This window comes from Bactrocera tryoni, chromosome 1 (genome assembly GCF_016617805.1).
Source record: "Bactrocera tryoni isolate S06 chromosome 1, CSIRO_BtryS06_freeze2, whole genome shotgun sequence".
NCBI lineage: Eukaryota > Metazoa > Arthropoda > Insecta > Diptera > Tephritidae > Bactrocera > Bactrocera tryoni.
The window spans coordinates 88,553,436-88,675,331 of NC_052499.1; the positions used below are offsets into that span (position 1 = coordinate 88,553,436).

The window sequence follows — 121,896 nt, forward strand, 5'->3', positions numbered from 1 at the left end:
AGTTTAATATGGCATTATGCGCTTATCTTTTCTTCTGCTTTTCACCTGAGTGCATTGTTTCGAAAGTTCGCCTATTCAATGCTTCTTATCTTCACTTTACAATATTTACTATCACTGCAGGAGAAATTCAATTTTAACTCTTCTTGAGCATGGCCGGAAACTTTATGTTTCGTGCTTCGTGTTTCTTTTCTTTGCAACACCTTTTACTATGCTTCCGATTTGTATTTGTTGTGCCGGCTCGCTTTCTGGTGACACTTTACAGTAAACAAGTAGAACAAACAAAGACTTCGCTGAACATCTTATTTATGCGATGAAAAGCGCGCACGCAACGCTCCCGAATCCGAGTGCGGGAAGAGGCAGCCTCAACGTCCGATCCGTGTTGCAGCAACGTCGTGGGCTTTTGAAGCTACTACAATTGTTTTATGTGCCCTTTATTGCACCGGTTGCCGGTTTTGTTTTGCTCATTCCTTTATCTCGGCTGCTCTGCTCTATGCTGCCTATGCTGGCGGCCGCTTCGCTTTTTATTTTGAAAATTGCAATTTCATACATAACTGCCAAAGTAACTTTTCCAACAGCATAGAGCGATGTTGTGATGCAGCGTGTTGCAATAATTCAACGGTAAGTAAAAAATTACAGCAACACTATAGAGCAGTTTAAGTGTTCACCTTTGAAAAGAGTTCGCTGTCCAGGCAACTGCAGTCACCGAAATCGAGCGGAGCAACACGATGGCTTTCAATCTGCACAGCCAGAAAGAGTTAAGCGAAAATTAAAGAGAAACAAAAACAAACTTCGACTTTGTTACCGTAGCGCGTTTATGGCTCTCCATCGGTGCAACATTTGAGTCTATAGACGAGTATGTATAGAGGTGTATTCACAAAATGGCAGGTCCGCGGCGAAAACTACAACTGTGATCTTGAGAAATCTTGATCGAGTCCAAAGAGAACCTATACTCAGTAAACTGGGTGTACGCTCGCCACTCTCTGAGTACTGTTTCGACAGAAGCGTGAAAGAACTGTGCCGACAAATAGTTGAACAATGAAACGACTAACCAAAAACTAGATATCACCACTGAGTTTATTACTTCCCACCCTAAAATTTATTCCAAGAGGAACATAATGTTTCCGTAATGTGGTTTTGTTGGGGCACACATTTCTGTATCCCTAAAGCATGCTTATAATCAGTGGGCGGTGGGTGCAGTCTCGGATTATTTTTGATATTTCGGTTGTTATTTACAAAGCAGAGGAGTGTCGTATGTAAGTTCTTTAAATATTGGGTAGTCGAAAAAGTCTTTTCGTATTTTGACTACTTTTTGAGATTTTCAAAGATTCAGATTTCAGAGATTCAAATTTAAAAAAATGCTTATTATTTGAAAAATATTTTTTATATTTATGAGTTGTATTAAATTTTGGCATAAAGAGAAAAAAGGTATCCTATGTCCTTACCCTGGTTCTAAGCTACTTCCCCACCAATCGGTTCAGCCGTTCTTGAGTTATAAATGGTGTAACTAACAACAACTTTCTTTTATATATATAGATTATGTCAAATGTTTCCAACTAAGATCGGCATCAGCATAGCCATAAGATCCGACAAACAAGATAATAGACAAAACTCAAAATTATGCAGTAACATTTCTCGCAGGGTATTCTGAATATCCAAATTATCCCGTATATGTATGTGCCAGGTTTTATGTAGTCCGCCCTCTTATTTCGAAAGAAACGATTAAGCGGATTTTCGCAGAACACAACAACGTAATGGGACGTTAAGCACAAACACGGAACCTGTTCTCAAAGTTTTTAAACGGTCGCTGCTTTGGTATTGAAAAGTTTTTTCGAGAAGTTAAAATTAAATTGATTTTAAATTACATTCCGATCTAGGATTTAATGGCAAAAACTTTTTTCATTAGCGGAGCTTAAATTGTCGCTTAAAAGTGGATTTCAAAAATGCGTGGGAAAAGGAGAATTATAAGCATTTAAGCAAGTTTCATGCAAGTTATTATTAAAAGAAATATTTCGATTTAGTTTTGAACTAAAATTTTAACGTTAAAATGTCACGACAACAATTTCGAACAATTCTTCAACACCGAACTGTAACTCTAAGGGGGCCTTTTATTTCTCCAAATCTTTCATTAGTTGCACTGAACGCTTGCCCTCGGAGGCAGATGCTAAAAATAACAACAATTGTTGGATTTTTGTGGAGAATTGGTTAAAAATGATAGCAGTAAATCTCATTAGGGGAGTAAGCATTCACCTTCATAAATCTGTTGAGTTGCTAATTGCTTTCGGCACAGAAATTCGGCCTTCGCCTGCAAATCACGAGTAGATCTACGAGCGTATGTGCTGCTCTTCGTGGTGACAATAAGCAATTTGTCGACTTACACATGCACAATTAAATATCATGTTTTCAGGGCACACACACACAGCAGCAGCAGCAGCAGCACACTCCCTACACACTTGGCTTTGCAGTCACTCTTGGCAAGCAGCCACACACAACGCGTGCAATGACAGGTCAAATGACAGAGCGAACAGAGTCGACTATTCAGCCAATTGTGTATGGGGAGTACGTGTGTATCAACGGTAAAATATCATGACATTGGTGTAATTTTGCAAAGTTAATTAAATGATGCGATCTTCCGTGAATGCTGAGCATTCCTAAGTAAGTGCTAGAATTAGCTGTGGGAGGCGCCCTTTTTACAACATCGAATAGCAATCGCACTCACACCCACACCCACCAGCCAGCTCAAGCCCCTCGCACCATTCTAACTATGAGCTTTGTGTTGTATTTGTGGCTGAAAACGAACATATTTTTATTCTGGAGTCTTTGGATGTTTTCATCCCAGCAAATCCTTCTTACGAAATTGAAATGAGCCGCAGAGCGGAGAAAACGTAAGAAGCAGGGAAGCCGACGGAGTTAGCAGGCAGGCTCCCACGATTCCCCAAACGCCGCTCAAGTGTCAAAGGAAAATGTTGAGAGTGAAATGCGTGTAACGCAACAACAAATGACGTCACAACAAAGAGAGAGCAAATCGTACTTTTGTCGCTGGCGCGTTGGAGGGGCACCCACGCTGGAGCTTTTTGTTAATAAAAGCATCAGAATGGTAGCATTGACATCAACAACTGCAGCAGAAGTGTCAAAATCAACAAAAACAGCAAACACCAACAGCAATAACAGCAATCTACTGAAGTGGCGCTGGCAGCTGGAGCTGGATGTGTGCGTGCATGGGAGGCGTTGGCTTACGAGCAACTGGACAATTGGTTAAGTTCGGAGAAAATGAATATTGCTTGGGGAATGACCGTCAAACTGGGCGGCTGTCAGTCATTTACCAACACCAAATAGACAATCACCGCCACCACACACCATTGTTGTCAAGAGGGGAGGGCGAAGTGCACGAAGTATTAGTGGCCAGGACTAGGCGGATGTGCTGGTGGAAGGCAATATGACTTCGCTGCCTCGACCATTGTAAACGTTTAAACACTTCTACACTTTTGTGCCCACACTTGATGAGGCAATGGTGGCGTTGATTGTGAGGTAAAAGGCAAGCGAAATGACGGTTGTTTGGTGCTCAAGATTAACAAATTGGGATTGTCGAAACTTTTCGGCAGAAGTTAAACTGAATCCCAAAGGACCTCTGCAATCTAAGCCAGCTTTTGCTGGAGCCTTAAAATTTCTCGCTCAATATTTTGTCGTAGAAGAGTCAATTACAGTTATATTAAAGTTAAATTCTTTTCGTTCCTCACCGGCATTAAGACGAACCGTTATTCATTAAACTAATTTACTCAATTGCAACGCGAATGCGAACAACAACCTTGCGAATATACGCCAGCACACCGTTATTCCTATGTGCGTAAGCCCCCGACACTGGATGTAGTTACAAATGAGTAGTGGAGCATCGGCGGCAAACATTTCCCTGACACATTAACATTGTAGCCGGCTTACAAGCATATCTTGCCCATGACAGTTATGAGCTTCGCTATGGCGCTGCCCCGTCATGCCCCTCACGTCTAATTCGCCAAATGACTAAGCCAAACAATGTTATTGAAATTGCAATTTATGCGCTCAACGCTTCACGAATGCCCCTCAGATAGCATGGCCATGGCTGAAGATGGCTGAAGATGGCCGGTCAGTAAATGAGGTTGAGGTATTCAATCTGCACGCACGCACACACACAAGTGCAATTGAACGGCGGTGCCCGGTTGAAGCTGCTCACACTGACTTAATTAACTGCTCACTTAATACACGAACTATGTATGCTTGCGCCCCATGCTTACCCGATAGAAATTTGGGCTCGCGAAACTACAACTCACTCCTCTTCTCAAGCAGTAACGGCATCTAGACTTGACGGCTTAACTACAGTAGTTATTGCGCAGTGACACGAGCGTTTCTTGGAAAGCTGTCAGAGCTCAATTGCAAAGCGAAGCCCAATCCATTTTCGCTAAGGTCAAGAAGTCGGAACTCCGAAGATGCTGACCTAAGTTTCCGAGATAGAATAGATGCAGTTCATCATTGCATTCAGCAAAAACCTCAAAACCTTGCTGGTGTCAATGATGAGAATCTGAAAGAAAGTCAACTCAAATACGACAATCCAGAAATTTAGGATCAATTAAATGACTGCTTAGGTATATCTCGAAGCCTAGTTTCTCCTCGAATTCGGGACCCAATATCTGACTAAAATCGCTCAACTCAAAACTGGAACTCAGATTGGAGAATTCTCATACTCGAATACGCAAGGTTGACCAATTCAGCCACGAAGTAAACTACAACTTTCTCTGTTTCCCTGACCAGGCGGTTTGCGCGACTGTACCGACACACCACTTGAACGCCTGTTTGTGCGTTTGCCATTCCTATTTTGATTAGAAAATTGTCTTCACGAACCAATACACAACTTGCGAACTCAGCTGACCAAAGGCCGAGAGATTTACTACAGTTCGAGTAGTTTCATATAGGCGATTCCATGCGTATAAATCTCCAAATATGTGTCTTCGTGTGTATATTTACCAGCATGTGGCATGTTGCAGCAGTTTACCAACAGTAAAGTGGCTAATTAATTAGACCATTGAAGTGGTGCGCATGTTGATGCGGGCGGTTCGAGAAACCCCAAGCGCGCGTCCCATGGAGCCATCGGGGTGTGATGCAAACACACAAGCATGCAAATTCGTCAGTAGCAGCCCGCGGTGACCCTGTACATTGGCAGCTGATCAATTAGATTACGATGCACTTACTTGCCTACTTACTTAGTTACTTAGTTACATTTCCTTCCACATTCCACCGCCTTCAATAGCAACGGCAAATGCGTCGTTGCGTTTGCTCCAGTTTCGGCATAAACTCCAAAGGGCGACAGTGCACCAATTGAATATCAATTAGAACAATATATTGTCATTGATATACGAGTATGATATTATCCTGCAAACCTTCAAGCAGGGATCGTGTATATACGTACATACATACGAACAACATACCACATAATAAATAGAGGCAAATACTTTGTATGCAGTGAGGAGAGACGTTCAAATCATTGCTTGCAGGGCATCATATCTAATCTAACTTTGCTGTATTAGGCTTTAATATCTGACTTATTGCTCGAAACTGTCATTATTCTAACGAAAAACATAATCTCTGACACAAAATTTGACACTCCAGAGTGTTCTCGAGGTATTGAAAAGCTCCGTTAGTGAAAGATTTCAGCGCAGCATGAGGTGGAATAAGTCATAATGACATATTCCGTGAATAATATTATTGCAATCTTTCTCCTTTTGCGATTTCAATGCAAAGGAAGCAAGCTTTAATTTGAGTGGATCAGAAATAAATATATATATTAACATATAACATGTGCCACTAACGTTCTCAACTTGCCGATAGAGCGAGATAGAGAAGCTCCCAGTTTGCATTATATTTGATTTGCGCATTTTCGAAAGTGAAATGCACATCCACACAGAAGATGGATATGGTACATAAGTGCTTAAAGGATAAATACAATCATTCGTGGGGCGTGTAGTCAAGCGGAACGCTCGTATGAAGCGGAATACCGGAGAACATGGCTGGGTGCTGATACAAGTGGCACAAATAATGCACAAACAAGCGGCGCTTAAGCACTTAAGCCCATCCAAAGTAAGCAGCAATTGAAAGTGCCTCTCCATAGATACATACCTGCATAGCCACCCACACATCTGCACTTCATATGCGGCATTTAGCTTGCATGAGGGCAAATGATATAAACAAAAGCAAAGGAGAAGCACAGAACAACTTCCAATTTATCCTTCATATAATAAGGCCGCTTAACATACACATCGCCAGCATTTTTATTCTCCTTTTAATATTTCTTAAGCTGTTTGCCGTCAATCTTATATGAGAAGGAGCTAAAAATAAATTTATTCAATATAATTCAGCTGCTTTGGACGACGACGAAAGCAAGCAAAGCTTAAAGCGCACATAGATTTTGAATGAATGAACATCCTTCACGCCTGTTGCCAGCTGAATTTTTGAATATTTTCGTTTTTATTGCCGTCACTGCTTCTGTCTTCCTTCCGACTGGAAGTGAAGTGAAGTGGTTGTTGCATTTGCCATTTCGTGCCTCTCCATGTTTGCTGCTTATCTGCTTATTGCCTGAAGAGTGCTTATTGCAGCGCTGCTCTGCTCGTCACTCGCCAACCGCTGCTGTTTGCTCGCTTAGCTGCAACACCACGTGAGGCAAGTGCGCACTGTTGAGGCGAAAATTAGGCCACTGAAGTAATAGCTGCGCTGTAAGCACTCAAGTATTAGTTAATCTTCTCAATTTGGCCATCAAAATATGCTTCCTTGCCCAACTTGCTGCGCGCCAATTGACCTCCACTCGGTTCCTTTGCCGACATAAATGCGGTCTGCGCACCTTCTGCTTTCCGGTCCACATGCGCACAATTAATTCATGAACCAGCAAATCCACTTTCCTGGTCAAGTAGCCGGAAAAGTCACCACCAACAAAACAGCTGAAACGGTAGGTCACAAGAGCACCAGGCTGACGTGGCTCGAGCAAAACGCTCTGGAAAAATTTAGCCACAGGGATGCAACAGAGAAATATCCACTGTGATCTTCGGTTGAACGCAATTCCCACTTCAATTCAGCAAATTGAATGGAAACGTGTAAGGAATTGCATAATGCCCGGCTGTGAACAAAGCGCCACAATAATAAGGACGCCAGAAATCATAGAAATGGCGAATTCAAGCAGCAGGCGAATTGAATCGAAAAGCATTCGCAGGAAGGAAAGACACAAAACGCCAAATCAAAAAGAAATGAAGAAAAAACAAAGAGCAGCAAGAACGGAAGGAAACGCCCAGAAAGCAAGAAAGGATATCTTAGCGACCAAAGCGGAAGTTAATTTGCTGCATACCTTTCGGGCGCGGCGTGTTGGAACACACACACTTTCACACGCCACAATTGCATTAGCGCTATTGCAAACAACCGAGTGCAACGTTTACACGATGCGGGGGAGTTCAGGTGAAATTCGGCACAGTGACCGGCGCGAAATGGACTACAAGTACATGTGTAAATTCAAAATATGATTTGTTGAGAAATTGTTGCTTACAGTTGAACAAACCCAAAAGGTTTGAATTAAGCGTATGTTTACCTTACTTGCGGCTGGTCCTTGAATCCTAAACATAATGTGGATGTCTTGGATTAATTATTATTTGAAGGTTTAGCACACTAATCTGATTTGAAATGCTTGACCATCTTAGCCTCTTATATTTCTTATTTAAACCATTTTTTTTTTAATTTCTAAAGGACTATGCCAAAACCCCGCTACGGTACACTCAGTTTTCGAAAATCAATATGTTTCGCTTATAATTTCGAAGCAAGCGACTGCTTTTTACGTTGCCTTTGGCGGCATACTTTTAGGATCATTTGTTTTTTTGCGGTGCTTATCAAACTGTTAACTGTATACTTTGTCACAGTGCCATTCATTAATGAAATGCAGTTTCAGTGCCACTGAAAAAAAAGAAGCAAACTTAGAATCATACAGGTAAAGTTAAACAAAGCGTTTTAAAACAGATTCCACTCGCTTTTGAGATTAAATTTGGAATTTAGAACCCGCAAATATTCCTACTGGGGCTGTGTTGCCCGCAATCCCGTATACAAGAGTACCGGAGCAATATTTATTTACAACCGAGTTCTGCGCTTTGTGAGTGAATTGCATATTGTTGCGAGCTAAGTAATTGCAGTAATTGCACCGCTGGAGGCGCATAATGCACAAGTGCAGCATGAATTCTTCAGCCGTGAAAAGTGCAAAATCATTTTCGTCAAGTGCCTATTAGTCGACTATAGCCGCAGTGCATGTCCAACAAATATCACTTACCTTTCCTATTCTGCAAACCGACAATAACAACAGTTGTAGGTGCTATTTGATATACAGTTACACCAAAGGACATGCCATTCAGACGCGTCAGAGGACCTATAAGAGACCATTCCAAGAATTCAAAGTTTTATTCAAATTCGAGGTGCCATGCAACTGTACTTTTCTGCCACAATACCACCGAATGCCGGCCGAATTTATGCCGAATTTATGCCGCGCCATCGGCGTCACCACGCAGCGGCTGCCTCGCATTTCACCTCAAATAAAAGCACAAAAGCGAACAAGGGCATAAAGTGATATTTTAAAAACACAATAAAAATTGCATTCGCCAAACGAAACGGACGGAAATTGCGTTGAATGCAAGAGTACACAAAAGAATTATTCTAAGATTCCGAATCGACGACGCCGAGCTCCATACATTACGCCGCTAGTGAACTCGAGCCAAGCAGCTCACACACCCCCACGCTCTCACCCACTTGGACGGACTTTTATTATTCGACCGAAATATGGGAGAATTTGCGAGGCGAACATTTATTTAATTCCTTTAAAGTTGTGTGAACAATAGTCCATTTGCAGCAATGAAATTCTCCGGACCCCCACACTTGCGTTTAAACCAAATAGAAATTTATTCGCTCATGAAACATAAAAAGAACAAAAATTAAAAAAAAATCGTTCGTTTTCGGAACAATGTGGCTGGCAATCATGAGAATATAATAACGACATATTCCCACCAATTCCCAGCAATCTACAGACCCTAGCATTGGCTTCATAAGTGACGTATGATATCATAGGAATATTGAGACACAGTTGAAAAAGAGTTCTTTAATCACATTTTGCAGGGTTTGACCGCAAAGTAATAGGACTAATTTTCTTCTGCCGTACTTCGGAGCGTGCGTACACCGACTGGATTCGGTAGAGACGTTCCTAGCTAACGAACGAGCGGCTGGTCAGTTGTCTCCGAGCACCTGGAGAGTCAGGAAAAAATATTTTCGCGGGACGTGTTTCTGTAAGTTGTGCAAGTCCAAAATGCAGCGTTCGTTAAGTAGAGGTACGCGATTAAATTCTGTGTGAAACTCGATAAATCTGCGACAGAGACGTTTAATACGATCAAGCAGGCTTACCCAGATGTTGCTTTAGCTAGTAGTGGTGTGTTTGGAAGGCATTTAAAGGAAGAGGTCGCTGATTAAGACCGGAAGAATGAGGAAATTCAAAGTGAAAACGATGCTCATTGTCTTTTTGGACATGAAAGGCATCGTCCACCATAAATTTGTTCCTTCTGGACAAACCGTCAACGCCAAATTTTACGTGGCAGTCCTCAAAAGACTCAAACGAAGGGTCAATCGGGTACCACAAGACATCGCTGCCTATTGAAAGTTGTCCCGGCTTACATCGCCTTTCTTGTGAACAGCTACATAACCAAGGCCGGCATCCCAACGCTTCCGCAGCCGCCTTACAGCCCAGATGTGGCTTTGCACTTTTTTATTTCCTTGCCAGAAAAGGTCGATGAAGGACAAGCATTTTGAGACGACAAAGGGGATCCAAGCAGCATGCACCTCGGCTCTCAAAGGTATTCCGGAGAATGCCTTCCGTGACGTCTTCAATACTTGGAAATAGCGCTGGCAGCGATACATCGACGCCGAAAGAGCTTTTTTTGAAAGTTTTTAAAGAATTGTAACGATTGGTTCAATAAATTTCTTTAAATCGACTTAGTCCTATTATTTTCGACAAATCCTGTATATATAGAAGGTAAGAGAAGGTAGAGTACTACTGCGCCTTAAGGCTCGATTTCTAGAACTTTTTCGATTCTTAAAATTACAACAAATTTTCAAAATAAGTAATAAACTTTATGTTGCCATTAATCTTCGATTACTTTTACGCCACACAACGAGCTTGACGATAACTGGGTGATCACTGAGAGTTTGCTGAAATTATGTTTGGATTTTTAAGGACATCATGAGGAATGTGATAGCATTTTGCATTCATAGCATGTTATGTAATTTGGAATAGATGTGAGTCCCGACAACATGCAAGAACATTAGGAATTGGAGTCGTATAGTAAAAATACTGTAAAACTCATATGCAACACAACGCAACGTTCCGCTTGGCATTTAACCTAAAATTTCTATATATTTTCATATTTTTTTTTTCTTTTTCTCTCACACTATTCTTGCCACAAAGTATACTTATGGTACATCAGGAGGCATTTCCATAAGTTTCCATCAAAATATTTCAGAAATGCGCGTTTATTTGCATTAAGCTCTAAGCCAGGCATGTCGCTATGTCGGTGTGTATGTATGTATGTCTGCATGCACGAGCGAGTATTGTTTCGCCCCACGCATACGCGGAAAACAAATTCGAGAGGTGAAATTGAAATACAATAGCTGGATGCGACTGCAATAAATGTTATAATAATAACGGTAATATAAAACTTCAAATACCTGTGTCGCCACATTGCCACAAAATATGCGCTTTTTTGTTGTTGTTAAAATGAACGCACGGCTAACAGGAGCATTATGTAGCGGTGAACATGTAAATCACGCGATTTTTAGTGGCAACTCGCGCCGTTGCAAGGCAACGCACATGAATTCTGTTGGCTAGTTGCAACATTCTTCTCAAATTGGATGTTGTTGCTTTTGTTGGGGTGTGCTTGGGAGAAGCAGTGTTTGCATACTTTGCGGCGCGCTATACTGCTCCGCATGCTCCATAAGTATCCACGTTTATGGATATGTGCATGTATGAATTTAGGGTGCACAAGTGGTATGCAACTAACGGTTAATGCTACAAACACAACAATAAGGCCGCAAGCTTCCCGACAAATGGTTTTTGCAGAAACCCAAACGTCTGGCATACAGCTAAGGCATTTTAAGCAACCGCTGACGTTAGCCGCGTCAAACGCTCTGTGCACCTGCCACGTACCCACATGCGTCCAGATGCACCACCATGCAATACAAACGCATTCCTCACACGCGCACATACATACCCATAGCTTGTTTGTGGGAAGAGCGGAAAGTATTTAGAATGCTGTAAGCGGATTTGCGCTGTAGTCTAGCATGCGCAGGTCAACCGAAGAGATTGCCGCAACAACAACATGTGCGGTCAACTTTTAAGCAGAAATTCACTCACACGGAAACGCATCTGTGTGTGTTCAAGAATGTTTGTACGGGAAAAATTGTGTATACCACATAGTTTTACCCAACATTTGCCACATTCCGCTGCTGAAATTGCGTCTGAGCTTTACTTGTCCGCCTTTACAGACCTCATCTCGAAATAGCTAGAAATGCCAGAAACTCACTAGCCCCACTAAATTGTATATGCAGCCGCCACAGCGCAAATATTAACGCATACTAATTCTCAAAAATATTTATATTTTATTTATTTCTCCGAAACGCCAATAGCGCAACAAAAATGTATAACTTATTGACAAAGAAACATATACTTGTATATATTTTTTATAAGGTCCCCTGCTCAAACTTCTTCTTCTTCTTTACTGGCATAGTCAACGCTTACACGGTTCTTCTTTTCGCATGATGGCGCCAATTGGAGATTCCAAGCGAAGCTAGATCCTTCTCCACCCGGTTTCTTCCCAAGCGGCTACTGCGTCAAATACTTTCAGAGCTGGAGTGTTTTCGTCCATTCGTCATATGAACTGGCCAGCGTAGCCACTGTCTCTTATTCCGCTGAACTATGTCAATGTCGTCGTATATCTCATACAGCTCATGGTTCCATCGAATGCGATATTCGCCGTGACCATAAATCTTCCTAAGAGCCTTTCTCCCGAAATTATCTACGACTTCAAAGTTATGACTGTCAACAGTAACCTGAAGCCAAATCGCGAGTGCGACGACTGTTTCTTTGATGACAGGAAATATTTCGTCTTGCTCTCGTTCACTGCCAGACCCATTTGCTTTGCTTCCTTGTGCAGTCTGAACAAAGCAGAACTAACGGCGCGGGTATTGAGGCCGATGATATCAATATCATCTCCTTTGGCGCTGTCAAAAGCAGTTTTGAAATCGAGGAAGAGGTGGTGTGTGTCGATCTTCTTTTCACGGGTCTTTTCCAAGATTTGGCGCATGGTGAATATCTGGTCAGTTGTTGATTTTCCAAGCCACACTGATAAGATCTGTAAACTAGTATAATACATGATGATCAATTTGACATTTAATGCTGCGGTTGAAACTGAATAAAGAATGCGGTTACGAAAAAGAGGAAAATGTATAAAATAATTCTGTACTTCAATAAATCCATAAGCAGTATAAAATAGTTCAAAAAGTATCTCTTATATTTGAGTATTCATTTGTAATTAAGCCTGGTGTACTTTGATTACAGAGATGCCGAAAATAACTCCCAGAGGATACATTACACCGAAAGGTATTATTAATAGTCCAATAGTATTGCCAACCACTCATTTTAGTCTTTCTCATACATGCATACGGCGTTCTGCCCATAGTTACCAGCGAACACTCTGTGATTTCCACATTGCCTCACACTCGTCCTCCCATCCGGGTTACCGCACTGTCACCCAATTATGTCACAACATGGATCGAAATACAAATTATTGCCTCGCTGCAGTAATTGTCCTTTGAGTGGTTAAGCTCTCCAGTTACATCCAGCACAGAAGCACAACAATAACAAGAACAACATTTACATGGAAGCGTACATTTGTAGCCAGCGAGCGAGGAGCAATCGAAGTTGTTTTGATACATTTTAACCGATTTAAATGTCACTTTTAAAAAAATAAAAACAAAGAGAGTAAAAGTATTCCCGACTCCGGCATAAATACGCAATCATGATTGTTGGTATAATTTTGGTTTTTAATTGCATCGAGGAAGACTGCGAATTACAGCGCAACGGCGCAACGACACATCACTCCGGCATCATTTGAACAGCAATTACAAGTGGCGTGGCGATTGCATGAACACACACATTAAAACGTATACAAATAAAGGGTGTCCCTTTTAGAGGTATAGATGGATGGGTAAATAGGATGGCTCTCAAAGAAAATGCATATGTTTGGAATAACTACATATATTCAGTGTAAGCAAGTCAGTAAATCTCCGTCGGCGGACAGTTGCGACATTGTAGTGTGTGAGGCGCAATCCAGCAGCGAGGAAAGTTTACTAACTGTTGCAGTTTAGATGCGGAAAAGAATTATTGTTCTGTCCTTTTCTCAAACTGAAAATAGAACCTTACCGCCAATGAAGAGCACTGTTGGCAAATGATTCCCCACATTTTTGGCCGCCGTCCAATCTCAAAAGTATAAGAGTAGGGGATCAATCCGTTCAACAAGTCATCGGATCATATGAAGAAATGAAACTACTACTCAATCACAAAATTTGCGACTGAAGTCATTTGACACAAGTTTCTATTTAAAACAGCACCCTTTATGCATGGCACGGCGTCGCATGAGTATCACACATACGCATAAACAAATTAAGCACCGGAACCCCTTTGAGCCACGTAAACGACAGCCTTTGGTTTTCCCCGATGATGCACGTATAGTACTTCCATATCATATATAATATGTAGGTATCCCCAGATAAATATGTTTGAGTGCTTGTACACAGCTGACACATACCTGGGAGTGGTGCGGACGGACACAGCCGTGGTACAATCGATTTAAATTAAATAAATTAAATGTTAAATTGTGGAAGATAAAATTGCTCTTTTACCTGTATTAATGATCTGGTGACGGTATTTCTCTTTCCGGCCAATTACACTAGTTTACATTCATTTTACGACTGTGATGTTCGAGCTGTACGTGATGGTAAATTTTTGAACTCAAATTCCTAATCAAGACACCTCAAATAGCCCACAGACCTCCCGCAAATGTTTCCTTCAGTTGAGTAGTGTTATTATCATCATTTCCATGGAATCTTCCAAATGTAATAAACAATAAAAGAGCCTAAGAAGCTAAGAAGGAATTATTATTATGATTATGTTTATCATTAGATTGAATTAAATTGGCATGTAAAAGACGGACTTATTAATCCATCGTTCAGAGGGTTGTTCTACAATATTTGTGTAATGCTCAAAAAACTCAAAAATTTTCCGTTACTACTCCATATATGTACATATGTATGTATATCGGACCATTCCTTCATATTGATTATTTTAGTCAAAAATTTTCTTAAAGGAGACGATCCAGAGATATTATTTTCGATTGTGTTTCAGCGACTTGTCTTAAGATTGAAAAGAGATGCGAAAACACTGAAGCCTTATTTGAAAGTATGTTTTTATTAAAATATTAAGATTCCCTGCCTATAAATTGTTTACGTATACGAATTCAGGTTTCCAGAATATATAGTAAGTATTTAAGCAACTATTTTGAAATGAACTGTATCCTGAGCTGATGCAGATCATACCGACGAAAAGCTCCAAAATGGACGTAAGTCAGAGCCCAATATAAAACTTTAGACATCGTCGTATAGTATATTAGGAAGTTAAGTTCAATAAAGAAAAGGAAAAGACTAGAGACCGGAGATACCATCTAAACAGTACATTAATGAGAACCCATGTTATAATATTTCAAACGATCACATTAGTATGCATCATCTAGATCTTGAAAAAGAAATAAAATTGAGTTCATGGTGGAGCATCACCGTAGGCTTTAAAGCACGCACTCTCCGGCTCTGTAGACTTCGGCTCGTGAGGCAATTAAATCCAATAAGAAGCATACGAAAGAGAATTTGAGGCATATTTACACACCAGCAACCATTGGAACAACCATCATTTCTAAAAAGTACTTGAGCACCATTAACCGTACAACTTCAGAAGAAACAAGTAAACACCTTAGCACATCAACCAAGAGGCAAACAAGCAAACAAAGCTGGCCACGAGAAGTGGAAGTCAACAAACAATGGTGAGGAAAAAACAATGCTAAAAGTGACTAAAAGAGTATTGTAAAACTTCAAGCTGCCGCTAAAGCAAGAAGTTGCTCTCCAAATAGAAAAGAACGGAATGGTGGGGAAGAAGAAGCAGCGCCAAAGTGCCAGTATAATCGTTAGAAGGACACTAAAGGACAGCAACACGCTTGACGCCGCGCAATTCAGGCGGAACAAAGGCGAGTGAATGCAGCAAATCCGCCACCTACAAGCACACAAGAACAGCGCGCAGCAAATCTGAAAGAAATACGAGACAGAGGGTGTTAGAAGGTGGCTGCTAACTGTAAAACAAGTAGCCTGACGTAACGAGTGCTCGTGTGTGTGTGTGTAGTTATTGTTGTTGGCACGACAATATATCCTATGCGACACGTTCAGCTTAGCAGCTCCCAACTTTGTCGGCTAATGTTGTTTACACTTTTCCTCCGTGGGATTATTATCCTGCTTGGCGGATCGAAGCGAAGAGTCAAGCGAGGATTGCAGGACAATATGAAAACAGGACACTGACAGAGCGGCATGCTACAGTGCCAATGCGGCGTACAGCAGCCAGCAGCTTGGAACAAAGAGCCGCTAACAGCAGCAGCAACAAACAACCACAACACAACATAATCGCAACAACAACAGCCAGAAAAGGTGCATTCGGCTGAAATAAGCAAACGAATGACGGTGCAACGTGAGTGGCGTTGCGCACGCGCTGAGTGTTGCGCAACAAAATGGCAATAGCAACGGCGACGCAACAACATTTGCAACAACAACAAGGCCACTCGTAAGTGCAATTGTCATGGCAACAATCAATGCGACTCCCTCAAGTTGCCGGCAAAAGTTGGCCAAAAGCCTAAGTTGTCGCCAAACAATGAACAACGGCTGATACTGCAAAGCAGTGAAGTGGACAATGTGCCGTTGCTCCATCGTTAGACCGGTCACTGGCAAATATTGTTGCAGACAAGACATTTTCAAACTCTTTTGTTTGCCTTAGCAACCAACGATATAGCGGCTTGTTGCAATTTCTTGGATGATGCAACAATACTCGCCTCTTGTACGACACACACCGTTTCCTTTTACATATATTTTAAAGTTATTGGAGAATGCTTCCAATGATTCAATTTGTTCATATTGAAATAACAGCATTAGAACAAACTTAGAAATTGCAAAAAGGTAAACAAAGGCTGGATGAGAAAGACTTACTCCTCCAGGCAATGTTAACACCATAATTATATTTTAAGCAGGTTTCCTATCTTTTAGGAAACGAAAATTAATTATTTATTTTTTTTTTATTTAAAGAAAGCATTTGAAATATTTTTGGTTGTGTTGATGACGTCCGATTAAAATATTTTACAACAACTAAAATGATAAAAATGATTATTTGTTTATTTTTTATGTTTACGCGATTTTATCGCCAGCCACTTCCACATTCCACTTCGCGCACTGATCCAAAAAAGCTCTAATCTTTGCAATTTTATTTTATACTTTTATAAATATTCCTCGCCGGATTTTTGGCATGTCGAAATCCTTCATCCATCCATCGAAGTGGCTTAGCTAAAGTACCACTCTCTTAAGAGATCAAAACGTTAGAAATCGGATGCTTAAAAGTTATTATTTCGAATATGGTTGCTTTACGCCTCCCTACCTCTGGCTCCATCGATGCTTTTCCCAGCTTTCTTCGTTGTTTCTGATTACAATGTGATTTCACTTTTGCTCCGTGCATTTGTTTTCGCTGTTTAGTTAGTATCTGGGGCTTTTTTCTCGAACACACTCAGCAGACACTCATTGCACTCTCTGCTATCACACTCATTCCAATTATTTTATTTTTTATTTTTATTTCACACTTTTCTATGAACCCACACTCATGCGTTTGCGCACACCACTCACTTATGCTTTACTGAGCGTTTTTGAATGCAACATCGGTACTTTCCTTACAAGCACTTTATGCCAATTCCAGCACACACACACACACACTAATAGCGCTGATAATAATTGCACATACATACATCGGGGCATTCGTATTTCTCACACGTTCCAATTACAGTGAAAATAATAGAGTGCAAAGGGCCACTTTAGCGTTCAACGGAAGTGATTGAGGCAGTCCAAGTATGCGTGTGCTCGCACACACCCACTTACATATGTACACATTTGTGGGAGCACACGTGTATTTGTGTTAATCAACTTCCTGTCGCCTCGTTTCGAGCCAACAAACAGCCATAGAAAGCGGCTCGGCTGCCATGAATCACTCGGTGGGTCGCCCACCTGTGCGTATACTCAACATCTAGCACTCAACTTCTGGCCATTGCAAACATTGCCACCGAACAAAAATCCGGCTTTTAGAGAAAAAAAATCTCAAGTAAAAAGGTTCACCAATACACCGATAAAGTGCTAAACTATGTTGACTGCTCCGAGCTTCCGCCGTATGCAGGTTTGTCGTAGGACTCCCCAATCACTCACTCACGCACCAGATGCCCTGCACACCCCCTCATGCATGCACCGAATTGGATATTCATCACTGTGGCTTTCTCGAGCTGTACAGTGTAGTTTTATATCATTTTACTTTCATATGGATACATGCAGGTACTTTTGGGCGCTCTTTAGAACTACTTGTGAAATACACGCTCAACAAATATGGCCGTGCGATCGACAAAAATTTTCAATTAGCAGCTCATGAATTTCTTATAGAAGCACGTTGTTAAATATTTAACAAAAGAAAGGTCAGATTCGCAATTGGCTGTCAAAAATTGATTTAGACCTTGAAGCCGAGTTGTATATTTTAACCTTTGAAAGTCAACAGTGCACTCCTGAAGGCATAAATAAATAGAAAACGTGAGAACGTTTTAAAAATAAATTAATAATGCCTTCCCTTAGAACACTTTTTAAAAGGCAACGGATTTTCGTGCGCATATATTTAAAACTATTTGAGAAAAATCCAATTAAGTGAAAATTGCAAAGACAAGAAAACACATTAAGGGGTCCATAGGGTAATCTTTTTTCAAATTTTTTTTTTTTGTATTTTCTGTTCCTTTACGCCCTTAGAATTAATGTAGGAACCCACTTTACCATTGGAAGGTTTCGAAAAAGGTTTACATCCTTACCAGATCAAATTGATGCAAGAATTGAAGCCGCACAGAATCGTCGTATGTTCGGGAATTGGGCTGAGCAACAACTTCAAAATCATCCGGATTTTCACCGAAAAGTCATCTGCAGCGATGAGGCTTCTGGCTGAATAAGGAGAATATGTGTTGTTCATGAGGCAGCAATCTACAAGTACTCCACGAGTCACCATTGCATCCCGAAAAAATTACGATTCGGTGCTGTTTTTGGGCCGGCGAAGTCATTGGGCCGTACTTCTTCCGTGACGATAAAGACCGGCACGTTACTATGAATGGGAATCGCTACCGCGGAATGATAGCCGAATATTTTTGGCCCAAATTAGATTATATGAACTTGGACAATATGTTGTTCCAACAGGGCGGCTGCGACAAGACACACAGTGAGTGTCACAATCGATTTATTGAAAACCAAGTTTGGTGAACGTGTTAACTCACGAAATGGTTCAGTCAATTGGGCGCCTCGGTCGTGCGACTTGGACTATTTTCTGTGGGGCTACGTCAAGTCTATGGTCTACGCATAGAGCCAACGGCGATTAATGAACTTCGTGGGAATATCGAAGTTGAAATTGCAGCAGTATCGGTAGAAAATTGGGTTCAGGGTCTGGACTTCTGAAAAGCGTGTCCGTGAGGGCCTTCGAAAAGATATCGAGTTCCATACATAATGGAATGCATCGAATGTACTTTTGCAGGAATAATTTTTTGATATCCCAAACCGCTTCTGTTTTATTAAAAAAAAGCTTTTGTATACCCTATACTTGCATTACGTGGAACATGGAATTTTAAAATCAAAAAATAACATTAGAGTCTTTACAAACAATGTTCGAACTTGAAAAGACATCTAAAGGAGTAACGGAGTATTGAATTCGTTTTCCATAAATAAAGACAAGGTTTAAGCTTTTCAATAAATTTATTTTATTGAAGAAGCATTAAACATATGAACCAGCCAAATTTCCGCTAATTTTAGGAAATACATATGTAGTATATAATATCGTTATTAGGAAAAATCACCTTTCAACTGTGTCTCTAGATTCACTACGAAATGCAATGCGGCTTTAAACAAATGTTTTGCCTAAGCTCTTCTTAGGACTGAATATTAGAGCTAATGCGTTGAGACGGTGTCGCAAGCGGGCGCTCTAATGATGTGCCGCAACAGTCACATTAGCTCTACAAAACACTCGTAAATTTCATTAGAACAACGCGCAACAACACACCGACACACCAAGGCGCCCGCGTGACGAGCAAAAGGCGTAAATAAAAGGACAACGGCAAGAAATGAAATGGAAGGACACAGATAAAAACCAAAACTAAACACTCCATAATACCTGTACACAAGCAAAAAGCTAACCCCGTTCTGAAATGTTCGACTTGTTATTGCCGAGGCAAAAACATCTTCCGGTCATTATACAGAGAACGGAAGCAGCTAACAATCGCATGAATTTCCGCTCAACACGTTCAACGACGCCGACATGGGCACATGTGCAAAAACTAACGGTGCATTGGGAAGCATGCGTACAGATATGAATGCGGAGCCGCTAGTTCAAGTGGATACAGGCCTTTGTGCTCGCATGTGGGCATGCATGCGGGTAATGTCTTCGGCGGCGCTGTCTTTGCAACTTCCAAAGGACACGGAATTTTTCTTCCACACCTCGGTGTACAATGAACCGCAACACGCCGCCGCCATGACGCTAACAATGGTGACGGCCGAGAGGGCAAAGGTTGTGTACTGCTGGTCAAGCCAGCCTCGGGCCATCGGGCTCTCAGTCACTCATGCCAACACGCGGGGGGGACGCCAGTGGACATTACAATGGCGCAGTGCCGGCACAGACAACTTAGCAGGCGTTGGCTTGTAACTGCAACTGCAATTGCATTCACCTTTGCACGGGCCATTAATATTGTTTGTTTGTTTGTGGATACCATTATATGCTTTCAGAGCGTGTTTGCTATTTTCCCTCATACCGCGCCTGACCGACAGCAGGGGCGGCCTGTGCTGTTTGAGGTTGCCGCATAGGTGTTGCAATTGCCGTCAGCGCTGGCACTTTTTTGCTTCATTGGTTATTGAGCTATTAAGGAGAAATACTGGTAAGTTGGCTGCTTTTTTGCCATGCTCCGCCCCCACCCACATATGTTCGCTTGCCAGTACATTAGAGAAGAATGCTGGCGGTGAACATGTTGCAACAATAACTTTGATGTAATGCAGCACAAACGACCCAGTAAATGGCAATCAAAGCAGCTTTTGCGAACAAAAGCCCACATTTACCTGAGGCCTACTTACCAGCTTACATGCCGCAAACGAGGAGGTGCGCCAGTCGTCCGCAAACCGCCTTCAATATGCCTCGATGTGTGGAATCAGCAGTTGGTAGGGCCAAATGGATCTGCACAAGTTTATTTATTTCGTTTGGAGCTCTCTTTTGCTTTTTGTATGTTGAAGTAGTAAACCTTTTGTATTTTTGAAAACTCCTTGAAAGTCATTTTATCGTTCATTTTTTATCGATAAGGTAAAATCAGTACAAATATCTCTGAAATCTTTAAGTGAGTTATTGGTTCAGAACCAAATAATCATGGTCCGAATGTGCACATCTTCTTCATATAAGGATCTACTCGCCTCAGTCCTTGCCCCGTTCATCGCATTTCTTGGATGATGTTAGCCTTTGCTCTAACAACGACATCAACCAGCTGGGCAGCGGCATCTTCCCAATTAAAGGGCCGGACATTCCAGGTGCATGCTCTTAAATCGTAATCCTTAATATGTTTGCAGTGGTCGTCATCAAGAGGGGGGCTATGTTTTTTTACATGGCGGGTCCGAAACTCAGCGTACAACCGTGGAGAGGGGATGTTTCGCCTTCTCACTTTAGTTCGGCTTCAAACCCATGTTTTTTGGCTACACAGAGGATACTTGGTCTAGACCGGAAGTCGTGAGCTTCTTGAGCCATATGTAAGTGGATATACTATTCGTAAATATTGGAATAAAGTATTCAGGAAGATAACACTAAATAGGGAGCCTGGAGATCAGTTCAGTAGTTTGTTGTCTATTTGGTTGGATTGTAATAAGGACCACAGTAGACTGCAGTCAGTGATCCACGGTTGCTGAGAAGAAAATAACAGAAGCTTATAATGTAAATACACAAAAGGTGTAATTGTTCTTCAACTATGATCGACATAGAATCTTGCGCCAAAGATACTTTATACTTCCAGAGAATGGATCAACAATAAGCAACTAGACCAATGTGGCTCCTCGCAAAATAAACTACTATCTTGTAATAAAGGTCAAGGATGCAAAGAGTAAATAGTATTAATATTATTAGCAATAACTAATTTGGCAGAACGAAATGAAAATCTGTGTATTTCCAACAAACGCTTTATATTATGCTTGACAACCCTGGCACAGATAACCATGAGCTCTCCTGTTCTCTGAATTTGTTTATCACCGTAAACCAATGTTCAAATCATGTCTTCAGCACTCAAAGGTCCCTGCAACGGTATGCTGCAATATACATTCACCTACGAGCCAACACTCAGAGCGCATTACAAGCATTGGACGAAACTATAATGTTTACTTTGGCTTTGTGTTAATTTGCTAGTGACCACATAAAAACCGAAGCGTTGCATACGGGCGCTTATCTGCATAAAGAGGCAGGGAAGGCATGCTATGCTGGGACATGTTTGATCACCCACCACTCACACAAACATATGAAGCGCATAAACACACATAATTCAGGTGTATTCGCACCACAAGTGCCCGTTTGAACTGTTGCCGCACTTCAAAGGATTTTCAAGTGTGGCATAGTTGCAGTTTGCTATGAAAGACATTACCGGCAGTTTTTGCATATTTGAGGTTTTATGTTACCGTGGTGGTGGCATGGCATAGCCATAGACATTTCCACAGATGTACATGATGTACGTACACGCTTGTGTTTACTTATGGGACAATGATATGAAGAATTTCTGCTTTTTATTTCATAGTCATTTGTCTTCACATTCGCAGTGCTTATGACCAGAACGCTTTAAAAGTATAAATTGTCAAAATAGTTCGCATTCCTCAAAACCATTGTCAAACATTTTTGAAATATTTTTTGGGTATCATGATATACAATATCATGGATATATGGGTATCATGGAACTGAATTTATACATACCACAAACACGATTTCCTCTTGAAAATTTCACACATAAAATAAATAATTTCAGAAAGAGCTTGGGCTTGATCTGCCCCAACACAATCAACAGAACTCCTTACTCCGACATTCCTTCCAAAACAGAGAAAAAAACCGAACATACCAGCTTAAAAATATTGAAGTTCGGTTAATCATTTATTAATAATATTTTAGAGCGATTTTTATCTGTTATATTGTTACTAATTTTTATATAAATTATCATATGAGGGACTTCCTTTTACTATTGTGCAACCTTCAATTACCTATGTACGTTGAGCAGCCGAAACAAAAACAGATTACCCAATTTACTCGATACTTACTAACTTACTAATATAAGCGTACATACATATGCACATGTATGGTAGACTAGTGTTCACTAAAGTCCATTGTAAGTACATATGTACTATATATCTATATTTATATTTATATCTGAGGAGGTGTCAGATATATTTTCAGATTAAAGTTGAGCCCTCGAGCTTTCGTTCGATTATTCCTACCAAGCACTCTAAAGGGTTGTGACCCACAAAAACTCTAGTCAAAACAACTTAAATACTCAAGCGCTCAACTGCACACAAATAGCTTAAAGCTCGGCAAAAACAAAGCCCGACAACCGCACATACTAAGCTTCAACATTTTAATTGTCGAATAATTCAGGAGTCAAAAAACTGCAGCTCTGGCTACAAACCGACCAGATATGTCGCTGCGTCGGCATGTCCTTCTACTCGACACCCTAATCGTAGCTATTTTGGCCTCTTGTGGAGTGTGAATGTATGTTCGCCAGTGTCGGAGCTATTTATGCAAGTACCGTTGCAGCTGCAGTGTTCTAATAAGGCGATGGACGGGCCAAAGATGAAATGCTCGAAATGCGGGGAATTCTCCCCTCGTTGTAATGGCGTGCGACAACTTTCAGAGAGGAAAACGGACAAAATCAAGTTGCAAGGGATTGCTGCTTTGACAAGCTGACACATTTTCAGAAGATCTCAAACTGACAATGCGAAAATATTTGCCGAAAGATTAAATTATTTAACAAAGTAAATTTGCTAAGGAACCACGAGCTAGGGTTGGCTGTCCCACAAGAGGAATGGGAAATTAAAACTGCAGTATTAAGAAGATTAAAGGACGAATGATACAATGTTCCTCAAGTCAAAGGCAAAAGGCACGAAATGCTTGGAACTCAAATTGAAAGAATAGCAAGAGAAGGTTACGCAACGCGTGCTCTTCACTTAAGGACCCCTATTTTTTACTTATGTAGATGGATTGACCCGAACTTGTCATGGGTTCTAGTTCTCTTTTTAAAAGGTTTCAGCGCTGTGATTCAAACACAAAATGAGTGATTTAAGTCACAAGGAATAAATGAATAAATGCAAATATGGATTGTGGCAAGGCACGAAAAGTGTATTTCGGTTCGCTTGCATCCGTTCATCAAGCGGCGTAAAGCACTCAAGGTTCGTCATAGGAAAATTTGTCACAGTGCAAACAGTTGCCCTCGCCCTCTCACTCAGCCGTCGACACGGTGGCAGCGGAAGCGCAAGTGGCAGCAAATATTGATGTACATGCGTGCTCTTTGTGTGCATGTATCCATGTGTACGTGTATATGTGAGAGTGTATGTTCGTGTATTCTGCGCTGGCATAAGTCAAGCTACTTTCTGTCATGTGAGTGAGCGCGTAGTGGCTCTTCTGCCGTGTTTATACCACTTTATGCAAAAATAATTGCACAATTAGTTTGTTGCTGCCACAGATCTACCGGCAAATATATGCATGTTGCATGTCTGCGTGTGTGTGTGTAGGTATGTGGCGTGCTTCCCTGCGTCGCATGAGTGCGACACACACCCGCAGCGGTTGCGGCAGAGGTGTAGAGTTGCAAGCGCCAGTGTGGAGCGGCAACAACGGCAGCCTGGGCGAGACTGCATGGTAGCGTTGCATACACCTTTGCAGGCCCGGCGGCTAGGGCTGTGAGCATCCTATTCGTCGCTCATTAGTGAATTTTGAATATTATTATGGAAGTGTGTGGCGTTACTTAGTCGCACGTATGCGCTGCCACTGCCGCACGGCCCTTTCTGCCCTTTCTGTGGATCCTTCAAACTTTGCGCTTATGCGGCAAGTGAATGTTTGACTATGAGTCTTTGTGAGTATGCATAGTATGTGTGGTTTGAGGCAGCTTGTGTGTGCAAAAACAAAACTTGTATGAGTGCCACTTAGGGTGCTGTTACCGGCGCGGCGTGGCTGCATGATACATGTTGCACATATCCCTAGTCTGACACACAAAACCAGTTGTCATGCAAGTAAAACCAGACTAACACACCGTCGCACACAATCACACATACTTGTATTAATTACTACACACACATACACAGGAATGTGCAGGAATTTGCGCCGAGTCCTGGGAAGAGGCGTCGAGTCAGGCCAACGCCAATAAAGAGCTGTGCAAAAAATCAACCGAAAACGAGGGAGGGACGCATGTGGAAGCTTTATTTGCAAAATTTCACTGGCGTCAGCTTTCCGCAACAAAGTGGAGAGCGTAAAGCGAGCGCAAGAATTGCAAAGACAGCAAAGTGTACGGGAGTTTTGGCTGCGCTGCGGAAATTAAAAATAAAAAATTCGCAAACCAGCAGCAACGGAGTGTCAAACGAAGAATTAGTCGCTGCTGGGGTATACCATATGATTTGCAATAATGATTTTGTGGCTGGGTCAAAACACAGACTCGTGTTTTCCAAAAAATAGTGAATTTTTAATTTTCTTTGAAGTCTTTCCGCCAATACTATTCTATAGAAGGCAAGTAAAATGAACATGTGCACAAATTTAAGCTAACAAATCTTGACATATTTTGTAGAGTTATAGCCGAGTTTACAACCGCGCGCCAGTCGTTCTTCCTTTTTTCTCTTTGGCGCCAATAGGAGATTCCAAGAGTAGCCAGGTCCTTATCCACCTGGTTTTTTCCAACGGTCTTTGCCTTCCTCTGCTACCCCCGGCGGGTACTGAGTAGAACACTTTCAGAGCTGGAGTGTTTTCGTCCATTCGTCATATGAACTGGCCATCGTAGCCACTGTCTCTTATTTCGCTGAACTATGTCAATATCGTCGTATATCTCGTAAAGCTCATCGTTTCATCGACTACTGTGTTCGCCGTGGCCAATGCATAAGGACTATAAATCTTTCGCAAAACCTTTCTCTCAAAAACTTGTAAAGCCGGCTCATCAGCTGTTTTCATCGTTCATACCTCTGTTCCTTATAGAAGGGCGGGGATGATAAGTGACTTGTAGAGTTTGGTTCTCTGTTGCGACTTTACTTCTCAATGTTCTACTCAGTTCGTAATGGCACCTGTTGGTAAGATTTATTCTGATAAGGATTTGGAGGCTGACGAGATAGACGATCTATAGACTGTCTACAGTGACGTGAGGCCCAAGTCACTAATGCAACGACTGCTTGTTTGATGACAGGAGATATTTCGTCTTATCCTCGTACACTACCAGTCTCATTTGCTTCGCTTCCTTATCCAGTCTGGAGAAAGCAGAACTAACAACAAATCAAGAAATAGTCCTGTAAGAATTTTTTCTTCCAGAACCTGGTGAGAAAACTTGTTTCCGAAGTTCGAGAAGAGAGTCTGCGACGGTCATCAGAACAATTCGAAAATATTTCATGAAAACGTTTTGCAGAAATATATCTGATACTTGTGCATTTCAACCAAAAAATAGTTCAAAGGTTGAAATAAAGTTGTGAACAGAGCCTAAGCCCAAAAATCGAAAAAATTTAATCTCAAAAAGTGATGTGCCTGTAATTGGTCGCTTGTTGAAACTTAGCGCAACTTTATCCGCTTTATTGCAGCAAAAAGTCCAAACTCAACTTGCAATTTATAAACAAACATGCACGCACACACACACGCACAAACATATATGATGTGTTTATTGCCAAAAAATTGCTTCTCATGCAATGTTTTGTTGACACTTTCATTTAAATGTGGTAACTTGTGACTAGCAACACTGTTTACACAACATGTCAGAGCTCCACATTCACACACACACTCACACATTCACCGCTGCGGATATGATTGCATGAGCACGCCGCTAACCTCCTTAAAATGTGGAACTTCTGCTGCGTTGCGCCTCACCGCGCGCGCGCCCCCATTTGTTGCAAGCGAATTTGCATTTAGAGCTGTGCGAGCAGCGAAAGTTTCTGCAGCATACAACGACAGCAACAGCAACGGCAACGGCAACACTAACAATCGAAACAAGTACGAGGAGTGCCGTCACAAAACAGCAACAACAGCAACAGCAACAACCCCAAAAGAGTAAAGTTTCCACCATTACAATTGTTGTTATTTTTCAAGTGATGTCACACTAATACTTTCACAAGCAGATGTGCATCACACGCACACACACACACATATACATACACATGCATGCGATACTTAACAAATAATAACGGCAACATTAAGCAGGGAAATAGCAATGGCAGTGCACAAACAGACGTAAACAACTTATGAACAACAACAACAAGTGCGGCAGCAAACAAAATTGCAAAAGCAAAACTTCGTGCAACAAAGCACTTGTAAATTTGCATTTCCACTCGGGCAGCGCAGCCACAGCGCCCTATCGCTCCTCCAAATCTCCCGCTGCACATGTTTTTCACTGTTTATTACAACAGCAACAACAGCAACAAAAACAGCAGCAGAAGAATCATTTATTTATGCTTTCATTCGAGTTTAAGTGCAGAAATGTTACAGTTTGATAAATTGAAAATTACTTGCGTGACATCACATGTGCGCCTCCTCATCTTGGCATTGTTGTTGTACTTGGAAAAGTCGCCCCCTCCCTGAATCGATGTTGCCAGTCTTTTTCCGCCTCTTTGCTAATACAATCGAAGATAAAAAAGGTTCGGCGCTTGCTTATTTTAACGCGACTGCAGTTGCTAACTTGCTATTCCAGAGATTAAATGTAGAAGCCGCGCTTAAGTACTTGTAGAATTCGAGACACAATTAATAAGGTTTCACTTCAAACTCGAAGACTTTAACAGCATTTTCGTCCTATCTCCCGAGCTCCTTACCTCAAGAGTTTATTTGAAGAGATGAGCCACATGAAATAGAGTCCAGAAGAGTCTCAAGTACATTTATAGATAGGAAAATTGAAGTTTTGCACTGCGACCTATGGCCTTCCTTATATCACATATCGTCACAAAGGTCAAGCATCCTGATCAATTTCAGGAGCCCGCTAAGCACGACTGAGATGATGTGGTCCCTGTCAACGTAGCTGGAACCTAGCGCCTTGGGCCTGCTTCTGCAAATTGCCGGGCAATCCAGAATCAGGTGTCGCAGAACCGGCACTTTGCACAAGAAACTATGCACATGTTGGACAAGTACTTCCTTCCTGTAATGCATGGTTCTGACCCCAGCGTCCTGAACGCTGTCGCGTAGCGTGCTAATTCGACGGCCAGCTCATTGCCGGCTACCCCTGATTTAACCTCAATCGCTGAGAACGTCTTTAGTGCCGCTAGACTATCTCTAAGCACTTGTATACAGGTATGCTGGTTGCGAGAGTCGCGTTGGAGATTGATTTCTGCGCACTAAATTATAGCAAAGACTTCTGCTCGAAGATGCTCGTACAACGTCCCATTGCTTGTTAAATAGTTTAGTGCGGCCCGCAATGCCTACTCCAATGCCTTCCGGTGTTTTCGAGCCGTCAGTGTATCACTTAATAGTGCTGCACCTCAGTAGTAGGTCGAGCGTGTAGTCATTCCATTCCGCCTTTCTGCCGAGAGTAACTCTCATCATCATTTGTAAAGTTATCCCTGTTGTTAACGCCGTCCCTTGGAAAAAAGGTCAGTGGTGTTTTTTACTACATCCTCTTTGCCGAAACCCTCTGCTGCCATTATCAGCAGGTATGTTTCGCTAACTATTTGATCACTATATGCAGCGGTGTGAGCTCCAGCATGACTTCAAGTGCTGCGGTTTCGACAGTTGGAGGCCTACCGAAGACTGTGGTGCCATAGATGCCCTCCACATCACTTTCTCACATGTGTATATTTCCTTCACTTATGGCTTGGAATAAACACCTTAAAGAACCTCGGAACCTAACATATTTTAAAATAAAATTATCTATCTCTTTTAAAATTATATTGATGGCACTGATGAGTCACTGAATTGCTTGAAGGCCATTAAATTTAATGTTGCAGCACCGGTCACATTTATCTCAACACCAATTGTGCCGATAAGGATGCCACCCTTGGCGGTGAAATTAATTAGAGAGTTCTTTCGCAGACTCACGAATTATTTGTTGACCCATGAGAGAACTTACTGCTCTGTATATTTACGTTCATCTCATTCCAGGAATTCGGAAGGTAGGGCATGTGCATGGCTTTTCAAATCCAGACAAGCACTAAGATGCATTTTCAATAAGAGATTGAATTGTTACGCATCGGCAGAGTTATTTGTTTGTATTCCGCTATAAGTAGATGCAAGAATGGCATAAGCGCTGCTAAAAATAAGGAGACGGCGAACAGAGCGAACGTAGACGGTGGTTGACGCCGTTTTTGCTGCCACTACTCGCTGCAATCCAACATTTAATTGGTTTTAAATAATTGAACAGCGCGAAAATGGGTGTAATCCGATTTTCTGTAGCTACAATTTAGAACTATGCTCAAGCCTGCATTGTTGCTGGCACAGCCTCCCGCACAACTCAAATAGAAGACTGCAAATTGATCTCCGCTCATTCCGCATCGAGAGGGCTTGGGAGGCGTCACAAGCTTGTGAAGCAAACTTCCAGTTCAGTGCACTTCGTACTAGTTCATTAGCGACTTGTCCTTCTGACGAAGATTTTTAGCTTCATCTGAAACTTTCTTTGACAAGAAAGTATAAATGTCATTTTATTCTTTTATAAACCAATGTCTCCACGACGTTCCACACCTCAGTCTTATATAAATATGATGAGAGTTAATGCAATGGTGCTCCTTCTAAGTAACTGTTAACTCTCAGTTCAAGAGTTTTTAAGCGATTTTAAGGCGCACTAATTAGTAAAATGCAATCATTTTCATGCTCAGAAGTCGTCTTATCACATTGTGTGACATTAAACTAATTGACAGTATCGAATATTATTGAGGATAATTACGCTCTCACTGCCAATACATACATACATACGTGTAGCAACACCTCCGCAACTCAGCGACCGCAATATTTCGAAGTTCTGCTCTTGAGCGCCAATGAGCCAGCCCCTTAGGTGGTCTTGAGGAGGCGCTCGTTAACATTTGCATAGAAGTTTCCTTGACGATTAACACTTCGTCAATAACCGTTCTTCAAGGATATCGGTAAGACGCCCGTTCACCTTTAACGTGAGACAGTTGCCTTGACTGGGAGGCATTAATTAAAAGCTTGTACTCGTGCTTTTCCCACAACGATAACGTTAACTGGAATTCGAAAGACATGCTTAAGGAAATACATAAATACCTACAGACACACACATACGCACACGTTTGTGTGAAAGCGCGTTCAAGGAGAGAGATTGTAAATTACTAGAGCAGAAAGATAAACCGTTTTGCATGACTGCAGCGCTTGGGAGTCTCTAAAATGCGGTTATGATATTTAATTCGGATAGAGATTTTAGCAAGCAGTTGTGCATGCGTGTGTGTGTGTGCCTATCTATGAGCGCTGGCAGCGCCGGCAGAACTTGGAAATATGTAAAACTTAATTAGTTTGATTAAATTCCTAAAACCAGCAACATAATTTCATATAACACAGACAAATACACGCAAAACAACAAAAAACAAACAAATAATATCAACACAAGCAACAACACCAACAACAGCGCCACAGCACTAGGAGTGTAGACACGAGTATCAAGTGATGCTTTGAATAACTTGATAAAGACGGACTGACTTAAGGATAGACTATGTGCCAACAACAAGTCGCTTTACTTCTGAAGTGCAAATGCAGGAATAGACACACGAACACAGGCCTTATCCTTCGAGCAGTTGGCTAGGCCAAGAAATCAGTTGAAAGTAAACTTCAAACCAAACAACAACTTCTGCGCACTCACACACAAGCACATGCATACGTATGCATCGATGGCTGGAGCTGCAGCAGTCAACCTAGTTGCATGGCCAACCGACAACTTCACAGGCATTACACCAACAATGTAGCTGAGCTGAGTTATTAGCTCCAGATTTTGATTTTCTCGTCCAAATTGCCGCCTCACTCGCCTCTCGTATCTTTCTGCTTCGGGTCATTCCGTGCATCCGGCGCTTCTTCTCATTTCATAAGTGTTTATATCAATTTAAAGTAATTACAAGCAACCGCATGTGCACAAACACAAACACAGACTACTCACACACACACACACACATGGAAATCCTGTCATATCGTCTTCAGCCACCACAAGCACACACTTTAACACGTGGACTTGTTAATTTACATAACGAAATGTTGGGTAAATTATAATTAGAGTTCGGTTTATCTCTGGCGAAGCCCAGCAGCTGGTTGCCGCCAACGCCTGTCCCCTTGCCAAATAAGTCGCTCGCTCTGTAATTAGCCGAATGCGTGGGTTTAAACATGTGAAGAATGGAATTTTATTCCATCAATATTATAATTAGGAAAAAAACCTGTTGGGTTTATAGAAATTAATAGTCCTGGCGTCAATTAACAATATTTTTATGGTAAAGAGTGAGGTTTCATCCATTAAAGGAGCAGGGTTTAGTAGTCAATCAATCGCTATCCCGAAAACCTGAAACTTCAAGAGAAGAGTATGCAAGGGTATCTGCTTGTGATCTGGAAAATTTTCGTCAAACCGATCATTGGTCTCAAATTTAGATGAAATATCTCTAAACTAGATGTTCACGCCATAGCTCACTCGTCTCTGTTTGGCTCCATAAAACCTTGTTTTTATCGTTTATAACAAACACAGCAAATGCTCTCGGGTCACACAAAAATCCCAGACCTATTTTACCAAATTATATGCTAACAGATTTTGCCTTTGAAGATTTCACAAGCAAAGATAATTTGATTTCGAAGTTTTCCAAATGGATTATGATCCGCCTTGAAATGGATAATAACCTCCTAAGTGCTAAACGTCTCTAGAAATAACTGCCAACGGTCCAGCAACAATAAGAAACATAGTGCCACCATAATTTTCAATAAAAGCCGCTTATGTAGTGGAGCAGACAAGCTTCAATGTGTGCCAATGCAAGCTTAAAACGAAAATTTATATTGTCAAAGGGCAAAGTTTTGGTGCAGAAGTGATAAAAGAAGACAAGAAGAAGCATTCCATTTTTATCGCACTGAATGCAATTCCCAAAGTGTTTATAAATTTATTTCATAGCAAACTTTTAGTCGAATTACTTAGCGAGCGACAGAGAGGCAAGTCAAACCGAGTGATTTTGCTTGAGTGCCGCGACAATAAATGGCAGTGCAACAAAGCAACAAGGGCATTGAGAGCAAGACAAAGGGAACTTGCGACATTCAATAGAATTTAACAACTGAAGAATAAAGAAACGCTCACGCACGCCACCAGACCTATACACTCATGCGACGCCAGTAACAAATATACATATGTATATATATGTTTGGAGTTATATATGGTATGTCTGTATGTGCAGCGCATAAATCCAGCAAGCCGAAAGTAGTGCAGCCATATGTTCGTGGAGAATTAGCGTGAAAAGTTTTACCCCTGTGCATAAATATTAATCAATGAGCAGAGTGGCTCATTACTTTTTAAAAATGTGGCAGGGCGGTGTGTGGCACTGCTGTGTCTTGCCAAAAACGCTGCAAATTAAAATTTATTTCACTCCAAAGTAAGCACCTAGTAGTTAAGTGAAATGTGGAGAATTGAGCGCCACACCACAGCCTTGCCACAAAAGAGCAACCCGATGGCAGCACGATAATGTGCTGGAAAATGGCAAAACGGCTGCACATAGTTCAGCGCAGCGCTTCTGGCAATTGTTTTATGTATCCTTAGAGTGCAATAATTTCTATTTATTAATCCAACAAAGCCGACTCGCTTCAGGTCCTCGAACATTTGTGCATGCGCCTGTGTTATCTTCAACAGTAGGTTCGTTGTAGGCTCTAGTTGTGGCCAGATTTCAGTGATTTGGGGTTGCTTGTTTACTTGCATTATGTTGCTAAATAAAATTTATTTAATATTTCTATTTTAGCCGTGGCTCAGTGACACAATTTCGCTCATAAAATCGGTGCCGCAAACACCTGGTCGTGCGCTCCAGCACGAGTGCACACTGATTGCTAAGTATAATGGGTTATGTTCACTCAGCTCTGTCGAAAATTGTAAAGTGGCCTTAAATATTTATTCGAAAGCTTTAAACTCATTTGCATATCCTTTTTTGAATATTACAAATAAACAAAAGCTGACCGAATTCCCAGACCCCACCTGGCTTGACGTCTCTTAGGAACATCAAGAGGTCTCAATTACGTCGACGATATTACTAGAAAACATGCCGACCAGACTTCGGACGCAACAAACTTCCGACAAGCACTGAAGGCCATTCACAGTGGAGCCGTCAACACCTTCACCGGCTCCCGGCTGGTGAATGGCGTACTCGGAGTTAAACAACCACCCATTCCTGACGAATAACTCGAGTTGCCGCGAGAAACGAGAGCGACCCTTGCGCAGCCTCGTTCTGGGTACTATAGCAGGTTAAACTCCTACCTATCCAGAATAGACCCTGACATATCCAACATATGCCCTGCGTGCAATGAGTCTCCGCATGACACCGGCCACCTTTTTGCATGCCCCCACAACAGCATTGATCTGACACCCATCTCGCTTTGGTCCGACCCCGTCAAAATAGGACGTTTCTTGTACCCGCTAGAACAACAACCCCACCTGGCTCCAGTAAACCACATATGTACATCAGGAAGGAAACTGACGAAAAATTTTGACTACCGTTATAAGAAAAAGGTATAATATCTCCATAACTCCAGTGAGAGCATAATTCCATAATTCGGTGGCAATGAGAGCACTATTTTTGAAGCGCTTGGAGCTAGCTCTAAAAGTCTTCCTATGAATCTACACTGCAAGCTATTGAAAATGTAAAAAGAAGTCATAAACGAAGCACAATCGAAGAATATATTCGGCGAGGAGCAAGACCAACAAGAAACTCGTATATAAGAGAAATATTTGCTTTCTCTTAAAACTCGTCAAAGCTTATTTTCAATTTTATTGAGAAATACAAGTAATACAAACAATTATGACAAACTGACATAACTAATTTTATTTAAAAATCTCTCCATATTCACATAACTGTACAGAAACGAATGCTTGCAAAAAGATTTCAAATTTCTTGGCTTCTGGAATTTGCGAAAGAATCTTACTTTAACTTGTGTTTCTCGAAGCACTCTTACATACTTATATGTGTTCTGATGTACCTGTTCACACATAATTGATGTGTCTCCTGTGAACGGCTGCATTATGTGTATGTTGTGTGCAACCTGCCTGCGGTGTGCTTAGCAAAGCTAACTAATTATGGGATTTCGTTAACTGTACAACTGTGCGTCATTTAAGGGATTTTCGATAATGTTGCATTGCAATTACAAAAACTGCTCATATGATGTTGCATGAGTGCTCGAACCAGTGGCACACAACTTATAACGGTTTACAAAACGTTCAAAAAAAACTAAAATGTGCGCTATAAATATAACGGCAACAACAACAAAGCATTGGAGTAGCCCTTCTGCTGCTACAACAACAACAACTGCGCTCACATGCCAGCACGTAGGTGGGAGCAGCTACTCCAACCAGCTTGGCCCGCTGCCAATAACGGCATTGCCATGGAGCGAACATCGGCGCGCACAGTCAGGGGGGTCCCTTTACCTGCGGAAGCCAGCAATTTTATGGCTTTGACACCGGTGTATTTGTGTATTTTGCGGCATTACGTATACCGGGGCAGCAACTCAGCGGTTGCGGAATTTTATTTATTTTATTCATTTTAATGTTGTAAATTTTTCGGCGCCACGCGAAGCCACAACTGTGCACACCACTGTGGTGAATTGCAACGATGAAAAATTACGCATATTCAAACCGTGGAGCGCCAGGCGATGAGGGGCGCTGTCCAAACCTTATAGTGAGAGTGAAAATAAATCAACAGCAACAGCAACAACAACCACACCGACACGCTGCCACACGGCGTGTGAGTAACTGTGGCAGTGGAAATTTGTGGCGGAAATTATGTAGTGTAGTTGGTGCGGGCCGGCCACTGGTGAACGATTTCGAACGTTCCAAAACTGTAAGGGGTGACCTAACGGGCGGAGTATTAGTTTTCCGGTGGCTTGCTCGGGTTGTTGATAATTACCAGCCATTGGCAACTTTGTAAGTTTAACGACCAAAAAGCAAATCATTTTTCACCACACCACCGTCGAAGTGAATTTCGTACATTTCGAGGAAAAATGGCCACTGCGTAGAAACAAATGCTGACCCATTAAAGCCGGCGGAGGCAGCTGTGAAACTTACGTACGAATCTAAAAAGAGCCTCGCTCATACACATTTTACCATATGCACAAATCACTTCATTTAACATAGCCCGGCTATGCGCTGGTGCGCGGGGGTGTGTGAGTGATGTGAAAAATCACATTAAAAGCTACAATAACCATAACCTGCAGGAGAAGTAACGGCCTAGCGACCCCTACGTACCACTATCCGCCCTTACGTTCCAAACCGCCGGCCTCCAACCCCTCAAATAAATGAAAAGAAATGAAATGAACGGCAATCGTAATGCCAAAATTAAATGGCGCGAAAATATTGCCCGGTCAGCTTTTTTCTCGCACATCCACACACGCAATTTCGTATTTACTAATGTGTTGTCGTTTGGTACCAGCATTTCTTTCACTCGAATTACACCACGCAACAGCATATGTTTACCGCTAGAGTTACACTTCCAACAGAATCTTATATATACACCTGCTTGGGCACTTGCCTTCTGGCACTCTAGCTATTGGAATTGTCGAGATTGGACAAAAGTTTAAACGTTTGTCCAGCCACTCACATGTTTCTGTCGATGGAGCTAACCTAAACTGATAATCCAGTTGCTAGATTTATAAAGAAAAGAGAATTCTATAGAATTACGAATGAACGTAATAATCAGAAAAAAATAGTAATTAGATAATTACTTGTATTTGTCAGTAACAACGCTCCATATTGGCCTCGAGACATAGTTCCGACCGAAAGCCACCTGAAGCTTATCATACCAAATCTTCGTCCTTCTTCTCATCTGGGCCCGGCTTAGTCCACTTCTGTCAGATTTATAAAACCGATGTTTCTCAGTCTATAAAAGGTTAAATTTTGCTTATTTGTTGCACAGTGTTCTCTCGCACTCTTGCTCCAAGTCATGGCACACATATGTTGCCTGCGCACATTAAATACAACACACGCTTATTTGCGTACGCACACACACAGACACTTTTATGTACCTGAAATGTTATTAAAATCAGCATATGGCCATAATCAACAATCATATCCAGTTTTTGCCGGGGTCTGGTGTGTTTAATATTTGCAAATATGAATTTGTGCATGTTCACTTTTCTGTGTCATATATTTAAGGTATTTTTTCTGAAAATTTATTTCCGGTTATTCGTTAATGTTTCGTGTGTTTTTATTCGGTTTCGGATGACTAAAAGCGAAATTCACGCTTGTTCCGCAGCTTTGATCAGATTAAACGTGGAAAGAAATAATAAATTTCCGTAATCGCCAGCAGCACCACTAACCACGAACACTGCGGGGATTAGCAAACAAAAACTGAGCCACAACAGTGGGGGTGGGGCAAAGTTTACTCACCCTCTGGCATACACATAAAGCATAACCACGCTGCCACTGTTTCATTTGAAATAAATTTCCCATTAACTGTTCTTAAATTCCTGTTCAATTAAACAATCTTATCTGACATACTCATGTAACAGTAATCCGGTAGCCTTTGGGAAGTTCAATTATTTCGCACACTCTAGTAGTGGCTGTTCACCGTTGAACAAAAGCCCCCTTCTAGTAGCATTGCTGTTTTCTTTAAAACTCACTCTTTGTATGAAGTTAAATCTGCTACAAATACCGTTGTCCTCCGAAACTGTATTTTCTTACTATTTTACCCCAAATTGGAAAGCATTCTCACTGCTACCTCAGCACTGTAACCCAAAAGACAACGTCAGAGACCCTATAAAATGTATATATACAAGGTGCGTTCCAACTTAAACAGGACTTTAAAAAAAAAAACAGAACAAATTGTTTTTTCGGCAAAATCGAAGCATTTTTTCGGCAAAATCAATTTATTTTATTGAAGATAGTCTCCTTATGCTTCAATACAGATATTTTCACGGTCCAAAAACATGTCGAATGAGTGTTTTAGCTCGTTGGCCGGTATGCCCGTCAGTATGCCGGTGAAAGCCTTTTGAATAGCCTCTATGTCTGCATAACGCTTTCCTTTAATGGGCAAATGCATTTTTCCGAAAAGGAAGAAGTCTCACGGTGCTATATCAGGTGAATACGGGGAGTGGTTAATGGTTAAAATGTGATTTTTGGTCAAATAATCTGTCACAATCGTCGATCGATGAGACGGGTTCTGAGCAATTTTTTGTCGTCAGTCAATTTGTGCGGAACAAACCGTGCACACACCTTTCGTAAGCCCAAATGTTCGGTCAAAATGCGATAAATCGATGTTTTGGAGATGTTCAATTCCATTTCCATGAATATGATGGGCTGATTTTTGATGTATTCACCCACAGTTTCGATGGAATTTCCGGTGATCACGGATTTTGATTGGCCCACATGTTGATCGTCATTTATGTCCTCACGACCACTTTCAAAACGTTGAAACCACTCGTGTAGTCTGCTACGGGAATGGCAATCATCGCCATAAACTTGTTTCATCAATGGAAACGTTTCGGTAAAAGTTTTACCAATTTTAACACAAAATTTATTGTTGGCTCTTTATTAGAAGCTCATTTTCGCACCGATAACACAAACCTACTGATACTTAAAACGCAATAATTTCACTTGCAATCAATGAAATGTCATGAAGCTTTCACTGAACAATCGATAAAGATATCAGATTCTAACGCACCAGTCGACATATAGATGGCGCCACCAGGGGGCGCTAGATTCAAAAAGTCCTGTTTGCTTTGGAACGCACCTTGTATATATGAGATCAGCGTGACAAGCTGAGTCGTTTTAGCTATTTCAGTCGGTCTGTCTACACATATGTATATGCAAACTAGTCCAAACAAGTTAAAGTCCTTGTTTTGAAAACTTTTACATTTGGCGAGAAACATTTACGAAATTTGACATGACTTATAATATAAGGCAAAGATTTAATCTTCTTTGTCTTCTTCTTTATTAGCGTAGACGACGCTTACGAGAGTCCTTCTCCACCTGCTCTTTCCAACGAAGCATAGGTTTTCCCCATACTCTGCTTCCCCGGCGGTCCATTCGGACGCCATGACCTAGCCAGCGTGGCCGCTGTCTTTTAATTCGCTGAATTATGTCAATGTCGTCTTATAACTCATACTCAATGCGATATTCGACGTTGTCAATGCGTGGAAGGCCATAAATCTTTCGCATAACCTTCCTCTTGTAATGTAGTCTCATCAGATGTTGTCGTCGTCCATGCCTTTGCACCACATAGCAGAGCTTGGTGTTTGTTCGTCGAGAGAGGACTTTACATCTCAATTGCCTACTCAGTCCGAAGTAGCACCTGTTGGCAAGAGTTATGCGTTGAATTTCTAGGCTGACATTGTTGGTGATGTTTACGCTGGTTCCAAGATAGACGAAGTTATCTACAACTTCAAAGTTATGACTGCCAATAGTGATGTGGGAGCCAAGTCGCGAGTGCGACGACTGTTTGTTTGATGACAGGAGATATTTCGCCTTGCCCTCGTTCACTACCAGACTCATTAGCTTCGCTTCCTTATCCAGTCTGGAGAACTAACGGTGCGGGCGTTAAGGCCAATGATATTGACATCAATGGCATACGCCAGCACCTGTACGTTCTTATAGAAGAATGTACCTGCTCAATTAAATTTATTATATTCTCCAGCAATTGATTGAAGAAGTCGCACGATAGGGAGTTGCCTTGTCTGAAATCTCGTTTGGATGGATGATGGAGCTTATGGTATTGCACAGCCGTATGAGTTTTTGATTTGTAAAAACTTTTTCAATAGTGAATATTTGTCATCTGTAAAAAGAATACTTTTATGGCCGTTGACCGCGTGCCACTAAAGAAGCCCCTTATGTCTGTTGAACCTCTGTTTCAGGATGACCAACGGTAAGCTTTCATGTGGGGAACATCTCGAATAAGTCTTGACATCGATGAATATACAAAAAACTTTTGACATAGTTTTTTGTTTTCTTAGTAGATATACGTTCGGGAACACTTTTTATCATCAGCTTTAGATGCTTGGCAAACACGATCAATAGTATATAACCATAACTTGTCCTCGCGGCATGCATTGTTAACTTTGTAACAAAATTAATGCAAGGCTAAATATGTATATTGAAAAATGAATCAAGATAATGGCTTTTGAACTATGGAGTACTTTGTGTTGTCAGAGATTTAGTTCTATTTAAACAACGATTGATCCCAGAAAATTCGTGATGTGCAATAAAACTTGAATACTTAAAACTTGTAATTTTTATTATAAGAATTATCATAAAATCCTTCCTTGAAATATACATTAAGCGATGGCTTCTCCGAAATGAGTTGATAGTTGACAAAGTATGTGTCGTGACTGGCAGACGACCTACGATGTATGAAATATTGAACTGATTTTTCTTAAACGGTCATAGATTGGTTTGAAATTTCCATTAAATTATTTGAATTCATTGAGTTAGGCAAACACTCAGGAGAAATGTAACAATTGATTCGAGATGCCTACACATTTGCTAAACGCTGCCATTAATTTCGGTTCGCTACGCATTCAACAAGCCCGCACGCGCACACCGAGCCGACTCGAAATCAAGTGCGAATCCATCAAAGCGGGCTGCTGCTTTGTGAATTCGATGCATGCACTCCATTAGACTACCCATTAAATAGAGGCAGAAATATGTGAACATGAAATACAAATAAGCTTTCAATTTTGGCTTTCATCAACAAATGTTTATCAGATCGCAAAACCCCTAGTCCTCTGCACACAAGTGCGCTGCCCACGGCAAAAGCAAGCATCACACACACGCAAACTCACACATGCACAAACGCTCACAAATCATTTACGAAATAACTTTTCGCAAAAGTTTTGCTTGAGTAAATAGAATTTCAGTTATAGGAAAGTGGCCACTGAAATATTCCCAGTTAATGCCCCCGACGCCGCACACACACTCAAGCACACATGGAAGCGCACACATAAGTTGGGAGGAAAGGGTTTCACATCTCGTTTAGAAGAGTATTCGAGTGTGTGTGTGTGGAGGGTTGCACGCGCCCTAACTTGGACAACAAATGGAAAAGCCCATTGGACTAGAATATGTAAACAGAAAATTAATCAAAGCAAATCAAAGATTCAAATCGTTGCTTTTTTGTTGTGTTGCAAATGGCTCTGGAGTGGTGCGGGAGAGATCGGGCGTCAAACGGAAGGTAATAAACAAGTGTGTAAATAAATTGGGTCAAAACATCAAGTTACGATTAAAATTGGCCAACGTGCCCGGCAAGCCCCGACAAGAAGCACAATGGGAAGTCCTTCGAAGTACCCCAAGCGGCGTCCTGCATAAGCATTTGCAAATATGGAGCAATTTATCCCGCAGCACAATGCAACATTGAGACGATTCGGAATGCAATGTGCTGAGTTGGCAACAATGACACGGCAATCCCTGCAGGAATTCAGTGACACTTTAGATGGATGCGACAAAAGCAAGTGTCCGCTCTCTATTACTGAAAGCATGCTCCAGCAGCAAGCCGATTTGATACTTGAGAAGAAAAACTATAGTGGCGAATATTAGGAGGAGATGTCTGGAGTCCCAGACAAAGGACAAATTTATTAAATTTACTGTAAAAGGGGACTCCTTTCGACATATTTTAATTGAATAATTCAATCATGTTTTCGATATGCAATCCTTGGAATCCACCTCTCACAATGTAATCCCTTAAAAAGACGTATTGTCCTCGCATTCAGTCATATTTCCAGCTTCTTTAGAGGGCTGCTACTGGATTACAATAAGTAAGAGACCTAAATATATATTATATTCATATGTGCGTATATGTGTCTGTGCATAGCGGTGGTAATTGCGGCCTAAGTGGTGGCTGGTAGCGTGCAGATAGCTCAGTATATTGAAGTTTAGTTAATTTGGCTTTAATTCGCTGCAACATTGCCGGCGACATAAGCAACAGCAACACACTAATTCCATGGTGGACGATTTGCCAAATCCCCAGGCGCCTATCAGCAGCCGCTTACGAGTTCATGCGTGGGATCGGTGGGCGGCCGGGCGCTGTGAGACTGGGAGGCTACGCAGCAGCAGCTCGCACATAAACGGACGCATATAAAAAGTTGAGCAAAGAAGCACGCTTCAATAACAGTTGGAGAGTGTGTGCTTACCCTCAGATATCACAAACACACACACACATATATGGGCATTCACAAATTGCCATGTATGTTTATTGCGCGGCAAACGAGTGGTTGGACAACAGTGATTTCCTGCTGTCATCAGTCGTTGTGCGAGCATAATGCACGAGTGTGCTTTGTTGTTGCTGTTTTTATAATCATCTTTGACATTCACGCCACATACAAACAAACATAGCGCATAGCGGAGCATTCCTCTAAATTACTTCAATGATTTTTTCTAGCGCTACAAACACAGTAATGAAATATTTTTATATATGTAAATATTTTAAATGCCATAAATCGGGCAGAAGAACGATTGCATTAGTAGTTAATTACTTCTTATTCTTCTTTGCTGGCGTTGACACTGTGTTCGAGATTATAGCCGAGTAAACAGCAGCGCGCCAGTCGTTTCTTTTTTTCGCTTCGTGGCATCAATTGGAGATTCCAGGCGAAGCCAGGTCCTTCTCCACATTGTCTTTCCAATGGAGTGGAAGTCTTCATCTTCCTCTGCTTCCCCTGGCGGGTACTGCGTCGAATACTTTCTGAGCTGGAGCGTTTTCGTCCATTCGGACAATATTACCCAGCCAGCGTAGCCGCTGTGTTTTAATTCGCTGAATCGAATGCGATATTCGCCGTGGTGTCATGCCTCTGCACCATATAGCAGGATGGTAGTAATGAGTGACTTATGGAGTTCGGTTTTCGTTCGTTGAGAGAGGACTTTCTCATCCGAGGCTGGTTGCTATTTTTCATTGGGTGAGTTTTTTTACGTGGCGGGTCCCAAAACCAGCGCATAACCCTGCGAAGGGAATGTTTCGGTTTCTCACTTTAGCTCACCTTCAAACGGATGTTCTTTGGCTACCCAGAGGATACTTGATCTTGGACAGGAAGTCGTGAGCTGCTTGAGTCATAGTAAGAGAACTTTCCTCACTTACGTGAACGTCTACACATGACTCCATCCTCCTTTGTTTTACAAATATTAAACATGAAGATTTAATGCGGCTTTAAAGCAACAGAGCAGTAACATAGTATAGCTCCAAATGTTTAGCTTCGAAATGGACTTCAGTACACAAACTCCCCACACATTTGCCCACTGCAATGGAAATTAAGTGAATGATTACCAAAATTTCGAATGAAAAGTGTTTAAGCAGCTGTACTGCCAGCCGAGGTAACCAGCAGAAATTTGAGAGACTGAAAGTACACATCGACTAAATCAATTGCAGTTAACGGAATTAGATCAGCAAACGGTGTTGCCACAGTGGAGAAACTTTCAATAAAAAATTTAAAATGTTCGAATCTTCGATAAGTTCAGCGTGCCACTATCAGAGCTCGATTTGAGTTAAATTTAAGCGATAATGCTTGTCGTAGACCTTAAATTCGTCTGCAAAGTTTTTGTTAAGTATTTTTTGTAGCAGAAGTTTTACCACAGTGGCATCCCGGATACCGACACAATCGCAAGCCACAGCAACACTTAATGGTAATTGGCAGGCGGGTGGGCTGTTGATTGCTTAGTGGTTTGTATTACTGATGGAAATCAGTTATTTCTACTCATGCCGGCTGTTGAAAAATGAAAGAAATCCCTTTCATTGGTTCCTGATTGCACTCGGATTAGAGGCACACATGTACATATGGAATGTGTATATAGCAAGCGATTAATTCAGTCGGGTATTAGCAAAGTGCTTTTATCGCCCGCACATTTTCATTAATGGGATTGCGTTAGACCCCATAGGATCTAGGAAAACAAACGCTTGTCAGTGGATGCAAAAAAACCAGTGTAAAGGCACAGATCTCAGAATCGCAAATAATGTAGTAATAAAGTTTAAAAAATAATGTTATTAACAAAAGCATTTAAAAAAGTTAAAGAATTTTCATTGGCTCAGATCTTCCGTCGTACTTACTGCTCACCCTTTCTTCGTCCACTTCATTCGTCCGCTGCCAGCAATCAAAGTGCTCCTTGTGGTAATTGCATAAAGCAACGCACACAGCGCTTGTCCCTGAGGAGACCCCTTGATCTATTATTGGTAATACTTCCACTCTCTGAGCCATTATTAACATCACCTGGATTTATAACACATTCACAAAAGCATGCAAATGCACATGTGTGGGCAGTTTCCCCACAAACTTAATCCACTTCATCTTTTCCACCATTTTTGCCTCGCCTTAATCACTCATTTCTTATGTGTATGTCTGCAACATATATACATATATGTATATGTATGTTTGTCGCGTGTATTTTGTAGTGTTTCTGCAAGTTTCGATATCTTTCGCTCGGCTGCTTCTTTTTGTTGTTATTTCACTACAGCAGAACGCTTGAGAGGTTATAAATAAGAAAATTTTCATGTTTTACGGTCGAACTGATACTGTTGATTCGCTGCCCCCGGTGAATCCTTTGCCAGCACATTTTCTGGCGCCGCAGGCAATGCGGTTTAAGAACACTGGACGGAAGGATGAAATTGTCTACATTTTTCACACACACATAACCGCTTCCCCGTCGCCCACTGCAGCCATTGTTCGCTATTGTTGGCAAATATGCAATAAAGCATAAATATCGGAGAGTGTGGGCGGTGGAGGGAGAAGTAAGTGCAAGAAGTATTAAATGGAAAGTCTAAAAGAAACAGCAAAAGCTAGCGCAGAGCTATAGGCAAGTCAAGTATACACACACATATGTACGCACACACACACGGTGAGACTGCACTCAAAGGAGAGAAAATTTCAATTAAACGCAGGTTGAGTGCATTGTGAAAATTTTTCAATAACCATTTTCATTTTCCTGCTCATCAACAAAACCTTAATGGCATCGACGACGTGCAACAAAAGCTCCCTAAAGCTGCTGTTAATGTTACAATTCCTTTGTTATCACCCTTTAAACTCACCGGTTCTCTTGTCGCCAAGACGGATAGAAAGTCATAGAAAATGAAGGGGAATTAAAATGATGTGTGGTATTTTGTACTTGCCTTCGTTATTTTTCGTACAAAAGTGGCACCTAGAAGAAGCGGTGATTCTTCATTGTAACGCCTCCAATTCTTCTTCTTCTTTCTTTATTGGCGTAGACACCGCTTAAGTGGTTATAGACGAGATCTTTATCCACCTGGTCGGCGAATACTGCGTCGAATACTTTCAGAGCACAACCTAGCCAGCGTAGCCGCTGTCTTTTAGTTCACTGAACTATGCCAATTTCGTCGTACATCCATCGAATGCGGTATTTGCCGTGGCCAATGCGCAAAGGACTATAAATCTTCCGCAAAACCTTCCGTCGAGAGAGGACTTTACTTCTCAATTGCCTACTCAGTCCAAAGTAGTACTTGTTGACAAGAGTTATTCTGACATTATTGTTGCTGTTAATACTGGGTCCAAGATAGAAGAAATTATCCATAACTTCGAAGTTATGACTAAACTGTGACGTGGGAGCCTAGTCGCGAGTGCGACGACTGTTTCTTTGATAACGAAGATATTTCGTTTTGCCCTCGTTCACTACCAGACCCATTTTCTTCGCTACCTTATCCATTCTGTAGAAAGAAGAACTAACGGCGCGGTTGTTGAGACCAATGATATCAATATCATCGGCGTACATCAGCAGCTCTACACTCTCATAGAAAGCTGTACCTCTTTATTTAGTTCTGCGGCTGGAATTATTTTCTCCAACAGTAGATTGAAGAAGTTACACGATAGACAGTCTTCGTCAGTTTACACAGCCGTATTAGCTTTGCGGGGTGCTGTCAAAGGCAGCTTTAAAATTGAAGAAGATGTGGTGTGTGCCGATTCTCTTTTCATGGGTCTTTTCCAAATTTTGGCGCGTCTCTTCGGGTAAATAAATGGAACGTTTCCCGATTTGATGAATAACTCCCACTTTAAACTTTAAGTTTATCGTTTGGAATATTAACTTTGAGCCCTTCAATTCATACATGCAACTACACGAAGCTTGACTACAAAAGAGAATCATTGACTTGTGGTTACCTGATAACTGTGACCCAAATACATATATTATCATAAACAAATTCACGTTATCCTCCTGCTGATGGTCGCCATGACTAGAGCATCCAGTGGCAGGTTTGGCTCATGGCACTCATGTGTGCTCGCTTACCATAGATACTCTTGGGAGTGTGTACATATGCACCAAATGCTGAAACATGGATACTAATTAAATCAACCGCAAGGAGTAATGCGAAATTTGCTGAAATTCAAGCAAAATTCAGACGCGCCTGTTGCAGCGTGCGAAAGCGCCATTTTTCACCACCATCCAGCATTCGCCGTAATAATGTTCATATAATGTTGCAGTTGCGAGTTGCGTACCCCGCAGGAAAACTCACAACACCAAACTCATCCAGATCAGTCCAATACATCTTTATCCTTGACGTTGTCCTGAAATATATCTCCGAAACACGAATTTTTACCTATTTAAAGGGAATTTTTAGCAAATTTTCGGAAACCTTTTTTTTTCTTTTCTATTTATTTTGGAATGATATTGAAGCGCTAGCGACCAGTAAGCCTTTGCGCTGGCTAATTCCGCCCTTCAGGATGAGGCCGCTACTCTATACCACCACTCTCAGTGTGTATGTGCGCTCATGGCTGCGTGCATTTATTAGCTACCGTTGCATGCAACTCCGTGGTAATAAAATGTAGCGGCTTTTTTGTTTTTACTAGCAATCAGCGATGTATTGTCGCCGTGTTCTCTACACACACACACACGCAAACATATTTATAAAGAGCTACACACACACATGGGCGTTTCTACGTGCGCTCGAGTGCCTTTGTTGATGTACAACTTAATTAAAGCACATTAATATGTTGCATAATGCGAGGCAATTTTGCGTTGCACGCGAGACAGCTGCCGTTATTGCCAGGCAGCTACTTCAAATAATGCAGCTCATTAGTCGGCCACAAAAATTGGAATTTCCAATTAACTTTAAGGCGTCAAAACGTTTACCACAATGCCAATTCTTCAGTAATTATTGAGGAGTGCTTTTTATGCTTCTTTTTTATCAAAAAAGAGGAAATCATTATTAGAGCAGCAATTTTTTGTAATGCCCTTCATCATGGAAGGACTTTCGCCTGAACAACGTTTACAAATCATTCAACTTTTTAGCTTCGCTCAACTTATGGTCAACATAATCGACCTACTGAGCGTACTATTCGCAACACCACGACCCATCTTGAGACCCAGCATTCATTATTAGATAATATTCGACAATATAAACCAACGCCGTTCGCAGCAACTCGGACTGAGGTATGGAACGACTTGGCGCATTTTACTTCGAGATCTTAAATTGAAAGTGTACAAAATACAGCTTATGAAAGAACTGAGGCCGGACCTGGACCTTTCTAAGCAATATCGCTTCGCTCTTTGGGCTCTTGAAAAGTTCCAAGAAGATCCGAAGTTTTCGGGCCAAATTTTGTTCAGCGATGAGGCCCATTTCTGGGTCAATGTGTATTAAAACAAGCTACCAAGAATGACCTGAAGAGATTCAAGAGCTGATATTTCATTCAGTAATCCAGAAAAAACAACGATTTAATATGGCTTGTGGTCCGGAGGAATCATTGATCCATATTTCTTCAAAGATAATGCCGGTGAGAACGTAACCGTCAATGATGACCGTTAACGCGCCATTATAAACGACTATTTGATGGCTGAAATTGAAGCTCGTGATCTCGGCGACATTTGGTTTCAACAAAACGGCGTCACTTCCCATTCATCGCATCAGTAAATGGATTTATTGAGTGAGCACTTCGGGGAGCAGATAATTTCACGTTTTGAGCCGGTCGATTGGCACCAAGATTGTGTGATATCACACCGTTAGAGTATTTCCTATGAAGATATGTAAAGTCTAAAGTCTATGCGGACAATCCCGCATCCAATCAGGCCTTGGAGCAAAACATGACGGGTGTCATTCGCCAGTTACCAGTCGAAATGCTCAAACGAGTCATCGAAAATTGGACTCAATGGATGGAGCGTCTGAGACGTAGCCGGGGCCAAAATTTGAAGGAGATAATCTTCAAAAAATAAATGCCACAGGATGTTCTTTCGAATGACAATAAACATTCCCCACTAAATTTGAAGTTCCTGTGTGTTTTCTTTAAAAAAGTAGAGTACCTCGAAATGGATCACCCATTATGTTCACAGAGCTGAAAAGAGAACTAGGAAAAGGTCTGGGCCGGGCTTAAATAATTACCACCACATCTTTACAAATGCCAGGCTTTCAAGCCGTGGCAATAGGATTGAGGGGGTTATGTTATGAAACGAATTTGGAGCCGAATAGTTTTGAAGGCATGAAGCTTCTCTAAAAAGTGTTCGCTTTTCCAATTTATTAATTGAGGCATATCGTAACCTTCTGTACCAGATCATTTGGATGTATGGCTTCCCCTATGTCTCATTTAAATGTTACAAATAACCGTTAAGTGAACTAAATTTGCCTTCACTGTGAAATATGTATATTTTAAATTTCGTCGAAGTCAAGCAGTCTCTCACAATAGCTTCGCTGCAATTTTATGTTGTGCCACTTTTTAACTGTCAACCTCGTCAAAATGGGTAAAGTTTTTGATGCTGCGGTGAGTAACTTGGTTATACGGTCCATTAAAAGCAAATGTCAGTATAAAATCTTCAGTAAAAAATGGCATATTGTAATTCAATGAGAGCAAAGTAATAGTGTTTTAATAGATTTTCATGGCATAACGGTAAAAAGAGTTCAATCAAATTCGAGTGAAGTGGCCATCCACTGAAACACTGCGAAACTGTCCGTCTTCCACTACGAAAAAAGAGAAATTTTGATTTTAACAAGGTACATTACAGCGAGGACACCCCCAACACTACGCAGATTGATATGCACAGACGCCCGCGAACACCCCCAACAACGGTTGAGCACACATCCTGGTGCAACAGTAATGGCGCATAACGGCAAACTTGTCTTAATTAGTTTATTTAACCCCATGTCACCTACTCGCTGCACACCGCCCGCCGCCCGCCGCCGCTGCTCTTTTGCGCCATAAGCGAGCCCACGTTGTTGTTGTCGCACTAGAAGCCAACTGCCAGTTGTTGTTCTTGCAGCAGCTGAGCCACATGCGCGCACTTCCTCCAACATTGCATGCCACGGCAGCTGAAGTAGCCCCCCGTCCGCCCACGCCGACGGTGATGCCGCGCGGGACGACCCAGGCGATGTCACTTATAGTTTGGCAGAATTTATGAGTCGTCTTCGGGCGAAGCGAAATGATTATAGAATAAAATGAAAACGCCAGTGTCCAACTTTTCCAGCGTCGCGCCCTGGCTACGCAGGACTTTCGTGCCGAGTTCAAGCTCCTTTGAATGAAATAAGTGCGCGAGCGAAGGTGGAGAGGCGCGGAGATGGCGAGACAAACGCGAATGTTCGGGCAATGTGACAGCGGAAAGTTTGCAGCTGCAAAAGAGCAGTGATGCGACGACGGAAATAGTTTGCTGCATTCAACATTTTGTTTTGCGCTTAAGTGAATGTCATCAGCAAAGTGAGCAACAGCTCATGGCTCGGCAACAGCGCGACGTGGCGCAACGGCTGCAACAACAATGCTGCGATGATTATTATTAAATGACCAGCGTCATTGCATTGCTCGGTACATTCGCATCAACAACAATGTCGTCGGCAATAAGAGCCAGCAAATGCAAAAGTTAGACACATTTGCTTCCTAATGCAATTTTTCACAACACAACGAAGTAGCAGAGGAGGCGAGAAGACGACAAGACGACAAGACGACGAGAGGCAACAGCATAATGAAATATGAGTGCTTGTATACAAATTACAAAAGTTGTCCTACGAAGAGGGCGTCTACACACTGTTGTTGTTGTTAAATAAATGTTGCATTGAGAAAACTTTTGAGAAAATAAAATGAAAATCGCAAAAGTCTGGCGATTGGTTGAAAAAAGCTCTGCTATCAAAACAGACGCCTATTACCTTCTAGGTGAAAGCGTTCATAGTTTTTCTGTTACTAAAATGCAGAAGATTGCACCCTTGGCACATGCTTGGCCGTTCCATGTCAGCATACAGCGTTCAACGCCATGTTTTCCTCCAACAAAACGTTACGTATACGCCCTGTAGCCGAAATGTGAAAAAGGATATTGTTACCGGCTGCGCAACTAGATTTTAATAGTACCGAGAATATTGGTGCCAAATATTATGAACTCTTAACCACACGCAGAATCACACCTCGCTGTCTTCTCCCTGGTTTAACAAGTTTTAGCTGCCTGAAAGACGAAAAGCCAAAGCCGCTTCAATTGCTGGCATTGGCATGCACTTTCAGCTGCAATAAAAACAAGAAACAAGTTAAAGCTAAATAAATATGTCATATCGTGAGCGTCCAAGTAAAACACAAAACTTTCGCAGCAATGACTGCAAATCACACACAACAAATCCATAATAAAATGCGAATGGCAGAGAACGTGATTCTCCGTCGCTTATTTATTTATATTTTCATTTTTGTTTTTATAAGCTCTTCAATGTTTATCGCACATTTTATCTTTTCAAAATTATTATTGTTTAAAACAGGGGAAAGTTCGAAGTTGCGGAGTGTCAACGTGAGCGATTCCATGGTCTCCATCCGCTTAGAGGAGATCGATCAAAAGTTGGCAAGTGGGGACAAAGAGAAAGAAGTTAAGCAAACTATTCAAACTTTTATTGTTTCAATCGATAAACCGTTATGCCACACAAACAATCATATGTTTTCAGATAAAAAGTTATTTACTTGTAATTCATTGGTGGATGGTGACGTTGCAACCACTGTTACCCAACTTTTAACGGTTAGTCTTGAAATCAGAAAGATTTGTTGCAATATTCTAACCCAGCACAGTTTCTGTTCAACCAATTTGATTGGAAATGTTTAAGAACAAACATATATACCTGGATTTAAAACGCATGATATAAATAAGCTTAAAGCCTTTTTGGATAGAAGTGAGAAATATTGAGGTAAACTCCACGTCTTGGAGATCGGCGTGCAATACGCAGACTTATATATTATATCGAATATTTAGCTTATCTTCCTAGATATCTGAATGTTTTCCGAGTCAATTTATGATACCGTCGGCTAGTCCCTAAACATTGAACAACCTATAACAGTCCGCTCCGCCCGTGAGCGGACTGTAGTATGTGTCATTTCTAGAGTATGAGTAGTTCTATTCAGTCTCAGAAGCTATTGAGTTGAAAAAATATATTATTCCATGATCGTTGAAGACCCTTTGCTACTTTATCTGTGTGACCAAGTGATCGGTGAGACTACGTTTTAACACATGACCAATAATATCAACCAAATTGTAGCTGCACCGCTCTTACTCGGATTTCAGCAAATATCCCTCAAGAAGCTTCAGCAAGTCTTAACTGAAAAAAACATTTAATCTTTGAAACTCTCCAATTCGAGTTCGCTTTAGGCGGAAAACAAAACAAAAGCGAGTTGTGATCGAAATTGATTTCATTTTTAATGGTCAGTCTCACACTTTTCTACGTAAATATATCAGAGTTGCAAGTAATGATTAAAATTCTTATACTCTTGCAACCTGTTACTACAGAGTATTATAGTTTTGTTCGCCTAACGGTTGTACGTATCACCTAATGCTAAACGAGATAGATATATATATATAACATATTCGTATTTATACATATATGTATATATATATATATATATAAATGATCCGGATGACGAGAAAAATTGAAATCCGGTTCACTGTCTGTATGTCCGTCCGTCCTTCCGTCCGTGCAAGCTGTGACTTGAGTAAAATTTAAATATCTTGATGAAACTTGGTATGAGCGTTCCTCGGCAAAAAAAATTTCGAGCCCATAGATGGGCGTAATCGGACCGCGCCCACAAAACCCTCACTTTTCAATGAAATCCCATATCTCGGAACCCTACCGGCCGATGTCGACCAAATTCAGTAACGTAGCATTTTTCTCACATTTTAATATCACAGTGCGAAAATGGGCATAACACAATTTAAAATTCCATTTTATTCTTTCACTTTCCAGTGCACAAATCAAGAAGCAACTAATACAATGGGAAAAAATTGTGCACCAATAATTCCTTTAAGAATGTAACCGTATGACAAAAACAACAAACAAAATATCGGTCAATGTGTGAGATATACAATAGAACTTCAGTTGACTTTATGCTGGATATATCGGCCAATATTTGAATTATCCCCATGAAAATTATAAAACATATTTTACTCATAACAATATATGTATATCATTTTGACTAAAATAGATACAATTGAGAAAAAATACCTAGCCACCATATAACCATTACCCGGATTTTCGAACATCCGGCTGACTTTACTCCATATGATTGGTGATTGTATGTGAGGTGGCTTCATAAAACCCGAGAAACATTTTTTAGTATCTGGCATAATAATAGTTAAGAGATCAAATCGCGTCGTTAATATCCCATATATGTGGATTTTCATTTTTCTAACAAACCTCATGCCGAATATGTAGGTCAGTGTATAAGTTATGTATAGTATAGTGTGATTATATACAATTTCTTGGATTCCGATTCTCTGGTTGATGCTTTACACCTTAAGGCACTTAGCTTTGATTTCTGCAAGTTGCACGAGTACAAAATGTTCGGTTGCAACCGAACTTAGCCCTCCCTTACTTGTTATTTACAAGGTTCGGTTGGTGCTTCGGTTGGTTTGAGAATTAGCGTTTTTTCGCGTTTACCAGCATACAATATTTCTATCATTTTGAGCTAGAGCACACACAGAGCCGTCATATTAAATACTCTAGAGCTGTGTCAAATTTACACATTTCAATTATTCATATTTTGTCAATATCTATTTCTTCTATTGTGATAAAAAAAATCTAAATTTTTAACCCCAAAGATCAGAATAAAAAAATTAAAATTTAATTTTTAATCTCAACTCAACTCAATCTTTTAAAAATCATATTAACTCGAATCACACATTTTCGAATTAATTCGCTCACTGAACTGCATCCAAGCTAACCTGGCTAACCTTGCACCTTCAACAATGATTAGATAGTTATTCAGATATACATATCTACACATAATTTTTTGAGTAAAGCTCTCAGGTATCTAATTAGTTCTTCTATCATTCGGAATGAAAAGCGATTCAACGTATCAGAGATTGTCAACATCGGCTTAGTCGTTCATGACTTTTAAATGGAGTAAATAACCCAACCTTGTTTTATTCATACAAAGATAAATTTCGGAGCATACTTTTGGTAGCTGATAACCACTCGTCTACCCAAATGTCAGTGACTTGCCAGCTCCAATTCGTTCGCAGCGGTTAAAACTATTTGTGCAAATTTCTCCACAAACTTATCAAGTGGACCAAATCATGTGCAGATAAGCATTTTATGAATGAATAACTCGCTGAAGCTGCATTGGGAACATCAAGCGAACATTTTCAGCGATAAATAACGCCACAAAGCGGCACCCACCGTCAACCGCGCCAGTCAACCATCTTGAGGCGCAAAAATGTCAAGAAAATCACGTACCCACCGACAACATCGCCGCCAAGCACCGCGGCGATAAAGCACCAGCGCGACAACACCAAAGCAAACCGAAATGCGAAATGGCGTATTTGTGCGCAGCAGACAAGAAAATATGGAATCAACACAATTATCGCCACAACACCTGACCCAGCAAAATACATAAGTAGCATTTACGATGCGGTTGGCGCTATGCATGCACACGGCGACGCAATTGCATGCGAGCGAGCAGCGAAAGCGCTAGAGAGCAGCACAAGTTTGGAAAATTAATGGCCGCTGGCTGTGCGCGAGCACCTTCTGCAGAAACGCGAGACCGAAAAGAATTGCACGCACCCAGCATAGCAGCTGGTTTGTGACTTTCGGGTCGCTGGAGGGGTGCAACGCGACACAATCTCAGCACGTGAAAATTTGATATGAAAAGTTCAAGCGACAGTTGGGAACGTGCGATACAGCTGGCTACCTCATTGTGGCTGCGGAGTGCATATAAAACCATTACCGTCGCAGCATCTGACGATTAGTCAAGGCGAAACCTAAAGCCATTGCAGCACAGACGTGCAACGCCAAACCAGTGAATTCTAACCACTGCCATACGCCGTTTTATATTTGTCGCCACACGCTCGATACTGTTACGACACATAACACAGTTACAGCACTGCTTTAGCGCTCCAACATAATACCCAGAGGAGACAATGCTGGCATCGCATGGCTTACTGCACGTGCCCACAGGCCAACGCGTCGCCTACGCCGCAATTCACTTTTGGCTACTGCTCATCCAACTGATGAGTGCGGCCACGGTCAGCAGCAGCAGAGCCTCAGCATCCAGCGAGCAGCCGCCGCTTCAAGCGCCACCTCCTCCGCCACTGTTGATGGACACAGCGTTGACAAACTGCGGCGACGAAGACAACACTAGATGGCGGCCCGTTTGTGCCACGGCGAACGGTGTGGACTATGTGCTCTTTGGCAGCGAATGTTTGCTGAGGCAAGCCAACCGAGAGCGCCACTACGCGGACGCAGGGGATGCGACGCCCGGTGAGTTCCACCCACCTGTGCACCACGAACTTTATGTGCCACTGTGTCGCGCGATTAATGTACTAGTTTCCGAAATTGCTTGCATTGTTGTCACTTCTCTACTTTTTTTTATTTTTTTCTCGTTTTCTCATTTTCCGTTCTGTCTAAATATTTCAATTTTTGTTGTACTTTTAATTTTTAATATTTTATGCGAAAAGTTTTTAGGGAAATTGCGTTGGGATTCTGCCGGCCGAGTTGTGGCCTTATAATTTGTGAAGGCAACGAGCAGGCGATTTGTGCCCGAAATGTAAACAGTGGTGAAGTTCGGCGCTTTGGTGGACTCTGCGACGTGGCGCGCGATGTATGCGTTAACGAGAATGGTGAGCTTCTATTTGTCTTTAACAGTTTAACTTGGCGATTGTGCGGCATAGCTGTACAACCTCTATTTATAATATGTACAAGTGGTTACAAAATCCGTGGACGGAGCAGGGACGCAGGGCCTTGTATGACTTTCTCTTGTGCCCCAAAACAGGATAGTACCAAGCCCTTAAAGAGTTCAAGTCAGCGCAAGGGTCCTGTGTTATGTAAAGACGAGAGTCTCTTCTATCCGACCATACCCATTTTATTCCCGAAATCCTGGGACGGTATACTAAAGCCGACCCAGTTTTGACATAAGCTCGAGAATATCTAATCAAAATTTCGAAATGTTTTCCATATTTCAGATTGGCAACTGATCCCCGAGAATACTTGTGTCCAGCTGCTGATAAGTCCAACCACTATTCTTCCAGATCCAACCACCGAAGCGACTCCGCTTAAAGCGTCTAAAGGAAAGTCCTTTACAAAAATGGAAAAAGTAAAACACGGACAAGATGTTAGAGAAGGAAACATGGGCAAGTCCATACCATGCCCCAAGGTATTTAACCCGGTCTGCGCTGAGCTCTTTGGCGTCAAGGCGACATTTATCAACGAATGTCTTGTGAATGCAGAGAACGTAAGATTTAACAAAGGTATGAAGAAGACACAGACACAAAATAAATACCAGATATACCGGCCTCGAGATGCTGAAGACTAAAATCCGTTAATCCTTTTCACAGAATGGAAAATTTACTCTGAGGGCGTGTGCGCAGAAGACTACGCGAGCTCTGAAACACACAAAAATGCGATTAGCAAGCGCAGCACGGTGGGCAGTGCGACTGTTACATTCCAACTGAACGCCCCCGAGCAGCAATTGAACAGTGATGTCATATGGACACCAAACATCGAAAACACCAACTATATGAATGAGGATGTTTTCAGTTCCCACGGAGGGCAAATGAGAAGCATGTTGCAGTACAACCAGCCTTTTGGCGCGCGGCATAGCGAACAGTCGTCCTTGGACGCAACGCCACATAACATACGCATCCTGCCAGCGGTTAACGATCGTGTGTCGGTCTGTAAATTTGGCGCTGGTCCAGTTTGTGGGAGTTCATCGCAGAACTCGCTGCATAAATTTGAAAATATCTGCGAGCTTTTGCTAAGGAATATCATTTTAAATGAATGTGAGTATTGACAATTAAGGACGGGCGGGCGAATCTGGAAAATATATTTAATCTGCAAATTTAGACAAGTATAATTAAAATTATACGAGATCAACCCAAAAATAACGAAACTAATTTAACGAGTTTGTTTTTAATATTCATTCAACAGCTTGGGTTGTGGTTAACGAGGGCAAATGCCGAAGATGTGTCTTGAATTGTACTACAGACTATGATCCCATATGTATCTCACGGAATGGTGTAAATTACACCATAATCAACCAATGCCATCTGGATCACGCTATTTGTCGAAACAATTTGAACAGTGAGTACCATGTTGCAAACAAATTACTAACGAAATCGATTTTATAGAATCAATAGGTCAATTGTATCAGAGAGTTCCAAAGTCAAAAAATTAAACACTATTTTATTTAAATGTGTCATTTCATTGACTGAACTTTCACTTGTTACTAAACTTAACAGACTGACCTTCAAGCTCACCGGCTCATTATGTACAACAATTTCGTATACATTCTAAATAGATTTACATAAGTATGCATATGTATGTATATATAACTACATGTTTTATCATTTTGTAGTCTGGAAGATACTAGGCAAAGGAGAGTGCAAAAATGTCTTAAAAAATATTTCTTCAAGCCAAGATAAATACATCAAAATAACCCCATTGAATCAAAATGAAGAATACTTTCCTAGGCACACACGGAAAATTCTCGAATTCCTTTCAGAAAAGGGAGATGAAAGTCAAAAAAACGAAAGCCCACCAGTGGTTGCTGACCAAACGCCTTCACTAGAAGTTTTCTCTGTGGAATCCCACACCTCCAGCGAATCTTTAATTCGAAACACCACATCACAGCCCTCCGAGAACACCACACTTGAGACTCACATAATGAATTTATGGCGGAGTTCGAAGAGAAAATCGCCCTCCTCTAGAAGAAAGAGAAATTGGTAATAAGTTTAATTGCTGAACCGCTAACTAGTTTTATAATTCACATTTAGTAACCAAATAATTTAATGTTTATAAGTTTTGTATTTTTTTAAAAATAAAAAGTCTTAAAATTCAAATCATATGAAACGTTTCCAATTACAATTCGCGTTACAATTCGCTCCGTTACGTTCTGTATTATTTGTTCCACCTCACAGGTGGCGCCCTGCATTTTTGTCATTTCTTTCACCCTAAGTTCGTAAATATTTACGAAATTCTCATATAAAAATAATTGAACAAAAATCGTTTTGCTTGCGTGTTGATGTGGACGTTCTCTGATTGATCCGACACGAATGTAGGCCGTGGGAAAAGTGAGCAACCGCTAGAGCGTGAACGAACAGATATGAGGTAGTGCTAAAAATACGGTGCATAAAATCAGAGCTGCGCGTTTATGTTTGTGTATAAGGTCATCGCTATTATATAATCACTATAAAATAGAAAAGCGTAATGTCGCAAACATTGCCTGCCACGCCACCGCCACCAGCTCTTCATCCGCCAAGCATTGCCAAGAAGTATCTGCCGGCGCCCAAACAACAACAACTGCCAACATGCATCTGGGCACTGGAATATCCCGAGTTACAAAAGGCATGTTTTCTAGCACGGGTATGTGAGGACAGTGCTCCGCTACATTGTCAGCTTCACAAAGTGACCACTATTCTACAAGAAGGGCCCACTTGTGGACTAACTGCGTTGAGCATGCTTTTGAATGGCGCACCAAACCCTAGCGAACTTTTGCAGATTGCTAGGAAGCTTCACTATACAAACAATGGCGAAATGTTCAGTGCACAAAATTTATTTCAACTTATTCGTGATACTCTAATATCGGCAAATGTTTCTGTAGCCGAAGTGATAAAAACAACAAAAGCCGCAACGAATAATACATCGGCCAATGAACGCCAAACGAGGGCGGTAGCGCATTGCGAGTTACACCAAGGCCCCCTTGACTGTGTCAAGGTCAGATCAGCATTGGAGGCGGGTGCTTGCATTTTTGTACCGTATCCTTTACGTAAGAGTCTTAAAATATACACATTCTAAATGTGGAACGTGTTCGAGTATAAACAATTTGTCGTGCGCGTACGGATTACTGACCTTTTTCAAACAAAACAAAACATATATATACACATATATATTTAACATATTGATCGTTCAAATGCGTTTTGGTAAAATAAAACTGCGAATTATCCGTAGTTGATACCGGAATATTTTCGCTAAATAAATTCATCCGATGCATTTGAGCGATCAGCTTTTATTAAACAGCTGATTTGCGACAACTTCTGACAGTTCATTTGACATTCCAAAAGGTTCATTTGACGTATAGATAAATTCATATATAATTTATTCCTGATTTGACGTTTGCGCGTTTCTTAAGTTGCTTTATTTAGTGTGCTTAGATTTTATTTAGTTTGAATTTATCTATAACACTTTAATTATTAAAACGTAACATTTATAAAATGGCAACCGAAGAAGAGCAAGTAAGTCATTAAAGTTTATATCATTTCACATTCCACTTACCTCCTTAAATCGCCCATCAGATTCAGGTGCTACCGGTCAAAGAGCCGCTCGACTTGATTAGACTGAGCTTGGATGAAAAAGTGTACGTAAAGATGCGAAATGAACGCGAACTACGAGGACGTCTTCATGTAAGTACAAGTAAAAGTCACAAGTACGTATAAATATGCCAAAAAGGGCCACACGAGCTAAGTGCCGAAACCGATCGGAATTAAGCATCAAAGTTCACCAAATGCACAAGAAAGGCAATATTTACAATAAAAAAAATTAAATTATAAAACAAATTTAAAAGCTATGTGTAGGTTAATTATTGCGTAAATTGTAAAAAGCTAGATGGACTGGAAGTGTAGATGTGCATAGTGTACTGAATTTGCAATCTAAAGCTATATTTCAATATAACTATCTTGTATTTTGCAGGCGTTCGATCAACATTTGAACATGGTGTTAGGCGACGCTGAAGAAACAGTAACTACTGTAGAAATTGATGAAGAAACTTATGAAGAAGTATATAAAACCACAAAACGAACAATTCCAATGCTTTTTGTGCGAGGAGACGGTGTGATATTGGTATCACCTCCCATGAGAGTTGGCTAAAGCAAATACTTTAAACTTAGAATGTAATCATATTATTAAATAAAGTAAATATGTGCTTAACAGTCAACATTACAAATGTATTTTATTCATTTTTTCTATATTGACAAAAGATCAGCAATATAAAATTTTCCTTAACACTGCTTTCACAAATATGTACATATATGTAGATACGATCCTGACTACAACCATTCGCCTTGCCTAAAATATGGTCACAAAGCTCATTGGGCACTCATCATCGGATACTTGATAAACCATAAAAATGAGGTTTGTATAGCATAAATTGTTATTATATATATATTTACTATGTATGTATATATTTTTGAAAATTTCAGTTCTTTGTCTTGGCGCGTCACGGAAAAGCGAAAAATCTGGCAGTGTGGTCAATAAACGCTCTAAGCGACAGTAATGCCAACCTTATAGAGTTCGAACAGCCGAAAGGTTATCCCGATTGTGATTTTCTGCTACCGCCCGGTGGTATTGGCGGTGAGTTAGGTTTAAGAGAACGTGCCATTATTGTAAACATGTTGCCGCAAGAAAATTTATTTATCTATTCGAGAAAAGGAAGGAGTCCCAAACCTTAGCCGTTCCTCCGATTATACTTTGATATAATTATGTTAAATTTACAAACTGCCATGTTATTTTCAAAAAACAAAATGTAACGAAGCTGATGAGAAAATAAGTACTAATTGCAAGCTTATTGTAGCAATAAAACACAGATTTTATTTGGAACTCTTAAATATTGATATATGTATGTATTTATTTAGTTTTGTTTATTATTATTATTACTTTTTTTTTGTTTTTGTCAATAAACACACTTAGTAACTATCAAAGTTTAGCAGCTTTTCAACTTTCTTACATTTTATAACTTTACGCATTTCCAAAAAAGGCTTATCAGCACTTCACTACGTATAAGAATAAAAACATTCAGTTAAATATTGCATATATGTATGTATGTACTTATATTATGTATATGTAGTTTATTTTGCTACAATTAATTCCCACGAAATTCAGTCAATCACAATATTATAACTTTCGCCTAAAACATATATACGTATTTTGAATAAAACGAACTTTTTAAGCATTTCTTGGTACATGCACATCTTCATTTAGCGACAAGGGTTATTTATCCTATTTGTGAAGGTAAATCATTAGTGCACAATTTGCACGATTAATAGTTCGGAATTTCTTTACGCTGCAATTTTCGATACAAAATTATTTAGAAATAAATTTATTTTATCAACACACCTTTGTCGGCATTTCGCCGTTACAGTTACACGCATAACATTATTTGTTTGCACAGAGACGATATGTAATTTATTTTTTATTCAAATGAGAAATAAACTTATAGGCAAAACAGCTGAGACCAAATAATATTAATATATTCATATGCTTGCATCTCAAATATCACATTTTTGACTGGATTTTAGGGGAAATATTTTCATGTTACAAATACTTTCAGCAATTTGAGCTTGTTACATTGGTTGTGGTCAGAATCGGAACTGAGGTGCAGTATTTAAGCACTCACAATAAATGGCGAATGCGACGTTAATCTATGTATTTCTGTATAAGCCCTTTCATATACACATGTGGAACAATATGATCTGACCGACTACTTAATATATTAGAGTTTTCAGTTAACAATGGAGACAGTTGCACTTGCCCCCCATTTGTGGCATGAATATTAATTTAGCATATGTCGCTTTATAATGTCATGGTTGACGTCTTGCGGCTTTTATTTTTATTTCTTTTTCTATCACTGGCAATGCAATGCTAACAATGAAGCTGCAACACATACATATGTATTTGATCAATTGCCAATTCACAACCAACTGCCCCACGCGCTGGCGTTGCACAATTTGATGAATGCGCGATTTCATACAAACCCAAACAAACAAAAACAAAATTCAAAATTAAATGTATTGTATTTAGGCGAAATCAAAATTAAGCACTGAACACATTGAAATTATATTTGTATGTATTATTTCAAGTCTTATCTTTTGTTTATTCATTATTAAAAATGCTTATAGACTAACTTTTATGTTGTTTTATTCGAATTTCTCTTTTCACTCTGTAAATCTTCACTTTCTCATATATTGCATATTTCTTACTCGCACCTTTCTTTCTCACTGACGAAACGCTTACGATTTCGTCTCTTCTAATTTAAATGTTTAATGTTTTAAATAAGTGATATTAATGTTTTACAGTTTAAGGTATATGTATATATTAGGTATATATAGTTTAGTATGTATATATATTATAATTTTAATTTTTAAATATGCTATATATGCAAATTTTTATGTATGCACTCTAATAAACATTCACAGAACTTATGGAACGAGAGCAACTGCCATATATGGGCATACGTACATGCATGGAGTACATATGTACAAGTATATATAGTAATTTAAAAATTTTGTATATGAAGACAGATTAATTAAATACCTAATAAATTTCCAACCACAAGTTCAAGGTCTAACCGCATTTATTTGGAGCACAACAAACAAATTACGATGTGCACCAGCAGTACTGTTTTCAGTATTTGGAACAAATAATGCTATGGATGAACATTTTACTAAATATACTTATATTACATATCGCACTTGAGATAACTACATAGACATCTCTACAAATATTGATGTTCTTACATTACAATTTTTTTACTTTAGATCACAACAATTAGAGTTTCTTTACAATTTATAAGAGTTCTTTCAATTAAGGAATCCACATTCATGCATGCCAATTCATTACTGGTGTTCCTTAATCTACAGCCAGTCAATCGAGTTATTTAAACTTCGAGTGCAGCGTGTGATACTTTTATTTCTGTTTTGCAAATCGTAAACTCAAATTGATTAATAAATTAATTGACTAATGAAAAAATCTGACGATATTAAAAAAATATAAAAATAAATTCGAAAAAATAGAAGAAATGTACATTAGCTGTCTGGGCTATTTTTTAAGGAAGAACGCTTATATTGGACACAGTTAACAGATGTGGGATGTTAGTTTGTGATGTGTGTTGATATTTTTACAAACAAGAAGAAAGGATATATTCCTTTAAAATGTATGAAAATTAATTTTAGATTTCTAAATATTAAATAATTACTCGCGCCAGTTTCTAAACGAAGATTTTAAAAGGGAACTCGACTCAAGTATGGATGATATTCGGAAATAAGTGTGACATTGAAATTTGAGAAAAAATAACCAATGAGTAACACAACAGGAGCTTAAATAACTTCTGAACAGTTTTTGAGTTCTTTCATAAATTTCTATCGCATAACACACTATACAAGTTTGAGTTCAAAAAGTTCGGCGTTATATGTAGAATTGTCAACGGTTATGTACTTTATGCTATCTCGATTCATAACATGTTCGATTTGTATTTTGTTTATTTAATATCTAATATTTAATAAGGAATATTCGGATACAGGTGTTTTATTGATGGAAATTCGTTGGAGTTCAGTCACCGCAGCGCACTGAACACGGTGGCATTTTAATGTTAATTTACGTTTCACTTATGAGTTTAAACTGTACTTCAATCTGATAAACTGTATATGTACTGTATTTGTGTTTAACATTTAGTATTATTTAGTATTAAAATATGGCTGGTGGTTGTAGGAAGCTATAAACTGTATGCCATACTTGTATCTCGATATTCAAGTTTCATATTGCATTTAACACATTGTCGGCGTAGCTACCATTGTTCTATTTGTATATATGTATGTATGTATATGTTATGTCGAACTACTTCTACGGTTAGCAAGCATGGTTTAGTTTCGCAATTCACTTAGTTTCCTTTAAATTGTACATCGGTACATACGAGTTATATAAGTAAGCGCATTTAATATTAAATATTCTTCTGTTTATTTTTACAATCAGCTCAAAACTCAAATTGGCATTAAAACACAATAAAAAAATAAAAGTATATATGTATATGTTTCTTAACGCGTTTACATGGACTAAAAATAAAAAGTGTATACGCATGTGTATCTTTATATAGCAGTGTGGACAAACAAAAGTGTTAGGGCAACCATATTGATGCCACAAATTGTCATTAAAGGTATTGTATAAGTTATTGGGCTTAATTAAACAAAAGATGCGGGTGTGCTTGCCTTCTAATTTCATAACTGTCTTTTCGAAAAATTATATTTTGTCCCGAAAGCACAAGGCTCTGCACAATAGGGACTTTGAACGCAAATGCGAAGGCCTTTTGAAAGTGGATGTGTGTTGGATGTGTGTGTGTGAGTCTATTTCCAAACATATATAATACAATGTTTTTAAGTTATTGAACTAAGTAGCAGTGGTACTACGTACAATATGATAACCAACGTAGATATTACATGTTTATATGCATATTTATCTGCTATTATATAAGTAGAATTGTTACATGGATTATTAAATATTTTTTTGTTTCTTAGATTTTATCGGTTTAAATATTGTTTTTAAAATGACTAGGATATCTCAGAACAAGACATTGGCGTACAACCAATGAGAGCAATTGGAAAATTCTTTACGTGTGTTTGCCATTGCGAAGACAACTGGAAGAATTTTACACCAGTCCATTCTGTGCCGTCGATGAAAACTGCAAATACATCAATTGTACATTCATTATTCATTCATTCAATGACTATTTATTGAAGCAAACACTAGGCATCAAAGAATTTACCCAGAATTTACGAAGCATCACACAAATAAAAAACGAATTCGTAAATTTCAACATTTTTTTCATGTACAGCTATTTAATGTCATTACTCACCTCTTAACGGTACTGGGTGCGACGGTTTGGGGGAGCAAATCAAACGCGCCACACCTTCGACGCACTGCTCCTTTTCGAGATCACGGTCTTTTTCCTTTTTCTTGCCTAGACGCATAACTAGAAATACAACGAAATTAGTAACAGAAAAAGAGAGCGTACCACGTGGTTACTTACTTTGTTTTTGTTTCTTTTCTTTGGTCGCGAAATTCACTGTCATTCCATGGGACATTTCGCCTAATTGGGCGTTCTGAGGTAGCCGCCAAACCTGTAGATTTCTAAATGTGCTCTTAATGCTACTCTTGCCACCCTGGTCGCCGCCACGCGTGATACTCTTTTCCTTTGGCGTGTAGTCTCCCGGTCGAATAATGGGCCAATAATCCACTTGCAGCTCCACCGACTCGGAAGCGGCATTCGACTGCGTTGTGGGTGTGTTAATCGAATCGCCCCCACGATCACGGAGCGCGTTCGCCGACGTGGGTGGCGTTTGCTGAGGGGGTGAGATCCTGCCGCTCTGGGGTGGCGAACCAGATGGAGCGTTATTGCCTCCAGCCACGCCACCGGCACCAGTTAAATTCGTGGCATTACTGCTGCCAATGGGTATGGCGCTGGACATATGCAGCGACTGTGGCGCGCCAGTGTTGCCGCCAGCTTGCGTGGCGTTCTCTTCGAGATCGAGTGAGACTTGTGGACCCTCCAAGTAACCAATGCGCACATCCTGTACATGTAAACAGTTTGTCAATTAACAATAGTTTCATGTAAATAACTTTGCTGATACTCACACTAACGAACGGCACAAATATTTGACGTGAATCCTCGTCCTTGTAATTGACCATAGCCTCACCAATGGGAATCTGAGTGCATGGTCCAGCGGCGTGTAGATAGCGCTGTATGCGTTGCACCATCTCCACAATGTCGGATTTATTCGCCGTGACCGAGTCGCCGAGCGTCGTTGACAACGCCGAGGCATTCACCGTCGTTACGGCACTGACCGCCGCCGCAGTCGCCGCTACGCGCTCGCACAATTGATACCAATTGTCCGAACCAAACATGGCACCATATGTCAAGTCCACCTGGCTGAGATAACGCGCTATTGTGCTGCCGCTGCCGATCGGCACAATGTAGAACCGCAAATGATTCAGCCAGTCCGGTGGACGCACACCCATCAGCTCGACGTAATGCCGTAAGGCTGCGCCCTGTAGCCAATCGCCTCCCAACAACAATATTTTCACCGTATTCGGTGGCTTCGCATTCGAGTTGCAGCTAAAAGCAAGAGCGGACGAAATTTAAACCTAAATCGAATGCTAACTACCTTCCAACTTACTATTTTTGTATCTTTCCCATTAGCGCCTGCAGCACCGCCTTCACTTCCGCCGTATTTTGCGGTACAAAAGCTGGCTTGAAGGAGTTTGCCAACAGCGTTGTCAGTTTTGGAATTAGTGCACTGCCACTTAGCGCCTCAGGGGGGCTGATTATTGTGACCACATCGGGAAGATTTGTGTCCTCATTGGCGAATATCCGGCTCAATTGATCGAGCAACAGTTTTCGCGGTTCGACATTTGTCGGCGACAAACATGTCTCTAATACTGAACGCGGCTCAGCTGTTAAGCTAAGCGTCTGCTTTTTCTTACCCATGCCCATGCCAATGGCACCACCGCCGCCACTACCGCTGCCAGCACCACTTGGTGTATTGCTCGATGTCCGGAACAGGCGCGAACGCTTCTCGCTGAAAGTGAAAGCACTGCCGCTGTTACCGCCACCGCTCACTGGCGTCAACTGCTGTTGTTGTTGTTGCAATAACTGCAAACGCATGTAGTCCTTGTCGCTGCGTGGCGGACTGTTCTGTGGGTCGGAGTTCTGGCCATCGGTATTGAAAGCGTTGCCCTCATTGCCAGAGCTGTCGTTCCGGTAGTCGGTCGGACGATCTGGGGATAATAAAATTAAGGCATAAATAGTATTTAAAATACAGGGAAAAGTGTTTACATTGCTTTGCATTTAATGACTAGGGAATAAAGAATTGAAGTGAATAAGGATGTAACACGAACCTCTAAAATATAACGAGGCATCCAAATAAGGGTGGTGCCCACTTACATATTTATTGTAGTGTGATTAATATTTAAAAAGGGGTTACATATCTATAAAACTAACTTAAAAATATTTTTTTTACAACAAGGCCAAAAAGAACTTTTTTACCAACTTTTCGTTTTTACAGTTTTTGCGGACAAAATTACGAACTGGGATAGAAAATACTTGCAGTATAAATTCTTCTAGGCGATAACATGCTAACCAGATCATAAATTAATAACTTAAATAATTCGTGTTTAACTTTATAAATCTATTTAAGGAACTACTGAAACTTTGACCTTATAGCACTTGATTTTGGATCAGACCGGGAATACATTGACCCATATTGCGAATATTTAAAAGCAGGCAAAATCCTGTGCATTTTTAGTATTGTAATAAAAATTACATAAACATTTCGTTTTTTCTTTTTTTACTAAAACGCTCTCTCATGAATGGCGACTAGGCCGAGACTAGACGCTAGGCAATCGTGTACCAAAATTGTTGTTGCAAGCATTAAGAATGATATGCAACTGGTCTCTACCGACTACCACAATCCTCCTTCATAATATGAATTCCAAAAACTCCACCTTTTATTGTAGTTATAGCTGAAGCCCTTCAAGTCGTATTGGTAATGTAACAGAAGGTACGAATTACATAAATATCTCCATTATGGGATAACAGATAAATGATTGAAGAGTCAAATTACTATTACATAATATTTTTTAATTTAGTATGTGTTCCTGCACATGGAATTAATTGTATTTAACAGAAATACACGGTTGTCAGTTCTTAATGGAGAGCGTATTTGTTGGGTTACTGTTTGAGCTATGATAATATATTGGATCTAAGCTCCTCATATTAAATAACACTGGCCCACAAAAAGAAAAGAAAAATTTGTTGCAGAGATAGTGTCAACGGTTTTGGACTAAGTGTCAATTGGTGAAACTAAATTATTTTTAATTGTTTTTCCTACGCGTCGTTTCTGATCTACGCTCACTTTTGATTATTATTATTATTCAAGGAAGACTGCAAGACTTACTTATAAATAACAGTTAATAGGTACGACAATAAACGTATTTACTATTAAATAAAGATGTTAGTAACATGACAGCAAGCACTAAGTTCTACTCACAAGAAAAATAATAAATTTATAAAGTACAATAATACAATTATTTATTATGAATACAATAAATCTGACCAAGAATTACATTGCTGACAATGGAGAGCGACAAAAATATTATTATATTCAATGAGCTATCGGTAGAAGCTCAAATCTGTAGATATATCTTAGCGTAGGGAAGACACTTCCTGACTCCTGATTCGAAGTTTCGTATTTTCTGCACACATGCAGATTTTCTTTTTAAGGAAACTCATTTGCCAAGAGAATTTCCCCTGAATGTTTTCTTCAACTCACCAGCTCGTTAACTAATTTTGGCTTATGGCACATTTCGCCAAAAATTTTGTCGCTCGCAGTCCATCACCAGCATTTACGCGCCAAATTACTCATACGTAGCAAATGAAACAGAATTCAACAGATAAAAGTGATAGGATTCTAACAAAGGGCGAACATTCATTTGATTTCGTGTGGATTAATAATTTCGAAAGTAAATAGGTGGGATGAACGCATATTCATTAGGTGTAAAGGGCTGTGTTTCTTATGTTGAGTGTACACTTACAAAAATAAAATAAAACCAAAATTTAAGAATCCAAAGCATAAAATAACAAATAGAAAGCCAATTTTTTAATCGTAAACAAAAAGGAATAAAGCAACTAAAAAGACTTCTTCTCGTGAAAGGCGAGTTATGGTTGGGGGCACTTTAAGAAATTAAATATTTTATATTGCAAAAGAAATCAAGTAGATAGATACAGAGTAATTAAAGAATTAAATAATTTTTGTAATTTGTTTTTAATTTTTTTTTTTGTATTATGTTGATTAATGTTTTAGTTGTTTATGGTTTTTGGTAGAGAGAATTTACACAGACCTGGTGTTGTAGCCGAATTATTGTTATTGTTTGTTAAATGAATGCATTTTTGTCTAGTATTATCATAATTGAATGACGAATTGGTCAATTGGTCGCTTTTATCCGATGATCTGCGTTCAAAGTTGCCTGCAAAAGAAATCGTTCAAGCCATGCAATTTCAATCGATCGAAACAAATACATATGTAATTAAGTCAATTAATAATCATTGTCAATTACGCCAAATATCAATGTACATACTGCAGGTTTCAATGTATACATAAGTATAAATTATGAATACTTAAAGATTAATGCTCATCAAAGTTAGCTGGATAAATGTACGGATTTGTGTATGAGTTATACTAACTAGTATTAATGCAAAATGATGAATATATGGTAGGATGCTGCAAACCACGATACCACGATACTAACTAATCGCTATTGTACTTTTCGATTCACATTACTGTTACGCTAGTAGTTTATAGCTCAAATGCTAAATAAATTAATTAATTAATGTTAAATTATGTAATTTATTCTATCTTAATAACAGACATCATAGAATTTAGAAATCGTTACTATTACTGCACTCTAATCAAAATATTTCTAAATGTACAAAATTACCGTTAGACACATTAGTCTCTAGTTAGCAAAATGCAACAAATCAGAATAATGAAAAGATGCGAAAAAAATTAAATTAAATTAAAATAAAGAATTATGAATGAAATGCACTACATATTCGTATGTACTAAAAAACGGAAATGTATTTCTGTTAAACTATTTTATTTCGTCACCTAAAATGCAAAACCCATGTTATGTGGGTTCAAAAAGTTACAGGAAACGGAAAAACCAATATAAAATAGAGTTTTGGTTAATTTGATACCACAAAAAATGAATTTTGTAACTCTGTGAAAGTGCGTTGTTTTGCGTTTTAGATGACGATTTTTTGGTATAGCTGCTCATTTAAACACTAATTTGTCGGCGGTTAGATAAAATTAGCGGCAAAGTTAAAAATGACTAGAAAAATATTACTGAGAAGGCTCCACAACCAGCGTTACTGGTTTTTTTACCGCCCAACTAACTCGACTTCAATTGCTTTATAGTATACTACATATTTCTATTTCTGAAGGAAATCTATGAAAATTAAAAAATACGAATTTTCAGCCGAAGCTCTAATGGTTTGATTTAAACAAAATGAAATTTTGTATATGAAAAGATGTAAAGACGAGACAACATTGAGTTTCTCTGCAAAATGCACGATTCAATAAAACTCTGCCACCGAAATGGCACTCTTCTTCTTCTTATTTTTACTTTAACTATTAGTTCTGCGTTAGAAAACTGAATTCGCTTTGCGCGCGTGCCGTTACATAAGTACATGTTGTGCCAACCAGCCTTGCTAATTTCATCCTTGTTCAATTCTGTCATTTGTCGGGCATTGTAATTTTCTGTATTGGAATAAGGACGAAGCTGTTTGGTCCTTCATCTTGCGCCAGTGCAACCTTCATCATTTCCATGCCCTTGTACGGCACTTGCCCGCCAGTAGCAACAGCATTCAACCCTGACCGGGTAGAGGTCACTTGGCGACAATTTGTTGCTGTAGTGGTGAGCGGAATAAAGTTGTCGCCTAAACCAAACAGCTTGATCCAATTTTCATTTAACTTATTTATAAATTCGGCAACAGCTTTGCCTTCAGAGATAAATAAGAAGCTATGGAAAGATTGATCGGTAGTGAGCGACATGAGCAGGATGTGAATGATTGTCTCCTTTGTATTTTTTTTATTGTTGTGGTATTTCAATTAGGTCAAGGCTCACAATAAGGAAATATTGACAAATTTCCCCACATCTGTGAATATAAGAATTTTAATATTTTTGGAGAATGTCCTTCAATTGCTTAGAGCTCTTTTAAAATTAGTAAATTTTCACATTTCTCAAAGAAAATTGATCGAAACATTTAATCTTGAAGAGAATTTGTCAAGGTTTATACATACTAGACATTCAACAACGGCTGTCGGACCCCTGCGGCGAGCTGATGCTTAGCCAAGCGCCTAGTCGTTGTACATATGGGTACAAAAAACGTGCAAGCACACATGTGATTCTGTGGGGAGTCAGTCAAGCCTTCTTCAGTAATTAAAACAAAATTAATGACTTTTGACAATTCCCATGGACACTTGATATGCTTAATGGAACAATTGTGGCCTAGTGAAAAATGTTCTGATTAATGATTGCAAAGTAAAACCCGTTATATATGAAATGTATAGGTAAATATTACAAAGATATTAGTTTATTTAAATATGTTTAAATTTTAAAGCTAAGTATGTTAGCGTTTTCATAATAATGAAAGCCGTAAACCTCTCTAACGCCGACTTCAAAGCAAAATTGCAAAATCAGAAGTGAACTACCAAAAAAGAATAAAGAATAATGAATATGAACTAAAGGATCTAAAATTTTAATTAAAATTACTTCGGAAATACTTCAAATAATTTAAAATCGGAATATACGTATTTTAAATAAGAAGTTTCAAACTAAAAATGTATATATGTATGTATGTGTAAATGCTCCTATTCAAAGAAATACACATCCTCAAGTAGATACAAGAGTTCATCCATTTACCATAACGAATTAGTTCATTTCAATTCACATTCCAGTATTTAACAACTTACCACCACCGGCGCTATTGTCGTGCAGCATTATCCGCGAATTGGTGAAGAATGGGCGCAGCGAAGGTTTTGGTGTCGACCCAATGGACAAGCTGTCCATGTCGGGACCAGAATCGTCGCCCTCGCAGCATGACAGCGATTCGAGCTCCTGGAAGAGTGCGTCCAAATCGCGTTCGCCACGAAGAGCTGCGGTGCCACGGCTCACCTCACCCTCCAACTCCTCGGAGGCTTTGAAACGTTTCAGCAAAGCGACAATTTTTTGCTTGAAATTACGTTGTTGTAATGAAATTGTCTGCAAAAGAGAAACAAAGTGAAAATAACTCTTCTATTTTCAATTGCCGATAAAATAAAAGTAATTTAATCAATATTAGAAGTGATATCCCCTGTAGATCCTGCAGCTACAAAATCCTAAAGCGTCACATAAACAAAAAAGTCTAAAATGTTCACCATTTTAAGCAAGAAGACTTTAGAGTCTAGAACAGCGACTACGTTTGCCATTACCTTGAGGCAATGAGACCCTAACGGTAATATCTGTCGTGTATGCATACCGACATCTCTTTCGATTGACGTAAACAGGTTGTCTTACCAAATCGTAATTGTTTGAAACAATTTTCTGCTCCTTAATTGTTTGATAATCCGAAGTGCACCGAAGTGCTTTTCAAATAAATAATTCAGAAACTTTAAATTGATTTCCAAGCAATTTTCTAAAATTGTATGCCTTTATGTTTGAGTGCAGGTCTTCGATTATATAAGTATGCAATTACAAGCTATTCCTCACAGGCAATTAGTTTAATAGCAATAGAAAAGGTCTTTTCACAACTTCACTTCAAAACTTTTGAGAATAAATAATTTGTTTTGACCCTTTGTGTAATTCTCCTTCAGAAAAAGATTTGCAGATAAATGCTCTTCTTGCTTTTTCGATATCTTCATCTTTTTAAGTTTAAGAATTTGAATAGAATTGTATATTATATTAAAAAAAATGTACTAGCATTACTAATTTGAATACTGTAGTGTCTCCAAAAATCTCTGCCAGCTATTCCGTCTTCGGTAAAAATTTTAATGGATGACAATATTTTTTTTCGGAAAAAATACACAAAATAACAATGAAGAAGGAACTATCAATGGGCAACAACCACCATATTGGCATCTTTGTAGTTGAGAACACTTTACTTTCTAAAATGTTCCCAGGAAGACAACCCTTGTGGACAGACTCAAAATTCGCATTAATTACCAATTTATCAATGCTCAATTTAGCTTCCAGCCAACAAAAGACACCAAACGCCAGAAACTGATACTTTAATCCAAGCGTTATTATAAGTCCGTGCCGAAGCATCGCGGTCAAGCCAGAAAGCCACCACAAAAGAAACCGCAAATGTGCATTTAATTAGATTTCTGCTATTCTAGGTTAAACAAATAAGTTTATGTCGGTGTGTGTGAGAGTGAATGGAATTCAAAGAAAAAGTACAGAGATCCCCCACAGGTATTTGTGTGCTTAACTGACCAGAAATATGGGTTCGTCAACGAAACCCTTTCCAATGAAAGGTTCATGTACTAAGCACACTAAAAAGCCACTTCTAATAATAGGACGACCGCCGTCAGCGCGGCGACGCGAAGTGAAAGAGAATCACAAACTAACCGAAATGTGAGTATTTGAAATATTAAGTATCAAAACTTAATTAACGTGTCAACGTGACACGAAAGGCCCCATGAACATGACGGCGAAAAACAACGCACAAAACCTTTGAGAGGCTGAAACAGTTAATTATATAAATTGCTTGCAACAATTGGCACTTACCACTGCGGAGATGAGACACACACATACAAACATGTGTACACTGCTGATGGAAATGGTAACCTGTAAATTACGACGGTAACCATGCCTTTTAGCGTCGTTTTTGTTTACTTAACTAAGCTTGTGTATTCAATAATACAACTCATGTCTACATTTGCATGTACTTATACATATACATACATACATACATATATGTGGGTACGCTTATGTACATTCCCATAAATTATGTTGGCGTTTTGGCGTCTCACGCACGTTCACAGGCAATTTACTTGCAAAACAGAGTTAGTGTATGTGTGCATGTATTTGTGTGCCACACATAAATAGATAAGGCCCTAGAGACATATGTATTAAAATTAAATTAAATCAGTTTTCACACTTTCTGCAGCCGACGGCAAAGAGGCCCCACAATGAATTTGAGCAGTGGCGCTGCATAAAGCAGGGGGGCACAAATGTTGACATTTACTCACAATGCAGCTCAAATCAAATCAGTTGTAAACTTTACGGCGACCTGCTTCTTTGCTAGGCACTCCAAGCAACTCCTACAATACCGAAAGCAACGTTGCAGATACGAAAGCGAACAAAACAAACTTCGAGATAAATCTTGGATAACAACAAGTGTATCTGGGCAGCTTCCAATTACCGCCAGCAATCCCAACCTTAAACGAAAATCACAATTTTTTTACCATTCAGCTTCTCTCGAACCTTCATTGATAGGATTCCAACAAAAACAAAGTTACTTACCAGTGATCTGCAGTAAATACTTGGCTTATGAATACACTCTCATATTCATGAATCACCCCCAATATTCACTCACACTTGCTCTCACTAAAAATATTATCTTCTCACAATCACATGGCTTGCTTCTGTAATAATGAGTGTGAATATGTCTCACAATCACTTAGCGCTCACACTTGGCTTGGCTTGCTTCTCTGTATACAATTGTCTGAGCTATTCGTTGCATACTATTAGATGAGTTGAAAGGCTCATGAATACATTCACTAATAAGTGGCTCATTGTTTATTCATGAATACATTCACAAATTCCGTGCCTATTCAAAATATATTTTATACCTACATGCGGAGGGTTTTAAAAGGAACGAAACGCGCGATTGTAGTGACGTCAAAACTGAAACTTCTTTGTTTATTATCCTTTTATTGAATTATTTTCTTAAGCTTTATCTTACATTCTAGAAAATGAAGAGCTTAGGTAGATGAGTCCCTGAAGTTTATACCTACGCGGAGGGGTTTTAAAAGGAACGGGTGAGTCTATTGACTTCGTAAAAACTACAAAACTGAAACTTCTTTGTTTCTTATCCTTTTATTCAATTATTTCTTAAGCCTAAATGCAAAGCTTTATCTTACATTTTAGAAAATGAAGAGCTTAGGTAGATGAGTCCCTGAAGTTTATACCTACGCGGAGGGGTTTTAAAAGGAACGGGTGAGTTTATTGACTTCGTAAAAACTACAAAACTGAAACTTCTTTGTTTCTTATCACAAATTCCATCTTCACCAATTACTTCAACATCAAATACGTCTTCACCTGCAAATGACCTGAACTTCTTTTTCCAAATATTTCAAACATGGGCGCGCAGGAACGTATCGAAGATGAGATAGATCGATATTTTACAGAAAGAATACAATTTGATAACGACTTTGACGCAATTCAATGGTGGAAGCAACATAAAGCTAACTTTCCAAGCATATCAAAACTTGCACTTAAAATATTAACTATACCTGCAAGTAGTGCGGCGTCTGAACGTGTATTTTCCTTGGCAGGCAATTTAATAACTGATAAAAGAAATCGACTTGCACCCAAAACCGTAGATAAAATAATATTCCTGAATTCAATATTTAAGACTAACTAATATGGCAATAAGACCTTAGAAACTTAAAAACAAAAATATACAATGATATTGAGAAGTAATTTTGTGCAATACCTCAATCTTAATATATATTTAGAAGCTATACTTATAATATATACTTGTATCTTTGGAGTTGAATCTTATGTATGTACATAAATCTTGAAGTAAATTTTATGCTTATTATTTTTATTTTTACCGAAATTAACTGAAGTTTGTTATTTAGTTTTTGATAATAATTCATGTAATTTTATACCATTAAACTGACGTGATTTTTATTTTTAATTTTAATTTCATTGAGAAAGGAACTGAATTATCATTTTATAAAATAAAATGTAATATTATAAGTGATAACATAATAATGTAAGTATGTATGTATGTATATGTGATTTTTTTTAATAATAGAGAAAATTAACACAAAATATGAAAATCCAGTTTTTTTATTTCATTATATCTAGTCATTATTAGAACCAGTCACAAAATCCTTGTTGTTATACAATAATATAATAGTAACTCTTACTAATTTCGTAATGGATTTCTTAGCCTTTGGTTCATAGCGTTACGGCTCAAAAGGCTGCAAGTGGCTTGCACAATTGAGCTTCTTCGTATATTCACAAGTGTTTTGTATTCATGAATGTCAGAGAATCCTAAGCAAAGATTCATAAGTATTGTGAGCTCATAAGCAAACACTTGTGAATATATGCTTCATACAAGCTAAGCAGCTCACAAGCCAAAACTCTCTCTCTCATAATTGTAAGTGAGCAGTATTCACACTTATACTCATTCCGTGAATAATTTGCTTGCTTCATACTCAATTTTTCGCAAGTGGCTCAAAGTTGTGTTTAACTCATTCACTGCAGATCACTGTTACTTACATAAAGTGTTGAACCTAATTTGCATTTGCAATTCGCTGAACAGTGAAGGCGAGCCACCCGTGCACCAGCAGGCATTGCCGAGTCGGTGCGTCAACAAAGAAAAGCCTATTAAAACAAGTTCCCTAAACGCAAAATAAACTCGCCTAAAGGATAAGAGGCAGCGTGATCTATTTGGCAAACAAACCAGCCAAGAAACACAACCTAAAAAGTTAAGCCTTATCAGGGTCAAAATATTTTTGGGGGATAAATTCGTGCAAACAGGAGGAAACTTTATTAATTTGGTTTTGTGTGGATTAGGCGTGCGGGAACCAAATAAATAACACAAAATGCAAATTCTTATACATTATGTGCGTGTGCTTGTATATAATTTTGAATTTAGGGACAAGCCGATAAACAATGAATTGTGCGTGCGTGAGTTTGCTTAGTACATAGATTAGGGCGGAAATGTTGACATATTTTATTCCTAAATTTTTTTGATTTCTTCGACATAAATTCCAAATTGTTGCCATGTTTTGTTCACTTAGCGCCCGAAATGCATTGGATGAGCAGCTTATGTAGTCCATCTGTTACTCATAACTTTCTTTTAATAACAAAAAATGCCGAGCAGGAAAGTTAATGAGCCTGAGCCCACCTAAGACTTTCAAAAAAAATATATATTTACTTGGATGCCTAAACATTTGTTTTCACAGATTACGATGAAGTGTTTGTTGTGAGACGAGAAGGCATCAAAATGGTGCGAGCGTTTATTCTTGATGCTTCCTACTGCTCGCATACACACACGGAGCCATTCAGGTGAACTCCTCGTGCGTCGTTGCCTTTGTTGTTCTACGTCACAGAAATTAATGGTATCAGTGTTGAAATGTTGAAATGCGTGTTTAGTCTGAACGCGTGTGTTTTTTCCTGTTTGATGTTGGGAAAACACTTCCAGGCGCTGTTTGTCGCCGTGTAATACCATGGAACCATGGTTCATATGCACTCATTTCTGTGTTAAATAATTGACTGTATGGGCCCTAGTCAACTTGATAGCAATAATTTCAAAGTAATTAATTCTATTATGGAATTAAATGGAGATAAAAAATTAAGTTTTGAAGCAGTGAAATTAAAAGTTTTGAAAAAAGTAAAGTGCAAGCGTTATTTTTCCTACATATGTAGAACTTAAAGAAATGCTTTGCGAATCATTTTTACGTACACCAGTTAAACCAGATTTTGGTTGGCACGAGAAAATTTGTAATTGCAATGGTATCATCAGTCACGATGGTACTGACAAATTAAAAATTATTCTAAAACACGTTATTTTTTTAAAATTGCAATTATGCCTCTACAAAAATATTACTAAAGCAAAGCTTACGAAATTAACAAATCGTGACTTTTCGCATTGAGTCAGATAATTCTTTTTTTGTAATTATTATTCACAGTTTCGCTAGAAATACGGTTACGTTAATAACCCTCATGCTCGCTATCTCTTATTTTAGCAATATTTGAATTTTTTCCTCCCGTATGCCCGACACCTACTCTATATTACTCTTACAAGCGCCTTAAAAAAAATATTTATACTATACTGGTTGTATTATAATGAATCGCATTGCAATGAAAATATAAAAATACAATGAATTTCCAGTGGTGACCTGGCAAATGTAACACTGCGATTTTCATTAATTCCCTTAAAATTGGTACCGGGCTGAGCAACATTGTGTACTATATGTTAACCAATCACACTTTTGGTGAACTCTAGGCATCAACAAAAAACGTATCTTGTCAAATAAAAAAATTTCCATACAACAACTTGATTCCGACCGTTCATATGGTACCTATATGATTTGTGTTCCGGTGTGAACAATTTCTCCGGAGGTTGTACCATTTCTTTGGACAACAAACCATATACAATTTACTGAAAATGACTCGTTTCTGGCTGAATGGTTTCGTCAATGAGCAAAATATGCGCTATTGGTCAGGCAGCAATACACACGTACTTCATGAGTCACCATTGTATCCCAAAAAAATTACGATTTGGTGCTGTTTTTGGGCCGGCGGCGTCATTGGGCCGTACTTCTTCCGTGACGATAAAGACCGGCTCTTTACTGTGAATGGGAATCGCTACCGCTGAATGATAGCCGAATATTTTTGGCCTAAATTAGATTATGTGGGTTTGAACAATATGTTGTTCCAACACGACGGCGCCACAAGCCACTCAGCGAATGTCAAATCAACTTATTGAAGACCTTAATGAAATTGCAGCCGTATCGGTCGATTTATGCTTGAAAACCATCAAAAATTGGGTCTGGACTTCTGCAAGCGTGCCCATGGTGACCATACAAAGGAAATCGAGTTCCATACATAATGGCATCGAATGTGCTGTTTTTGTTTTATTAAAAAAAAAACTTTTGTAGCGCCCTTATTGAAAAAACCCCTTAAATGCGAAAGTGGTCCAAAATTGATGGAGACGTGTGAAAAATTTCAGATCGATATATCAAAAACTGACATGGCTAAATTGACTCCGCTGAACATACTGATCATTTAAATATATAATTTACTTCTGGGTGTTACAAACTTCGTGGTAAACTTGATATATCCTACTCAGGGTTCATCGATGTTTCTATTTTTTTTTTGATTAACTAAGCTCTTTATTAACAAAGAAACCAACGCTCCCATTTGTAGTCGTACTTTTCTTTTGCAATGCTTAACATAAGTTTCTAAACTGTTCAAACACTTAATAATTTCTCACACTCTTCTGTCTAAGAAATTTCCTCAAATTGTTTTCCCCAAAAAATTCTTTGTCCCAATCTTCAATAAAATTGCATAAACAACACCCAGCTACATTCCCAAAAACCGCGGCTATTTTGCAAGTGTAGAGGCATGTATGTTTGTGCGGCACTTTATGCATTCCGCTAATGTACTTACCCGGCTGATCTTCGCCCGTGACGAGCTCTTGTCCTTCATCTCGAATTCACTGTCACTATCCACTGGGTTGGTGCCAAGAGCGACGTCTTCCACCTCGGAGCGTTGCAGTTTGCGGTACTTGCGCATGTCGTGCTTGCTCGGATTGTAGTCCCGCTTGGGATCGTAACCGGGGATACCCAGCTCGGCGGCGTCATCGTTAAACTCACCAGAACTGAATTCTCCTTCTTCGTCTTCGTCTGAATATTCAGCAACGCGATCTGCACGATAATTATGGTTATGTACGTGTGGATTACTTATGGTAATTTGTGGATTGGGATTTGGATTGGCATTCTGGCTATGATTGTTATTATTGCTATTCTTAAGGTTATGAGCTAAGTTCATGAACTTTCGCAACGTTCGTCTTTTGTTTGTGGCTTGAACATTGTTTGCGTTGCTGTTTTCATTATAGTTATTGTTGTTTTGGATGCGTAGATTCGGCATTGTATGACAATAAAACGCAACAGATAGTAAGGAACTATAACGGTTGAGACACGCCCAGATTGCGTTCTTTCTAGATAATTTGCGGAGCTGATAAGACTGTTTGCATCACTTGATTTTCAAATTCGAGATCTTAGCGATTTTTAAATAGCTACACACACGGCACCCTTGGTTAAGTTGTTGTTTTTGGTTTGGTTTAGATTACTCGTAAGTGGGTACTCGTGCACTCTTGAATGCCTACAAGGCGATAAGGCACAACAAAATCTAACGATATCACAATTAAATGCGCATATAAATTATTGTTTGATCACTCAGGTAAAAATTGTTTTCTGTTAGTATTTTAACCCATTTCACTTTTTGGCCCGCAACACACCGCAACGCGCTACAAAAACTGCGCGACTGTTGTCAAGGTTTTCGTCAAAATACGCGCGTACGCGAACGCGTTCACTGGCTTGCTTTAGCGTTTACTGGTACACGAGCCGCTTGTGCCGCGCCAACGAGGTATCTCTTGTGTAGTCGAATTCCTACTGTTCGCTAGCACTGGGCCGCGCAAGCAATCAACAATCAGTCATTCATTCGGCCGGGCTAACTCTCGCACTCAAGCATTTCTAGCCAATGCGACTTAGAGCGTGCAAAAGTTCAGCGAGTGAGTAATCGCCCATACGAGGCGTGCAATACGAGTGCTCAAAAACAAAAAAATGGCTATAAGTCGTATTTTTATCGCCTTTGAATGCATCAGACATTTACAAATATGTGGATAAATGAGCGGGTGTATGTGCCCTCACACCCCCAATAGGAAATGTGCTGCTTAAAAACATTACTAGCACTATGAGGGAAAAATTGCGTTTATCACACTACGGAGCTGTAAACTTAACAGATATCAGCGTTTGGCTTGTAAAATAGATTACGAGGAAAACATTGAAAATGCTCAAATAAATTCAAAATCTATCTAACTTTGTACACTGAGTGTGATTTTCAAACGGTATATATTGTATATTTGGTTCACTCAGGGTTGATGTAGTGCCCAAGAGGAATCATAATTGTTATTTAGCTACTATGAGAAAAGTTAGATATTCACATAATCAAATCTGATTTAACACATATCGTGAACCCTCTTAAAATATGTCGAGTTTTCCCTTGATTCTATAACTAAGACATTTTATGTTTTGTTCAAAATGTTTTAATGGAAAATGGAAATACATTAAAGCGTGATCTTTCAAATGTATCAGCACTGAGTATCTTGGTTTGTTGACGATAGCGGAACCAATCAAATTTGTTGCCATGATACCGAAAACCAATACAAATTCTTCCGAACATCAGGCCATAATATCAGCTTCAAGGCATCTTTTGGAACTTTTTGTGACTTTGAATTCTGCTTCCGACAACTATCAGTGCCGAAACAACATTGACAATATTTATTATACTCGTACCAATGCTTTCCGATACGGTATTTGAAAAGTTACACGCACGAGTACACCCTTCATGATAGAACCAGAAGAAACAAGAGAATATTACTTAGAACTTACACCCCTCTGGACACGTCGACGGCAATAATTAATGCGCCATGAAATCCCCTGCACCGCGGTTTCTTATCTGTCAAAAATTTGGGTGGCATAGGTTGTTGGGCAGGCGCTATTAAGCGCCCAATACACCGTCAGGTATGTGCGTGAAGTCACTGAGCACTTGTTGACAGCTCTTTAGGTGCGGCAAGGGCGGAGGCCGGCACACGATTCTATTTCTACGAACTCACAGCAGAACGAGAATGTGGAGTCTTTCTCGTCACTCACGTACTTTTGCTGCTCAGCAACACAACTTGTGGTGTTACACGGTGTTCAACATGCTCAATTGCTGTCGTGAGCAGAATGCCGCAATTGTATTAATATTTTTGTTTACTACACATTGATATCAAAAATAGAACAAACCGCACGCGCAACAAATTACATATTTTTGTTTTTGTAGCAGCGTAGACTGTCGGTGTTACACGAAACTTGTCTGCATTTACAATTTTTTTTACGTCCCTTGAAAGGGTCAATTTTTCCATTAATAAAACTCATCGAGCCAAAATGATACAATTTGACGCACTATTCGATCGTCTTCAAGTTAATGGAGTGTCTACAAAAAGAGGCAAAATCAGCACGATTATATAGAAAGCGAACGAGGAATGGGAATTTAATTAATTGAGTAATGTGAAAGATATGGTTGACCAAAGAAATAAACTCATAATTGCAGAAATTGGCTACGTTCCCGGTATATTCTTACGCAGTCTGTTGCACAACTCTGCACCTCCAGCGCCTCACGTTTACCAGCCTTAGCAGCTGCGGAGTCATACACAGCATGTTGCTCCATTTCATTCCGTTATCTTTGCTTGAACTCAAATTGACTCATTGATTTGATTACATTTTACAAGGCATTTTCTTGTTTTTGTTTTTTGTTTACTATTCGGCTTTATTTTTACTTTCTCTTCTTCTACCGTGGCCGAGATGAGGCCCATTTAGCCGGCCGGTCACGACGTCGTCGAGCTAGTGATTGCCTTTGGCATGTGGCAAAGCTTAGCAATATTTAACCAATAAATGCACACGTGTATCTGTCTGGAAATATGACAGCTTGGAGAAAGGCTGTGCACACTCTATTTGCTGATATGATATTGTCAAAGCCCACAGATGTTGACAATGAGTTATAAATAAGGTGAATAACAGGTAAAGCGGGCATCTGCGCAAATACCTTTGTACGTGATGAGGTGCTTTAAAAAGACATTGTTGGGAGCACATGTCCGTGATTTTGCCATTTAAACCCGTAAATACATATTTCGATTGAACTTTACCGGTTCTTTAAAGAATAGCTAAAAGTAGAATAAGTAGGATATCTCTTTATTTAACCTGGTAGGTATTTTCTGTACTGATGCCATCTGGCGCTTATCTGTGAAATGAATATCAATTGACTCATCCAACTGTTATTGATTCTAAGCGAGAGAAGACTCGCATTTGTAGTAAATGCTGCCTACATACATACATACATATGTTTAATACGCACTGAAGCTACAGTTTTCAATATCAAATTTATGTTTTTCTCACGCAAGTTATTAGTGTCTTTATTTTATGGATAGGAATAGGACAAGCGAAAGGACACACAACCCACTCATACAACCCACTCATACAACTCTACTCACTCATATTTAAATTTCCTTCGTTTACGAAAATAGCTTCAAGTAGTCTAAAAGAATAAAATAGTCACAAAATAACAGCTAGCAACCACAGCGTTGGAAGGATAGAGATACGCGTGTGGCACGAAGAAATAAAGAATGGAACATAATGAAATATTCAAAAGAATTAACAGGTGGGAACTAACTTCGGTAGGTCTTTTTATAGCTCTGAAAAGGTATACTTACTTATAAAACATAATATCTACAGAGATACGTAAACAATTAGGTGGACTCTTCAAGCAGGTTAGAGACTGAAATAGATGAATTTACGTCAAACAGAAGAAAGGCTCGCTGTTGATGTACTCTATAATGACTCATGTGGGAGATCCTATCGGTCCAAACTTATAACAAGCAATTTCAGCGTCTGATCGAAAACTTTTCAACCCACGTTAGAGGGTATGGAAAAATAAATGCTGCTATTATCGCCGCAAATACCACAACTTACCATATGTCTAACTCAAATGTTTGCAGTATTCGCGAGCCATAAAAATTTATAAGATTACATGAGTCATAAAATTTTCTCAGAAGATGCGTTATTATTTACTCACTGTTCTCATAGCCGCAAGATTGCCAAAATGTATGGGAAGTGTTGGAGTGCTAGAGCGAAAAGAGAAATGCGCAGCGTCCAAACAACTTTTTTATTTTACTTTTTGCTATCTTCCATTTCTACGCCTGATTCATTTTCAAAGATTGCATAAATCTAGTACTATAATGCCAAAATGGGTTATTCACAAACATGTTTGAGCTACCCTCATTAGCTTCTTGAGGGTAGGGACACAACGTTAACAATAAGTTTTAGGAAGAAAAGTTGCATAATTGCCTTTTTGTAAAATAATTTTTTCATGCATTTCGTCAACTCACTTCGTGATACGAGTATTTGTCGACTTCTTTCAAATGGTCGTTTTTAGGCAGTTGGCTGACTCACCAAAGTAAAAGCGACACAAACACGTCAAACAACAGCACTCATAATAAATTATAATTAATTAGCACTGTCATTTGACACCTTCACATCCTTGGCTGTCACACAATTTAAGCCGCGGGGTTGTAAAATTCGCAGAAGCCGGCGCGAAGTGTTGCCAACAAATTGAGAGAATTCACGTTGAGAATAAAGCGAACATATCAACGTACATCAGGCGGCAAGAATAGCATATAATTGCCCGTTCTTTATTTCCAGGTGAGGCGGGCCAAGTCGTACTAGTCCCACCAAGCGTGGTAGAAAAGTAAAAAACATTGAATGTGTTGCGGAAAATATGGGCAAAGCGACGAAAAGGACCATTTTACCAGCGACAATATAAGAAACCCCAACAAAACTAATACAATCCAAGGCATGAAGACACACAAACCCAAGAGTTTGCCGCACAAAAAACGCGACAAAAAGAATCAAATAAAACCAAAAGGCAAAAATGGAAGATAACAATGAAAGCATTAAAAAATCAAGCACAACTGCAGGAAGCCAACCGTTAACCACCATTCCCAGCACTATCATAAAACTGAGCACCTGGCGGTGGGGCAGGCTGCTCATCTCACCAATGCCATTCATAACCACAACTCAACGACACCGCAGCTTGACACAATTTACGCATTTTGTCATTAAACACTTGAAGGCGAGCGCAACTAAGCGTCATGAAACCCAGCACCCAGCGTTTGAGCCCCTAGCCCCCATTGAGAACAATGGACCCATTTCACTGCCACAAACAACATGTGGGTGGACGTTCATTCATGCAAATGCCAACCCGAGCAGCGAAGGACGAAGACACGAGCACACTCACATCAGAGTACTTTCGGTGGTTGACTAGAGAGCAGTCGATGAGAGATCTGAGGAAAGAGTGCGGCATCTTATGCTTGTGAGTGTAAGTTCAGTAGGTAAATCTCGAACAAGGACAAATGCCTTTGTACGTACCACCTAAATAAGCTACAACAAAAACTATGTATGACAAAATGAGGAAAAAATTAGTATATTTAGAGAGTAGATGGACTCATTAAGCATGCTTGACGATCTTGATGCTGGTTCCAATTTTAAACTAACGGAATATTTGTCGTTCGAATATACGGTTGTATCCCATTTTCACGTCTATTGCTTTTGCGGGACATTTTTTTAATGCGGTTATGGGAGCTCCGTCTATGCCATTATGTCTGAACTTGGTATCCCATTAGCTTTGCGGGGATACGGCTGTTGAAGCTGACGTTGAGGAACATCAAAAACTTTGTCACGATGGGCAAGGACCTCTCCGAGCCGTTCATTACTAAGAGGAAGAGGAAGACCTCTACTCCGTAAGAGAAATCGGGTGGAAAAGAACCTGACTGTGTTAACTCGGCTATAACCGCGAAATCGGAGTCTTCGCCAGAAGAATAATTGATGTTCAAATAAGTAGAAATATAAGAAAACAGAACGCGGTCGCCTCGACAAGAATACGATAAATTACTGCCAACTAGGATTCGAACAAAAAAACTTAAATTTAAAGAGGTAATGACTTCGCAAAAGTAATCCAATATTTGAGTAAGTTATTGAATTAAATTAAGCGAGTTGAGGAGCGCATTAATAATTCGTTTCGCACAGTGCAGCTCGTCAGCGGCTTTGCAATGGCTCTGCTACGATTATTATGCATACTGTGTGTAGTCGTGCGGTAAACATACTCGTGTTAGGTAAGTAAAGTTTAACACATTGTTTGCCGCATTGACCCTCAGGCTGCACCGCGACGAGTGCGCTCTGGCAGCCAGCCAAAATTACACGCGTACATAACACTCACAGCTCTTTTCTATTAATATTTTCAGTCAAGACTTGATGGCTGGCCGAACCGAGGAGAAGAGTAGCAGCGAAATAAACACCCTAACACCCCTCTATATACATATACATACGCATGGAATTACGTGATTACGTATATCACGTTCCAATGCGAAAAAACATAACATTTGAAACCTACATAGACATGACCGAAGGAAAATCAATGAACCTGATTATACTATAGGAAATTTGCGAAAAACTAGGCAACGAATAAGTAGTGTGTGTGGAAAAATGTTTAGTCGCATGTGTTCTCTAGATATGGGCGTCACCCACTATTTTAAAACTTCTTTGAACGATCCCTTGGATTCTGACATTTTCTACCGAAAGAAGCTGTGTAAACGCGTTGTACATTTGTCAAGAGGTGGACTGACCAAGATGAAGAAACTGGAAACGTAGAAGACCTTCAGGTACATAAGGCTTGTTAGTTAGCGAGTTTTCACCTCATTTTAAACATTCTAAGCACAAAGATGCACCGTTACATGTAAAACAGACAGGCAGACATACTACTATCTGGAAAGGATTCTCGAATCCGAAGGCGAATTTGTTTGGTCGTTTAGTTTTAGGTGATACAAACAACCGTTAGGTGAACAAAACTATTAAGTCAGCTGAAATGCTTTGCGGCAAAAGCAGCTATGATTGGACTCAATAGAAACAAGAAAGCTATATTGATACTTTAGATTGGACAACACTGTCAGCAGACTCCAATCCAATAGAAAATGTTTGGGTTTACGGAAAGCCAAGATGTCAAGAACACAACGTCAAAAAAATACTTATTTTTGCTACTCCAACATACCTGGTGGCTCCCTTCAGTGGAATATTCGAAAAATTTTCTTCCAAATTGCCAACAACTGTTATCAGGATATGAAGGACAACGCAGAAGATTGGAGCAAGTTCTGAATAAACCTCAGCTATAAAAAAAATGTTTTTTCTATAATTGCAAAATTTTTCCCAATTACCACCACCTGCACTGTGGAAAGCGAAAACGTAATTTTTTGAGCGCACAATGGAATGACTTAGCAACAAGAAATTGTAATTGGAAACCACCACAATGAACCGCACTCAGCAACAGCAACAGCAGAAACCAAACCAGCCACAACACGAAATACGCACACAAATTGTAGCTGCATGTGGCATGCAACAGGCGAATGACAACAAAGTGGGAAAAACCACACTGACAATATGCCAACGCAACCTGAAAAACTATTCATGCAAAAGTTGCAGATGGAATCCAAGAAGTTTAGGCAACAATTTGGAAAACGGTAGGAAGTCAAGGGAGAATCTGGGGTGGCATTGCAGCCAAATAAAGGAGAGCCGCATTCGAAAACTTTTGCGAACAACTTGAGGCAACGGGAACTGTGCGCATTGCAATAACAACACAATTGTTGCACTTTACTCCTTGATTGTGTGTTGCTTCCTCACCAGCGTGTTGTTGCAATTTAACCATTTCGGGCGACTAAAGATCACAAACAGCTATTCAATAAAAGTTGGGAAAATTGCTATTAAATTATGCAAATAGTTTGCCGAAAATAGACTGCCTTCAATCAATGACGATTTCAATAAATGAATGAAGCATGCTTACTATCGGTGTTGTAGCGGTGGAAGCACGACAGCTGCCTGATTTCACACATCGTTTCGAATTTTCTTCTGATTTTCCGGTTCTTTTGAAATTCCTTAGCACTCGCAACACAACGGAATTTCCAATTCACACATCACTTTTCGCTGTCGGTTCGTGCAACATGCGGCATGGCGTGTTAGGTCAACTGAAATATGTGTATGCTCGCCCAGCGCACGGAAATAGAATGCTGCATGTGTAATTTTCTTTCACAATTTCAATTATCCAACGCTCTTCTACGAGGGTGTGTGTGCATGTGTGCAAGTAAATATAAAAACAAGTAGCAAGTTGAGTAACTCTTAAATGGGCCATAATGATTATTTAATAATGTTGTGTGAAATATTCTGTAATAGCAATGTGTGTACATTTACTGCAGCGAAGCACATACGCCCTCTAGATCATATAATATAATGGGCATTCCGGTAATTGCTATTTGGGGCATTCGAGTGACGTCGGTCATTTAATAATAAATGAAAGACATGCGTAAATGATAAAAATGTAACCGTTGAGGCTGTGGAGCATTCTTTATAAATATCTCAGTCTATGTGCATACAACAATTCCGAAAAAAAGTAAGTCATCTTTAATGATAGTACACCCGAAATATTCAAACACATACTTTTGAATATATAAGGATTGGAATGCAGTGGCATCACTTACCGATATTTCTCAATAATCTATCAAATACTACGAAATCCCTCCACACATTAGTCAATCGCTGAAACCCCTCAAAAGACCTTTTGTTAGTTAGTTTCATATAACAACTTCAAAAGTGCCATATATACTTTGCAACTAATCTCAAGGACTCAACCCAGATTTGTTGCAATTTTTGTCAGGGTTCGCTATAACTCAGCAGCCTAAGCATGCATGCATAAATTTTAAACTAACCATTGCTAAAAACCCAGAACAAAATTCTTTCCTCTATAAAAATGAACCTAAATTCTAGTCCGTTTAGCAAAGTTGGTACAAAATATCGGCTTGAACTGAAAAATGAGTGAACCTCCTCTATGAAAAAATACAAAATGGTACTGGCAATCATGTTGACCAGCTTTGATTTTAATTGTATTTATTCACTTCTGGCCTTGTCGGTAGCACCGAAGCTAATATACCCTTCACAGGTGTATTTCTTTCAGTAACTATGTGTCCAGTTTGTATGGCAGCTATATGCTATAGTTAACCGATCTGAACCATTTCTTCGGAGATTACATTGTTACCTTAGGAAATAATCTATACGAGGTCTGCTATATATATTCTGGCCTAGGGCAACACTAAGTGTTGCCAGGTGCAATCTGAGATTTTCATTGGAAAGTTTGACATTTTTTAGCATAACATCACTCAGAACGTTTTGTCATTTAATCGTGAATTGTTTTATTTACAGGGCATTAAAAAATTCATCTCGGCCAAAAAATGGAATTAACTCGTGAACATTTTCGTGCGATCATTTTTCACAACTTTCGACGTGGATTATCACGACAAGAGTGCATCGACGAACTAAAATCTTTGTATGGCTATGAAGCACCATCCTATAGCACTGTGAAAAACTGGTGCAACGAATTCAATCGTGGCCGACGCTCGCTCAAAGACGATTTCCGTGAAGGTCGTCCAAAACAGCCGTTGTGCCAGAAAACATCGATGCCGTACGTGAACTGATGATGCAAGACCGTCATGTAACATACCTTCAAATAGAGGCATGCCTATGCATTTCTCCCACCAGCATACATTCGATATTGCATGAACACCTGGCCGTAAAAAAGGTTTGTTCTCGTTGGATCCCGCACAATTTGACAATCGCTCAAAAAACGGCTCGTGTGGATTGGTGTAAAGAAATGCTGAAAAAATACGATCGCGGTGCTTCAAAAGACGTTTATAAGATCGTCACAGGTGACGAATCATGGATCAATGCGTATGAGCCCATACAAGAACTTGATTCCGATCGTTCAGTTTGTATGGCAGCTATATGTTATAGTGGTCCGATATCGGCAATTCCGACAAATGAACAGCTTATTGAAGAGAAAATTACGTTTACAAAATTTCAACACGATATCTTAAATCCTGAGGGACTAGTTCGTATATATACAGACAGACGGACAGACGGACATGGCTAAATCGACTCAGCTCAACATACTGATCATTTATATATATACTTTATAGGATCACCGACGCTTCCTTCTGGGTGTTACAAACTTCTTGACAAACTTAATATACTCTGTTCAGGGTATAAAAATGTCTTGTAATTCTTCAAATTCCGAGTTTCGAAACTATCATACGGGCCACCCTGCCTGTCATACCCACACCCGAGATTTGGTTGAATTTTGTCGATGCAACCTCAAACTGGAACAAAAATCTCGGATACCGCTTTCGGGTAATTAACCTGAGATTTAACTGGTAATGGGCTTGTTCGAGCTTTTCTCTCCTGTACTTTAATTAGGTCACGCTATTTTCGAAGAGTATCAAAGTCTTAAAACAAAATATATGTTCATGTTAATACAAGATTAATATTACATAAGATGTAAAAAAGTTAAATAGAATTGAATTGTTGTAATTTCATCTTTTAGAAAATAGACAGAGAAAATTTAGTTGATTGTGTAGTCTTAAACCTTACTCTAATTAAGCATTCAGTTAGTAACTAGGAATAAAAATATTATTACGCAAAATTAAGTTAAATTTTATGACTCAAGAAGTGACATTTCATATTGGCATTTTTTTTTGTTTGCCGGTCTGTATTAAAGTCGATTTCACTTCAAATTCGCGGAACACGCATGTTTCACAGCAAGCACATACATTTTTCTTACAAAATATTGAAACCACATTGGGCAAACTAATTGTCGAAGAGTGTAGGAATGTTCAGCTGACCACATACAAAAGACGGTTGCATAAGCAGGGCATCTTAAAACTGTTATATTTTGATCATTTTAGTTGTTTGGAGGGCCACTCACCTGCTAGTAGGACACTATTGTTATTCTTATTGTCTTGATCAACTGGAATGGAGGAGACGCGTTCGGCGCGCAGACACGCCACCGTGGTGCCCGGTCGGCCGTTCTTGCCACTTGCCGTCAGTTCGACCGTCATGTCCATGGACTTTTGCAGCACCGCATCCATGCGTATAATCCCCTCGGCCAGGGTTTTGTAGCCCAAGATGGTGCGTGATTTGTATTTCTTGCGTCGTTGCAACAATATAACCAGTCTATGTGCATTTGAGCGTGAGAAGGGAGAAAAGGGTAAATTGTAGCCAATGCGATTGCTGTTGTTGTTGTTTTTAATAATTTCAATGACACATGAATTATAAACATTTTACACACGCATGCAAAGCACCAATGAGAATGTCATTTTCATATTCATTAATTTCAATTAACGGAATGAGCAATGTGGCGTTAGTAATTGTTTGGTTTGCGGTGTTTTATGGTACATTAATAAGTCAGCAATACATTCGTGTTAATTGGCAAATATTATATAAAAATTTAATTTCATCACAGCGAATTTCGGCATTAATATTGTTATTGATTGTTATTGTTGTTGGTAGTAGAGTAGTGTAGTGGATTAGTGTAGGAGTTTTGTTGCATGGTAACATTCAAGGGCAGTTTCAGTTTGCCAGAGTTGAAGTAATTGTATTGCAAGCATTGAAAAGAAATGACGAAAGTAAGAGTGTTAACTTGTGGATCACATCGCAAACAAATAGCAGGCAATGCAAGATTAATTAACGAATTTTCAAAATGTTTATCATAATAACATAATATAAATAAACATAACAATAATTTTATTACAAATGAACGAAATACTGCAAAATTGATTCACTATACACCAACTGGCTTTATACCATAGCTGCTTGCAGTAAATCTTAACAAATCTACCAACTCAAAGACATACACTTACACTTAAGAGGTTGCATAACAATTCCGGGTACCCACCTATTGCCGTCGCGCTTAATAAAATGCGGATACTGCAGGCTGAAGTGTAGATCTAGTTCAGTCTCTGCCAGTGGCATCGTCGTAGCGCCGCCTCCGACAGCGGCGAAACCGCCCATCGTCATGGACGCACCGCTGCCACTTCCGCCAATGCCAATGCCCGTGTTTCCAATATTTCCGGGTGTGCCAATTATGGCCGAACCCATTTGTGCGCTGCCACTGCTGCCGCCGATGAGCGCAGCTCCGGAGTTGCTCTGTTGTATAATGTTGCCAGCAGCGCCGCCGCCGCTGTTGGGGGCAGTCGAGCCGGTTACTGCCCCACCGGAAGCGCCACTTTGCGTAAAACCACTGCTGTTTATGGGTATCTCGTGGGAGCGCAGCGTGCGCTTGGAGCTCTGCATCTTGACAGCCAACGTTAGTGACGTCATATCGCCGGGCAATGGTGTCAGTATGGATAGGCGCGTTATTGTCAACGAGCACAGTCTGTAATGTCAAGAAAATAAGGAAAATGTGAACAAAGAAATGTAGTTACAAAGGCATTATTGCTTTAATTTCACATTATTTGCTGCTGATAAGCCACTAGATATAGTATGTGGTTCATAAATATACGACTATGTGTGAAATCTGTGGGGATTTAAGAATCACACAGCTGTCGTGTATCCACTGGGGTGAAGGTTTTACAACAAAGTGCATCTAGGGTAGCACTAGCAACGATAACTAAGAGCAAAGGAGATATAATCCGCTCTTTCTCTCCCGTTCTCAATTTTCATACGCACATACCGATGTATCTACACTCAGCCTTTCAGCTGCTGATTACAACAAATAATGTAATGATTATATCAATAGGAGCAGCAGGGAATGCTGAAAATTTATTGGAGGATGGAGCGTGGATCGTGGATCGAGGATACAAATACATATGTACGCATATGAAATAAAACCCCGAAGTACCCCTGTGCACCCGCAAGACACAACCAGTCACATTTTATACTAGAACTAATACTCGTAGGCTTTACTGTTGTTCCCAACTGTGTCTCTGAGAAGAATTTTCTGACAAGCCAAATAATGGTAAGACCTCGTACGCACAGTAAGGGCCACACAATTATGCGGGTAATGCATGTGTTGTACTCTATTTGCTGCACAAATCGCGGTAAAGTGGTTGTGTAGCAGCCAACAACAACTGCGAGGCCACAACAGAATTGAATTGGTATTGTGTTCCATTTACAAATACTTCATTTCATTATCTTCAATAACGGTTCAATTGGAACTGAAATAAGTAAAGGCGTGTATTTTTATTCACTTACAAGGGTAAGAGACACTGCCGAAGTCAAGAAAGAAAATCTGAACACATCTGGTTGACAAGTGAATGCACTGCATTGAGGCACAGTCCAATCATAGCAGAATTATAAGGATTCATTTAATCTGAAGAGGAGATAACCACACCAGCTAAAAAACCCCTGAGGGGCTGACAAAAGCATCTGTTGAGATACTCATTGAAATAAGGCTTCCCTCTATACTTCCGCAAGCAAATCCTCTTTCAATAGGATCAATATTTATAGTACATATGTATGTGTATATGTGTGCAAACAAGCATAGGCAAATAAAATGTTTGATTCTGTGATTTTTTTGTCAAGTGCCGGAAAAGGGCAAATTCTATGTTGGGGAAATTCTTAAAGAAACTCAACATTGTGATTTTGATTTAATAAAGTTACATACATATAAACACCAATTAAGTGAGACTGCAAATCATGCAACTTTATAATTAAAAAAATTCACTTTCTTCTTATTAAATACTATATGCAAGCGCCACATACCTATGACATATCTAATCGGTTACATATAAATACATATGTATGTATATACAAAACCTATTCTTCAAAAACGTACGCAATAGATGTTTTCGATACGCCAAAGCATGAAAAGGGGCGAAACGAACAACTCACATAAACCAAAGATAATGGCGTAAGAAAAGAGACTGAATAGAAAGAGTTCAAACAGTTGAATGAGCTGCGAACTCGTATCCAGAAATGTATTACACTGTGTAAATGGAACAACAGCCATGCCCACCGAAACTTATCGACAGGCTGTTTGTGGCTGAAATAAACATCCCGGCTTTGTTAAGCGGCACAAAACAATGAGTTCCTATGATATAAGACAAACATAAGTCGAAACCGAAATCACATAAGTTAAAGTACGTATAATTTTGAGTTTCTCTTGAAAAATAAAACTTGGGTTGTTATATTCTGAAAATATTATGGGGAGACCAACTACAAATAAGATGGGTTTGCAAAATAATTTATTTGTCCAGCGACCATCGTCTTCCAAAAAAGGGAGTACGATATAACACTCAAGTTCGCACATTTTAAAGCGTTTTGCACAACCACATCTATTGAGGGCCGCTCTGTTTAAGCGTCATCCGTTGGCCCGGCGGTCCCTTTTTAATTAATTGCCCGAACAACAAATTACACCAGGGAACAGAACCCTTGCTCAAAATCGTGCAGACAAACGTTGTTGACCGACAAATAATAATCTATGTACATATGTGCCCTACAGAATGATGATAAGGGAGAAATTTTTTTAATATTTCCCAACTTCTTCGCGACTCTTCACTCAACCACTTTACATACAAATATCATATGCATTTTCCTCTCATTTCACAATCGTCTCCGATCGTTAGAACATTTTGAGTCTTAATTGGGGCAAATGCAATTACTCGCTGAATTCACACTTTGCTGTGGAATTTGAAATTAGTGAGATTGGCGCAATTAGCGCGTGGTTGTGAAGCGAAAAAAGTGTGAATGCGAATTTGTGTAATTAGTAATTAAGATACACATACATATGTATGTATGTACATGTGATGATTGTAACAATACGGCATAAACTACTTTGGTAGCAAAATGTATTTATAGTATCACAAGCGGCAGTGATGACTTTAAAGATAGCATTTGTGAAGAATATGATTCAGCAGCGACAATGACTTGTAGGCCTCGATGCCAAGCGCGAAGTGCTAATTATTTATAGTACATATCTATTTGCTTGTACAATACTGCATTTACTTCAAGCGCTATCAAGGAGCTTATGCAGAGAATCACAGAATGGCCATTTGTAGTTAGAAATATAAGATCCCAATATTATATTGTATACAATATTGTCGATTGGTCAGAAATCAGGCGCATTTCCCCGGGTTTCCTTCAAAACTAATAAGATTGCGATAACATCCTAATTACTTAGCTAAAAACGTTAAATCCAGTGCAGGGATGATACAAATCACCAGCTTGCATACTTTAAAGATAAGGAAAGCAGGAGACAACCATGCCCAATGCTATAGAAGACCATTTTGAAGGGTTAAAAGATAGATGGGAAGTCGGAAATCACTATATAGGGTATATTGCGGGTGTGGGCTGATTGCACAAACTTTAGGCATTATTACTAAGGTATGGTACATACATACTACTTGACTAAGGTTTGCTAGAATAACAACATATTATATTTTCAGTTAATTTTGCTAAGATATATTGACTGATATATGTTCATATCGGGTATAATGCCAACCGGAAGTTTGAAAATCATACAATATATTTGAAAAATGCTATCGAAAGCTCACATACACTTGTATATACAGTTATCTGCATAATCGTTTTACTTGCGATTATAGCTGTTGTAATGTTTATCGTGCAAAGTCTTTTATCAAGCTTGACTATCGGAATGCCAGGAGTTATTTTCCAGACCATTAATACTGGGATAAATAAGACATATACAAATATGATATGTATATGTATGTATAAAGCGTGTGATAGGAAAAGCCACTAGGGGCGTTAGAGGCAAAACGACCAAACGACTTCTGGAATTTACTAAACATATGTATATTTGGTAAATGTTCAGCAGAGCGGCTTTTCCGAAAACGTGCACCAATTTTCACGGGAAATGTCTTAAAAAATTCATTTTTAATTCCGATTCACGAATATGTATGGCGCGTTATATATTTTTATGTTTTTTTGTAATAAAAACAAAAAGAAATATTATTATTTTGGTACAAGCGTACCTGTAAGCATTTGTCTCAACTTGAGAAACGAAATTGCAAAACTCAATTATCATATTTATACGGGAATCTGGCGTTTTTTAAAGTGTTATTTGTAGACGTGTCGATCCAAAACTGAAAACTGAATTATATCTTTATGGTCGTGTAAGCGTAAATATGTCCCCGTATATGTGTGATACAACAGACCACACTGAACACACGTAAGCGAGTCGAGTGAAAACAGTTTCGAAATGCGACGTGTAATTAGATTCGCTTTCAGGTAATTTTATTTTGTATTTTGTTTCGTTGAAATTATAAAGACATTAAACAAACAACATTTGTTAGAGGCACGTGCCAATAGATAAGCAACAGCTATTCTCGGATAAATCCACAAAATATTATTTGTAAATTGAAGTTGGCAGCAGCACTTGAGGCACAAAACCACAAGCAAATGGAAACTCCTGTATACAAAGGTAATTGTAAAATTGGTTTACTACCCAAGTACATACATACATACATACATACAACTGAATAAACTAATGTTGGAGCATACAGGCATATTCTCATAACATTACTTCCTTGGTTTCAGAGTAAGAGTTTTTATAACCCTTCATTTAAACAGAACTACAATAGCTTACGACTTCTTCATATTTCTATTTTCAAAATTATATACTTTTTGCTTCCATGAACCAATCAGTCCAATGATTCGACAAATTTCGACAAATGGCTTTGAGTCGGGCAAAGCTGAGAGCTTCGATGACAAGGCGGTAATTTTAACTACAACCTTACACAATTTACGATGAATTTTGCAAGGCCTTCGGCTGAGTGCCACATGTGCCCCCAAAACCAAAGGCACGCATATTTCGTTTCCAACGAAGACTTGAAAAAACTTCCGGATCAGTAAAAATAAAACTTTTTGGATATTTCCCCCATGCTCTACATTCATGCATACGCATGTGTGCATGTTTGTGTGTACCCTGTAATAATTTCCTTTAATTTCTTTGTGTACACTTGATGATACATACATCAGCGTGGCTGTGAATTTATGGAGTTCGTTGAACGGTGGCTCTTTGTACACAAGTGTCGGACTGTCAGGCGGCCAGGCTGTTGACTGTTTATTGTGTACGACCACACGAATAGGTATACCGTTGATAAGCGATTCAACTTGACAGTTAAGACCCCAACATCTCGCACCGTGACCAACGAAAGCTCGCAGAGGAGAAAGCGGAATCGAACAAAGCAAAGTTCCGGTTAAGATGTGCGACGCAATGCGATGCGTTGCTTCATTTCAAGTGTTTTAATTTTTAGCGTTTTTCAAATATTATGACTTGGCTAATTTCTTTCAAAATACATATGTACATACTTAGAAAGTAATGCTATTTGAGCAAATGCTCATTGCCGCAATTTTCAGTTATTAAAAGCCATCAGAAACTAAGCTAAGATCACGGTTTCAATTTTCGGCTATGCGTCCGCACAGAAATAAGCCGTTTATTTTGAAGTTTGATAGGCTTGCCTGGAAAATTTAACGAACTGCCAGCATGGAAACATCTAACAATCATAATAATAAGTAAATTTGAAAAATTGTTTATAAACTTACTCAGCAAATAACATAAAAATTCAGAAAACCACGGGACCCAATTCGTTTTAACATGCCGGGGTAATAGTAAGTTGTTACGCTTTTGAACACAACTGTATGTACAAGCCAACTGCTAGAACAGTTATCAGCTTAACGGCTCCACATTTATTTTTATTATATAGCTAGCTTATAAAGGGTTTGTACGGGAAGTAATAGGACAGTTGATTTAAAAAAAATTATTGAACCAATGGTTACAATTCTAAATTAATCTTAATCGGCTGCGATGTCTTGTCGGACCCGATTGACCCTTCGTTTGAGTCTCTTGAGGACTTTGTCCAGGAGGAACAAATTTATGGTGGACAATGCCTTTGATGTCAAAAAAGACAATGAGCATTGTTTTCACTTTGGATTTGCAGGTCGCAGGTCTCCCAGCACGGTCTTCAATAGTGACCACTGCCCGGCCTTCCGAAAAGGCCTGGCGCCACCGAAACACACCACTTCTTGCTAAACCAAAGTCTGGGTAAGCCTGCTTGATCATATCAAACGTCTCTGTCGCAGATTTTCCGAGTTTCACACAGAATTTAATCGCGTACCTCTGCGTCGCGTGAAAATGTTTGTCCAAACTCTTTAGGTGCTCGGAGATAACTGACCAGCAGCTCGTTCGTTAGCTAAGAACGGCCTCTACCAAATTTAGTCGGTGCGCGGACGATCCGAAGTACAATCGCGGCGGAAGAAAATCAGTCCTATTACTTTCCCGACAAACCCCGTTTAGTTCAATAAAGCATCTGGCAGCGGCTTGTGAATTAGTTGGTTGGGTAATGACAGAGTTAACTGACACAGCGAATCGAACTAAAAACTGGTATAAGAATAGATAGACTGGTATAATGAAATAAAAATCGAACAGCCTGCATTAAACATTATTTAAAAAGATCCATAGACTTAGGACAACTTACGTTGTAAAGACAAGAAACGCAATTTCTTGAAAAAGGATAGGTTTGAGTTAAAGTAGGCTTTAATTGGAGGAACCTATAATCGTTATTTTGAAGCGTGTTATAGTTAATTTAGTAGCAAAATCTTCTAGAGACTGGAGTTCAATTATACTGGTTTTTTTTTAACTTTTGGAACAGGCTTTAGAAATAGTCATCTTCAAACTCAAAGAAATATCTTTGCTTAAGCTGAGTTTGACCGTCTGCCCGCCTGTATAATGCGAACTTGTCCCCGAGTTTTTAAAAGATTAATCAGGAATTTGGCAGAGGTAACGGTACATATGTATAATATAGCCTGATATATTGTTCAGATAGGACCACTACAGCATATAGCTGCCATTCAAACTTATGATTGAAATCACGATAAATACTATTTTTATACGATTTTATCGTATAAGAAATGCACCTTTGAATGGTACAAGGGCTTCGATGCAGCGAAAGCTAAAATTTTTCTTCGTTCTGATAATTAAATATCCATGAAGAAACTGAGGGGAATGCATGGAGAAGATGATAGTGTTTTAGAGGCAATTTAATGAAACTAACACCTTAGGGGAAGAAAGCAGTTCAATTATTATCCACATGTTTTTCTTTGAAGTGTAAAAGCAGTAAAAATTAGAATTAAAGCACATATGTACATACATCTGTAAGAAGTAAGTATGTACATACATGTGTAAGAGTTCTCACAAGTCACTTAAGGCAATCGCGTGTCTAATAAAATTCAAATGCTAGACCAGCACAATTAACTCTGCTCAGATACAGTGCGAGTTGATGACAAGCACCGACTTTAATTGCACTTCGCACGTTTCGCCTTAGCACAGGAACAAACACACGCACTTCAATTAAAGTAATTGTATTTCTAACTACTAAACACTTGTTTTGCCATGCAATTATGTTGGTAGGATGTCCACATAAATGCACACACATCTATATTGGTGGACACATAATATATTTATGTTTGTGTAAGAAGCAGTAAAAACAGTAAAAAAAATATCCGAAGGATTCTAGAAACACATTTTACAAGTTGTAATACGCGGTCTTGAATTATAGAAGACATCGTCAAGTTCTCAAACATGAAGAAAATTCAAAAAAATACTTGACAACATATTGTATAAAGACCTGACTGTTGTAAACCTAAACTGTTGTAAACACATATTTTAAAAAACAAACTCATGCCAATGCATCTTATTTATCGACAGAACAAACGAATAGTGGATGTGAAGGAGGCGGTGATAACCTGTCTTTCATGACGCCAACTACATAATAATCGTGAAATGGATCGTTCTGGTGTCGCATTTGCCACTTTGCAACGCCGTCATCACAATTGAGTTAATCACATTTCCCATCACCATTTGGGCCACCTTTGTCACAGGCAAACGCAGCTGCTGCTACCGAGAGAAAACAATCTGCACTGCAAATGGAATGGCACTCTTCCATTCATACATACGTAACATACATATGTACATACGTAAAGTACATACATATGTACGTAGGTGCATCGGGTCTAGCCATTGAAGTTTGCTCACGCGTCCCACCCCCGAACACACATTTATGCATACCCACGTGGCAATGAGCCTCTTCATTTTCTATTCACTGTCGCAGCTTTCATGCGCTGACACGTCGTCGCTTATGTAAACGTCATTACTCGCGTCATTTTACTACCTAATGAAATAAGTAAGTACATACATGGGTCCACCGTACAATCACACTCTGCCGAGTTGCGATTTCTCCTGCAGAAAGTGTAAAATTATTTTTGTATTTTCGGAACTTCTGGTTTGCTCGGTTCCCTTTTTCCTCCTTACCTCGATGAACTGTTAAGGAAGATCGCCATCGCTCCAATTGGTTTACACCGTATATAACGATCAAGTTTTCTTGAGTAAAATTTATTTTGAGGTTAGACTGATCAAATCCGTCGGCAGTTAGGAGTAAGGCAAAGGATCGCTTTAGTAAATAATCGAACCAAGAGCAGAAATCCGAGTTCACAAGTCGATCAATATCCCTCGTACTTATTACATGGTGATATTTTCTCTAAATAGCCACCAAAATGAATCAATATTCAAAGCATTAAGTAGCAAGAGTTGATAACGAATTACCAGCGATCACTCATTTCTGAATGCAGAAACTCATAACAGATCGATCAAACAAACCAGTAATTGTGAATCATGTGGCACATGTATGTGTATGTGTATGAATGTATGAGTGTTCTGAATAACAACTGGAGAATCGCAATAAATAAATGATTCACGCAGACGTAATATAAATTATTCAAATAAAGCCTCGTCTTCTTGGCATGAGTTGGCTAATTAAATTTAACTTTATACCAGCGTATACATATGTATGTACATATGTAGCTACGCATTCACCCATACATACATATATGATTTGGAAATATCTGTACATGCAAGTATGATTTCCTGCGAATAATTATGCGACACACGCACAATCCGCTGAAGCAGACCCTCCTCATCCATGCAATTGTTGCATTCAACCGCAGCATCGAGAAATTGAATTCTATTCCATTTTCCTTAATATGTACACACATACAAATTTGTATGCGACAGCTGTCGATAAACAATTTGTATTTTGGAATTCGAGGAATTTCAATTAATTCAGTCGGTTTCCTTGTAGTTCCAAAGTATTTATGCTATGCGAGAATGTTCAAACACCTACATGCATATGTACATATGTATGTATGTGGACCAAACTGTTTTGACACACCTGTGGAATTATAATATAAATTTATTGTGTTTTGTAATAACGTGCTGTGCGCCTTTAATCAAACGAAATATTTTAGAAGCATTCTTCCAATTGAAAGTTGGAGCAAATTACTTTAATTCAACAACATAACGTATGGGAGTGAAACATTACTGCATATGTATGTACATACGTATCGATTATATGCAATTTTGTAAGGTCAAGTCATTGAAGAGTTTGAAGCCGAAGTTAAGATGACTCTGCAAAGTTCTCTTCATAGAATTTTAGAAGACAAAGCTCCCATAATTCTTGATTTAAATTATGCAAAATTTATTGTCGTATTGTGATTCCACAAAGTTCGTGAATTGGTACTTTCAAATTTGATCTTATGAAGAGATGATTTTTTAAGCCAAACTATCGAGCAAAACTCGTATACCATTGATAACCCATTGTCATCTAACACACCTTGGGTACTTGTAACACACAAAAATTATAAACTATACTGAAGTTCCAGTCAAAATGTTCCAGCTGTTTGCCTTAAGGGGTTACATGGGTTTACGGCTTTCAAAAAAATCGAATTTTTATTGTCTTATGTAATTCTACAACACCTCTAGAATATTGTCCTAAATTTGCAAGTAGATCCGAGTAGAAGTTTTGGAGATACAGCCTTGAGAAGCACTCGTGTACACTTTTATGGTCACTCAAAGCGATTGTTTATAGCGATCCCGAGGCAATGAGCTGCAGTGCCTTCAACGTGTACAATTTCAACTCCTTACCACTAACTATGGGCATATGTAATATGCAACATGAGTACATATGAATTGTGAATTCGTATGTATATACATACATACATACATATGTATATATATTTAGTTAATATTTTGAAACAATTAAAATTGCTTCTATGTTTCTGTACTTCATCTATCTAGAAATTTGCAACGCCTGAAAGGTCAATGTTCTATCGATCGAATGAATGTGGAGCACTGAAGGCGAGGATGAGGATAATTGTTCACAAAGTCGTTAAGCGCTTCTCCGCATGCCGCGCACATACGTACATACATACATACATACAGCTGTTGACAGCTAATTAGAAACGCTCCCTTTTTTGTAGGTGGCTAATGAGTATAATGATACAAATTTTTGATATACCGTTATTTACATTTCTAAAAGTCTGTCATTGTTAGTGTTTCTAAAAATTCTAAATAAGTTCTAAATAAAATAAAAAATTCTAATAAATTATCTAAATTCACTCTGTTTTGTAGTTGTGAAGTTAAAGTTCTTTTAATTTTTTCCCAAATAGTAAATGCGTTACGATATAGAGCTGAGTTAAGTGCGACAAGTAATTAGAAACGGTTTTTTAACCCTTAAATGCATAATTTTTCCTTTTTAAATACCATAAATTGTAACAGGTAGAAAATTAAACATAGATTAAGGGAAAAATAAAGAAAAAATTTTATTTTCTAAAAAGTATTCTTTTATACAAAATAACTTACTGATGTAGATATACATCAGTATGCATTACAGTCACTATTAATAATGAAACTAAGTACTATTCTATTATACGATTGTCTTCTTCGAATAATGCTTACTGTAGTGTATGAAAATCTTTGAAGCAGTTGTTTTTCTGATTAAGACACAACGGTACATTACATTTAGTACACGACCATTGTGTGGTGCCCTTACAATTGGGCATCTTGCACCGTAATCGATTGGCAAATACAGGCCAATGTTCGACACCATCTACGCGCACATCTTTTGACGGAAGCGGATGTTGTGGACCTTTTTACTTTTTTATATGAAGCTCGCATTCTAAAGAGGAAGTACTAGGACGCCCTCTTTTACTACCACTAGACATACCTATATGCCACCTGCAGCGTGCCAGCCAAACAATTTCGATACTCTCCAAGATTAGGCAGTTGCTTTTTTGGGACACCTTTAGCAGTTAGGTTTTTTTTCATAAGCACCCATGAGTTGATCACAGTGAGGTCGAGTAAATGGTAAAATAAGCGTAAATACCATTTCCGGCTCTTCACTCGAATCCGGTAATGTCCTAAAAAGCTATCCATGAGATCAACTCCGCCCATATGCATATTGTATTCTTGCACAATTTTGGGGCAAGGAATATCAATTTTTTGTTTAGTCTTTTTACCGTATCTTGATAATTTTCCAACAGGTTCGGTGCCAACGTAAGTCGATAAAAGAGTGACGACTTTATTGTCTTTCCATGCAGTGGCCGAAAAGTCTACTCCATCTGAATGGGAAACTCGTTCCTCATAAGTACCTCTCGGAATACAAGATTTCATAAATTCCTTTTTGTCAGGGAGCCGACAATTGGGTAGCCTGTTCTGTTGAATAGTTCCCACACATTGTATACCTTGTTTTTTCAAATAATTAACCAAAGGCAGGGATGTATAAAAATTATCGAAAAATACAATATGGTTGTTCATCCTTGGTATAGCTCTCGCCAAACGTATAACAACGTTATTCGTTATTCCGAGATCGGGCTCATCGGCTGATTTGTGTTGTTTTTCTTCTTGCCCAGAATAGACCTCAAATCTGTAAGCGTATCCCATAAGATTACAGGGAACAAAAAGCTTATAACCCCACTTGTGAGGCTCATTTGGTAAATATTGTTTTAGGACATGTGCAATTTTAGTTGAACACATTTGCTCATCTATAGAAAGTCGTTGTTCTATTGCAACTGATGGAAATGTTGTATTTAGCTGTTCTATCACAGGCCGAATCTTATGGAGGCGATCGTGATCAGAATGATCTCGCGTATGATGTTTACTATTGTCGTTGAAATGTAAATAGCTCCTAATCATCTCAAATCTATTTACCGGCATTGCGCTCTTTACAGGTTCGTAGCCAAATTTGGAATGCCAGTATGAGCGTACACTAGGAAAATGCTCCACTGACATAAATAAAAGAATTCCTATGAATTTTTTTTAACTCCCCAACAGTAATAGTAAATGATATTGAAGGGTTCTCTTGTACTGCATATAAGTTGGTTTTATCAATAATTTTTTGAAGAAATTCAGGTGTGAATTTTCATTTTCCAAACCGTCCTCAGATATATTTCCATCTTCTAAGGCCGCTAGAAGTTGTTCTATGTCTCTATCTGCCACTTTACGGGACATTCTAGAAAAATAATTATATAATTCATATGAATAAATTATATATTTATAAGAAATAAGTCAAACATAAAAAAGATATTATTGTACCCACAGTAAAACTATTATTTGCCGATTTTGCATACTGATGTATTTCTACATCACAATTATAACGCTCGTATTTATTATAACTGTTATTGAATTCTAAATAAAACCAATGTAATGTGATTTTCTTGCCTTTATCCTCTCATAAATCACTTTTAGCACGTAATGATACTATTTACTATCCACCAAAATGAAATTACAATTTTACCGCCAAAGTGTGTATTTGTAAGTGGCGCGCCAAGCTGTCAAATTATTAAAATTAAAAAGTAAAATGTCATATCATGAAAGTTTGCGTTCAAAAACCAACACAGATATATTTTTAGCACCTAATAAAAGTAAAAAGTACTGTGTTTGAGTTACCGTTTAGATATTATGTAAGGAAGAAAACACTGATGTATATATACATACATCATCATGCATTTAAGGGTTAAAGAATTAAAATTCTTCTGGTGCTAATTTTTATTAGCAATATTATTTTCTGGTAAGGATGTGTTTCAAAGTTGTGATTTCAAATATTCTAAAATGTATTATTCAAGTTTTTTAATGAGAAAAAGCTGCAGCTGTATACCTACCCTTCGCAGCTACAATTTTGACCTTCGTCGGTCTGGAAAGATGTGCAAAGAAATTTCGGATAAGGTAAAAGGCTCAAAAAAAATTGTTTTGAATGTCCTTAAGTATATTCAGAATTTAAAACTGTTTTGAATATTGCGCGCAAAGAAAAAACCCGAAAAACTTCAACAGAAATATACCGCAGAACTACTACTGTCTCCCGAGAAGACCCAAAAAAAAGAGTTCCACTGACATTCTACGTGAAATTTAAGACGTATACAATGTCCAAATATCCAAAAGAACAATTCCCCGGCGTTTGGTTTGACTAAAATTGGAAGAAACGACGCGTAGACTTTGCCAACTCTTATTGGTCTAAGTCAACAAATCAACGGAGGAGAAATACATCGACATCCTAAAAAATGTCATGTTGCCATGTTCTGAGAGAAATTTTCCTGTTATAAGGACTACAACAATTCAAAGCATGTGTCTAAGTTAACACAAAAGTTTTTAAAGAAAATTCTATAAATGTTTTGGAGTGGGAATCGTTCAGCCCATGCTTAAACCCTATGAAACATCTCTGGGTGATGTTAAAAGAGTCATATGCACCAAAAATATCCCAAATATGGATGTGCTTTGTGATGAAATTAGAACGGCATGGCAAACTACACCATTGGTGCGCTGTCAGAGCCTTAAAACGTAAATTTGGAGTCGATGTGAAGCAGTATTAAAGCAAATGAGATAACCAACGAAATACTAACTGAAAGCAGGCAAGTTTTTGTAATATCATTATTTTTTGTTCATAAAATATTTTCGTTTCTAATTAGTTGTCGCAGTCAAAACGTTGATTCCACATGTTTTTGTTAAAATCTTGAAAACAAAAACGAATTTTAAACTAAATTTTTACTATTAGAGTTTCAGTTTAACATAGGTTTCAATAAAATAAGTGAATATGCAATAAATATACGTGATTTTTAGGAAAATAACATCATTTACTTCAAAATAGGTGTCGTTTCTAATTAGCTGTCAACAGCTGTATGTTAGCGGCAGGACAATGCCGAAAGTGTGTTGCTAAGCGCCACACCTAGCGGTGGCCGAATGAACATCATGAATTTATAATTTTGCATATTCATATTGGAAGGGCATAGTTAGTTGTAAGTCTAATTATGGGGGCACGTCCAAGTCAACGTAACTACAAAAGGGTTCAGTGCCATTGTCCTGCCATTGTCATTTAATAACAATCGATAAACCGGGACAATGTCCCTACATAAAAATCTATACTTACATCCCAATCTTAGATAATAGGAGAATCGAATGTGAAGTAGCGAGGGAGGTCAGATAAAGAATTATGACAAATCTATTTCTCTAACTTTTAGTCAAGAATGTATTCCGGCAATAAATTTTGGTTAGTTCGGTTGAGCGCTTCTAAAGTTTACATTTTTGACTAGGAAATAAAACATAAAAAAATTGCGGTTCGGACTAGAAATTCGTGAAAATTTCGATTCGGTTAGCAGCTTCGTTAATTAGTAAAAGAAACGGTTCTCTGATTCGCGAAATCGGCTGTTGAGAATCGTTACCTGGCAAAATCATATGAACGTTATGCCACGAATGAAGATTCCATGGTCTCCGACCGACTTATGACTTCATACGAAAATTTAGACTTAGAAATTTTTCAGAAAGTTTGACAAATCCATGTTTTAGAGTACTAAAAGTGATTAATTCCAGTCATTTCCACTAAATAAAAACACGCAACAATTACCAGCAATTTTTTAAATGCGAATCACTCGAGGCTTGTCAAGCAATAAATAGCCGGAGCACTGACAGAAAAAGTCATTCATCGATCATAAAATGCACAAATCCACACGCATACACACATATTTGTGGACTGGCTCTACACACTGACAGTAGGGCAGAAAAATTTGTGCTTACCACTCACATTTTGTTTTAAATCATCACATGATGTGTGGCCATTTAAGAAACCCGAAAATTCTCTATTTAATTCTTCACTATAAATAAATGACGAAAGTCAAGGCAGATTTTTAGCTTGAATATGAAAACAAACAGTCCCTGCACAACATACACGGATACATACAAACCTACAGACACCCTGCAGTGAAAATTGCAACTAATCAGGAAAATGTTAGAAAAGCTTGAGACTTACACTAATTCTTTGCAAGTTTGGTTGCGAAGGAAAACATCATAAGTGACAAGCTGATCATAATTTCTTTAAAAAAAAATACTGGACTTGAAAAAACCAAAATTAATTTATAGCCGAGAAAATTAGTGCAAGTGGACAGTTAGGTATTAATTTGAATACTAGTATGATACTGTTATATTGTCGACCGAAACCTGAAAATTGTTTGCAAGACTTACTAGTCTAGTCGACAAGTGAATAACCAGTTGGTCTCACTACAAAAAATTTCAATAAGTCGAGTAGATATGTAAAAATGTTTGAAGCGCTATGATACAGCTAATCGTTAGCCAAGTGCAAAACAAAGTTTTTTTGCATTTATTAATATGGGTTGACGAGGATGATGCGACGCTTGCATGATCATCTGCATGATGGTCTGTCGAGAAAAGTTTTCGGCAGCGCATTGTTTTCAGCGGAATATCACAGCTGTTTCGCTCGAATTTCTGTTTATTTGTTGTCAAATTGTTGTCGCCGAAGTGGCCTCACGTGACCTCTAACGGATGCCAAGTTTAAAAATAAGATGACAAGGAAAATATTTTGCTTTCGAGATGCACGATTGTTTTCAACGGATTTTATGTAAATCTACATTTACAATAACTATGTGATCTATGAAGGGATGATAATGCGCTATTGGAATCATTTCATCGACTTTTCTGATGGCAAAGCAATTCCGTAAACCACTTAATTTATAACTAGTAACTCGTCATTCATTTTGTCACTTTCGAAAACCATAAAGAAATAGATCTAAAACAGAATATGACCAAACCCCTTTGTGAAAGCGCATTAAATTCGTAAAACACTTATCCATATTGTCGCACAATCAAAGAACAAATATAACTTTTTCCTACTTCTACGTAATCTTAGTTTCAAATAATATTCAAGATAAGATAGTGTACATAACTATTTATGTATATTTGTATATGCATGACTTCACCAACTTTCGATCAATTAAGCTGAAATTTTCTGGAATAAAACTACTTAAAATACCGAGAAATCGTTGAAGAGAACAGGTAGGGCTGTTTAATAGATTTTACAAACGGACAACGACGCCAATGTCGGAAGTCTATAAGTAACGACGAAACTCGGCTAGGCACACCTAACAGCGGTCAGTTTGGCAAAAAGACACCTTCGATAACAAGTGGGCAATGCATTCCAATCACGAACTGATTATTCAAATCTCCACAAGTGGTTGGTATAACGCTCCCTTTTTTGCTTGACAATATTTGTTGTTAAAGCAGCGCTTCGTCGTTGCCATAACTGCACACAAATATTTGTGTTTATACGTTGTACATAAACACTTCAAGTTTAGAGAAATAATAAACGGCGGCGCTTTCAACAGTGTTAAGACTTCCGCGCCAGCGTTATCAGTTGGCTTTAGGCGCCTGAAGGTGGGTACCATGAATGAAAGGCGCTGCATGTGGTGAACCGGCACCGGAGCGCAGTAGGGCTTACCCACAAGGAGGATAAAGTGGAAATGACACACACGCACTTACATATCATTTGAGGAAGTAAAAGGGAGAGTGAAAAACCTGTAGATATAAGCAGAAAAGCTCTGAAGTAAACAAAGTCGGCATTAAACGCAGACAATAGCGCAAAAAACAAGTACCGTGGTGGACTGCTACAAACGCAAGAATTATCGCCATTCACTTATGGAAATGCCGTCGTGGGAGGCAGTGACTGGCGAGAGCAAGGTGACGCATGCCAAAGAAATGTATTTACAACAACTTCCGCAGTTGTAGACATTGACTGCAGGGAAGTCAAGCGGTCAATAACTACTGACTTCTAACACATACACATCAATAAAGTGGCATAGGAAAGAACAAGCTCCCCTTTGAATAAAACTTAATTGGATGATGACTCTCAGCGATCTGCTGGGCTGCAGCGAAGCCAAGTGAGTTCGCAATCCGTAAAAATTCCACATAACTATAAGCAAACAGAATGAAAAACGGGTGGAGGGGTAACAACACATCACATAACAGCGGATGTCCCATCATCGCGACTCGCGGGACACAGAGCTTTGAGTAGTATGTAGGGTTCATGTAGCGAACTTGTTAAACAAAATAAATGCATATTCCCATGGTTTTATAAAATAAATGCATGGTTTTATTGTTTCTTACGTTTAAAAATACATAAAAAAGAGAAAATTATTAAAAAAAAATATTAGTTAATTATTTTTCATTCTTTCAAAGAAATGTTGCACCTACGCAACGTTGGGATTACTGAACTTATATTAACACAAGCAAGTCATAAATATACATTTAAAATATTTCACCTCTTACGCTAATACTATATAATTAGTGACTGAAATACAATCAACGAAGATGTATTTGACATTTTTACACATATAAATTGTTGTACGTTTACACTGTCTATCGACGTTTATTTTCGAGCTCTTCTATGACATGACCAATATTATCGAAGCGAATATTGGAAGGTAATGCGTTTTTGGATGGTCTTCCTAAATTTCTATTTGAATTACCCAAAAAGTGAGAATTATCTGTAAGTTGGGCTTCTTCGGTTTTCATCAAACTAACAGCAACGTAAGATTTAAATTCTAATTGAGTCATAGATCGCTCATTTGCCAGATTGTAAATCTTCCACGAGTTTACTAAAACACTATCTATCAAATTGATGAACAGTGGCCACCACCACTTTTTCCCTCTTACTCGAATCCTATAATTGGCAATTCCATTATCATGCAGATCGACGCCTCCCATATTTTTATTATAATCTGCTATAACCTGGGGCTGTGGCACATTCACCATTTTTTTTATTTTTCTATCGTAACGTTTTGCCGTAACCAATGGTTCGATTTTTGCGTTGTTAGTAGCCACAGTCACCACAGAATTGTCATTCCATCGAACTAATAATACTTCATATTTTTGGTCAAAGCTGAAATTAAATGATCCTCTATCTTTTTTCTGAAGAGTTTTCGTATTTATCATGGTTTTATTCATTGTTCTATTTTCTCGAATATTACCCAGTGGCAAAATAACCTTTCTCTTTCAGAATGAAAAATAATTTAGTTGCGAAGAAAAGAAATTATCAAAAAAAAATGCGATGTTTGCGAGGATCTTCAATGACAGACAATAGGTCCAGAACAGTTTTTCTCCTAGACCTAAATCATTTCTATTGTCGTTACTATCCTTTCCGCCATATGGAATAAACCGATACAGATAACCATTTGAACTACAACAAGCACCATATCTTGAAACCAAATCTTACAGGCTTTCCTTTGATGAACATCTTGCAACTATGACGTCCAAAAATACGGCACCATTTCTTCGTCAATTGACAAGTTGTGTGAGAATATCCCAAACTGCATATTCTTTTGATTCATTACATCGAAAATAGGACGCAATTTAGCGAATTTATCATTTTTATCCAGATCCGCATTATCACATAGATGAATGTTTTCCTTTATAGAGTAAAATTTGTTCCGACTCATACAATTTCTTACATTGATACATTTTTGTCTTCATCTTTTTGACCAGTACAATTTCGTTGCTGGTAAAGAATGATAGCCAGACAATAATAATATACCAAAAAATCTTTTGAGTTCTGCTACCGTGAGGATAAATAAATGACGGTTATGGTCACGAGAATATTTTTCCGAGAAACATACAATCTGTTCCCAAATTTCATCACTAAAAAATAGTGAAAATACTTCAAAAGGTGTTTTTCCACCTACACGTTCTTCAATATTTTGTGTCATTACTGTTTCATCACTTGTAGGACAATTCATATAGGTCGGATGTTCTTTTTTTCCAGTCTGGAACACATTTTGGGGACTTCTTTGACAGTCTTGGCTTCTTCGATGTTGAAGGACCGAGCTCACCTTGCGTGTTTTCAGGCTCTAAGGGTAAATCGGTGTGTATTTCATATGTTCCAGCGATATCAGTGGACACAATATTGTCAAAATCACCTAGCGCGTCATCATCTAGGCCTTCCTCGTCTGTAAGATTATCAAACCGTCGGGGGATGTACACGGCATCGATTTGAGTGGCATCTTGTAAATCCTCTTCTCTTCTAAGGTACTCAGAATTTCTTGAGAAGATAGTAATCGCTGCCAAGCCATAATATTTCGCCTTATTATTTACTGATTTGTATACACTCACTTAACGTTTTTTAGAAATTACTATGTGATACTATTAGCATAGTTTTGACAGCTCTCTCTCGAACCAAAGAGTCTCGTATCAAGTTATCTATGTTATTAGCTCAACGTTCTAGAACCAACTGAATAATAAAAACAAAACAGAACTACTCCTTGAATAGCGAGAACCCATTATTGACAATACATTTCTAACACGAATGGCATGCTGAATAACAATAACAACAGACTATTGTTATTCCCAAGGTTGCGTAAACGCAACGTTTCCTAGAAATGTAAGATAAACAACACGTGTAGGTAGTTTTGTCCACCAAAAGGGTTTATATCACAAAGAAGATATTGTTAAAGCTTTGTACAGTGTAAAAAGTAAAGGTTTATTTAAATTATTATTTTTTATGATTGGATGAATATATCGATCCCGAGATGACTCAATTAGCAGTTTTTGAATGATAAAAATGAAATGCATTTGTATTTGAAAAGCCATAAAAAAAATTGTTGTCTATCTGTTAGTTCTTCTTTTTAGACTGGCTTACATTTCATAGATTTATTGCCTTATTTTAGAAATAAAAAAAAACAAATTGAAATGTTGCGCTTCCCGCAACGATGGGAAAAGATGTGGTTAATCATTATTTGTACCACGATGGAGAGCTCAAGCTGAGTGATGGCGTAAATTGAAACTACAAATATTCGAGCATAAGTAATAAAGTGCACCCTCGCCCGAGCGACATAATTTAACCGGGACGCTGCCATTTGTGTCACTTTACCTGTGTTTGGGGAATATCTAATGCGAGTTTCCATGCAAGTTGTTTAGTCAACCGAAGTGGTGGCGAAACATTTTGTTGTACAATTTATGGGAATTGGTTATCAAGCGAAAAATTGCTGGATGTTTTCAGAACACTCGCACACTTAAGTATATAATAGCCACTCTTTGTGATGAATCTATTCTGGTAGTATCCAAACATACATACATATTTTCTATTTTACTCGTCCATTAAAAACGCTTCTTTAACCGAATTGCAACTTTAGCCTTAACTAATTTTGGCATTAAAATGTCTCTTTTCCCTAACTTAAAATGCATTTTCACCGTGCTCTAATAAAAAGACCCTGTATACTAAAGTAATTTAATATTATATTTAGCCGGTCATTGTCCTAAGAAAGGGTGGATGAGTTTAGAGTAAACACTTTTGCAATAACAACAACAGCTCATCAGCGTCAAGAAGTATGTGTGTGTATTAGCAATAAATTTGAAGACTGAACGGCTCCCTCATTCAAGGCGGCATAGACTTGTTTACAAACAAACAAGGCGAATCCAAGTGGAGTCAAGTCAAGCGAATGTCAATAAAGAAGAAGCCAAAAGACACAAATGCCCTTCATATCTCTTGCAATGGAAGGTCTATGACGGAGTTGCGTGACCGAGGTATGTACTTCACTTCAGCTTTACAACAAAGAAACTGAAAAATCTGATTGAAAGCAGAAAATAAATGAACCAACAAAGGAAAACAAACAAAGCACCGTCGATGGTGCTTCGGGGTGATAGGTTAGCCGGTTTGTCGGACGACCAATTGTAGCACAAAAACTACCATCAACTGTGAAGTGACGCCGACAACGGTTGGAAGACACAGTTGCTAGACGATCAGCTCTCAACTATAAAAGCAACAGTAGCTCACTGTTGCATGCGGCTACGCCTCTTCTCAACGTCTTCAACAATTATGTCCCACTTGGAAGGGCGATGTGAAAACCGCCAACGTGTAACGTGTAAAATACAAATGCAGACGATTGCCAAAGTAGCAACAGACAGACAGCATAATAAGATAATCAAGAGTAGCATTCCTGCTCGAGATTCGTTTGTACGTTGCTACTCAAGGTGAGAGTTGGATGAGTCACCGGCTATCGGAAGCGACAAACGTAGAAACAACAAAACGAGAGCGGACAAAACTTCACAGCAATGAACCTGCACTCGACTATATAATAGTCAACGTAAGTCCTTGTAATGCGGGAGACGCTAAATTAAGATCACAAAAATAATGTTTTATTGGATTGCGTGAGATTCTGTACTGTGATACAGTTTCCAGTCTATAAATTTGAGATTTTAAGTTAGAGACAATTTTTGAGACTTGAGACGATTTTGCTATTCTGTAAGTGACAGTCACAAAAACTATTACATTTATTAAATTTTCTATAACATAGTCAAAAAACATAATTATCAATAAAAATAAAAATATACATATGTATGTATGTTGACTTTATTTCATAATATTTACGAAATTTATGTAAAATTGATTTATTTTTAATCTTTTCGTGTTTGAGTTGCTTACAAAATATTAAAAAACGACAATCGATTAATATCTATAATGATCTCTATTCAGTATATTCAAAATGGCAGACAAGAGTTCTTTTTAGTTTTGTGACAGGCAATATTTTGAGACTAACGCTAGTGAATAGTAACGAGTCACAAATTGAGACTTTACCTCAAAATGTCTCAAATAGAGACTAGAGACTGGTTACATAATCCCGCTATTGGATTTAAACCAAATTCAAACAATGGAACGTTGATCTATTTTCATGTATTGCCGGTCGCAGAGAATTCTTCATAAGATGGGGTTTTCGATAACCTTAATTAAACAGAAAATTTTCCTAAAAAAAACTGTAATGTATAAAATTAATAAAAATAAATCCGTTTTAGATGACTTCGGTCCACGGCAGGAGGCTTGGACGAATATTTCGTAAAACAATGTTATTGTACGGTTCCACTTATAACCCTATTTTCTTTCAAACCGAACGCTTTCGCTATCAAATCGCCTCAATACCTATTGTCGAATTTGTAAAATATTGTGTATCTCTTTATACCTCGCATTCATGTAAATTCAAACTGTAACCGGTTGCACGCTTGACCATGGCTTCAATTCGAACAAAACCCAACAAGTGCCTACGAAAAGCTGAAAGCGTTGTGCAAAAAACTTAGGCGCTCAGCAATAACCGCAAACAAAGGCAAAATGAAATATAGCACAAAGCTATTGTACTCCTATTGGACGGCACACGGCGTAGGTAGTGTTGAAATTTAAGGCTGCCACAACACCGCTGGCTCGTCGCTAATGCCGCCATCACAACGAGTGACTCATTCATGGAAATCGTGACGGCGATACTTTTGGCGCGAGCTGGGCCCAACAGTCGATTTGTAATTACATAAATGTGTGCATATTAGTTTACAAATTTAGTTCCAAAAAAACATCGATTTGAATAAAGTAGACGACACTGGTGTGCGTTTAGCCGCGCCAAGTGTTAGTGTTATTCGAAGCCAAAGTACATATGCAATGCGAAAATACCCAACGAGAGTTATATGCAATCAATCAAGCCTTGGAAGTTCGTACATAGTCGTAGTACAAAACCGCCAACAAAAGAGCGTATGACCAACAGCACCAGTCGGCCGCACCAAAGCCGCAATAGTGACGCGCTACGCCGAGGGGTAATGGATACGTACACAGTTATAGACACACGCACACCCAAGTTGCCACCTAAGCCCGAACTTTGTAGGTAAGAGCGTTGGCACACTCACATGCTACGGCAAGTAAACACAAATGGAGGCAACAAAATTATAACCGGCACAGAACAACAACACTAGGTCTCAGAGCTAAAGCAGGCGCGTCCAGGTGGGACCGGCTACTCGTTTGCCCCCGGTTTCGATAATCGATGAGTGTAACTAGCACGAAATACGAGACTCTGCACTGAACGAGAGCAGAGACGAGCGTAACACGCCTACGCGATTGTATAAATTAAATTGTTGAAATTGCAAAAACACTTTGGTCAGCTTTCGAAAGCAAATCGAGTCAAAACATAAATGAGGAAATGCAAAGAGGAAGCGAAAGCATAATATATTTGCACATTTCAAATAATTTGAACACAAGTCGCCAGAAGCCAAAAATTTTGAAATATCCATTACAGATAGAGAGAACTGAGAAAAGCAACGTTCGGTACCGCTTGGTAACTCGACACTACTAAGATGAAATGGTTCCTCCAGAAGGCATGGGGCATTTGACAGTTTTTAAAGTAAAATATGATTGTGAAACCTTATGACACCCTCCCCATTTAAATGAAGCAAATTTTAAAACTAATATTTTTAAGATATGAATAAAATAACGAAAATATGAAGGAAACCCAAGCCTAGTTTTACAAGAAAACCCAAATTAACAATTAGTTGAAATATTTAACTCAGAAACTTGCTGGCGCGGAGTTTCCAATGTTGCAGGGATCTCTGCGTCAAATTTTTAGTTTCGAGTGGAAGTATGACTTTCAAAATTTTCAACTTGGTTATTTCGATTTATTAGCGTTTGTTATGCATATCAGTCGTTGAATTCCAGTCGCAATGACTATTTGATATTTTAGTCTTAAATAATATATTTTCACTTCACTGTCCTACACGAAATTTAAAATTTTGGTTAATGCTCATGCACTCAGGCGAGTATTCACACTAAAATGGTTTGCTCTTCTCGCCTTGTATGTGCTGGAAAATTGTTCCTGCTTCTCCATGTTGTTCACTTCCGGTGTGTGTATGCGTACAAATGCAAACTGGTGAACGACAACGTTACCACTCGTACAAGTAAGTATTCAATTCGAGCTAAATCCTTAATATTTTTGTATTTATGGCGAATTGCATTCCCTGAAAATAGGTTTCAGATATTTTTACATTATAGTTAGTTGTTATTTTCCGCCCGTCTGAAACAAAAGCCTTGATATTGCAGAAATGGTGCTCATGAGTAGCTGCCGTTTAGTCTAATCTCAGAGTGGAAGCGAGAAGCGATGATGACACTACTTCTAGCTATAAATCGCTGCATATGTCTTATGTATATCGCTCAAAGTTGTCAAGAGGGTAAGCGATAAAGGTTGTGCAGTGGTTTCGCTATTTGCTACTATTAGTGTTAGTTATTGTTTTTTTCTTATGTACATACTTAGTTATAAAATTTATCTGGATGAGTTCTAAAGATAAGCTGTAATATTCACTATTTACATTTCTTTTCTCATTAATTGGATGTATTGCAAGACATGGTAACATGTATAACATAGAACTCTTCATTTTAAATATGCCATGCCATATCATCGACCGCACTTGAACTAGTATCGCTTATCTTCGTATCGCTTCTCGCTTCCACTCTGACATCCACCTTAGACTTTGTGAGAACAGTAGTGAGTAAATAAGTCAGCGATTGCGAATGGAGGTCGTTATATGTATGCTTATACTCAATGCTTTTATGCGTGAACTGACAGTGATTACTAGAGAGGCATTCTAAGAGCTCAAACACGAGTTTCAAAAACTAATAAATTAGCATTGCGAACGGAATAATTTGTTACTTATTCACAAACTGATCAAACAAATGAAAACCCACATGTCATAATAATAACTTAAATAACCAAAACTACCGCATACAATATTATGTTATAATTAACTATGCAATTTGTATGCTTCGTCATGTTTTTACTCTTTAATATACGCCTTGTTCACAACTAAATCACTTTGAAATTAATTAATAATTATTCGACAAACCATCTTGACAATTCTTAGCATTAGGATTAATTTTGAGACAATTTTACACCGAAACTAATCAGAAACTCGTTCATAACGATTTGACAAAACGAACGAATAATAATTGCTGCAGCAAAGTACTCGCACCATTCCAGCAAATGTAGCACATTAGATTAATGAACCTCAACTTTTGGAACGGTTGCAACAATTAATTTGCCTTACTGTTCTTCTGAAATGTTTAGAAAGTTGGTATTTAGCTGAATTGTCGACCCTAATATGCTACAAACATATGCAGTAACATATTGTATATATATACAAGTATTGACGAAGATGAAAAACGTTTTAATTTGACACTTACGAGCAATCACAAGAAACCAAAAATTAAAGAGGAACAGCAAACGCTTGATAAAATCGTTCTTTAATTATCTAAATCTGATCCACTTTTTAAGGTCAAGACATTTGCTGTGAGAACTAAGTTGTGTGGAGATCATTATTGAATCAACAATCACACCGCTGAGTTAAATGCATGTGTACAAACAGGACAATAAGTATTGCGGCCATCAACTCAGTGAGGTAGGACAGACGTTTATTAAGTAAGAAATATTCTGTGTCCGATGGCTAACCTTGAACTTCTTCAACATCGCAAGCCAATCATTTTGCATTTTAAAGCAAAAACAATAATCAGGACAACTTAGCCCCAAATGAGAAACCCGAAAAAAACCTCAATTGCGGCGACAATTATAAAAGTGACACTGAGAGGAATAACAATAACATCAGCACAAATGAGAAACGTTAAAAGTGTCAGAATGGCAATTTTTATGCAAATATACATATGTATGTATTTAAAAATTTTTATATTAACAAGCTTCAGCAATATCGGTTAAGCATTTAAAATGTTTTCATACCATTCTACGTTGCATCATCTCTTAGAATATTATTATGGAGTTTGACTTATGGTTCGTTTCGTTGCCAATTTAATTAAAACAAATAACTACTCTCCTTTAAATATTCAAACACACATCAAATGCATATTCCTGTTTACGACTGCATGCATACTTATACATTTAAATACATACACAGAATATGGTTAAACATTTTTAGAAGTGCCTCGGTTTGTTGGCTGATACAGCAACAATTGAAGTGACATTTCATATACAGTTTTCTTTTAAATGTTTCTACGAGCAAAATATTTGTATTTTGTAAGTATCGACGGCTGAATAGAGGAAACCCACTCACAGTAAAGAAATTTACTTGCTCCATCCATGCTTATTTATGGCTTTATCTCGAAATATTTTAATGATTATTATCGTCCAAAAGTAATTTGTACAAATTTTTTCACACCAAAAAAAGAGGTCATTTTAAAGCACTTATACTGGAATTATGTTATAACTCCATAAATATTATAGAACAATTTAAACCTGAGATAATTTTATTTTTTTAATCCAATATATGTATGTATGTACTTATGTGTGTATGTAAATTAAGTATGTGTTTAAGTTATTATTGGTAAAATTTCACAATTGCAACAGCGCAATACAATGATCATATGGACACATATGTACATACATACATACATATGTATGCATGTACATATATAGCTATAAAAACTTACCTTGGCATACAATTTGGAGGTGTGCGATCCACTTCCCAAGCAGCGAATAATTTCATTGGCACCGGCTTCTGGCCGTTTTGACTGCCAACACCGGTGTGCAATAGACAACTAGCACCAGTAGTAAAACCACTGTTGACACCACTCCCACCCCCACCACTGCCGCCGGCACCGGTGCCACTGACACCCATGTTGGCGCTAAATTTATCCAACTTGGATGATTTATCTACCATTTTCATTAGGCCGGACGTTCGGTTTGTTACACGGGAGAAGGGAAACTTCGATTGGCGAGTTGCAATTGCAACAACCTTGTCGCGTCGCGACACGTGTTATAATTTGTTGTCTGGATATTTCTGCGTATTAAATGGTCAATTTCATTTGTTATGTGCAGAGATACAATTTTTACTCTTTCCTTAATCCGTATTTTCACTATTTGACTTTTTTAGTGCATACTGGGACCACAGTATTATATTATATTTGCACAATTCCACTAAGCTATGCACCACATTTTATAAGTTATATGTATATAATTTTATTATCTTAATAATGTTAATACTTGTGTGTTATATTACATGTCTTCCAGATCTGAAACATTTAATAGGTATTTAATTATCATTATTATTTTTGAAAACTTTGGGCATTCTTGATATAGATTTATTAAACTTTACTTCCAAAATTTTTAGAATTATTTGTTTCTAAAATATCACTAAAACACCAATATTTTAAAAACGACACAAGGCAACACCAAAAAGTATTGGCACACATGTATCTATTTAACTGGGCGTGCCGCTCCCCCATAAATAGCTGAAACAATTCCGAGCTGATAATCTATCAAAGACTTCATACGAATATTGCAGAAGTGAATTCAGGGACATAATTAATTTTTTCTACCGTAAATTACTTACATACTAAAATAAAAATTTATAATTTTGACAATATCCATTTATTTTGTTTATTCGCACATTCGGTAAGAACACTGCACATTGATTTCATCTGAGTTTCATTTATTGGATGTATCTCGCAAACATCCCCGCTTCACTTCACATGCACATTCATTGGCAAATACATGCACACAATCATTATACAACACCCACTATGCATTTTGCTATCTCTATGACCACATTTATAATATGGATTCTGCACATTATTGCCTATTTTGTTCCCTTATTCATTCATATTTTTTAAATAACTGCTATGCAAACCAACATCAAGGGATTTCACTAAGATTCACTCAATATTTGCACACAATTTGTGGTCTTAACTGCATATTTTCCTATAAGATTGATTAGTTGTAGCGCAACTTGATGTTGCGCTTGGGCGCTGGTTTAAGTTGCGCTGCTCACCGTAGATACTTCTATAGCGCTCCAAAGTCGATGTCAAACTTGCTTTTATTTTCTGTTATGCCTCGCAATAAAATCCCACTACAGATACACAAATACTGAGGGGTTGCCACAGTAGTAAGAAACATCAGAACATGTACATGAATTTCTCAACAGTTATGCATTTTATTATCTATTATTTTATTATTTTTCATAGATTACGTACTCATGTATATAATTTTCATATTTATTATATTGTAACAAACATTGTCGATTACTTCAGAAGCGCCTGCATAATCTTATTGGAAAATTGCGATACAAAAAATAATATAGCAACCATTTCTGGAAATCGTGGTGAATTTGCGAGCCTGCAACCGGCAGACTTGCAGATAAATTGGCCGCACTTGAATTTCCACTCTCAACAGAAAGCAAATGCAATAAGAGAATCAACCACAGCTGAAAAAACACTTAACTTCAAGTTTGACAACAACTTTTTAACACACACATTTTGTTTTTCATCTTATACATATTTTTATTCCCAACCTAATTCATTCTTTCAAATATTGACATTAATGATTATATTTTTATGTACACTTCATACCATTCACATTTTATAGAACTCAAATAATAACTTTCATTAAACTATGACAATCCACACAAATTTATTTCACGAGCTACGCCGAGCAAACAAATTCACACTGATTATATATCCTACTTTTGCTTATTTGCTCAAAAGAGTAGAGAATGCCAAAGTGGTAATTCACCTTGGGAAATATAAAGCAGAGAACGTAAATTACGCGACAGAGAACGCTTATAATATGATAGACGTTCTCTGCTGTTACATGATATACGTTCTCTGTATAGAGTTGTCGACAGTGCTGCCAAGTTAAAGGGTTTTGTTAGAAAAGTGGTTAGTATCCAAGCAGAGAAGGTATATTATAATACAAATTAAAACTGAGTTGTTTACAATTTGATAGTTTGTTGATAACCACATCAGAATAATTATTGTCAAATATATACCACCCGTAAGAAATATGAAGTCTCGATTAAAATATTGCTTCTGCTAATATAAAACAAACAGCAAATTATGCCCTGTGTGATCATTGGGTAGACGGAAATAAGTTAATTCGTAAACTGTTATCAGAGAACGTTTATCATAAACGGTTGGTTGGAATTTAAAATGGCCTGTTTAGGAAGTGGAAGCGTTTCAGTTCATACAAAATCTAGTTTTTGATCATAATTTTAAAATTTCGTCCTTTCTTATTGTTAACAAACGTAAATAAAAATTGTATTTTTCCATATTACAATAAATAAGCATAAAATCATGTGTTTGCAAATTCAATTTCGATCCCACTGCTCTTGCTCTGCACTCATATACTGGCTATCACTCCATCCACCGCTTTGAGATTCATCCAAATCCTTTTTAATGTCTTTGAGCGACTGTCTTGGACCTTCATAGTGAAAATGGGATATACGTTGGCGTGCCCCAATATCTAATACGTAGTCCACGGCATTGATTTCATGACTGGCGGTATTTTCGGTTGACGCGCCGGTTTCAATGGGTATATCCTTGAGGCACTGTTGCAAATGATTAATGTAGTTAATGGCAATACTGAAAAGTAATTCATTTATATTAAGTAAATTGCACACAACTTGTGGTATAATTACTTTAAACGTACCGTAAACTTTCAATCTTTGAATACTTCTTGCCATTAGGCTTCGAAATAGGCAGTTTGGAACGAAGTAAATCGAAGGCCCTGTTCATATCGCGCATTCTTGTGCGTTCTCTATCACAGGCAGTCTTTTTGTAATCTGCGGAGAAATCAAGTCTTTTATTATCATATATTACAATCAACGTGTCGGCTAAGTCATCAATGATGTGGCTAAAATATCTACAAAATTGTTATAAGATCGTTTGCTGTATACCAGTATATAACGGGTGATCAATAGCCTTTTTTTATTGATCACACGTGAGTCGTGTCAAGCTGCCATGCTAGTTTTGTTCAATAGTATGACATTTCATTATAGAAAGATTTACGCCTGAACAAAGTTTACAAATCGTTCGTCGCAAGATAATCACCCATCTTTAAACCCAGTACTCCTTATTGGATAATTAATATCCGACCGAATAGACCACGCCCAGCACTCAGTGAAGCAAATATAGCAGCCATAGCTGAGAGTGTACATGAAGACTGTGGTGAGTTGATTCGGCGCCGGTCGCAGCAATTTAGCTCAATGGGTATGTAAACAAGCGAAATTACCGCAATTGGGACGAAGAACAACCTGAAGAGATTCAAAAGCTGCCATTTCATCCAGAAAGAACAACGATTTGGTCCATATTTCTTCAAAGCTATGCCGGTGAGAACGTAACCGTCAATGGCAGCCGTTGTCGCGTCATGATAGCCTGAAATTGAAGCTCGTGATCTCGACGACATTGGGTTTCAACAAAATGGCGCCACTTCACACACATTGCATCATTAATGGATTTATTGAGAGAACACTTCGGTCAGCAGATAATTTCACGTTTTGAGCCTGTCGATTGGCCACCAAGATCGTGAGATATCACACCGTTAGAATTTTTCCTATGCGGACAATCCCGCTTCGATTCAGGCCTTGGAGCAACACATCTTGCGTGTCATTCGCCAGTTACCAGTCGAAATGCTCGAACGAATCATCGAAATTTGGACTCAACAGATGGACATTTGAGGCGTAGCCGTGAGTAACATTTGAAAGAGATAATCTTCAAAGAATATTCTTTCGAATGATAATAAACACTCCCTATTAAATTTAAAGTTTTTGTGCTTCTTCTTTAAAAAGTGGGGTACCTCGAAATGGATAACCTTTTACAATTCTCAGCGTACGCATTCTGAGTATTCCACAAAAGTGGGTAACAATTCAAATGCCTGTTCTGGAGAGTTTAGTTATAAATAAAAGTCCGATCTCTAATTTATATAGAGTGCTACTATTGGCACACATTATTTGAATTTCATCACATTTTTCTCACCTTTCTCCAATTGCAACGCTTTCTCTTTCCAAGAGGGATTTGTTTCCTTTGATATGATGTGCTCGCGTGCATCGAGGTAATTGATGCTAATCGGTGGTGGCACCACTTCCGCCACAGATTTCCCTTTCGGATCGGCAGCTAATGGCCAAGTACTCACAGTCTGTGGAATTTGCGTTGGATATACACTAGGTGTAACGGTGGATATCCCGCTGGAAACAACCGCCGAAGAAGCGCTTGTGTGTGGCGGCACTATTGTATTCGGTGCCGGAGGTGGTGGTGTCAACGAGTTCTCATAATGAGTATACGGATTATTATAAATCGGTGGCGAGAGATGTGTAGTAACAATTGGCAACAAGTTAGGATCTGCGGGTGTATGTCCAGCGTAATGCGCATAGTGCGAAGCGACCAAATACGCGTTCCCACTCAGATGCATATCTAGAGGATACTCTGAATTGTAAACCGATGACAAAACGCTTGCGCTCACGGCCACTGGCTTGGGTGTAGTGCCAAGCTCCAATATTATTGGCCTTTCCGTTTCCGATTGATACGAATCAGCGTCCTCACAAACTTCCGCCGTGCTGTTGGTGACTTCACTCGTATTGGGCAAAAGTGCCGTCGGCTCATCGTTCGTCCGGCCGCTTTGCAATTTATCAGACATTGCACGAACTTAATTTAGTATAAAGGCTAACTTGCTCTTGCACGTACACATATATACATACATGTTATACATTCATATGTATAGACAGAAGGGCACATGGATTACACACTAATCTTTTTATTTTCTTTTAGTATTATTTTTACATAGACACATGTATGTATGTAGTAACCGATTTTATTCAGGCATATTCCGTTTCGCAATTCAAATGAAAATTCAATTATTGTTTTAACACGTCGCGCTCGCGCTTATGATCGTCCATCAGCGACAAATGTTTTCAGTAAAATGTCGCAAGATTTGAGATCGATTCGTTATCGCACCGTCAAGATCACTTTCGTTTTTAAGCGTTAAAAGTCGAGCTTAGGTTCTCTTCGCGAGGAATGTGTGGCAGCGTACGAAACACACAACAACATATGTATGTGTGTATGTGCGTATGTGGCAGGCCAATGTGGCTGACACCACCTTTAATAACTTACATATAAACCAATAAACGCTTGCATATATGTATGTACGGTACAAACATACTCACATACATAGGTACATAGGTGCTTGGGTTTCATGTATTGGCGCGCTCTGCTCCGGCTCCATTTTTAATATTTCATACTCCATTCAACATTCAATTTGGTTTAATAGGAATTAGTTTCATAAGTAGATATGATGGCTCAACGTAAGTGGTCTTAGCGATGCCTGACGACACGGCACCGTCGGCAGCGCCTCAAATGAGGTGTATTTAAAATTATATATACTTGTATTTATAGGAAGAGTCAAATTCGGTTTGAACCTACAATGTAAATCCTCACATTAAAGAAGTATGATGCTATGATGGATCTAAAAAAATACTTTTGTAATGTTTGGTCACATATCCTGAATATATGGGTCAATAAGCTTGACCATTTTACAAACGTATCCTCCCATTTGATATCCCGTCAACTGGAGGGACCTCGGAGTTTTGTGCTGACAGGCAGTGGTTAATTTGTTTAATGGTAAACTTATGTATGGTAGAAACACGCTCAGAGGGTTGCTATTGCCCTCCGAAGACACTGACTATAACCCCTAGGTTTCGAGGTTGGATAAAAATAAAACCTTTCGAGTTATACCAAGTTTAGAACATATGTTCTTACTCGTTAATTTCAATTTTCACAGTGTACAATTTTGGACGCCAATCCAAAGTAACGGCTTTTTCGTGGCAAAGAATAACAACTTGCCTAGTCGTCAAGCACGTGTTCCAGGCTTTTTTAAAGTATTTGAATTACATATGTATATGCAGGAATCGTGTGCAGGATCGACCGAGTGGACATTCGGAGACAGAAAATTTTAAAGGGACAAAATTGGAATGGTTAAATTATATAGTCAAATCTTACGAATGCCACGAAACGTGAACAGTTGCTTTCAATTTTTTAACTCATTTAAGGTATAAGTAGTTAAACATACACATATGTACATATGGATGTGAATACAGCGTTCCATAGTTCTAGAATACACAGTTTTCGAACAAAAGGATCTTACATTCATCATTATTACCATTTTCATATTCGTCGGGCGCTGGAACCAAAGTACTACCATACGGCATTAACCATTCCACTACGACTTTGTTTGCTATTTACTTTCTACTTTTGATTAA

At 38.8% G+C, this 121,896-nt stretch overlaps 5 protein-coding genes across 8 annotated transcripts; 3 read left to right on the top strand and 2 right to left on the bottom strand.

Annotated features, from left to right (window-relative positions):
- Positions 1–53,081: 53,081 nt before the first annotated feature.
- Positions 53,082–55,925, top strand: LOC120779833. The gene is made up of 6 exons (XM_040112217.1): positions 53,082–53,421; positions 53,619–53,780; positions 54,123–54,407; positions 54,495–54,938; positions 55,087–55,239; positions 55,514–55,925. Exons 1-6 carry the CDS (start codon positions 53,082–53,084, stop codon positions 55,882–55,884), a joined length of 1,755 nt encoding a protein of 584 aa, XP_039968151.1. The 3' UTR covers positions 55,885–55,925.
- A 233-nt stretch (positions 55,926–56,158) lies between these two features.
- On the top strand, positions 56,159–58,757 carry LOC120782875 (UPF0692 protein CG33108). Its single transcript, XM_040115421.1, has 3 exons — positions 56,159–56,912; positions 58,188–58,284; positions 58,353–58,757. The coding sequence occupies exons 1-3, from the start codon at positions 56,365–56,367 to the stop codon at positions 58,599–58,601; spliced, it is 894 nt and encodes a 297-aa protein (XP_039971355.1). The 5' UTR covers positions 56,159–56,364; the 3' UTR covers positions 58,602–58,757.
- LOC120782876 (U6 snRNA-associated Sm-like protein LSm3) lies at positions 56,967–58,096 on the top strand. Its single transcript, XM_040115422.1, has 3 exons — positions 56,967–57,389; positions 57,450–57,557; positions 57,844–58,096. Exons 1-3 carry the CDS (start codon positions 57,369–57,371, stop codon positions 58,018–58,020), a joined length of 306 nt encoding a protein of 101 aa, XP_039971356.1. The 5' UTR covers positions 56,967–57,368; the 3' UTR covers positions 58,021–58,096.
- A 741-nt stretch (positions 58,758–59,498) lies between the features above and the next one.
- LOC120782874 (phosphofurin acidic cluster sorting protein 2) lies at positions 59,499–117,295 on the bottom strand. 4 transcript variants are annotated; one of them, XM_040115416.1, is made up of 12 exons: positions 117,218–117,295; positions 115,301–115,882; positions 88,843–89,322; positions 87,874–88,121; positions 76,870–77,126; positions 69,450–69,738; positions 66,817–66,942; positions 64,095–64,695; positions 63,553–64,033; positions 62,948–63,488; positions 62,774–62,890; positions 59,499–62,599 (listed from the first exon to the last, which is right to left on the bottom strand). In XM_040115416.1, exons 2-12 carry the CDS (start codon positions 115,534–115,536, stop codon positions 62,469–62,471), a joined length of 3,507 nt encoding a protein of 1,168 aa, XP_039971350.1. In that variant the 5' UTR covers positions 115,537–115,882; positions 117,218–117,295; the 3' UTR covers positions 59,499–62,468. The 4 variants fall into 4 exon arrangements, with proteins under 4 accessions (XP_039971350.1, XP_039971352.1, XP_039971351.1 ...); XM_040115418.1 differs by lacking the exon at positions 117,218–117,295 and adding an exon at positions 116,560–116,802; XM_040115417.1 differs by lacking the exon at positions 117,218–117,295 and adding an exon at positions 116,504–116,802.
- A 314-nt stretch (positions 117,296–117,609) lies between these two features.
- LOC120782631 lies at positions 117,610–120,507 on the bottom strand. Its single transcript, XM_040114999.1, has 3 exons — positions 119,621–120,507; positions 118,296–118,428; positions 117,610–118,228 (listed from the first exon to the last, which is right to left on the bottom strand). Exons 1-3 carry the CDS (start codon positions 120,276–120,278, stop codon positions 117,955–117,957), a joined length of 1,065 nt encoding a protein of 354 aa, XP_039970933.1. The 5' UTR covers positions 120,279–120,507; the 3' UTR covers positions 117,610–117,954.
- Positions 120,508–121,896: the final 1,389 nt, after the last annotated feature.

Bases quoted from the DNA above. Each gene is read 5' to 3' on its own strand.
- LOC120779833 (XM_040112217.1), top strand. From the start codon at position 53,082: ATGCTGGCATCGCATGGCTTACTGCACGTGCCCACAGGCCAACGCGTC. The intron at 53,422-53,618 runs GTGAGTTCCACC...TTATGCGAAAAG, and splicing joins CGCAGGGGATGCGACGCCCG to TTTTTAGGGAAATTGCGTTG. The intron at 53,781-54,122 runs GTGAGCTTCTAT...TCCATATTTCAG, and splicing joins TGTATGCGTTAACGAGAATG to ATTGGCAACTGATCCCCGAG.
- LOC120782875 (XM_040115421.1), top strand. From the start codon at position 56,365: ATGTCGCAAACATTGCCTGCCACGCCACCGCCACCAGCTCTTCATCCG. The intron at 56,913-58,187 runs GTATCCTTTACG...ACATATATGTAG, and splicing joins GGTGCTTGCATTTTTGTACC to ATACGATCCTGACTACAACC. The intron at 58,285-58,352 runs GTTTGTATAGCA...TGAAAATTTCAG, and splicing joins TGATAAACCATAAAAATGAG to TTCTTTGTCTTGGCGCGTCA.
- LOC120782876 (XM_040115422.1), top strand. From the start codon at position 57,369: ATGGCAACCGAAGAAGAGCAA. The intron at 57,390-57,449 runs GTAAGTCATTAA...ATCGCCCATCAG, and splicing joins TGGCAACCGAAGAAGAGCAA to ATTCAGGTGCTACCGGTCAA. The intron at 57,558-57,843 runs GTAAGTACAAGT...TGTATTTTGCAG, and splicing joins AACTACGAGGACGTCTTCAT to GCGTTCGATCAACATTTGAA.
- LOC120782874 (XM_040115416.1), bottom strand. From the start codon at position 115,536: ATGAAAATGGTAGATAAATCATCCAAGTTGGATAAATTTAGCGCCAAC. The intron at 89,323-115,300 runs GTAAGTTTTTAT...TTGACATTACAG, and splicing joins CCTCCAAATTGTATGCCAAG to ACTGTGCTCGTTGACAATAA. The intron at 64,696-66,816 runs GTCTGTGTAAAT...TATTATCCCCAG, and splicing joins TAATTCGGCTACAACACCAG to ATCGTCCGACCGACTACCGG.
- LOC120782631 (XM_040114999.1), bottom strand. From the start codon at position 120,278: ATGTCTGATAAATTGCAAAGCGGCCGGACGAACGATGAGCCGACGGCA. The intron at 118,429-119,620 runs GTGAGAAAAATG...ATTTCTCCGCAG, and splicing joins AGCGTTGCAATTGGAGAAAG to ATTACAAAAAGACTGCCTGT. The intron at 118,229-118,295 runs GTACGTTTAAAG...ATTACTTTTCAG, and splicing joins TCAAAGATTGAAAGTTTACG to TATTGCCATTAACTACATTA.